The 144,179-nt window shown below is 42.5% G+C and overlaps 6 protein-coding genes across 7 annotated transcripts in view; 4 read left to right on the top strand and 2 right to left on the bottom strand.

Annotated features, from left to right (window-relative positions):
* The first annotated feature begins 3,996 nt into the window (after positions 1-3,996).
* LOC110509327 (synaptic vesicle glycoprotein 2C) lies at positions 3,997-67,370 on the top strand. Its single transcript, XM_036968060.2, has 13 exons — positions 3,997-4,197; positions 19,212-20,186; positions 39,244-39,424; positions 47,496-47,647; positions 56,122-56,255; positions 56,500-56,589; positions 57,657-57,767; positions 57,864-57,952; positions 58,955-59,119; positions 60,442-60,575; positions 63,114-63,317; positions 63,546-63,705; positions 63,817-67,370. Exons 2-13 carry the CDS (start codon positions 19,580-19,582, stop codon positions 63,998-64,000), a joined length of 2,211 nt encoding a protein of 736 aa, XP_036823955.1. The 5' UTR covers positions 3,997-4,197; positions 19,212-19,579; the 3' UTR covers positions 64,001-67,370.
* Positions 67,371-92,230: 24,860 nt separating this feature from the next.
* Positions 92,231-95,199, bottom strand: LOC110509678 (proteinase-activated receptor 3). Its single transcript, XM_021590701.3, has 2 exons — positions 94,820-95,199; positions 92,231-94,118 (listed from the first exon to the last, which is right to left on the bottom strand). The coding sequence occupies exons 1-2, from the start codon at positions 94,884-94,886 to the stop codon at positions 93,037-93,039; spliced, it is 1,149 nt and encodes a 382-aa protein (XP_021446376.3). The 5' UTR covers positions 94,887-95,199; the 3' UTR covers positions 92,231-93,036.
* A 22,098-nt stretch (positions 95,200-117,297) lies between these two features.
* On the top strand, positions 117,298-121,605 carry LOC110509677 (proteinase-activated receptor 1). The gene is made up of 3 exons (XM_021590700.3): positions 117,298-117,624; positions 118,358-119,251; positions 119,466-121,605. The coding sequence occupies exons 1-3, from the start codon at positions 117,534-117,536 to the stop codon at positions 119,861-119,863; spliced, it is 1,383 nt and encodes a 460-aa protein (XP_021446375.1). The 5' UTR covers positions 117,298-117,533; the 3' UTR covers positions 119,864-121,605.
* A 1,088-nt stretch (positions 121,606-122,693) lies between these two features.
* LOC110509675 (proteinase-activated receptor 2) lies at positions 122,694-127,334 on the top strand. 2 transcript variants are annotated; one of them, XM_021590698.3, is made up of 2 exons: positions 122,694-123,601; positions 125,651-127,334. In XM_021590698.3, the coding sequence occupies exons 1-2, from the start codon at positions 123,526-123,528 to the stop codon at positions 126,727-126,729; spliced, it is 1,155 nt and encodes a 384-aa protein (XP_021446373.2). In that variant the 5' UTR covers positions 122,694-123,525; the 3' UTR covers positions 126,730-127,334. The 2 variants fall into 2 exon arrangements, with proteins under 2 accessions (XP_021446373.2, XP_021446374.2); XM_021590699.3 differs by having other exon boundaries at positions 123,476-123,601; positions 125,656-127,334.
* A 1,908-nt stretch (positions 127,335-129,242) lies between these two features.
* Positions 129,243-132,366, top strand: f2rl1.2 (F2R like trypsin receptor 1, tandem duplicate 2). Its single transcript, XM_021590697.3, has 2 exons — positions 129,243-129,883; positions 130,362-132,366. Exons 1-2 carry the CDS (start codon positions 129,814-129,816, stop codon positions 131,450-131,452), a joined length of 1,161 nt encoding a protein of 386 aa, XP_021446372.3. The 5' UTR covers positions 129,243-129,813; the 3' UTR covers positions 131,453-132,366.
* An 11,336-nt stretch (positions 132,367-143,702) lies between these two features.
* LOC110509673 (cholesterol 25-hydroxylase-like protein 2) overlaps positions 143,703-144,179 on the bottom strand; it is a 2,377-nt gene continuing 1,900 nt past the window's right edge. Inside the window, exon 1 of the mRNA XM_021590696.3 lies at positions 143,703-144,179. This exon is cut by the window's right edge and continues 1,900 nt beyond it. The gene's annotated coding sequence lies outside the window, so the exon portion shown is untranslated.

The following is a 144,179-nucleotide window of genomic DNA, read 5'->3' on the forward strand; positions in this document are numbered from 1 at the left end:
CTTCAATCACACTAGACCTGAATCAAACGATAAAACCATCGGTCAAACGATTTAAGATTGATATTAAGACGTTTTTTTCAGTTTATTGAGTTTATTACTCAGTAGGTCAATGTAACATTATTGATCTGTCAGTTTCCCTAGCTAATTCCCTACTTTTCACACTAACCCAGTAATAAACCGCTCTAATGTTACAGGCTTCACTGTCATGGTGCACAGTATGGGTGATCAATATTTAGGCCTATTTCTAGGCAATGTAGTAAACTATAGCCTAATCATAGGCCTATTTAGGAAGTACATTTCATTGGAAAGATAACTGCCCCATGCTTCTCCAACCATGCATAGTCTGTATCCTACTCTATTTAATTGAGATCACGCGCAAACCCGATCTCGCAGGTATGGCTACTGAACTGGAAGCAGCAAGAATGATGACAGGGACACTATGTTTCGCATAGTCCTATAGGATATAGGTGACCTTTTAGGAGGACGATTTGAAGTCAGAGAGAAATAAATGGGTAATCATTACTTAATGAAAATGAAAAGGCTCAACGCTCGCTCACCATAGTAGCCTAACCTATGTACGCGTTGTGCCTTTTCGTTTTCAATTATTGCCTTTTTTGATTGCACTTCGACTCACGTTGGTTGACAACGCCCTTCCCTTCTTTCCATTATCAATGTTTATTTACAGGCACAGTAGTAAACTACAGTCTAATCATATTTAAGGTAATATATTCAACCTCTTGGTGATGTCATTCGGAAAACACAATGTCTGCTATGCGGATGACACACAGCTGTACATTTTGATGAACATTGGTGAAGCCCCAAAATTGACTACCCTGGAAGCCTATGTTTCAGACATAAGGAAGTGGATGGCGGCACAGATTTTGCTTTAAAACTTGAACAAAACAGAGATGCTAGTTCTAGGTCTCAAGAAACAAAAGAGATCTACTGTTGGATCTTTGTGATTTTTGTGAAGCCTGTGCTGGTTGAAAAAGTATTTTGATGTGGGGCGCTGTCCTCAGATAATCGCATGGTATGCTTTCACCGTAAAGCCTTTTTGAAATCTGATTAACAAGAAGTTAAGCTTTTAAATGATATAAGACACTTGTATGTTCATGAATGTTTAATATTACGATTTTGTAATTTGAATTTGGCGCCCTGCAATTTCACCGGATGTGATCCCGCTAGCGGAACACCTAGCCCAAAGAGGTATTTTAAGAATGTGAAATGTCAGAATAATAGTAGAGAGAATGATTTATTTCAGCTTTTATTTCTTTCATCACATTCCCAGTGGGTCAGAAGTTTACATACACTCAATTAGTATTTGGTAGCATTGACTTTAAATTGTTTAATTTGGGTCAAACGTTTCGGGTAGCCTTCCACAAGCTTCCCACAATAAGTTGGGTGAATTCTGGCCCATTCCTCCTGACAGAGCTGGTGTAACTGAGTCAGGTTTGTAGGCCTCCTTGCTCGCACACACTTTTTCAGTTCTGCCCCACAAATGTTCTCTATGATTGAGGTCAGGGCTTTGTGATGGCCACTCCAATACCATGATTTTGTTGTCCTTAAGCCATTTTGCCACAACTTTGGAAGTATGCTTGGAGTCATTGTCCATTTGGAAGACCCATTTGCGATCAAGCTTTAACTTCCTGACTGATGTCTTGAGATGTTGCTTCAATATATCCATATAATTGTTCTACTCATGATGCCATCTATTTTGTGAAGTGCACCAGTTCCTCCTGCAGCAATGCACCCCCACAACATGATGCTGCCACCCCCGTGCTTCACAGTTGGGATGGTGTTCTTCGGCTTGCAAACCTCCCACTTTTTCCTACAAACATAACGATGGTCATTATGACCAAACAGTTTTTCTATTTTTGTTTCGTCAGACCAGAGGACATTTCTCCAAAAAGTACAATCTTTGTCCCCAATGTGCAGTTGCAAACCGTAGTCTGGCTTTTTATTGGCGGTTTTGGAGCAGTGGCTTCTTCCTTGCTGAGTGGCCTTTCAGGTTATGCCGATATAGAACTTGTTTTACTGTGGATATAGATACTTTTGTACCTGTTTCCTACAGCATCTTCACAAGGTCCTTTGCTATTGTTCAGGGACTGATTTGCACTTTTCGCACCAAAGTACGTTAATCTCTAGGAGACAGAACGTGTATCCTTCCTGAGTGGTATGACGGCTTTCTGGAATTTTCCAAGCTTTTTAAAGGCACAGTCAACTTAGTGTATGTAAACTTCTGACCCACTGGAATTGTGATACAGTGAATTACAAGTTAAATAATCTGTCTGTAAACAATTGTTGGAAAAATTAATTGTGTCGTGCACAAAGTAGATGTCCTAACAGACTTGCCAAAACAATAGTTTGTTGACAAGAAATTTGTGGAGTGGTTGAAACACTTAGGTTGGAGTCATTAAACCTTGTTTATGTAAACTTCCGACTTCAACTGTATATCACTGGATTTTATTTATTACAAGATTAAGGTTATACTGGGCAACTTTCATAAGGTCTGGATGCCTTATATGGAATACAGTATGACAAAAAGGAGTCTGTATTAAAAACATGCCCACGTCAGGGGACATACCTATTTAGGCGATCCCTACCTGCTGGGCTGCTCATTCCTGGACCTGGAGGTCTGCTGTCCTGTCCTAACACACCCCAAACCAATAATGAATGTTTTGCTAAGATCCTAAAGCTGAGTGGTGTGTGTTGGGTTGGAGCGCTGCAGGGCCGTGGACCCCTAGAGACAGGGTGGGGCGACCCAGCTATATTGTGTGTAAGTAAAAATAGCTTTACATTACTATTAGTCCTATGAGATTAATTAGATGGAGGATTTGCTGTTTCTGTGTGTTAATGTATATTTGATGTGTATGTGTTTTATTTTGTTTTGTTGTTTTGTTTCCAAACCTTTCCCTTGGGAATATTTCTTTTTAATGCAGGCAGCTTGGGCTGGCTGGTCGGTCTGGCTGAAAATGTATATAGAGGATGTTTTAACAAAGACAATCAAAAGTCTTTGTATTTCTTTTTACGCTATTGTTTAAAGGTGCAACACCATATTTATTATTGAATGACCTTTGATCTCATTCAGTCTTATTAATCACTTAAACATATTTAATAATGATCTCTTACCTAGCTTGATGACTGTGGCTTATTTTGCCTACTTTTTGTTCTAAATAGAGACGGCATATTGGATTGTGTAAAAATGCAGGAAATTTGCTTAAAATGCCTCAAAATAATCATGGGGTTGGACCCCCAGAGCCCTCGCCAGGTTATGTCCCCCCACTACTAAAACAAAAGTGGCACCTCTGGCATAATAGAACTGAGCTGCAGGGGCCCTCTCTATCTTTCCCGCTGTACCTACTATATTAAGCAGGCAGCATCAGCTCAGTAGTGGCCAAACTTCTGGAGTGACTTCTCTCAGAATATATCTCTATCTTTATACATCATTCACATTACCATGTACGATGAATAAACGTCTTATAGACTCACTCGCAAGTTTTATTCATATTGATTCAGACTGTTTTCAGTCAACTTGAACACTTATACTAATTGTAAAACGAAATGCGTAACGAGTCTGATTTCCTATGCAGTTGTAATAAACATGATGTGTCTCTTGATCGTGAATATTCGCTGTTAGATGTTGTGGCCTATTCCTCTGCCTCAAAGTATTGCTTAATTATTGTAATGTCCTCTCAACGTAGCAGACAGTGTCCCATCCAACCCTCACCCCTCCACGCATCAGATACTGGACAGATTGTTCCATTATAGGGGATTGCCCACTACTATTATTGATTTCATTCACCCCATTCCATCGTAGGCTAGGATAATGGATATGAAATGAAAAATACAATACAAAGATATGTACACCTTTATAAATCCCGGAGTGTCTCTTGGGACTCAAAAATCAATCAACACAGACTACACCCCGAATGTGTAGTACTCGCTCTCTCTCTCTCTCTCTCTGTTTTTCTTTCCCTCTCGGCGTCTCTTCTCTTTATTGGAGTACTGCAGAGGCACCGCTGCATCGTGCATCGTGCAGGAGAGGGGAAGAAAAAAGACAAGAGAAATAGCACTCCTTGCGCGGTCACTAACTACCTCAGTTTCTGCGTCGCGAGGGAAAACAGGAAATATCCGCGGGAAAAGGCATACAGCTGGCTCCCTGCGCTGTTTTACCGAAATGTCCATTTTCTGTAGTCTGTGAGTATAGTTGTTTTCCTCTCTTTATACTTACATTTGACTTCAACTCTTTGATGCAAACCCTGTGTATTGCGAGTGGCCTATCCCAGTGATTCCTTTTTATTTTTTGCCAGGTTTACAGTTGGATAAATGTATATTTGAAATGTATATAAAACCGTAGTGGGTACTCTGCACTAGATTATCTCACCAATAGCTCGAAATAGGCTATTTATTGTCACGCGTGATAAGACATGAATGGAATAAGACGTTCGCATATTTTAGGAAAACTTTAAAAAGGTATGTCACGTTTCTAAACTTCAAACGGTGTAGTTTGCCATCCGCTGTCCTCGGTGTAATTCAGCAGCTGTCGCTGTTGGAGAGGGACACTTTGATCAACACGTCTCACTCACCCTGCTGAGATCACAACACCGTACATGAATTATCACACATTTAGCTGTATTCATGTAGGCTACTCTAGGCTACAATATGCTTAATTTATTTAAATAAAATTAATATTCTTGTGCTTTTTAAACTCTAACGGTTTTGCAGAAAGGTAATTGACTTATTAACGAATTCCCACTCTCTTTCATTCTAATAACAACATGTTGGACTGAAGGACTGATTTAAAAAACACAATACAAAGATATTTACACCTTTATAAGTCCCTGAGCGTCTCTTGGGACTCATCAATCAATCAACATACATTACAACGAATTTGTATTACTCTCCCTCTCGATCCCTCTCACTGCGCACAAACACACACACACGCGCGCACACGCACACACACACACATTATGCATAAAGAGAACAGATCCATCTACAGCAGAGCGAGCGAGAAATAGATAGAGTTTGATGCAGATAGTAGCCTAGATTCATAGACTAGGCGTAACATAGTAAATATAAATTAGTATGGTGTGTTATGTTTGGTATGGTTATATAAGACAAGGTTACTTGTTAAAGGAACATTTAAATGAATGGGTTGGGTGTATAGCGCAAACGTCCAGCAAACCAAGGGTTGAGCGTTCGAATCTCATCATGGACAACTTTAGCATTTTAGCTAATTTGCAACTACTCAATTTGTTAGCTAACCCTAACATTAACCTAACTCATAGCCTAGCTAACAATAGCCACCGAGCCACCTAGCTAACGTTAAACACACCAAATGCATAATATATCATACTGTACTTATTGCAAATTCGTAACATATTGTACTAATTGCAATTCATAACATATACAAAATACAGGAGCATGTGCCTTGGGTTAAGTGCCTTGCTCAAGGGCACATTGACCGTTTTTTCAACTAGGCTCAGAGACGCGAAAGCGCTTAAACCACAAAGCTACCTGCCACTGAGTCGTCTGGAGACAGGAGAGCAGTTAGAGGATAGAGGAGGATGGAGGTTTGATTCCCCTCCACAATGTCAGGACAAGCCCTAGAATCTCATTACAGAACGCGGCTTTCGTCAAAAGGCCGGCCGGTGATTGATGTCCTTCCTGGCCGGGTTTACTGTGACCAAGCAGCGCAGCCTCTCACGAGCCAATAGGACCGCGGTAGTAAAGGGGGAACCCGTGGTGCGTGAAACGACCAGCAGAGAGAGGGGGGTGGGTAGAACGAGAGCGAGAGAGAGAGAAAAGCAAGAGAGGAAGAGAGAAAGAAGGAGAGAAAGAACACTCGAGATAGTCTCTCTCGGCCCAGTACTACTATCTCTGCTTCCATTGTTAGTGCTGAACATATACAACATCCCGCGGTCTCTCTATGTACTGTAACATTGGCGATGAGTCCGTTTGATGGAGACCGACACTAAACAGTTGAAACAGTTAATTATGGGAGCTTGAGCGGGACTGAACGTGGGCGTATTGACATTTCCCTGGCTCAGCCATACATCGCGTGTGTGTCCCAAATGGCACCCTTTTCCCTATAGTGCGCTCCTTTTGACAATAATCCCCTATGGGCCTTGAGAATAGGGTGCCATTTGGGACAGAAGACTGGAGAACGTTATCTGGCTACCAGACAGATATCTACCTTAATTAACTCAATGTTGGCTGTAAATTGGAATAGAGGTATATATCAACGTTGGAATAGAGTGTATCAACTCATGAATAGATTGTTCCATTGATTATAGTAGTCACATTTAATGTAATTTGGTCTTTCTATAAACTAGGGTACCAGTGAAGAGTTACAATGCTGGACAACTTGTTACAGCGGAAGTCGTTCCTAATAATCTGTCACTTTGTTTAATGTCATTACATCAAGATATAAGGGGGAAACATAGCTATATTCCATACAATTCACGAGTTGATTTAAAACCTATGTCTAACCCTTTATCATGGCTGGTGTCTTGACGGATTTGTCGAAAATCGTGTGACATAAAACATGATTTTTCTGTCTTTGCATTTATGGCAGAATAAGATGTCGCTATATCATATATTAACTATTAATTAGTTAAACTATACATTGAATTTGAACCCTGTAAGAATACTGGATCTAGCTGTGGGACATCTCAGAAATGCAGTGTAACTATGTAACATTTCATGTTTTCATGGGCATACAAATCCAAAATAATAAATGCGATTGCAAAATCGAATGCTTCTAACCGAAAGAGTCATATTACCTTGATAATTCAAACCTAATTCGATACAGTCATTAACGTGGTTGATCAATAATTCTGTATAATACTTGTTGGATGCACACTTGGTGTTGAGCTGCAATTATACTGTGATCATTTCACACATCATCATCTGATCCAGTAAGGAACGTTCAAGCGAGGAACAGCTGCTGTGATAGCGCATGCAATGCTACGACAGCCCAAGTGCTGAAAAAAAGGTGTTCGCTAGGAATGTCCAGAATATTTTGGTGTCTCATTCGTTAAACAGGTGAAGTCAGTTGTGACTGGATTCACCGTTGGATCGAATATCCATAGTGAATTGATGGTCATCATCTCTTGTCTGCTGGATTTACAGCAAGGTCTCCTTAGATTTGACAGAGAAAGCATCAAGGTAATGAGTTCACGTTTTCATGTTTTTAGGCCTGGGATTGAACACGTGTGTACGATAGATTATTGCGTAACACCATTCCTATGAATTATTCCTGATATAATGACAACACATTACATAGCCTAGTGGGCTTCTTCACACTATGATCTGGTAATGAAATAACATGACGAATACATTTTGTTCTCCATGTTAGACCTGCAAATTTAAACAACACGGGGCTTGAAGTTGCCTACTTGAATTTGAATTTGGAGCTCCGAAATTCAAGTAGTAATAGGCCTACCTTGAAATTCAGATATTTCCTCAATTTGGTTCTTGAAAAGTCCTTCTAATTATTGTAGCCAATTTCTAAGTTCTCCTTCATTCTCTTCTTTTTTGATACGTTTTTGTGAGAGATGTGACCAGTTTCGGGTTGTTTCCCGCCGCTTCAATTGACGGGTGTTGTTGCGCTAATCTGTTGCGGTGAAACCACGTGCGCTTATTATGAGGATGACGATATCTATTGTTGGCTTCAACTTGGCTTCTCATAAAAATCTTCCCATTACAAAAGTAACCTGGTTTTTGGTCGTTTTCTCATTATAAAAACAGATGGCGAGATTAATGTTACCGCTATTCATGGTTTTATTATGTTTGCCTGTGTCGGCAACATAGTCTTCAGAAATCCGGCATCGAAGCGTTCATTCAATTAATTTAGTCAGGCAAGTACACATTATTCTCACATATTTTAGGTATATAATAATAATTATAAAATCAATGCATTGACAAGGCCTAAACAATGAATTGTTCTGAAAGTGTGTTAATTGCCTACTTATTTATTTATTTGTACACTTTTTGCATGTTTTTTGTTGGTGCGGGGGTGTTCTATATTAAGCCCTATATGTACATCTAAATTATGGCATTTTAGTCATTTAGCAGATGCTCTTATCTAGATCGTTTTACTGGAGTAATTAAGGTTAAGTGCCTTGCTCAAGGGCACATGGACATATATTTAACCTAGTCGAATTGGGGATTCAAACCAGCAACCTTTAGGTTACTGGCCCAATGCTCTTAGCCACCAGGCTAACTGCTCCACAATTGAATAACATTGAGGTATTTGAAAATACAATTAAGTGCTTGAGAATGTCCCTGAATGGCCTTGAATTTGACTTGCCAATGTCTGTATCAACCTTGCTTAAAGGATGTATTGTCCAAGGCCGATGTTGAAATTGGAGTTATGGGTCAGTTTGCATATATTCCTCTATTCCTGGAGCTGCATAAAAATATTTTTTTATTTTTGTTTCAAACCATTTAGAAATGTTGAGCCCAATGTCACACATTGGCCCCATTATTGATGGAAAGACCCAATTCCATTTGGATACTTATATGTTATGGTCTTTATGTCAGTATTGTTACTTACATTGAACGCAGACTGCGAGCCAGGCCTAATCGCCCAAACATCAGTGCCCGACCTCACTAATGCTCTTGTGGCTGAATGGAAGAAAGTCCCCGCAGTAATGTTCCAACATCTAGTGGAAAGCCTTCCCAGAAGAGTGGAGGCTGTTATATCAGCAAAGGGGGGGCCAACTCCATATTAATACCCATGATTTTGGAATGAGATGTCCAACGAGCAGGTGTCCATGTAGTGCTTGTGATAGTCATTGCTAAACAACACACACACAAACACACACACACACACACACACACACACACACACACACACACACACACACACACACACACACACACACACACACACACACACACACACACACACATGCACACACACACAGTCCTCAGTGCCTCTATGAAACCAGTTTGATCTCTTACAGCTGTTGTGCAGTCATCCCCAGCAGCCAGTCAACCCACACAGCCATCCATCACCATATTACTGCATGCAGCCAGGCAGCTTGGTGGGTGTGTGTGCGTGCCCACGTGTGTGTCCTGAGACTATGAGAGCTTTCGTGCAGTGTGTGTGTGTGACTCCATAAATACATAATTGAGTCCCAGTGTAATGAATGGTTGTTATACTGCCCTTTGTCTTTAGCAGTCAGTAACCAATCACCAAACAACGCTATGTGGAGTACAGTAGGGAGACACACGAAATGTCGCAATGTGACATCACTGAGACTGTGACATCATAGCCCCAAGAGAGACAGAGCAGTGAATTTACACATAACCTTTTCAGCCAGTACTTTTTCACCTCACCTCTGGACCAATCATAATATATATATATATATATATATATATATAGTTTTCTTGTTTTTTATTTATATTTTCCAATTGATGCAGGATGATTAAGAACAAGCCTGTACTGTAACCTTTGATGCCCCTGAGAGGTAGAGTTTTGGGGTTGGCTGGGATGAGATGATTAAAGGGGGAGTGAGAGCATGGGGAAACCACGTCTGATGCTACTGCAGTATCCTGCAGCTACCTAGACAAGAGGACGGGTGTCGTTCCTTCTTCAAACATCCTTATAAGGAAACATCGCCACCCTGCACACACACACACATTCACTCCCTGAGGAATACCTGGGTAGTGTTCAGAAAGCATGAAAAACAGGAGGAAACAGGGTTTTTTTTTTTACGGAAAATGTACTACATGTATCTAAACAGTTCTCTCCAATCAGAATACAGATTTTTCTTTTAAAAACGTTTTCTGTTTGCAACCCTGGTTGGATATGGAAAGCTGCATGTTAGTCATTGAGCAGACACTCTTATCCAGAGCGACTTAGAGGAGCAATTAGGTTTAAGTTTGTATTTTTATTTTATCCCACCATCTCCTACAGAATGGGAAAAATCTCCCCTGCTCTTTGATTCACAGTGTGTGTGCATGCGCGTGTGTCCGTGCGTACGTGTGTGCGTTCGTGCATGCACGTGTGTGTGTGATTAATGAAGGTGGCTGGGTGGCGTCAGCGGGCCATGACAGCCCCAGTAGGAGGAAATCATTTGTCCCCCTCAGCAGGCTCCTGATTCCAGCCAGCAGGAAATGTGCTGATTGCTTAAAACACATCTTGAGGCTGCGGCGGCTATATTAACCCCAATCACTGCACTAGGCATAGCAGCTACGCAGGGAGAGAGACGTGGAAAGGCATTTGACTCTGGTTTTGAAATTGGAAGGGTAAAGTGTGTGTGTGTGTGTGTGTGATTTTCTGTTCGCACCTGCGTCAGTGTGTGTTTATACTGATGTACCATATAAATCCATAGTGTGTTATCTGGGAAGCTCAAGGTGCATAGTGGTGATTTATAAATGTCAGCATTTAATGACCATTAGCATATTAACTGTATGTAGGAAGGAATGGATCCACCATCATACGTAATGAAATGTCAACAGACAGACATACAAGGCCTTTAAGTCCCAGATTGCCTGTATGAAGATGACTTTGAAGCGTTTTTACACTGTAGAGAGAGAGAGAGAGAGGGAGAGAGGGGGAGAGGGAGGGAGAGGGAGAGAAGGGGAGAGGGAGAAAGAAGGACAGTGTGGTAAAGTGAAGAGTCTTTCAATCAACCTTTGCTAAAACATTTCACAGGCATTCCTATTCCACAGTCTACATTCCACCCCTACCTTGGCTGCTTGGTTATCCCATCCTCACCGTTTTGTAAAAGGTGTGCCTAAATTAGTCAGGCAGAGTTAATCAGCTATTCCCTCATCCTTCCCCCCTGGGTGCAAAACCTCAGCCTCCAGTGTGATTTTGGTCTGTTGTCCTGGTCTGACCCCCACTGAGCCGTCAGACACTGTGTTAGGAAAGCAGGAGTACTGTCATGGATTTTAGGGAACTTGTCTAACATCCCAAATGATACACTGTTCCCTATATAGTGCAGTACTTTTCACCAGGGGCCATGTAGAGAATAGGGAGCTATTTAGGACGCGGCCTCCGAGACGGCTCTCTCCTCTCTAGATGGGCTAGATGAACAGGAAGTAAAGATATCTTTGTGTTTGCTGTCTTGGTGGTACATTATTGCTGTATGTTTATGGTTTGTTGCATTGTGGTTGAGATATTGTACTTTTTTTATTGGACTGGGTTGATTGGTGCAGTGAAGTAGAAAGATACACCACATGACGTGGTTGTGTGAACACACGTCACATACTATACACATACAGTACACATGCTGCATGGGCACACACATGCGCACGCACGCACGCACGCACGCACACGCACACACACACACACACACACACAAGACTACCTTCTACACTACACACACAGACATCTTCACACGAACACACACATAGACATCTTCACACGAACACACACACACACACACACACCAAATCCACCAGCAAAGACAAAGTTAGTCAGAACAACGCTGCTTTCCACTCCATTTGACTGCTGCAATGCAGCAAAATCTCCAGGGCTGGTTGAGGTTGGTCTAAAACCCAGCTTCAATGCTCCTGGTAGCATGACAGATGCATCCTCATGTCTTATCTCAGCCCTAGGACAAGAGGTTAGCACAAACACCATACATCATCCTGTCATGTGCCTATACAGGGGCCTCAACCCACACTCACCCCTCTCTACATATGAAGGCTACTACGCTCCACTCTAGACTTCTTCTGTATACGCACAGTATACATGTACAGTGCATTCGGAAAGTATTCAAACCCCTTCGCTTTTTTTAAAACATTTTGTTACGTTACAGCCTCATTATAAAATTGCTCAAATCTTTTTTTTCCCGTCATCAATTTACATACAATACCCCATAATGACAAAGCAAAAACAGTTTTTTAGAACATTTGCAAATGTATTAAAAACAAAAAACAGAAAGATCATATTTACATAAGTATTCAGACCCTTTACTCAGTACTTTGTTGAGGCACCTTTTGGCAGCGATTACAGCCTTGAGTCTTCTTGGGTATGATGCTACAAGCTTGGCACACCTGTATTTAGGGAGTTTCTCCCATTCTTCTCTACAGATCCTCTCATGCTCTGTCAGGTTGGATGGGGAGTGTCACAGCACAGCTTTTTTCAGGTGTCTCCAGAGATGTTCGGTCGGGGTTCAAGTTCGGGCTCTGGCTGGGCCACTCCAGGACATTCAGAGACTTGTCCCGAAGCCACTCCTGCATTGTCTTGGCTGTGTGCTCAGTATCAACTTCCAACCCAACTTTGCTATTAAGTTACATTTTTCATGTTGACTTTGTTGTACAGAAAGTTCATACTATTATCACATATTTGACCCAGCACCTCTTTTCAATCTTATATAGCAACATTAGAAATAGTGTGTTTTACATTGGATAAAAGTACAGACTCACAGCTACAACATTGTATATCATAGACTGCAGTTGAGGAACAATGGGGAAGTAATTATGCTTTGAAAGTGAATAAACTTGTAACCCCACTTGTCTTGAATGTTTTGGTACACCCTGCTTGAGAGCTCTTCTTTGTCTATTCCCACTCAGCATTGTTCACACCCTCTTATCGCCTTAATCCCACCCATCTCTTCAAGGATTCACATGCGAGGCCATGTGCTAAACAGGGCGAGTAAGGCAGTGTAGTAAACAAGCAACGATTTCAAGACTAAACGTGGTGAAAATAGTAGCCTACAATAAAGAAAAACCCAAGGTAAAAAAAATATATTTATCTTGTCCTTGGCCTACATCGTAATCTAGGTCATGTTGTTCTTCACATTACCTTCTCTGGTGAACACACACTATATCAAATGAAATTCAAGTTTGTTTGTCACATGCACAGGATACAGCAGGTGTAAAGAGTACAGTGAAACGGTTACTTGCATATTTCCATAGTAACAATATCAAAAATAGAAAATAAAAAAAATACTATAACAAAAAGTGTCAATGCCAGTAGAGAAAGAACTAAATAATATACAGTATGTAGAAGAACAATATCAATAACGATATCAGTTATACTGGTGATAGATGAGGTAGTTACAGTACATCAGTTCACCTCCCAAGTTTAGATAATAAACAAATAACCTCATACAACGCAATGAAAATTATATTCACCTGAAGTGCTGGTACTGCTGTGTTAGCGGCCTGAAGTACGGAGTCAGGTATTGTTGCCAGCCATAGCTTTCCACCAGCACCGTACCATCCTCCAGTCCAACCAGCTGTGGGATGTTGACTTCACCACACCAGAAATCTCAGACAAAGTGTTCACTCTGGTGTTTTCCGAAGCGGTGCTTGATGAGGCCGAAGCACCAGTCGGGTGCAAACTTGTTGTGGCCTGTGATCAGGAAGTGAAGGTCCAGACTGTGATGGAGCTTGTGCACGGTCCGCCAGGCACAACACCAGAGTAAAAACTTGTTCTTGTTAAAAAGTATATGGGACCTGGCTGCAAAAAAATAAAGAAAGTAAAACAATAGGGTCAGAAGGATTGTGCACCTGCAAACAACAACAAAATAACATTAGAGAAATGAAAATTCATTGTCACATCCCTGTCGGCCTGTCGTTACACAGTTCAGTGAAAGACGCATGCCTGCTTCCCTTGACTTTAACAGCATTTTGTTACGTTACAACCTTATTCTAAAATGATGAAATAAATAAAAAATCTCAGCAATCTACACAAAATATCCGATAATGACAAAGCGCAAAATGTTTTGGGGATTTTTTTGCAATTTATAAAAATAAAAAAAAAACAGAAATACCTTATTTACATAAGTATTCAGACCCTTTGCTATAAGACTCAAAATTGAGCTCAGGTGCATCCTGTTTCTATTGATCAAGATGTTTCTACAACTTGATTGGAGTCCGCCTGTGGTAAATTAAATTGATTGAACATTATTTGGAAAGGCACAGACCTGTCTATATAAGGTCCCACAGTTGACAGTGGATGTCAGAGCAAAAACCAACCCATGAGGTTGAAGGAGTTGTCCGTAAAGCACTGAGACAAGATTCTGTCTAGGCACAGATCTGGGGAATGGTACCAAAACATTTCTGCAGCATTGAAGGTCCCCAAGAACACCGTGGCCTTCATTATTCTTAAATGGAAGAAGTTTGGAACCACCAAGACTCTTCATAGAGCTGGCCACCCGGCCAAACTGAGCAATCGGAGGAGAAGGGCCTTGGTCAGAGAGTTGACCAAGAACACAATGGTTACTGTGATAGAGCTCGAGAATTCCTCTGGGAAGAACCTTCCAGAAGAACAACCATCTCTGCAGCACTCCACCAATCAGGCCTTTATGGTAGAGTGGCCAGACGGAAGCCACTCCTCAGTAAACGGCACATGACAGCACGCTTGGAGTTTGCCAAAAGGCACCCAAAGACTCTAAAACCATAATAAACAGGATTCTCTGTTCTGATGAAACCAAGATTGAACTCTTTGGCCTGAATGACAGCATCATGCTGTTGGAATGTTTTTCAGTGGCAGGGACTGGGAGAGTAGTCAGGATTAAAGGAAATATGAATGGAGCAAAGTACATAGAGTTCCTTGATGAAAACCTGCTCCAGAGCGCTCAGGACCTCAGACTGGCGCAAAGGTTCACCTTCCAACAGGACAATGACGCTAAGCACACAGCCAAGACAACGCAGGAGTGGCTTCGGGACAAGTCTCTGAATGTCCTTTTGTGGCCCAGCCAGAGGTAAAATAAAAAAGAACAAATAAAATAAAGAGCCCGGACTTGAACCTTGATCAAACATCTCTGGAGAGACCTGAAAATAGCTGTGCAGCGACGCTCCCCATCCAACCTGACAGAGCTTGAGAGGATCTGCAGAGAAGAATGGGAGAAACTCCCCAAATAACAGTGTGCCGAGCTTGTGGCATCATACCCAAGAAGACTCAAGGCTATAATTGATGCCAAAGGTACTTCATCAAAGTACTGAGTAAAGGGTCTGAATACTTATTTAAATATGATATTTCCGTTTTTTTTAAATACATTTCCAAAAAATTATAAAAACCTGTTTTTACTTTGTCATTATGAGGTATTGTGTGTAGATTTACGAGGGTAAAAAATGATTTAATACATTTTAGAGTAACGCCGTAACATGACAAAATGTGGAAAAAGTCAAGGGGTCTGAATACTTCCCAAAAGCATTGTATATATAGTACCCGTCAAAATTTGACACCTACTCATTCAAGGGTTTTTCTTTATTTGTACTATTTTCTACATTTTTAGAATAATAGTGAAGACATCAAAACTATGAAATAACACATATGGAATCAGGTAGTAACCGTAAAAGTGTTAAACAAAGCTAAATATATTTTATATTTGAGATTCTTTAAAGTAGCCACACTTTGCCTTGATGACAGCTTTGCACACTCTTGGCATTCTCTCAACCAGCTTCACCTGGAATGCTTTTCCAACAGTCTTGAAGGAGTTCCCACATATGCTGAGCACTTGTTGGCTGCTTTTCCGTCCTTCTGCGATCTAACTCATCCCATACCAGCATGCTGTGGTAGCCATGCTGGTTAAATGTGCATTGAATTCTAAATAAATCACTGACAGTGTCACCCTCACACCATCATACATCCTCCTCCATGCTTCACGGTGGGAACCACACATACAGAGATCATCCATTCACCTACTCTGCGTCTCACAAAGATATGGCGGTTGGAACCAAAAATCAAAAATTTGGACTCATCAGAACAAAGGACAGATTTTCACCAGTCTAATGTCCATTGCTCTTGTTTATTGGCCCAAGCAAGCCTCTTCGTCTTATTGGTGTCCTTTAGTAGTGGTTTCTTTGAACAGTTGATGTTGAGATGTGTCTGTTACTTGAACTCTGTGAAGCATTTATTTGGGCTGCAATTTATGAGGCTGGTAAGTCTTATCCTCTGCAGCAGAGGTAAAACTCTCAATCTTCCTTTCCTGTGGCGGTTCTCATGAAAGCCAGTTTCATCATAGCGCTTGATGGTTTTTTGCGACTGCACTTGAAGAATCTTTCAAAGTTCTTCAATTTTTCCGCATTAACTGACCTTCATGTCTTAAAGTTATGATGGACTGTCATTTCTCTTTGCTTATTTGAGCTGTTCTTGCCATAATATGGACTTGATTAGGCTATAACTAGCAACGCAACCCTTGCCCGTACATATGGATGAATGCTTCTCCCTCTCTGTCATGGATGCCATGATTGCCCTTATTTGGAAGATGTAATCCGGAGACAGGTGTTTTATACAACAGCCTTCTACGTTCTCTTTTCGACTCCCTCTGCATTTGCAATCAAACGCTGTTTCCACTGGGCATTCCACTGATTTCGAAACATGGTCAACTTCTTCTGTGACAACAGCACTGTTGTTTGCCATGTCTTCCTCATCACTGTCATTAGAAGACTCTACAATGTTTTTGCCTAAATCAGGAATTTCCTCATCGTCTGATTCATTTTCAGTCAGATAGAATAAGCATGGCCCGATCGTCCTCCAGAAAGTAGTTCATCACAACTTTTCCCCACTGATCTTTGTCAATAGGGCCTGCTACATTCAGGGCAGCAATGTTGTTGAGAGCATTAGAAACACTTTTTAAGTTCTCCATGATATCTTTCAAAAAAGCTGCAGTAGCAAGGATGACCTACACATACTGATCAGCTCACGTTATAGACAGAAGCATGCTACATGGCAGACCAATCTGAACTCATCTCTCGGCATGTCCAGCCCATCCATTATCTCAGCCAATCATGGCTGGCGGGAAGGTTCCTGTCTTTATCCGTGGTGAAACCAACTAGGCTCGTAATTTCGTATTCGTATTTACAGATGGCATGCAAGTTTGTTATTAAGGCACATGAAAGTTCACATGTTCCAGAAAGCATTTCTGCCTAAAAACACATTTTGATTTAAAATGTTGTCCTGTGAAGTAGTGACGTGCGGCATACGCCTAGCTTCCTGAAACGGTTCACACATGACCATCCAGCACTTTTGGATATAAGATCGACTGTTACTAACCTCGATTTTGACTTAAAATCTGACTCCGCTATTCCCTTGTTCCCTTGTTCACACTGAACCACATTCCTTTGTTTCATGAAAATCGACTCACCTCCGTTTTATCGGAAAATGTATAGCCACCCAAGAATAAGATGGATGAGCTTCGTTCGAGAGTCTCCTATCAGAGAGACTTGAAAAGCTGCAACATTATATGCCTTGCAGAAACTCCATGCAGCGGCATGATCAACCAACAGTAGCCTCGGGCAAGTCCAAAGGGAGAGGGGTGTGCCTCTTCATAAACAACAACTGGTGCACTGTTTCCAGTGTGAAGGAAATCCCTAGCTTTTTCTCACCTGATAAAGAATAAGCTGCAGACCTTTTTATCTACCAAAAGAGTTCTCATCTGTAATTATCACAGCTGCCTAAATCTCTCCACAAGCCAACACCACTTTGGCAATCAACAAACTGTATGGGGCTATAAACAAATAAGAAACCGCAAACCCAGGGGCAGCATTTCTGGTGGACGGAGACTTTAACGCAGGCAGACTTAAAACCGGTCTACCTCACTTCTACCAACACGTCTCCTCCACCACTAGAGTTGCTAAAACTCTAGACCATTGTTTATTCTACACACAGAAACGCATACAGAACTAGGGATGTTAACAGTTAACCGTTAATCCATTAGCCGACAAAAAATACATTTGACCGGTCATGCTTATCGGTCTATAGGTTAATTTGCATAATTTTGAGGAATTCAATTGGCACGTGTATTATTCCATTAGTCGTCATGTATCTTATCACACGCACACAGCGTATGGAGCCTAGTTTGAGTAGCAGAATGGCCTATCACCTGTCAGACAGCACGAGAGCAGCTCCTCAAAAAGCTGGTGCTGGAGTGAAACATGCTTTTATAAGCCCAGTCATTGCGCAACCAATAATTCTAAATGCAATTGCGTGTTAATTGTTTTGATGGCCACGATTCATGTGTTAAAACTGTTTTGATAGTCTCGGTTAAAAATAGCTACCATTTTATTTCTCAATCTCAACTTGCAACTAAAGCACATCTCCCATTCGCCATTCAAGTCATAGGTTGCTTTCAATGGTAGCCATGATATCAATGCGTTACCCACCACTATACAATGTGGTTTTGAGGGATTAAAATGGCCCGAAAGTTGCTAAAGATGTCAGCCACCCAAGCCATAGACTGTTCACTCTTCTACACGGTACCGGAACATCGGTTCTCAGACTAACATGCTCCGAGACAGCTATAAGACTGCTAAATAGCCACAACACTGCTATACAGTTAATTAAATGGTTCATTAAGACTGCATTAACCCTATCTTGCATTTACCCTATGCACACTCATAAGACTATTATACACACTATATACACAGTCACTCACACACATTACACTGACACACTTACAAAAAAAAACACACACATACACAATCACACACCCACACTTTAACACTCATCATATGCTGCTGCTACTCTGTTCTTTATTTTACTCTTATTATTATCCATCCTGATGCCTAGTCACTTTACCCTGCCTTCATGTACATATCTACCTCAAACACGTTGTACAGCATCTCTGCACATTGATCTGGTTCTGGTACTCCCTTTATGTAGCTTTATTCTTGTGCATTTTATTCCTCCTGTGTTACTATTTTCCTTTTTGTGTTATTTTTTAAAAACTCTGCATCCTTGGGAAGGGCTCCAAAACCAGCATTTCACAGAAAAGTCTACACCCGTTGTATTCGGCGCATGTGACATATAAAATGTGATTACATCTTTGATTTAATGGTGAAGCAGGATGTGACACACATGCTCAGACAGAATACACAAACGCTAGACCAGTCTAGAGACGGAACACAGAAACTAGATGGAATGTACCGTATTGGACTAGATGGATCAGACCTAACCGGAACTCGTAGACCCCCAAACAGATCACATGGGTGTCTCAGACCCATTCCAGTCAGAGAGTGTATGGAATGGTTCCATTTTTATTTAGCCCCTTCTCTCTGTCCCTTGTTTCCGCCTTTTACGTTCGTTTCCTGCCATTGGCGTCACAGACAGATCCCCTGATAATGTTGAGGGAGAGTTATAGCTAGTACACTAAAGTCCTCAAGGCTTCCTCACTAAATCTACAGGCACAAACAGTCCACTCTGCAGAGAACCTGACTTTAGAGACTGACACTGAGATGGGACATTAAATCTGAAAACTGCTGGACCAGAAATTAAACAAATGTATCTCTCTCCACAGAAAGATGAGCTGTGAAAGACAGCGTGGATGGTGATCTCTCCTACTGGAACTCAGCTGTCTTCACCTCTCAACCGTGTGCCTGCTCCCATCCCACTGCCATAGAGATCTGCTCTCCCTCACACCACTAGCCAACGCTAGTATCATTTGAACCATCTCCCAACTTACTGTGATTTGCTGCAGCTGAGTTGCCCTGTTGTAACAGAAGAAAGTAAGAAAGTAAGCTAACGTAAGTTACTTTCTAATTTTCTCTCACACTTAGGTCAGCTTTTTTGGCAGTTCTTTTTGCCAGTGAACATTGGTTCCCAACTGACCTAGCTGGTTCGCTAAAGGGCAAATAAAGACAGGAAGATAGAATCAGAGTCAGCAAGATGGACGAGTCGTACAAAAACAGGACGTCACTGGTGAAGGGCGCCAAGGACATCGCCAAGGAGGCCAAACGCCATGCCGCTAAGAAGGTCAGCAAGGTCGTCAACCGCGCCGCGGACGAGTACTCCTCCCAACGCAACTACAGCCAGTTCCAGAACGAGGACGACGATGATGATGACGGACGCTACGCCTACACGCAGCCCGACGGCAACGACGGTCTTACCGCCAAAGACGAAGACGAGGAAGACTATGCCAGTGACGCCACGGAGGGTCACGATGATGAAGATGAGATCTATGAGGGGGAGTATCAGGGGGTGCCTGCTGACGGGAAGCCTAGAGACGGGCATGATTCTCTGGGTCAACTTGTCTCAGACAGTATGAGGGACCGTAAGGACCTGGAGCAAGAGAGGCAGGCGGACGAGGAGGAGCTGGCCCAGCAGTATGAGCTGATCATGCAGGAGTGTGGCCACGGCAGGTTTCAGTGGCAGCTGTTCTTCGTGCTGGGCATGGCGCTGATGTCTGATGGAGTGGAAGTGTTCGTGGTGGGGTTCGTCCTGCCCAGCGCCGAGCTGGACATGTGTGTTCCCAACTCTGGAGCAGGGTGGCTAGGTAAGGTGTGTGTGTGTGTGTGTGTGTGTGTGTGTGTGTGTGTGTGTGTGTGTGTGTGTGTGTGTGTGTGTGTGTGTGTGTGTGTGTTGATAGAAACTAGTGATTGGGGGAAATAACGATACAGTTATAAATTGGGAAATTATTTTTGATGATATATTGTATTGTGTCATTTTGACAATAGAGCAACATTATTTTTGCGCTAGTTGGCTGTACCTGTACCAAAACTCCAGAATTGTCCTTTGATAGCATGTTCTCCATGTTCTTTTTCAAAAGGGAGCTAATTTGATTTCAGCACTTTTATTTCCATGACTGATCAAAACTTGTTTTCTCATGGCTCTCTCTTCTCCCTCTGCAGCAGACATACAGTGCATTCAGAATGTTTTCAGACACCTTGACTTTTTCTACATTTTGTTACACTACAACCTTATTCCAAAAAGGATTACCCATAATGACAAAGCAAAAACAAGCTTGGCACACCTGTATTTGGGGAGTTTCTCCCATTCTTCTCTGCAGAGCGTTGCTGCACAGCTATTTTCAGGTCTCTCTAGAGATGTTCGATCAGGTTCGATCAAGTCCGGGCTCTGTCTGGGCCACTCAAGGACATTCAGAGGCTTGTCCCAAGACATCTTCTGTGCTGTTTTGGCTGTGCTGTTAGGGTCGTTGTCCTGTTGGAAGGTGAACCATTGTCCCAGTCTGAGGTCCTGAGCGCTCTGGAGCAGGTTTTCATCAAGGATCTCTATCCTTTGCTCTGTTAATCTTTCCCTCGATCCTGACTAGTCTCCCAGTCCCTGCCACTGAAAAACATCCCCTCAGCATGTTGTTGCCACCACCACGCTTCACCGTAGGGATGGTGCCAGGTTTCTTCCAGATGTGACACTTGGCATTCAGGCCAAAGAGTTCAATCTTGGTTTCATCAGACCAGAGAATCTTGTTTCTCATGGTCTGAGAGGTTTTTAAGTGCCTTTTGGCAAACTCCAAGCTGGCTATCATGTGCCTTTCACTGAGGAGTGTCTTCCATCTGGCCACTCTACCATAAAGGCCTGATTGGTGGAGTGCTCCAGAGATGGATGTCCTTCTGGAAGGTTATCCCATCTCCACAGAGGAACTCTGGAGCTCTGTCAGAGTGACCATTGGGTTCTTGGTCACCTCCCTGATCAAGGCCATTGTCCCCCGATTGCTTAGTTTGGCCGGGCGGCCAGCTCTAGGAAGAGTCTTGGTGGTTCCAAACTTCTTCCATTTAAGAATGATGGAGTCCACTGTGTTCTTGGGGACCTCCAGATCTGTGCCTCGACTCAATCCTGTCTCGGAGCTCTACGGACAATTCCTTCGACCTCATGGCTTGGTTTTTCCTCTGACACCTTATATAGACAGTTATGTGCCTTTCCAAATCATGTCCAATCAATAGTATTTGCCATAGGTGGACTCCAAACAAGTTGTAGAAACATCTCAAGGATGATCAATGGGAACAGGATGCCCCTGAGCTTAATTTCGTGTTTCGTAGCAAAGGGTCTGAATAAGGTATTTCTGTTTTTTAAGTTGAAAAAAATCTGAAAACCTGTTTTCGCTTTGTCATTATGGCGTATTGTGTGTAGATTTATGATTTAAAAAATGTATTTGATACATTTTAGAATAAGGCTGTAACATAACAAAACGTGGAAAAAGTCAAGGGGTCTGAATACTTTCCAAAGGCACTGTGTGGTGAGCAATATGTTTGGAATATCGAATCACAATTCAATCACAGTATCGAATAAAAATACATATAGAATCGTGATAATCGTGAGAATCGCAATACATATCGTATTGGCCTAAGTATCGTGATAATATCATATCGTGAGGTACCTGGCAATTCCCAGCCCTAGTAGAAACAGGGGCAGTGAGGACATTGGATGCCATTTACAACTGTATTCTCATTGCGTTCGAGCATGTTGAGTTGTCATGCCACCTACGGAACGCCGTTTTGGTCTTTGCGTGTCAAATGACTGTAGTCTCTACTGGTCATTGTTTTCAGGCTGGATCTATTGGTGCTAGTTAGGTACCAAGCTAAAGCTAGCTACCCAAGAAGTTGCGGTGGAACAAATAATGCCATCGCGGTATTGAAAACACATTGTTCGTTGCCAGTGTGTGCTTGTTTGCAGACTTTTTTGTACAGCTTTGACAGTGCTACTGATAGTGTTGGCGCTTGGCTTGCACGTGCAAATTCATCACACACAACATTCTAATAGAATTGTGTTATTTGACGTGTCACATTAAAAGCTTATATAACACTTCAAATAGTGTTATTGTATCTTGTTGGACACGTAAAGACCAAAACGGTGTTCCACACCCACCAGCTATTTGTATACCTGAGTAGGAGGTGTTTTCTTTCCTTCCGCACTAGGGAGCAGTGAGTATGTTGTTCGTGTCTACAGAACTATGAATTCCAAGGCCACATAAAATCCAGCCGCAGTTTTTATTTATTTATTTATTTTATTTTATTTTACCTTTATTTAACCAGGCAAGTCAGTTAAGAACAAATTCTTATTTTCAATAACGGCCTGGGAACAGTGGGTTAACTGCCTGTTCACATGTCACCATCCTCATCATCCTATCTGAGGTAACGGTGACTCACACTAACGAAACAGAGAAACCACCCACACCAATTCATCACCAAGTCACTTCAACGAGGATAATTGTGTAATATTTGTTTGAAATTCAGGGGGCAGGTGCTCAAAATGAGAAAAATAAAACTTTTGTAGTGAACATTTTTCTTCTTTTTTGGAGCCCTATTTATTTCTGCAGCAACACACTCACTCACCCAACCTGACAGAGATTGAGAGGATCTGCAGAGAAGAATGGGCGAAACTCTCCTAATACAGGTGTGCCAAGGTGTGTCAAAACATATAATAATAATAATAAATAAAAAATAACACAATAAAATAGCAATAATGAGGCTATATACAGTGGGGAGAACAAGTATTTGATACACTGACGATTTTGCAGGTTTTCCTACTTACAAAGCATGTAGAGGTCTGTCATTTTTTATCATAGGTACACTTCAACTGTGAGAGACAGAATCTAAAACAAAAATCCAGAAAATCACATTGTATGATTTTTAAGTAATTAATTAGCATTTTATTGCAGATGTGAGTGCTACGAGGCCTTTTCTTGGGCACAAGGACTATGGTGTCTGCTTGAAACATGTAGGTATTACAGACTCGGTCAGGGAGAGGTTGAAAATATCAGTGAAGACACTTGCAGGTTGGTCCGTGCATGCTCTGAGTACACCTCCTGGTAATCCGTCTGGCCCCACGGCCTTGTGAATGCTGACTTGTTTAAAGGTCTTGCTGACATTGGCTACGTAGAGCCTGATCACACAGTCTTCCGGAACAGCTGGTGCTCTCATGCTTGCTTCAGTGTTGCTTGCCTCGAAGCAAGCATAAAAGGCATTTAGCCCGTCTGGTAGGCTCGCGTCACTGGGCAGCTCGCGGCTGAGTTTCCCTTTGTAGTACCTAATAGTTTGCAAGCCCTGCCACATCTGCCGAGCGTCAGAGCCGATGTAGTAGGAATCAATCCTAGTCCTGTATTGACGCTTTGCCTGTTTGATGGTTCGTCTGAGGGCATAGCGGGATTTCTTATAAGCATCCGGATTAGTGTCCCACTCCTTGAAAGTGGCATCTTAGGCTTTAGCTCAGTGCGGATGTTGCCTGTATTCCATGGCTTCTGGTTGGGATATGTATGTACGGTCACTGTGGGGACAACGTCATTGATGCACTTATTGATGAAGCCGATGACTGAGGTGGTATACTCCTCCATGCCATTGGATGACTCCCGGAACATATTCCAGTCTGTGCTAGCAAAACAGTCCTGGAGCATAGCATCCGCGGCATCTGACCACTTCCGTATTGAGCGAGTCATAGCTACGTCCTGCTTTAGATTTTTGCTTGAAAGTAGGAATCAGGATAGAATTATGGTCAGATTTGCCAAATGGAGAGTGAGGAAGAGCTTTGTACGCATCTCTGTGTGTGGAGTAAAAGTAGTCTAGGTTTTTTTCCCTCTGATTGCACATGTGAAATGCTGGTAAAAATGAGGTAAAACTGATTTAAGTTTGCCTGCATTATGGTCCCTGGCCACTAGGAGCACCGCTTCTGGATGTGCATTTCATTTTTAGCTTATGGCCTTACACAGCTCGTTGAGTGCGGTCTTAGTGCCAGCGTCGGTTTGTGGTGGTGAATAGACGGCTACAAGAAACATAGATGAAAACGCTCCTGGTTGATAGTGTGGTCAACAGCTTATCATAAGGTACTACATAAGGTACCTCAGGCAAGCAATACATCAAGACTACCTTAATATTAGACATCATGCACCATCTGTTATTGACAAATAGACACACACTCCCACCTCTTGTCTTACCGGACGTAGCTGTTCTGTCCTGCCGATGCACGGAAAACCCAGCCAACTGTTTGTTATCCATGTCGTCGTTCAGCCACGAGACTGTGAAACATCAAATATTACAGTTTTTAATGTCCCGTTGGTAGGATAGTCTCGAATGGAGCTCATCCAGTTTATTGTCCAGTGATTGCACGTTGACCAATAGAATGGGTGGTAGAGGCTTCTTACCCACTTGCCGACAAATTCTCACAAGGCACCCTGACCTGCGCCCCCTGTATTTCCTTATTTTCCTCAAGCAAAGGACGGAGAATTGGGCCTTGTCCGGGAGCAACATTATATCCTTCGTGTCAGACTCATTAAAGAAAAAATCTTTGTCCAGTTCCAGGTGAGTAATCGCTGTACTGATGTCCAGAAGCTCTTTTCGGGTCATAAGAGAAGGTAGCATCAATATTATGTACAAAATGAAAAACACACAAATTATGTACAAAATGAAAAACATACAAAATAGCACAGTTGGTTAAACAGCAGCCATCCACTCCGGCGACATTTTTCTGGACAATAATCCCGATGAGATAAATCAAGTTCTTGACCTCAGCTGAATCTGGGAATGAATGGTGTGGCTGTTGAACAAGTTGAGGAGACTAAATTACTTGGTGTTACCTTAGATTGCAAACTGTCATGGTCAAAATATATAGATTCAATGGTTGTAAAGATGGGGAGAGGTCTGTCTGTAATAAATAGATTTTGTGCTTTTTTGACACCACACACAAGTGCTGCAAAGAAAGCTGCAGCTGGCCCAGAGCAGAGCTGAACGTCTTGCTCCTCATTGTAATCGGAGGGCTAATATTAATACTGCGCTTGCCAGTCTCTCTTGACTAAGAGTTGAGGAAAGACTGACTGCGTCACTTCTTGTTTTTATAAGAAATATTAATGTGTTGGAAATTCCAAATGGTTTGCATCTTCAACTTACACACAGCTCTGACACACACGCTTACCCCACCAGACGTGCCACCAGAGGTCTTTTCACAGTCCCCAGGTCCAGAACAAATTCAAGGAAACGTACAGTACTATACAGAGCCATGAGTGCCTGGAACTCCCTTCCCTCTTTTATAGCGCATGTAAACAGCAAACCTGGTTCCAAAAACACCTCACGGTGCAACGCCTCTCCCCCATGTGACCTACTTGTTGTGTGTATGTACTGACATGTATGTGTAACTGATAGATGCACACACGCACACACACACACACACACACGCACACACACACACACACACACACACACACACACACACACACACACACACATACACACACACACACACACACACACACACACGCACACACACACTCACTCTACATGTTAATGTTTTTAAATGTATGTCAATGATAAAGTATTTTATCTGCCATTGGAGTTGGCCATGGATGTGTTACGCATTTTACGTTTGCAAGATAGCCTTAACTTTAGGCTATTTGCTTCATTACGGAAGTAATATTGAATTGTGTTTGGTTGACAACTCAACCAAATATCAACGTTTAAAGTAGATGAATCTACTGCATGGATAGTTCCATCTGAGCCACTGGCTTAATCCCATATTTTTGCTTGTATTTTTGGTTGAGTTGGAGACGTGAATCCAACATATCGTTTGTTAACATGTCGACAAGTTAATAGGCTATTTATTGTATTTCAAATGGGATATTGAAATGTGTTTGGTTGTCAAACCAACCAAATATCAACATTTGAAGGAGATGGATCTTCTGATTGGCTAGTTTATTTCCAGTTTGTCAACAAATTAATAATTGATAAGTTGGCTTCACGTCTCCATCTGAACCAAAAATCTAAGTTAAAGAAGAGGAGTAAATCAAATCAAACTTTAAATGAAGTTTGATTTGATTTAAAAATAAAGTTTGATTTGATTTAGTCGTAGGGCGGCAGGTAGCCTAGCGGTTAAGAGCGTTGGGCCAGTAACTGAAAGATTGCTGGTTCAAATCCTAGAGCCGACTAAATGAAATATCTGTCAATGTACCTTTGAGTAAGGCACTTAATCATAATTACTCCTGTAAGTTGCTCTGGATAAGAGTGTCTGCTAAATGTAGTCAGTCCTGTTCTTTAACTTAGATTTTGGATGGAGATGGGAATCCAACATAATAATGTTTAATTTGTAGACAAACTGGAATTAAAGTTAGACACTAAATATCATACAATTTTAAACCAAATAGACCTTGAAACCGATGGTCGGCCCGCTCATTAGGTAACACCGCCAACAACAACACATAAAACCTCACATAATTCTGCCCCAAAACAATGACAATTTCTCTCAACCAGTGGCATAAGGTCTTTTTACTTGAGCGTTGATGCTGTCCTGTGATAAGCAGTGCCCACTTTGTCATATCACAGATCTGGGGAAGGGTACCAAAAAAATGATCTAGCATTGAAGGTCCCCAGGAACAAAGTGGCCTCCATCATTCTTAAATGGAAGAAGTTTGGAACCACCAAGACTCTTCATAGAGCTGGCCGCCCAGCCAAACTGAGCAATCAGGGGAGAAGGGCCTTGGTCAGGGAGGTGACCAAGAACTTGATGGTCACTCTGACAGAGCTCTGGAGTTCCTCTGTGGAGATGGGAGAACCTTCCAGAAGTACAACCCTCTCTGTAGCACTCCACCAATCAGGCCTTTATGGTAGAGTGGCCAGAGAGCTCCCTGATGAAAACCTGCTCCAGAGCACTCAGCACACAGCCAAGACAACACAGGAGTGGCTTCCGGACTTGAACCCGATCGAACATCTCTGGAGAGACTTGAAAATAGCTGTGCAGAGACGCTCCCCATCTAACCTAACAGAGCTTGAGAGGATCTGCAGAGAAGAATGGGAGAACCTCTTCAAATACATGTGTGCCAAGCTTGTAGGGTCATACCCAAGAAGACTCGAGGCTGTAATCGCTGCCAAAGGTGCTTCAACAAAGTGGCTGAATATTTATGTAAATGTTATATTTCAGTTTCTAAACTTATTTTTGCTTTGTCCTAATGGGGTATTCTGTGTAGATTGATCTGGATTTTTTCCCCAAACCATTTTAGAATAAGGCTGTAACGTAACAAAATGTGGAAAAAGTCAAGGGGTCTGAATACTTTCTGAATGCACTGTAAATCATGTAGCAGATATAGGATATGGTAGAAAGAGAATGTGGCCTTTTCTGTAGCCTACAGGCTAGAGATAAAATGTTTGACAATGTAATGAGATGGACACATTTTACATCATGCAGGTTTCTCTGATCAAATAGCCTAACCTAAGACACGTTTTACATCAAATAGCTTAACCTAAATGACGCCCAATCAAAAAAAATGCGTTGTCATGATAACAAACAACATATCTTAAAAACAGGACAGGTCAAAGTAAAATGGACAATATGGAATGAACAATCACAACTGTTGTCCAGGAGTTTCACCCCTTGTCATGATCATTGGTTTCAAGTTTGTATCTGTACATTTTTGACAAGCTGATAATAGCGAAAAAGAAAATACTTTTGCATTTCCCGCATTGTAAACACTTTGTAAATAGGCTCACAATAACTCCTGATAAAGTTGGGTAGCTGCTATTCAGAGCTTCAATAGCCAAATTGATAAGTCAGGACTAACAAAGCATTTGCAACAGCCTGTTTTACAAATGGTGGGCCTACCACAATGATGGGTATTCATAAAATTCCATTGTGGGCCAACATGGTAGGCTACACCCCAGTAAGCAAGAGGCGACGTCTTTTGGACGTCTTTTTTTATAAACGGTAGGCTTACCACATACTGTAGATGGGCATTCATAACATTCAATTTCACCTCAGTTAGCATGGACTGACGCCAATGCCTTTTTAATGTTTATTTTTTGGTGCAGTTCGGACTGGCCTTGATTTCCACATCCATGGACACTGGTTTTTGGTCCGGTCCAGACCAAATCTGAAACAATCATAGTCTATTTTTGGTTCAGATTTTGTGCATTCTGGACAGCCTTGATTTGGCCCAAAAAACAAGTATTTTCAATTTCGATTCAGAAAAAAATAAGCGTGATTTCAACATCCGGAAAATACATCTTTTCAACGTCTGGAAAATTCATATTTTAATTTTTTTGTCCCGAACTGAAAATGAACCTGATTTCAACGTCCACAAAGTACGTATTTTCAACGTTCAGAAAATATGCCTTTTCACCTTTCATTCAGAACCTAAATTGAACCTAACTTCAACGTCTTTTCAGTCTTTTAGACGTCTTTCTTTCTTTCATCTTTCTTAATGGGACTATTCTAGTTTTGCAGGGGAGCAGTTTTTGGTCTCACCTAGAGCTGCAGAATGGCAAGGGCTGGCCCTGGGCCTATTTATTGTCTATTTTTTTCATGAATCATGGGTTGAATTGAGACAATAGCTGTTGATGACTTTGCAAATGCTACATGGTCTTAAATAGCATCATTGATGATATATGAGTGATCAAATATGGTCACAGCTAATTTGCTCTGTTAAACCTACCTCTTGGAATGACTTTCATAGCAACAGTAAGTATATTTAGTGGAGTTCTCTCAACATTTACTCTCATGATTGCACATTGCCAGAGACAAGTATCATAGCTAAGCATCATAGCTAAGCTAAACATTGCTCTATATAGATCAATTTAGCGGTGAAGAGCTGGTGATACTTTAAAGGTACAATATGTTGGATAAAATATGTTAAAATGTGGTTACCATGATGACGTAATCCTGTGGGTGAAATTCCACTCTCAAAACAGCAGTTGATCATTTTTTTCAAATCCAAGGTATTTTCCACTTAGATTTCACATCACAATACATTGACAAAAATGCAAGCAGTTTGTGCTGAGATACAGAGGAACTGGTGTGTGTGTGTAGAGGCCTTGTGGCCCTGAAATGGCCCTCTGGTACAGTGTTGGTCTTATAGCCCAGCCTCATCATGGCTCTATATGAAGGTCATCCACACTGTTAGTGGAGAAGGGCTCCTAATTGACTGTCTGGTTAAGGAGAGAGAGAGAGAGAGAGAGAGAGAGAGAGAGCGAGAGAGAGAGAGAGAGAGAGAGAGAGATGGGGGTCGGAAGAGAGAGAGAGAGAAGTCAGAGAGGGAGACAGTCAGAGAGAGAGAAAGAGAGAGACGGAGAGAGTGAGAGCGAGGGAAGACAGGATTAAAATGATAAAAAAGAGTCACACAGACATTCGACCAGGCCCAGCCCAGGCCAGTGGTCTCACTCCAAGGGTTGTTTTATTTTACTAAGCGTTTGCTCTCTGGCATTTCCAATTCAGACAAGTGTTATAGTTCTGCAATGGCTGGTCAGAGACAAAGAGAGGCATGATTGACTTCAACAAGAAAACATTTCAGCTTTTCTTTTCCCTGCTTTCCTTCATTGTCTCCATCCATTCCCACCCCTCTCTCTTTGTGCTACCTCCCACCCTTCATCCCTTTTATCTCTTCCTCTTCCTCATTTTATCCCACGTCCTCTTCATTACATCCCCCTCTCTCGCCCTCCCTCTCTGTGTCTCTCACTGCTATTAGGTGATTGTGAGGGTGAGATATTACTGTGAGGTAGTATAATCTCTATGGTATTGTGCTTCTCTCTGCAGTTTAGCCGTGCTTAGCTGGCTCAGTTAAACCCGCTTGACTGAGGAAGAACAGGGAGGAGGAGGAGGAGGAGGAGGGGGAGGAGAGAGCAGGAGACTAAGATTGAGCCTGCCTCCCTACGAAACATTCTGAGACACTTCAAATCTCTCCTCCTCTCCTCCTGTCTTCACTCCTCCTCTCCCTCCAACTATCTTCTCTGTGTTCTGTTGAAGGTTTGACTCAGGGTCAGTGGATAGACACAGCAGGGGTCGGCAGAGCATGATTGGAGATTTGTGTGTCTGTGTGTGCGTGTGTCTGCGTGCCCGTGCCTGTGTGTTAATCAACACAACGAGGTGATAAATTGGCTGAACTGGAGCCATGAGGTCAACTAATTAAAGCATACAGGGATAAAGCACCAACGCTGTGCGTGTGTCTGTGTGTGTTGTCTGTGTGTCTGTGTGTGTGTGTGTGTGTGTGTGTGTGTGTGTGTGTGTGTGTGTGTGTGTGTGTGTGTGTGTGTGTGTGTGTGTGTGTGTGTGTGTGTGTGTGTATGTGTGTGTGTGAAATGGATGGGTTAAGCTGAAAATACTGACAGACACAAACCAGCTCACAGTCTGATGTCAAGTGTTCTGTCCACCCTGGCCTGCCCCCTCCTGTCAGTAGACGAGTGAAGACTGGGGGCTGCAGGCAGGCAGGAGGCAGGATGCTAATACAAGTGTCTGCCTCAACATGATAATGGACTGCTTTGTTTCCTGACAGGACTCCTGTCTCTTTCTCTCTGTGTGTGTGTGTGTGTGTGTGTGTGTGTGTGTGTGTGTGTGTGTGTGTGTGTGTGTGTGTGTGTGTGTGTGTGTGTGAGTGAGTGTAATACTGGCATTTTCTCAAATGAATCAGAATCAAAAGTCACTGAACCAAAATATTAATGCAACATGTAAAGTGTTGGTCCCATGTTTCATGAGCTGAACTAAAAGATCCAAGAAATTTTCCATACGCACAGAAAGCTTTTTTGTGCACAAATTTGTTTACATCCCTGTCAGTGAGCATTTCTCCTTTGCCAAGATAATCCATCCACCTGACAGGCATATCAAGAAGCTGATTATACAGCATAATCATTACACAGGTGCACCTTGTGCTGGGGACAATAAAAGGCCACTCCAAAATGTGCAGTTTTGTCACACAATACAATGCCACAGATGGATCCAGTTTTGTGGGAGAGTGCAATTGGCAATTTGACTGCAGGAATGTCCACCAGAGCTGTTGCCAGAAAATTTTATGTAAGTGTTCACGCCTTAAGTCGTTTTAGAGAATTTGGCAGTACGTCCAACCGGCCGCACAACCGCAGACCACTTGTAACCACGCCAGCCCAGGACCGCCACATCTGGCTTCTTCACCTGCGGGATCATCTGAGACCAGCCAACCGGACAGCTGATGAAACTGTGGGTTTGCACAACCGAAGAACAAACAAACTGTTGCACAAACAAACTGTCAGAAACCGTCTCAGGGATGTTCATCTGCTCGGCTTCCTCACCAGGGTCTTGAGCTGACTGCAGTTTGGTGTGGTAACCAACTTCAGTGGGCAAATGCTCATCTTCGGTGGCCACTTGCACACTGGAGAAGTGTGCTCTTCACGGATTAATCCCAGTTTCAGCTGTACTGGGCAGATGGCAGACAGTGTGTATGGTGTCGTGTGGGGGCGAGCAGTTTGCTGATGTCAACGCTGTGAACAGAGTGCCCCATGGTGGCGGTGGAGTTATGGTATTGGCAGGCATAATCTTCGGACAACAAACATAATATAATCTTATCAATGGCAATTTGAATGCACAGAGATCCTGATTCTGAGGCCCATTGTCGTGTCATTCATCTACCGCCATCACCTCATGTTTCAGCATGATAATGCATGGCCACATGCCACAAGGATCTATACACAATTCCTGGAAGCTGAAAATGTCCCAGTTCTTCCATGGCCTGCATACTCACCAGACATGTCACCCATTAAGCATGATTGGGATGTTCTGGATCGACGTGTACGACAGCGTGTTCCAGTTCCCACCAATATCCAGAAACTTCGCACAGCCATTGAAGAGGAGTGGGACAACATTCCACAAGCCACAGTCAATAGCCTGATCAACGCTATGTCGCGCTGCATGAGGCAAATGGTGGTCACACCAGATACTGACTGGTTTTCTGATCCACGTCACTACCTTTTTTAAGCTATCTCTGACCAACAGATGCATTTCTGTATTCCCAGTCATGTGAAATCCATAGATTAGGGCCTAATTTATTTATTTAAATTGACTGATTTCCTTATGTGAACTATAACACTATATTTTTGTTCGGTGTCATTTAGAACAGTTGTAAGATGATATAACTGTTTTCCTTCTCTACACCATTCTAATATTCCATGTAGTAGATGCTCTCAGACAGACCTGTCAATCAAACGTCAACCTCCGGGGATTCCCTGAATCTTGGGGGAATCCCTAAAGATACCCCCGGAATGTACCCAATGTTCCAGTTCCGGAATTACTCAGCTGTTTCTCTCTGTTGTCGCCCCTTCTCTCCTCTTCTCCTCTCCTCCTCTCCTCCTCTTCTTTTATCCTCTCCTCCGTGCTGAGAGTGTAGTGGCAGAGGAGCGTAGCGTGGACGGGGAATTATGCTTACACATAAGAGCTAATTACCATAGAGACAAACCCACCGCGCCGCTCCCCGCTTGACGCTTACTGCTCCCGTCTCGTCTGGCGGAGATAACAGCAGCAGCAGCAGCTAAAGTTGAGTTAGTGAAGTATTCCCTCTGGGTTGGAGGCAGAGCTGCACACTGTGCCGTACCGTTGGAGAGGAGAGAAAAGATAAGAGAGTCTGCAGAAAATATCTCTCTAAAGTCTATGATTAGTTTCTAATTCAGTTGGACTAAATGCAGCTTTATTTGATGAATGCTTACTACGCAGTCATTTGTAATGGAAGTCAACTCTGAAACGGTGTTTGTGTGTCTGTGTATGAATCACATCGTTTGGATGTGAGGGTTTTTGATTGGATTAGGATCCCTTTTAGTCCTCGTTTGGACTGATCTTCCAGGAGTCTTTAAACACTAAAATACAGTTTATTATGCGATCACATTTTCACATATAACACACTGTTACAAACAGACATAATACGCTGACATATTGACCAGATAAACACTCTAACAATCTGAAAAGATAGGTTGATTCCTTCATCTACCGTAGTCCTGCACAACCTTCCAATGTATTACATTTAAATGGTTTCAAAGTATTATTTGAATTTACATATTGAAAGGTTTCTGGTTTGCTCAGATAAATTATTCAATTTCTTTATTAGTCTGAATCGAAATGTTATTTTGCCTATTTGTCTTTTCCGTCTGGATAACACAGATGGTGAACAGTCTATTCGTAGTATCGACTTAATGACTGTCTCTTACCAACTGAATACTGTTGTGAATGGAGTTTGGCCGTTTTAAATGGTGTATATTATGAAATAAAATAAGCATGTTTTCTTCTTCAATCATCTTGTCGATTAATGACCACCCCTAGAGCATTGTGCATGACTACAACAGAAGACCCACATCTCCACCTTCAAAACAATCCTTGCTGCTTTGTTCTGCACTATCTGCATCCTCCTAATTTAACTTGCTGATGCATTTTCCCAGAACACAGAACAATAGTTCACCTGACTCCCAATGAATGCTTTGAGACGACCACGATAAGCAGCTGTCTAGCTGCACTCCTAGTTGTCTGGCTTCTGCCACTTCCTCAGGTTGTACTTCCTCCCCCATGCTTAATTGTATCCCATGCTGTGTTGGCCTTTTTCTGGTGGAACAGGCCAACATAACCTTGGTTTTCATGGGGTTCAGAACACGTTTGTTCCCCTGCAAACCCGCTCCCTGATATTTCCCAGCTCTACTTGTAGAGCTTGCTGTACCTGTTGTACCGATTGTATTGCTGTATGAATTGCAGTATCATCTGCAAATATAGTAGCTTGAGCTTCAAGGTCGTTGGTGTACTAAGTAAAGAAGTGGCCCAAGGCAGCTCCCCTGCAGTATGTCAGTTAGATATGACTGTATCCAATTCAATGCTGCCTCCTTAAAACCATAATGCATTCATTTTGTCAAAATGATTTCATGATCCACTAAATCAAATGCTGCACTGAAATCTAAAAATAGTACACCCACAAACCTGCCATTATCCATAGTATTGAGCCACTGGTCGGTCATGTCAACCAATGCAGTGGTAGTGGAATGGTTTGTGCGATAAGCATGCTGAGATCAGATCATTTTTCTCCATGACCTCCTATATTTGTCTCCTCACAATACCCTCCGATATCTTACTGAGTGAAGGGAGTAGACTGATTGGTCGACTATGGGCAGGAGTAATGGATTCTTTGCTGTCCTTCAGGATTGGACACAGTTTAGCATGCTTCCATACATTTGGAAATGTCCCCTTTTCCAGTGACCAACTAAATATGTATTTCAGTGGAGCTGCAATCTGGGAGCAGCACAGCGATGTAAAACATTATCCATAAGATCATAATCTGTGGATTTACCATCAGGTAATGACTTCAATAGGTTTAACACCACCTCTACTGACAGCATTTGTAGACTAAAAGGGCCGTTTTTTTGTGCTCATAATATGATCATCAATCCATTGGGCAATAGCTTGTTTGGAGGAATGGGTGTTTACATTATCGCTCAGTAAATACATTTTCTTTGTCAAAAAATCTTGTTCTGCCGTCAACCTCCACACTAGATGGACATGATGAAATAGATGTACCAAGTAAGCCCTTCACTGTATTCTATACCTTTTTTTGAATAATTTTTACAACAATAAAAGCATTTTTGTTCAAAAAATATGTCTTATGATTTCATTTAACTACATAATTGCGTAGTGTTCTATAATTCTGTTAATCAATTTCTAGTTTAAATTTGGCTGCTAAGACAATTTTCCATATTTCTTTGAGAAGATGCCTCACCCAGTGGATCATCAATCCATGGAGATGGGCGAGCCCCAACTGTACTCTTTCTGGCATTATGGTCCATTACCTCAGTGAGCAAATCAATAAAACATCCTGTAGCGTGATTTAAATCATCCTCTAGATAAATCAGCTCCCAGGGTACAGCAGCCAAATCATTTAGAAATAGCTCATGATTAAATGTCTTAACATTTCTCTTGACCACAAACCTTGGGGGTGTCTTTGCAACCTTGGTGTTCATGGTTATGGTCACAATATTATGGTCTGTCCAGCCCACTGGCATTGATCTGGCTTTTAAGCATTAAGCAAAGGTATATTACAGAAGATAAGATCCATGCACGTGTCCGAACTGTGACTTAGTTGATGATCTAGTAGTATCATTAACCTGTTGTTTCAAACCACAACTCCCGGCACATCTCATCAATTTAGTTCTATTTGAATTACTATGATCCTTCCAATTTATATTAAAATCATCCAAGATAAATACATCTATGTTACTATCTGTGGCCCGGTCAAACCCAGTGCATAAGTCATCCAGATAGGACACCTTAGAGCTAGGAGGTCTATACACACATCCTACCAATATGGGTGCCTCTATTTGACATACATTAAGGTCACCCCTCCTCTTAAAAGGTATATGATTCTGAATCTACAGAGCTACACCCCCACCATTCCTATTCCTGTCCTGATATAGTTGGATTAGAATGAGTCCCAATACAGTTGCCCGTTGATGTAAAGTTTATCCATCACCAAGGAGACTCGTTGGTTCAGGCAACGCTTTTCTTTCATGATGGGATTACGTTTTTTTCCCCTCCTTTTCATTGATCTCCGTGGGGGGGGGAGGGGTCATTCATTCCAAAATGTTTCTTGAGTTCTCTGCGTCTGCTCTTCGCCATTTCCTTTTTGCTTAAAATGTTCAAAACAGTTTGCCTTACCCATTCTATGGAGAAAGTGACATTACACACAACGTCAGTGGGCAGTTTCAGTTGAGTTGACCTCGGGTCTCGGACTGTGTCCTCACAGCTTCTGCCGTTGTCGTTCTCTGGTATCCCTGAAAAGATTAGATTGTCCCACATTGATCGACACTGTACATCAAGCAAGGTTTCGTTAAGTTGTTTGTTCTCCCTTTGCACCACCTCCACCTTGCCATGAAGAGTCTACAGTACCTTTCAGCGCATTGTTCTCTTTCCTTAGATCATCAATCTGGCGTTGGCTGAATTCTCGACTGGCACATAATGCATTGATGTCCTCTCGTAGTATATCCAATATATCAAGTTTGGCAAGCCTTTCATTGATGGATTTCAGCAAGTCAACATCCATATCTGTAAACCTCTCTCCACCCTCCTGATTTGCTGTCGTTAGACTCTAGTTCCGATTCTTCTCAGATATTTTTGATTGGACAAAACTGTTAAGAAAGCAAAGCAACTCTGGATCATTCATGCTGTTGGGTGGAGATATATACTGTACATGTGTGGGGGGTAAGGGGTAAAGACTGAGATGTCACTGTGGGAAAGTTTCAAATGACAACCTATTTTGTCCCAGGAATAAGGAATATAGGGTATAATTTGGGATGCAGTCTGAGGTTCTACTACACCCTGACCCCTGGTTGAACCCTATAGGAAATCACCTCTTCTGGAAAAGGTTGTTTACTATACTCTCTCCAATTCACTTTTCCCTCCTCCTCACCCCAACCTCCCCCTCCCCACCCCTTTATGACGGATACCAGCCCAGCTGTGGGGAGTCATAAAGTAAATGAGGTGTTGTTAGCCGATACCATGGACTGTGTCTCGGCATTGCTCCCGAGTGGCACAGCGGTCTAAAGCACTGCATCTCAGTGCGAGAGGTGTCAATACAGACTGGTTCGATTCCAGGCTGTATCACAACCGACCGTACGGTTGGGAGTCCCATACGGCGGCGCACAATTGGCCCAGCGTTGTCCGGGTTAAGGTTTGGCTGAGGTAGGCCATCTTTGTAAATAAGAATTTGTTCTTAACTGACTTGCCTAGTTAAATAAAAAAAAACAGAGAGGGGCTCTGGGCTTCCCGGCAGCGATGAGGCACAGCATCTGTGAACGATCGCCTCTCCCCATAAACACAGATTATAATTTTTATTAGCATATCTAGACTCTGGCTGAGTGAAGTGGATTATTTACTGCCCCCCACCCACCTCCATTTCCCAGTGTCCACTGGGAATGGAAGAGAGATCACACTTACTTCCTGTGGAAAAACAACCTTATCTGATAGTTTATAGGTCAGTCAACGCTCGCTTATCAAATGCTGTGGTCAGAACATAGTACCGTTGAAATTCAGTTAGTGTTGAGGCTTCCATAGTGATGTTCAGTTAGTGTTGAGGCTTCCATAGTGAAGTTCAGTTATTGTTGAGTCTTCCATAGTGAGGTTCAGTTAGTGAGGTTTAGTTAGTGTTGAGGCTTCCATAGTGAGGTTCAGTTAGTGTTGAGGCTTCCATAGTGAGGTTCAGTTAGTGTTGAGGCTTCCATAGTGAAGTTCAGTTATTGTTGAGGCTTCCATAGTGAGGTTCAGTTAGTGTTGAGGCTTCCATAGTGAGGTTCAGTTATTGTTGAGGCTCCATAGTGAGGTTCAGTTAGTGTTGAGGCTTCCATAGTGAGGTTCAGTTAGTGTTGAGGCTTCCATAGTGAGGTTCAGTTAGTGTTGAGCCTTCCATAGTGAGGTTCAGTTAGTGTTGAGGCTTCCATAGTGAGGTTCAGTTAGTGTTGAGGCTTCCATAGTGAAATTCAGTTATTGTTGAGTCTTCCATAGTGAGGTTCAGTTAGTGAGGTTTAGTTAGTGTTGAGGCTTCCATAGTGAGGTTCAGTTAGTGTTGAGGCTTCCATAGTGAGGTTCAGTTAGTGTTGAGGCTTCCATAGTGAAGTTCAGTTATTGTTGAGGCTTCCATAGTGAGGTTCAGTTAGTGTTGAGGCTTCCATAGTGAGGTTCAGTTATTGTTGAGGCTCCATAGTGAGGTTCAGTTAGTGTTGAGGCTTCCATAGTGAGGTTCAGTTAGTGTTGAGGCTTCCATAGTGAGGTTCAGTTAGTGTTGAGGCTTCCATAGTGAAGTTCAGTTATTGTTGAGTCTTCCATAGTGAGGTTCAGTTAGTGAGGTTTAGTTAGTGTTGAGGCTTCCATAGTGAGGTTCAGTTAGTGTTGAGGCTTCCATAGTGAGGTTCAGTTAGTGTTGAGGCTTCCATAGTGAAGTTCAGTTATTGTTGAGGCTTCCATAGTGAGGTTCAGTTAGTGTTGAGGCTTCCATAGTGAGGTTCAGTTATTGTTGAGGCTCCATAGTGAGGTTCAGTTAGTGTTGAGGCTTCCATAGTGAGGTTCAGTTAGTGTTGAGGCTTCCATAGTGAGGTTCAGTTAGTGTTGAGCCTTCCATAGTGAGGTTCAGTTAGTGTTGAGGCTTCCATAGTGAGGTTCAGTTAGTGTTGAGGCTTCCATAGTGAGGTTCAGTTAGTGTTGAGGCTTCCATAGTGAGGTTCAGTTAGTGTTGAGGCTTCCATAGTGAAGTTCAGTTAGTGTTGAGGCTTCCATAGTGAGTTTCAGTTAGTGTTGAGGCTTCCATAGTGAGGTTCAGTTAGTGTTGAGGCTTCCATAGTGAGGTTCAGTTAGTGTTGATGCTTCCATAGTGAGGTTCAGTTAGTGTTGTAGCTTCATGGCTGCCTCTGTGTTCTTTATTAAGTTTGTCTGTCTGCAGGTCCCCAGGCAAATCAGATCGATTGGATCTCTGTGACCCCTCAGTGGTTTATCAATGACTGGGAAATGACAAGCCTGGTTAAATCACATCACTCTTTCTGCTCTGGACTCTACTAATACAGTCAGACATGCAGCGATACTGATACAGTTGCTGTGTGTGAGACACACCGGCTTCTCTGTGTGTGACTGTGTGTGTGTCCTCCCTAGTCAGCAGTTTGCCTGAAAAGCCATTTTGGTCCAGATGGTTCAGATCATTTTCAAGTGCTGCAAATCTAGAAGTGTCAAGTAAAAAGTTAACACTAAATATTTTTTATTTATTTTATTCTCTCTCCTTTTATCCAACCTAATTCTCTTCCCTCTCTTCCTGCCACCCACTCCCTCCCCCTCTTCTCTCTCCCGCTGTCTTTTTCTTTCCATCTCCCTCCTCTCTGCAGGCAGCATAGTGTACCTGGGGATGATGATGGGGGCATTCTTCTGGGGGGGTCTGTCGGACAAGGTGGGCCGTAAACAGTGTCTGCTTATCGCTATGTCGGTCAACGGCTTCTTCTCCTTCCTCTCCTCCTTCGTCCAGGGGTACGGCATGTTTCTCTTCTGCCGCATGCTCTCCGGCTTCGGGTGAGTGTTGTCTGATTTGTTCTGTTCTATTATATTCTATTATATTCTACTATTCTAAAATACTCTACTCTTCTCTACTGTACTCTACTCTGTTGTGTTCTTTTCTATTCCATTCTACTATACTATAATATACACTGTTCTATTCTATTCTACTCTATTACAGTCCTTTATAATGTGGCGTCCCACTGTCTTGAAAAACAGTTCATTTCCCTTCGCTCTTCCCGAACACCATTAAGTTCTACTAAATTGTTCTTGAATACTCTCCATCACCAATAGTCTTCCATGATGACATTGTGTTCTACTTGGTTGAGAGTCTCTCTATCTCTAAATCTCTATATATCTCTATATCTCTCTCTAAATCTCTATATATCTCTATATCTCTCTCTAAATCTCTATATATCTCTATATCTCTCTCTAAATCTCTATATATCTCTATATCTCTCTCTAGCTCTCTAAATCTATATATATCTCCATATCTCTCTCTAAATCTCTATATCTCTATATATCTCTATATCTCTCTCTAAATCTCTATATCTCTATATATTGCTATATTTATCTCTATATCTCTATCTCTCTCTACAGTATATCTCTCTATATCTCTCTCTATATATCTCTATATATTGCTATATCACTCTACAGTATATCTCTCCATATCCCTATCTCTCTCTATATCTCTCTAAATCTCTCTATTTCTCTATATCTCGATATCTCTCTCTATCTCCCTGTATCTCTATATATCTCTATACAGATCTCTCTCTATCTCTTTATCTCTCTATATATCTATATCGCTCTATATCTCCCTATGTCTCTCTATAGCACCCCATGTCTCTCTATATCTCTCTATAGCTCTATATCTCTCTCTAGCTCTCTAAATCTCTATCTCTCTGTATATTTATCTAATCTCCATCTCTCTCTATGTCTCTCTATATCTGTCTATATCTCTCTATCTTTCTGTAACTCTATGTCTTTATATCTCTCTATATATCAATATCTCTATAAATCTCTCTAAATCTCTCTAAATCTATCTATCTATCTATCTATCTATCTATCTATCTATCTATCTATCTATCTATCTATCTATCTATCTATCTATCTATCTATCTATCTATCTATCTATCGCTCTTTATCTCTCTGTCTCTCTATATCTCTATATATCGCTCTATATGTCTGTATCTCTATATCTCTCTCTATCTATCTCTCTATCTCGCTCTATCTATATATCTCTCTAAATCTCTATATCTCTCTATATCTCTCTAAATCTCTATATCTCTCTATATCTCTCTAAATATCTATATCTCTCTATATCTCTCTAAATCTCTATATCTCTCTCTCTGTTTCTCCCTCCCTTTCTCCCTGCCTCTACACTCATAGAAAAAAAGGTGATATCTAATACCTGAAAGGGTTCTTTGGCATTCCCCACAGGAGAACCCTTTTTGGTTCCAAGTAGAACTATTTTGAGGTCCATGTAGAACCCTTTCCATAGAGGTTTCTAACTGGAACATGTTACCAAAAAGGGTTATACCTGGAACCAAAAACAATTCCCCTATGGGGACAGCCGCAGAACCCTTTTGTAATCCTTTTCTCTAAGGGTGTAGTCCTCCAAAGTCAGAGAACAGGACAGGAGGTTATTCTAACTGTCTGGCATCAGCCCATCCCCTGAGTGAGAGACAGAGAGAAACACAAATGTTAACTAAACATTCACAGCAGACTAAATGTCCTTACGTTTCTGTTTTATGACTGATTAAAAGTTGGTTCATAGGTCACAAGTTTTTTTTTGTCCTCAGTAAATAAAAATAAAAAACATTGCTAAGATGTATTGGTCAAAACTGAAGTCACATTGTCAAAACTCTTCACACAGTCAGCGAAACAAAAGTGTATGTGGACCAAAATTCTACAAAAACCACATTCTCCAAAATCCATGAACTCTGTTCTCATTCATACTTCACCACCTGCAAAACTATATGTTTGCAGCACATGTTTTCAAATGCTAACACACTGTTTCCAAAACTGTTAAAAACACATTCAAAACAGAATGATGGGAAATGTCGTGCATTTCTGCAGTAACTAGATTGAAACATATAGAACATCTCAGCAGAATATTGAATCATTCCGAACACAGCTGATTTAATCTGAAAGCCGACCCATGTGTCCTGTTTTTAGTCTCGTTACCAAACAGACAAAAGAGGACGGCTTCGGAATGATTTAGCTTGGAAACATGGATCAAGGAAGACAGGTTTGTGGGAAAAGAAGAGTGGTAGGGAGAGGGAGACAGCGTGGAGGACAAAGGAGAGGAAGACCAAGAGCGGTGGTCACTGGTGAGATAAGGGCCACAATTATTGACCATGTTGTAAACCATGGTCTCTCTTTGAGAGAGGCCGGTTTAAGGGTGCAACCAAATCTGCAGCATTCAACAGTTGCATCAATAGTACGAATTTTCTGGCAAAACAACAGGTGAGATGAGCATCCTTCAATGATAATTGAACTACATATTACAGTACAATACAGTATGTTCACATTTTTACATGTACTGACATTTTTAAATATATTGATTTGTTTAGTCTTTTTCAGTAGGATCCAAAGGTTGCCTCCCACAGGAGGGAGAGGCAGAATATTATCAGAAGTGCAGGAAATTGCCATTGTTGACATGGTAAATGGCAACAATAAATTAAAACTGTGGGAAATTCGGGACAGAGTGCTGGCAGGCAGACAATATCACTGTTGGGAATGTGAATACGGTCAGCACAACGACAATTTCGAGAGTCCTAGAGAAACATACAATAAGGAGGAAGCAGTTGTACTCTGCACCCTTTGAGAGAAACAGTGAACATGTGAAAGAACTCTGGTATCAATATGTCCAGGTAAGATGTCTGTTCAATAACCAAACAGGGCACATACCCAGCTATGCATAATGTAAAGTACTGTAAATCTGTGTATTTACTGTATTTTAGAGAGTAATGGAGATGACAGTATGTGCAGTTTGCCTGGCTTTCATCTTTGTGGATGAAGCTGGATTCAACCTGGCAAAAACACGCCGCAGGGTAAGAAATGTGACTGGACAGAGAGCAACCGTGGATGTCCCAGGCCAGAGAGGTGCTAACATCACCATGTGTGCAGCACTGTCCAATGATCATTTGCTGTTACACAAACCACTCATTGGCCCCTACAATTCAGAGAGGCTCATTTATTTTCTGGATGACCTGCATAATTGGCTTGTGCCAGCGGAGGAGAGAGGGGCAAGAAACTATCCCCCACAACGAAGGTAGGGGAATGTGGCATTCCACCACTCTGCTGCAGTCAGACTGATTTGCTGCACATCCCAGGACGTCAGTACTATTCCTGCCTCCACACTCCCCCCTCTCTAAACCCCATAGAGGAGTTTTTCTCTGCGTGGAGGTGGAAGGTTTATGACCACCATCCACATGACCAGATGTCCTCACTGGACTTGAATAAATACTGATTTATGTGAAAATCATTCAAACTTCAAAGATAAGTGTTTTTTAGGTCAGTGTGTTGCATGCTTTCTGAGTGAGAATGGTTGTCAGTGTTATGGTTGAACAAGCTTATTTTGAGACTTGTATGAAGTGTTTTGGTGGTTTGAGTGAGTTTTGGAGGTGAGATTAGTTGTTTGGCCACGACGCATGTTGGTAATGCAGACTGAAGAGTTTAGAAAAAATGGCTTCAGTATTGACCGGTGCTTGTTAGCGATTGAAAAAACTGTAAACAAGAAAATGGAGACATTGATACAAAGTACAGACTTTTGCAAAATGGAAAGAAAGTCTGCAAAAATATGAATAACCAGATATATAGAGACTTTGACAGAATATATGCCCTTTGCTCTTGGCTAATACACTCTCTGCACGATTAGCTGGTGATTGTTGCACATGATTATTCATAGCCTGTCCTGGCTCTCCGGTGGGTTTACATTGAAAGTAACTGTAATTGAATCCGAGACAGCACTGTTTCAACCTCAGGGGATTCATAAATCATAGGACTGTTTCTAAAGCAGGTTTTCACTTGGACAGAGAAACACAATAGATTTACACTCAGCTGTGTGTGTGTGTGAGTGCATGTGTGTGTGTAAGCCTGTGTGGGTTGTGTGCACGTGTGTGTTCGTGCGTGTGTATCATAGACTTCACCTTACTGCAGCTCCACTCTACCAGACCTACTTATCGTCAACATGTTCTGATTCAATACCTGTCTTTTATTTCCATGTTGATTTAAAGACTCTTCTCATCTCTTAAATAGCCACCAGCTGGTGGTTTCCACTACTTGTCAGAGGAATGGTATCTACTACCATTTGCCTAGAATTGCTACACATACAGGTAGCTTATACTCACTTCCACTCTATTCTCAATAAGACAGAGAAGAAAGTAACTGTCACGATCGTCGAAATGATTGGACCAAAGCGCAGCGTGCGTAGAGTTCCACATATTTTTTATTAAACAAAACTCGCCAAACAAAACTAGTACAACCGAAACGTGCCGCTACTGGTGTGCACACAGGCAACCAACTGTAGACAAGATCCCACAAAACACAATGGGGAAAATGGCTACCTAAATATGATCCAACAATCAGAGACAACGATAAACAGCTGTCTCTGATTGGGAACCATGCCAGGCCAACATAAATCATTAATCACCCAGATGACCCACCCTAGTCACTAACCAACAGAGAATAAACAGCTCTCAGGGCGCGACAGTAACTTTCAGGTTCACAAGACAAGTCTCCATTTGTTCCCTTCCCGAACAAACCCATCAGTAGAGACCCTAACAACAAAAGCAGCAGAAATAGACAGATAAACAGTGGTGGAAAAAGTACCCAATGATACTTCAGGAAAAATCGATATATACCTTACAATAGAAAAGGACTCACGTAAAAGTGAGTCACCAAGTAAAATACGACTTGAGTAAAGGTATTTGGTTTTAAATATACTTAAGTATCAAAAGTAAATTTAATTTTGTCGTGGTAATTATTTTAATGAAAGGAGAGACTTTTAGAATTCTTCAAAACAATTATTTAATTACTGCAGTAATGGAGCTCGTCAACGACCCACCCGTAGGTGATTCGTGGAGAGCCCAACCACCAGGACTAAGCCACAGCATTTTATAACAAAGTCCTGGATGTTCGTGACAAACAACTGAGGTGTGGAATGGGTCAAAAGGTTAGCATTTCTATGAAAGAAATGAGTAATTCACAGTAGACAGTATCTGCTGTGAAGACTGTTCTAAATGTAAGGAAACCAGGATTTGGCCCCCCAAAATGAGGTTCCTCTCAACCCGAGCCATCTCTCCCTGGTACCTTCCATTATACAAACACCAATTCAACATGCTTCAAGAGGGCCACCATTGGCCCTGTTCCCAAGAAAGCTAAGGTAACTGACCTAAATGACTATCGCCCCGTAGCACTCAATTCCGTCATCATGAAGTGCTTTGAGAGACTAGTCAAGGACCATATCACCTCCACCCTACCTGACACCCTAGACCCACTCCAATTTGCTTACCGCCCCAATAGGTCCACAGACGACGCAATCTCAATCACACTGCACACTGCCCTAAACCATCTGGACAAGAGGAATACCTAGGTAAGAATGCTGTTAATCGACTACAGCACAGCATTTAACAACATAGTACCCTCCAAACTCGTCATTAAGCTCGAGACCCTGGGTCTCAACCCCGCAACTGGTCCCTGGACTTCCTGACGGGCCGTCCCCAGGTGGTGAGGGTAGGAAACAACATCTCCACCCTGCTGATCCTCAACACTGGGGCCCCACAAGGGTGCGTTCTCAGCCCTCTCCTGTACTCCCTGTTCACACATGACTGTGTGGCCATGCATGCCTCCAACTCAATCATCAAGTTTGCAGACGACACTACAGTGGTAGGCTTGATTACCAACAACGACGAGACGGCCTACAGAGAGGAGGTTAGGGCCCTTGCAGTGTGGTGTCAGGAAAATAACCTCACACTCAATGTCAACAAAACAAAGGAGATTATTGTGGACTTCAGGAAACAGCAGAGGGAGCAGCCCCCTATCTACAATGACGGGACAGTAGTGGAGAAGGTGTAAAGTTTTAAGTTCCTCGGCGTACACATCAAGGACCAACTGAAATGGTCCACCCACACAGACAGCGTGATGAAGAAGGGGCAGCACCGCCTCTTCAACCTCAGGAGACTGAAGAAATTCAGCTTGTCACCAAAAACACTCACAAACTTTTACAGATGCACAATCGAGAGCATCCTGTCGGGCTGTATCACCACCTGGTGCGGCAACTGCTCCGCCCACAACTGTAAGGCCAACCAGAGGATAGTGAGGTCCGCACAACGCATCACCGGGGGCAAACTACCTGCCCTCCAGGACACCTACACCACCTGATGTCACAGGAAGGCCAAAAAGATCATCAAGGACAACAACCACCCGAGCCACTGCCTGTTCACCCCGCTATCATCCAGAAGGCGAGGTCAGTACAGGTGCATCGAAGCTGGGACCGAGAGACTGAAAAACACCTTCTATCTCAAGGCCATTAGACTGTTAAACAGCCATCACTAACATTGAGTGGCGGCTGCCAACACACTGACTCAATCTCTAGCCACTTTAATAATTACAAATGGGATGTAATACATGTATCACTAGCCACTTTAAACAATGCCACTTTATATAATGTTTACATACCCTACATTACTCATCTCATATGTATATACTGTACTCTATACCATCTACTGCATCTTGCCTATGCCGTTCGGCCATCGCTCATCCATATATTGTTATGTACATATTCATTCCATTACACTTGTGTGTAAGAGGTAGTTGTTCTGAAATTGTTAGATGACTTGTTAGATATTACTCCTTGGTCGGAATTAGAAGTGCAAGCATTTTGCTACACTCGCATTGACATCTGCTAACCATGTGTATGTGACCAATACAATTTTATTTTATTTGATTTGAATTGCATGCTAAGTCAGACTGGAGTCATCTTCCTCACATTATTTGAATGTGGCTCCTTAGGTTTATCACCTAAGGCATCATAAATCAGTTGCCAGAGTTAAATCTCAGAAGCTCCTCTCAGTTCACACAGATGCAATAGAGTTCTAAGAACCCCATTCTGTTGCATAAAACAACCATTCGACGCAATAACAGCATTATAACATAATCTTGTAATTTCACCACCACAATATACTTAAGTATCAAATGTCAAAGTAAAAGTATAAATCATTTAAAATGTATTATATTAAGCAAACCAGACTCTACTATTTTGTTTATTTTATTTTTGATACACTCCGACACTCAGACATCATTTACAAACAAAGCATGTGTTTAGTGAGTCCTCCAGATCAGAGGCAGTAGGGATGACCAGGGATGTTCTAGTGATAAATGTGGGAATTAGGCAATTGTCCTGTCCTGCTCAGCATTAATCATTTGGGTATCAGGGAAAATGTATGGAGTAAAATTGACATTATTTTCTTTAGGAATGTAGTGAAGTAAAAGTCAAAGTTGTTAAAAATATGAATAGTAAAGTAAATTACAGATACCCCAAAAATGACTTAAGTAGTACTTTACAGTAGTTTTACCTAAGTACTTTACACCTCTGCGGATAAATAGTCATCTAGTTTGATGTCTGTCGTACTGTGTTGCCAATGGGACCAGATGAAAGGCTGTGTGGCTGCTAACTGCTGGTTCCTCTGATGGCCTATTGATTTTGTCATCCACCAGATCTCGCTCTCTCTCTCTCTTGCTTGCTCGCACTCGTCTGTCTGTCTGTCTGTCTGTCTGTCTGTCAGTCTGTCTGTCTGTCTGTCTGTCTGTCTGTCTGTCTGTCTGTCTGTCTGTCTATTGCTCTCTCTCTATTGCTCTCTCTAACTCTTTATTTCTCTTGTTCTGTCTTTCTGTTTCTCTCTCCAGGCTCAGTCCCATTGCGTTAGATGAGAGTAGCCATGTTTCCCGAACTGCTCACACAAACACACATACAACACCAATGACCGGACAAAAAGGACAAAAGGGGCACTCCAAAAATGGACCCTATGTTTTGCGGTTAATTTGTCCATATAGTGCTGACTATATTTCCCATATCCCCGTGCAGGATTGGTGGGGCTGTGCCCATCGTGTTCCCCTACTTTGCTGAGTTCCTGGCAAGGGAGAAGAGAGGAGAGCACCTGAGCTGGCTCTGCATGTTCTGGATGATAGGAGGGATCTACGCCTCGGCCATGGCTTGGCTCATCATACCACACTACGGTGAGTGACTGACAGCCCTGTCCTCCTATCAGGTACAGGATTATCTGAGTGACTCACTTAGTTCTCCAATAATAACCGTTCTACGACAAGTTACATTTGTCACGTGATTGACATTAGCAACTTAGGCCTGAACGGGCTTCAACCCGTATCCTAGAATGGACAAGTATATTTAACAGCAACCAAAGCGAGAGAAGAGGGAAGAAAGAGAGAACGAGAGGGGATTAGAGAAAGAAAGGACAGAATAGAGGAGAGAGGGCCAACAGTTAGAAAAGAGAAGGAGAGACGGAGAGGAATGAAAAGAGGAAAAGGAAGGAAAGAAAAAGCAAGAGAGAAGGAGAAGTGGATAAGTGAAGATGATTTATGTGGGCGGTGTCAGGGATATTTAAAGGGTGAAGGAAAAACTGAGCGAGGGAGGGAGGGACAGAGGGTGATCGATAAAGAAAAGCAGAGTGGGAGAGACAGGGGGAGAGAGAGAGAGTAGGGACGAGGGAGAACGTGAACAGGAAAAAGAAAGACTGATGAATTGAGAGAAAGGGAGAGCAAATGAAGGATAGAGACGAAGGAGGGGGGGGGGGTGATTGAAGAGGTGTGGGGAATGCATGGTGGTGTATGCAATGTAGTGTGGGTGTAGGCAGGTGTAGAATTATCAGTGAAGTCATTGATTTACTATAAAAGACTGTTGAGTGCAGAAGATAAAAAAGCACTCGACATAAAACACACAACATGTTTTCACACACACACACGCACCACACACCGTTAACACCTTTGTCTCTCTGTGTGAAGCAGCTGTGTGTGTGTGTGTGTGTGTGTGTGTGTGTGTGTGTGTGTGTGTGTGTGTGTGTGTGTGTGTGTGTGTGTGTGTGTGTGTGTGTGTGTGTGTGTGTGTGTGTGTGTGTGTGTGTGTGTGTGTGTGTGTGTGTGTGTGTGTGTGTGAAGCAGCCGTGTGTGTGTGTCATAGGTTCTGCCGCAGTGGACTCTTCATTGACTGCTGCTGGCCAGAGGCTGCAGGACTCCTCTTCCTGGAAAACCTCAGTGTCTGTGTGTGTGTTTGCATTGTGTGTTTGCTGAATTAAGTTGAGGGGGGTGGCGTAACCTCACAGCCGTAATGTTTTGTATGTGAAGTGTGTCTGTGAGGAGCTGTGCATGTCTGTGGTTACTGTATACTGTACACTCAAATGGCAAATCTAATCAGGGTTTATTTGTCATGTACACAGATTAGCAGATGTTAAAGGAGTAGTTCACTATTTTACAACATGATGTTAGATGGTTCCTGACCCTGGAGGTAGTTTATGAGCAAGGAGAAACTGTAATCCATGGTTCACTTTTCTCTAAAGTGACGGTGGGCATGTTATCTTAAAAACATATATCATTTCCAAACCACCTGAAGTCAACTCCATATTTGGTTTGATGATACCTAAAGGTGATTTAGCCGTTTAAAAAAATATATATATATATTTTTACATGTACCCATCACTTCCATAGATTTTTAGCTAGCGGTGGCTAAAGTTAGCTGAAGTCTGTCATGGCTGTTGAAAGAAAAGCTGAAACTCCCCGCTCCCCAATATTAGAAACAGGTCAATTTAACTCTCCCAATAATATAATATGATGAGTTTGATTGGAAAAACATCCCCACTGTAAAGTGCCAGGCAGCTAATGGCTTTATGTGGCTTTGCACCACAGTGACTCAGTTTCTAATTTTATGAGGAGGCAGCCTGCCCAATGTATTGCTTTGGTCTGCAGTAACAGTTCAACAGCGTGCACTACTCTCTCTCTCTCTTTGTGGTGTTTGCTGAGGAGAGGTAGCACAGCTATATTCATGAGCGCTACAATGTATAAATGTTTTGAGAGTTTCAAACGAGTAAAAGTTCATGAACATTTCAGAAATTTATTCCTATGTTGTTGTTTAACTAGCAAACTACTGCTGATGAGATAAGATTGTGTAAAAAACGTTTTTATACCGAGTTACCCAATGCAAAGTTGGCTATTTTTGCTAGGCTAACATTAGCTAGCTAAGCTAGCTCCAAAGCACAGATAGAAGACTGAGCCAGATGTTTCACTTGATGTATAAATCTGAAGCATCTGGCCAGAATTTCCACTCATCACCAAATTTGGTGATGAGAGGAATCCCAGTGGCCAGCAGTGGGAGAAGGTGGAGCGAGATGGATTTTGCCCGACATTCTGCAAATTTTCTCATCTATGAAACATTTGATCTCAATACATCTCAATACATCTCAATACAAAAAAATGCAATTTTTTAGAAAGAGTGAAAGGGCGAATTGGTTTATTGCACGTATGTACATCACAGAGTAGGTGTTCCAAAGACAAAAAAACGTGATTACATGCTAGAAGATGGCAATATGATCTCGCTAGCTCGTGTTTGGCTCTGCCCACCTCTTTGCTTGTTCTGCCCACTGTGATTAATTTGCTCCCGTTGGAAATGACAGGCTGTGGTCTATCTTGGCTTGGTAATACAACATTTTTGACCAAAGCCAGCACAGTATCTGGAGCTTCCCCTTTGCCTTTTCAATTGCAGTTTCAGATAAGCAGCAGTAGATCATAGTTGATCATATGATTATGGCTGGGTTCAAAGTGAGTGAGAGAGATAGAGAGAGAGAGCACCGTCCATGTTGAAGCAGGGAGAAGATGAACAGGTTATCAAGTGAGAATTTTGAGTTATAAAGCCCTATCAGTTCAATTCCTCCTCTTTACTGACAGTACAGGGGGGTCAGGGACAGTTAGTAGAGGGAGATCCCTGCCCATGTTGAGGCACAGGGAGAGAAATAACAGGTCATCAGGTGAGAATTTGGAATTTTAGTTATAAGGCAGTCTGGTAAAGCATGTTGCACAGCAATTTAAGTTGCACACAGGATTGGAACTATCGGTTCAACTCCTCATCTTTGCTGACTCTAGCCCACGTGCCATACCAAATGTTGTTGCCTACATTCTGATTTCATTTGGTTTCATTTGATTGCCTTACGGAGGGAATAACTACACTGTTTGTATTCGGCCATGTTTCCATGTCTAACAGTGCAATACTAATACAAAAAATATACAGTACCAGTCAAAAGATTGGACACACCTACTCATTCAAGGGTTTTTCTTTTTTTGTACTATTTTCTACATTGTAGAATAATAGTGAAAACATCAAAACTATGGAAAAACACATATGGAATCATGTAGTAACCAAAAAAGTATTAAACAAGTCCAAATATATTTTTATATTTGAGATTCTTCAAAGTAGCCACAATTTTCCTGGATGACAGCTTTGCACACTCTTGGCATTCTCTCAATCAGTTTCATGGAATGCATTTCAATTAACAGGTGTGCCTTATTAAGAGTTAATTTGTGGAATTTCTTTCCTTCTTTAGCCGTTTGAGCCAATCAGTTGGGTTGTGACAAGGTAGGGGTGGAACACAGACAATAGCCCTATTTTGTAAAAGACTCCAGATTATGGAACAGAACAGCTCAAATAAGCAAAGAGAAATGACAGTCCATCATTACTTTAAGACATGAAGGTCAGTCAATCCGAAACAAGTGGGGTCGCAAAAACCATCAATCACTATGATGAAACTGGCTCTCATGAGGACCGCCACAGGAAAGGAAGACCCGGAGTAACCTGCAGAGGATAAGTTCATGAGAGACACATCTCAACATCAACTGTTCAGAGAACACTGCGTGAATCAGGACCCCATGGTCGAATTGCTTTAAAGAAACCACTACTAAAGGACACCAATAAGAAAAAGCTAATTGTTTGGGCCAAGAACCACGAGCAATGGACATTAGACCGATGAAAATCTGTCCTTTGGTCTGTTGGGTCCAAATTTGAGATTATTGGATCCAACCGCCGTGTCTTTGTGAGACGCAGAGTAGGTGAACGGATGATCACTGCATGTGTGGTTCCCACCGTGAAGCATGGAGGAGGAGGTGTGATGACGCTTTGCTGTTGATACACACTGTGATTTATTTAGAATTCAAGGCACACGTAACCAGAATGGCTACCACAGCATTCTGCAGCGATATGCCATCCTATCTGGTTTGCGCTTAGTGGGACTATTATTTGTTTTTCAACAGGACAATGACCCAACACACATCCAGGCTGTGTAAGGGCTATTTGACCAAGAATGAGAGTGATGCATCAGATGACCTGGTCTCCACAATCATCCGACCTCAACCCTATTGAGATGGTTTGGGATGAGTTGGACCACAGAGTGAAGGAAAAGCAGCCAACAATGCTCAGCATATGTGGGAACTCCTTCAAGACTGTTGGAAAAGCATTCCAGGTGAAGCTGGTTGAGAGAATGCCAAGAGAGTGCAAAACTGTCATCAAAGCAAATGGTGGCTATTTTGAAGAATCTAAAATCTAAAATCTATTTTGATTTGTTTAATACTTTTTTGGTTACTAAATGATTCCATGATTCAATGTTATTTCATAGTTTTGATCTCTTCACTATTATTTTACAACGTAGAAAATAGTAAAAATAAAGAAAAACCCGTGAATGAGTAAGTGTGTCTAAAATGTTGACTGATACTGTAGATATATTTATAATTACATATTCATAATAATAATAATAGAAGAAGAAGAGACAAGAAATGAAGACATATCAGAATGAGCAGAGTCTGGAACATAATTGCTGTACGTGGTGTGTACATACAGTATGGACAACATTAAAGCGAGTAATAAATAAGTAAAACATTTTTGAGATCAAATAAAATGTCAATAGGATAATGTGCATAAATGCTAATCTTATCTGTATCTAACTACTAGAAATGATTTGTGTCTACCCATGTGTTTGTGTCAACAGTAAGCGTGTCTGCGTGTGGGAGAGTTGCTGTATGCCTCTGTGTTTTTGTGTATCTGCATGGGTGTTTATGTCGTGACGCAATGTTCCCTCTAAACTGCCTGTGTGCGCTTGCGCGCAGCTCCCCTGGGACTGCTGTGCGGAATACATTTTCCCCATTAGTTAACACTATCAACTTTTCCCTTTACTGTGGGAATTGTGATCGAATCAATGCAATATTAGCCACTTTCAATGCAACATACCGAAACAAAACAAGCTATGCAAGAGATTTTGATGTAGGCAGAACACGTCAGAGTAGGACTATATTGCATTGACAGGCACGACTCAGGCCCTTACTCCTCACAGACCAGTGCGCCATAACCAATCAGAGCTGCAGTTGGCCTATATGCAAATAGACCATTGCCATAAAATGATCTGTGCCATTTACTTTGAACTGGACTGTGTTTACAGCATGAGCGGTTGTGAGTAGATGCGCTTGTTTTGAGATCAAAACGAGAGTCATATCCTTTGCTAGTTAGTGAGTTATTAGACCAGTTAAAGATCATTTGTAGTCAGCAATGGGGTAGTGATTGCTTCTTACAAGAGCACAATTTGTCTGCATTTCTAGACATGAAAAGATAGTCATGTAAAGAGCTTTTTTGTTTGTTTTAAAAGGCCAATGTTGTGTTTTGAGACAGGCTTGAAAAAGCTAAGTAGCCAGTAGGCAGAGGGTAGCATCATTTGCCTGATTCTCTGTTATAATGCTATGGGAATAATGATGCATTTTTTTGTTTTGTAAAGTTGTTTCTTGCGTCAAACAACACAATAACATTTCAGTCACCTCCTTGTCTGAAGGACAAGTGGAGAAACAAGGTTAATGTCAAGCCCTGCATGTTTTTTCAGAAGTCTCATGGAATGTAGACCTTCATTGAACACCACACATTGGCTGCTACTGTAGGCTGAATGATAGAACAACTATTTCCACGATAAAATGCATTTTCTCCATTGTTTTTGATGGTAGGCCACTCTGGTACAGGTCTACATCATGATCAAATAGCCACAGTAGCCTACCTGACCACTGTTAAAACTAACTGAAGGGCCTCCCAAGTGGCGCAGCAATCTAAGGCACTGCATCGCAGTGCTAGAGGCGTTTCTACAGACCTGGATTCGATCCCAGGCAGTGTCACAACCGGACGTGATCGGGAGTCCCATAGGCCGGAACACAATTGGCCCAGTGTCATCCGGGTTTTGGGAGGGTTTGGCCGGTCGTGCTTTACTTGGCTCATCGCGCTCTAGCGACTCCTTGTGGTGGGCGTCTGCAGGCTGACCTCGGTTGTCAGTTGAACAGTGTTTCTTCCGACACATTGGTGCAGCTGGCTTTCGGGTTAAGCGGACGGGTGTTAAGAAGCGCAGTTTGGCGGGTCATGTTTCGAAGGACATATGATCCGACCTTCACCTCCAGAGCCCGCCGGGGAGTTGCAGCGATGAGACAAGATCGAAATTGGGGAGAAAAAGGATGTAAAAAAATTACTACTACTAAAATAATAATAACTTAAAGCGGGTACAGCCACAGTGTTCACAGTAAGCGTGCGCTGGACGTTGCACAGAATTTTTACGACGTTCAAGTTTGCGCTCAGTAGACCTGAAATTTGCTCAGTGATTTAACATTAGTCGTGGGCAATGCGCTGAGACCAAGGATACTGCAGGTGTGTATGTGTGTGTGGTGTGACATTGCATTATTCTGCATAGCGTAGCTCAATAAATCGTGTTGTGTGTGTATGCTCGCGGATGCTTGTACGCGTGCATATGTGTGTGTGAGTCAGTCAGCCATACCCTCCAGTCCATTATAATTATCCTAATGAGATTTGTACTGGTAGAGTCTAAACACACATACACACAAACACACACACACACACACACACACACACACACACACACACACACACACACACACACACACACACACACACACACACACACACACACACACACACACACACACACACACACAACCCTCCAAAAGACATGATTTGGTTTACAATGCTGTTTGTGGATTTGGTTTACAATACTGTGATATCACCATAACTCCCCCTTACACATCTGGTATCTCCCTGACATAACCATAGAAATAGAATCCATGGATTGATTAACTTTTTTAATATAATACATTGATTATATTTTTTACGTATTCTATTCTATTATATGACAGCTCTGTGGCTTTCTCCCTCCACCCTAGGGGCAAGCCAGAATACCACCCATACACTGACTGTAAAATCACCAACTGTCTGCTTGCTGTGTGTCTTTATTTACATTCTGTTCAGGGGTTGCTGAAGATATACTTTATGTACTGTCGGCCTACATTCCTTCCTATAAGTAAGAGAATAATAGATACAGAGAAGAAAAGACAGAGACAGAGAGAGAGAGAGAGAGAGAGAGAGAGAGAGAGAGAGAGAGAGCGAGAGAGAGAGAGAGAGAGAGAGAGAAGGTAGTGTGTGCAGTGGTTGCTAACTGAGGCTGTTACCTGAGTCCTTGCTTAGCTGTCCTCAGAGAGCTGTGTCAATTAGTCTCACTGAATGCCTCCAATAAGAATTGAACCCAACGCTTTGTCTTTCTCTCTCCTTCTCTCCCTCTCTTTCTCTCTCCTTCTCTCCCTCTCTCTCTCTCCTTCTCTCCCTCTCTTTCTCTCTCCTTCTCTCCCTCTCTCTCTCTCCTTCTCTCCCTCTCTCTCTCTCTCCTTCTCTCCCTCTCTCTCTCTCCTTCTCTCCCTCTCTCTCTCTCTCCTTCTCTCCCTCTCTCCTTCTCTCCCTCTCTTTCTCTCTCCTTCTCTCCCTCTCTTTCTCTCTCCTTCTCTCCCTCTCTCTCTCTCTCCTTCTCTCCCTCTCTCTCCTTCTCTCCCTCTCTCTCCTTCTCTCCCTCTCTTTCTCTCCCGTTCTCTTCACCATATGGTGTTCTTCAGCCTCCAGTTATTCTCATTACCATCAACATGCTGCATCTCATGTGGAAAATAGAAGTGTGTGTTTCCTCATAAGAGACAATAATGAAACAGGTTGATGATTCAAGGGTGCTTGGAGACACTAGATTTTCAGACCTTCATCCAAGGGTGCTTGGAGGCACAAGATTTTCAGACCTTCATCCAAGGGTGCTTGGAGGCATTAGATTTTCAGACCTTCATCCAAGGGTGCTTGGAGGCATTAGATTTTCAGACCTTCATCCAAGGGTGCTTGGTGGCATTAGATTTTCAGACCTTCATCCGAGGGTGCTTGGAGGCACAAGATTTTCAGACCGTCATCCGAGGGTGCTTGGAGGCACAAGATTTTCAGACCTTCATCCAAGGGTGCTTGGAGGCATTAGATTTTCAGACCTTCATCCAAGGGTGCTTGGAGGCATTAGATTTTCAGACCTTCATCCGAGGGTGCTTGGAGGCACAAGATTTTCAGACCTTCATCCAAGGGTGCTTGGAGGCATTCGATTTTCAGACCTTCATCCAAGGGTGCTTGGAGACACTAGATTTTCAGACCTTCATCCAAGGGTGCTTGGAGGCACTAGATTTTCAGACCTTCATCCGAGGGTGCTTGGAGGCACAAGATTTTCAGACCTTCATACTTTTTACAAAAATACATCATACTAGGCATATAATTTGTATTTCTGTGCTAATTTTGCTTGTATCTGATTGGTGGTTTCTGTTTGTGTGTGCAGGTTGGAGTTTCAGTATGGGCTCGGCTTACCAGTTCCACAGTTGGAGAGTGTTTGTGGTGGTGTGTGCTCTGCCCTGTGTGTGTGCTGTCGTAGCACTCACCTTCATACCTGAGAGCCCACGATTTTTCCTAGAGGTAAGGAGTGTGTGTGTGTGTGTGTCTGTGTGTGTGTGTGTCTGTGTGTGTGTGTCTGTGTGTGTGTGTGTGTGTGTGTGTGTGTGTGTGTGTCTGTGTGTGTGTGTGTGTGTGTGTGTGTGTCTGTGTGTGTGTGTGTGTGTGTGTGTGTGTGTGTGTGTGTGTGTGTGTGTGTGTGTGTGTGTGTGTGTGTGCGTGTGCGTGTGCATGTGTGCGTGTGCGTAACCCTCCTCTCTGTGTATAGATGGGTAAACATGACGAGGCCTGGATGGTGCTGAAACAGATCCACGACACCAACATGAGGGCCCGCGGAGAACCAGAGAAAGTCTTTACTGTGAGTATACAGTACCTCTCTCTCTCTTGCTTGCTCGCACTCTTCTGTCTGTCTGTCTGTCTGTCTGTCTGTCTGTCTGTCTGTCTGTCTGTCTGTCTGTCTCTCTGTCTGTCTGTCTGTCTGTCTGTCTGTCTGTCTGTCTGTCTGTCTGTCTGTCTGTCTGTCTCTCTCTCTCTCTCTCACTCTCTCACTCTCTGTCTCTCTCTCAATTCAAGGGGCTTTATTGGCATGGAAAACATATGTTTACATTGGCAAAGCAAGTGAAGTAGATAATAAACAAAAATGAAATAAACAATAAAAATGTATTGTAAACATTTCACTCACAGAAGTTCCAAAAGACTAAAGACATTTCAAATGTCATATTATGTCTATATACAGTGTTGTAAAGAGGTGCAAATAGTTAAAGTACAAAAGGGAAAATAAATAAACATAAATATGGGTTGTATTTACAATGGTGTTTGTTCTTCACTGGATGCCCTTTTCTTGTGGCAACAGGTCACATATTGCTACTGTGATGTCACACTGTGGAATTTCACCCAGTAGATGTGGGAGTTTATCAAAATTGGTTTTGTTTTCAAATTCTTTGTGGATCTGTGTAATCTGAGGGAAATATGTGTCTCTAATATGGTTATACATTTGGCAGGAGGTTAGGAAGTGCAGCTCAGTTTCCACCTCAGTTTGTGGGCAGTGTGCACATAGCCTGTCTTCTCTTGAAAGCCAGGTCTGCCTACGGCGGCATTTCTCAATAGCAAGGCTATGCTCACTGAGTCTGTACACAGTCAAAGCCTTCCTTAAGTTTGGGTCAGTCACAGTGGTCACGCATTCTGCCACTGTGTACTCTCTGTTTAGGGCCAAATATTCTAGTTTGCTCTGTTTTTTTGTTAATTCTTTCCAATGTGTCAAGTAATTATCTCTTTGTTTTCTCATGATTTGGTTGGGTCTAATTGTGTTATCTATCTATCTATCTATCTATCTATCTATCTATCTATCTATCTATCTATCTATCTATCTATCTATCTATCTATCTATCTACACATTGACTGTCCCTGACTACCCCTGTACTGTAGGTGAACAGGATAAAGCTTCCTAAGCATCTGGATGAGTTGGTGGAGATGCAGTCAGACTCAGCCAACCCTGTGGCCAAAGTCCTCTTCAGGATCAGGACCGAACTCAGAGGGGTAGGAGTCCGATTCCCAGATGATATGAAAGCATCATGATGAACGAATTGATCTCCCTCTCCCTATTTCCATCTCTCTCTCATTTACTCTGTTTAGATCTGGTTAACGTTCATGAAATGTTTCAACTACCCGGTCAGAGACAACACCATCAAACTGGCCATCGTGTGGTTCACATTGTCTTTTGGGTAAGATTGTCCTCTGTTCATTAGATGAAGGTGTGGAAGTGTTGCTCTTCTCTCAGCAGTACTTATCCCAGCTATCAGTCTGCTCCAGCTGAGTCTGTGTGTTCACAATGAAGTGTCTGACTCTAAGGTCTAGCCGGTGTCTCGCTGATATCCCTGTGATAAATGCTAACACGCTAACAGGGAAAGGTGATCGCCCATCTATACTGAACAAAAATATAAATGCAACATGCAAGCAATTTCCAAGATTTTACTGAGTTACAGTTCATAGAAGTAAAGCAGTCAATTTAAATAAACGTATTAGGCCCTAATCTATGGATTTCACATGACTGGGCAGGGGCACAGCCATGGGTGGGTCTGGGAGGGCATAGGCCCACCCACTGGGGAGCCAGGCCCAGCCAATCGGAATTAGTTTTTTCCTCAGCACCTCCCCCCTCCTCAGACAATCCCGCAAGTGAAGAAGCCAGATGTGGTCCTGGGCTGGCGTGGTTACACGTTGGAAGCCGGTTGGATAAACTGCCAAATTCTCTAAAACAGCTCTGTTGGACATTCCTGCAGCCAGCATGCCAATTGCACGCTCCCTCAAAACTTGAGACATCTGTGGCATCTGTGTTGTGGGACAGAACTGCACATTTTAGAGGGGCCTTTTATTGTCCCCAGCACAAGGTGCCCCTGTGTAATGATCATGCTGCTTAATCAGCTTCTTGATATGCCACAACTGTCAGGTGGATGGATTATCTTGGCAAAGGAGAAATGCTCACTAACTGGGATGTAAACTAATTTGTGCACAAATTTAGACAGAAATAAGCTTTTTGTGCATATGGAAAATGTCTGGGATCTTTTATTCCAGCTCATGAAACATGCGACCAACACTTTACATGTTGCATTTATATTTTCGTTCAATATAGCTAAAGGAACCACTTAGCATCAATAATACATTGCACTACTTTTCAAATGAACAACGTTGAAACAAAACAAGTTACGATGATGTAATTTCCTGTGCAGGTACTACGGCCTATCAGTGTGGTTCCCTGATGTCATCCATCACCTTCAGTCTGATGAGTACGCCTCCAGAGTGCAGACTCACAACAACGAACGTATAGAAGACTTCACCTTTAACTTCACCCTGGAGAACCAGATACACACCAACGGAGTGTTCGTCAACGACAGGTACTGTGTCAGCACGCACACACACACACACACACACACACACACACACACACACACACACACACACACACACACACACATCAACGGAGTCTTCATCAATGCCAGGCATTGTAACCAACAGACTCTCTTAAAGGGACTGTCTCTAATGTGTTCAACAGGCTCTCTCAGAACCCCCAGTTTCTCCAATGATAATATATTTAAAGTAGCCTATCTCATTCCATGTCTGCAGTGTGATCCGTCATCCCCGTAAGCAACACACCGTTCCTTTATCTACACCGCCTCCAGGAAATTACTAAAAACATCATCTCTCTCCCTCGCCTCCTCCCAACCATTCCTTCTCTGTCTCTCTCTTTCTCCCTCCCTTTCTCTTTCTCTCCCTCTCACTCCCTCTTCTCCTCTCACTCCTTCTTTGCCTTTCTCCCTCCCTCTCTCTCTCTCTCTCTCTCTCTCTCTCTCTCTCTCTCTCTCTCTCTCTCTCTCTCTCTCTCTCTCTCTCTCTCTCTCTCTCTCTCTCTCTCTCTCTCTCTCTCTCTCTCTCTCTCTCTCTCTCTCTCTCTCTCTCTCTCTCTCCCTCTCTCTCTCTCTCTCTCTCTCTATGGCAAGGTTATCATTGCCTCTTTCAGAGGCCAGAGGAGACACCTCAATGTATATTTGTATTATGCTTCTCCTCTGTATCTTATCTTGGAACACAACATGACACAACACACATATATTAGATTAGATGAGAGGCAGTATCGTAATACAGTAGCTGTGGGGGTGGATAAGAGACAGGCATGCTGGGATATATCCGACACACAATATCACAGGACCGTGTTGACGTACTACACTGCTTACATTAGAAACCATGGTTACCTCAGAACGGAAAAACAATCGATTAGAGCTGTAATACGTGAGAGATTAACTTTGTTCATCTCAACACCGCGCGAGTGTGTGTTTGTGTGTGTGCACTTTTTTTTGTGCATCAACAATACTGGCCAGTGGACCTGTCTCTGTTTTGTAAAGTCTTAAATCAGTCCAGTCCAGCCCAGTCCAGTTCAACACGTCTCCTTATCTCGCGGATAGAAAGGGCTGAGTCAGCGTATAGGCCAGGCTTGGCTCCTAGTTAGTGGTCTCACACCGCTGGCTGCTGGAGAGGATATCATAAATCGTTTATTTGCCTGATTACAATCTCAGCTCCTCAGCTTTGTGTGTGTAGACCATAAATAAGTGTTGAAGGTGTAATGTTGTTTTTTTTCTGCATTCTTCTTTTTTCTTCTTGTTTTTCTTCTTTTCTTCTCCTCTCCTCCTCTCCTTCTGTCCTAATCTCATATCCGGCTCGCTAGGTTCATCAGCATGAAGTTGAAGTCCGTCACCTTCATAGACTCCACGTTTCAGAACTGTTACTTTGATGATGTGTCAACAGTAGGCTCATTATTCAAGAACTGCAGCTTCGTAGAAGCCTTCTTTTATAACACAGGTGAGTCGACACACACACTTGGTTATTTACTTGAAATGTAACTCACGTCTCTTCCTCACAGCTACCATGTTATAGATGAGGTGTCCCCCTGCCTGCTTCTCATGAAACCCTATTTTGCTTCGGACATAACTCTCTTCCTCTCCTCTCTCTATATTTCTCTCCTCTCTCTCTCTACCCCGTATCTATATTCTTTCTCTCTCTCTCTCTACCCCGTATCTCTATTCTTTCTCTCTCTCTCTCTACCCCGTATCTCTATTCTTTCTCTCTCTCTCTCTACCCCGTATCTCTATTCTTTCTCTCTCTCTACCCCTTATCTCTATTCTTTCTTTCTCTCTCTCTCTCTCTACCCCGTATCTCTATTCTTTCTCTCTCTCTACCCCTTATCTCTATTCTTTCTTTCTCTCTCTCTCTCTCTCTACCCCTTATCTCTATTCTTTCTTTCTCTCCTCTCTCTCTCTACCCCGTATCTATATTCTTTCTCTCTCTCTCTCTACCCCGTATCTCTATTCTTTCTCTCTCTCTCTCTACCCCGTATCTCTATTCTTTCTCTCTCTCTACCCCGTATCTCTATTCTTTCTTTCTCTCTCTCTCTCTCTACCTCGTATCTCGATTATTTCTTTCTCTCTCTCTACCCCGTATCTCTATTCTTTCTCTCTCTCTCTCTCTCTCTCTCTCTCTCTCTCTACCCCGTATCTCTATTCTTTCTCTCTCTCTCTCTCTCTCTCTCTCTACCCCTTATCTCTATTCTTTCTTTCTCTCTCTCTCTCTCTCTCTCTCTACCCCGTATCTCGATTATTTCTTTCTCTCTCTCTACCCCGTATCTCTATTCTCTCTCTCTCTCTCTCTCTCTCTCTCTCTCTCTCTCTCTCTCTCTCTCTCTCTCAGACACCTCTTTCTCTGTATTGTGCCAGAGGCAGGTTGTAGAGGAGAGTGAAGAGTGGGTTCAGGCAGTTATAGCTTTTCCTTTGAATTTCCCCTGCTGAGATTGCCTCTTTGCTTCCTGTTCATTGTGCTTGACAAAGAAAGCGAGCCGTGTCCACCAGCTACAATGGCATTGCAATGATCGTTACACACACATGGGCTCCTGTGGCATTAAGTTCAATCCCATTTGATAGACAGAGGGTCACCAAATGAAACATTCTGCTTTAAAGTTCTTGGTTCACGCTGTCTTATAATACTGTTTATGACATACACTACCAGTCAAACATTTGGACACATCTACTCATTCAAGGTTTTTTCTTTATTTGTACTATTTTCTACATTGTAGAATAATAGTGAAGACATCAACACTATGAAATTACACATATGGAATCATGTAGTAACCAAAAAAAGAGTTCAACAAATCAAAATATATTTTATATTTGAGATTCTTCAAAGTAGCCACGCTTTGCCTTGATGACAGCTTTGCACGCTCTTGGCATTCTCTCAACCACAGCTTCACCTGTTATTCCATAGTTTTGATGTATTCACTATTATTCTACAGAGTAGAAAATTTTAAAAAATAAAGAAAAACCCTTGAATGAGTAGGTGTGTCCAAACTTCTGACTGGTACTGTATGTCATATCATCGTTATGACTGTTGCGTAGCTCTTATGAAGTAAGGTTCAGTTAGAGTGCAATTTAATTATAAGAGAACCTGACTAATGGTTGAACCAGACGACACCTCCAGGACACCAAGTGTTTCTGAGGGAGTAGTGAATTTGGGGGACTGTAAACAATCACGGTGCAGTTCAGCTGACACCGGTTTAGAAACGGTTCCCCCTCAGCCTTTAGGAAACAGCTGAACATGAAAACAATTTGGGCGTGTCAGCTTGGTGCAAAAGCCACATGGGAAATGTAGTCTTACTGCCTCTAGCAGTGACACTCCTCCTGGGAGCAGAGACCAAAGAGAGAGGAATGGGGGAGGGAGGGTGTGGAAATGGAAGGAGAGGGGAGAGAGGTCTCTTTTATGTGTATTAATAGTTTTTTTCGATCCGAGGGGAGTTACATAGTTATCCCTAAAAGACCTGGGATGTTTTTGCTGATGAACCATGTTTTTTACCCCCCTCCCACCCCCTGTTCACCGTTCCCTTCATCCCTTCATCAAGAGAAGTTATTGAGGCAAAGAGGCAGGGTGATACCATTTGTGAATGATAAGGGGCAAACACAAGTTAATAAAAGAGTTATAGGCCGGCCTACTGACGTTCCTTATGAAAAGGGGATACCTAGTCAGTTGTACAACTGGATGCATTCAACTGAAATGTGTCTTCCGCATTTGACTCAACCCGTTTGAATCAGTGAGGTGCGGGGGGGCTGCCTTAATCAACATCCACAGCATCCAGGGGCAGAACTTCAGACTTTTACCTTGTCAGCTCGGGGATTCGATCCAGCAACCATTCAGTTACTGGCCCAACGCTCCTACCAGCCAGGCTACCTGCCGCGGGTTCAACCACAACGGGTTCAACCACAGCAACAAAATCCACCTGCCAGACAAAAAGCACAGAAAGGAGACAAATTAGTACTCTTCATTCTCTGTTCGTCTCCATGTCTTTCTCTCCAGATATTGACGATTCTAAGCTGGTTGGGTCGAGGGTAATCAACAGTTCATTTCATCACAACAAAACGGGCTGTCAGATGACTTTCGACGACGACTACAGCGCCTACTGGGTCTACTTTGTCAACTTCCTGGGGACCCTCGCCGTGTTGCCCGGCAACATAGTCTCCGCCCTTCTCATGGACAAGATAGGGCGCCTGAGCATGCTGGGTAGGACTGTTTCAATTGTACACGTTTTTTGAAATTCTACTTCATACAGAGTATGTCTTTGGAATTCAGACAGAGTTTTTATTGCATGACTACCCCACTGGAGTTTGACATTGCTGTGAAATGAAGAAAAACAATCATCACCAAAAAGAGTATGTATTTGTAATGCGTTATCAAATGACATCTCATGTTTTTGTGATCTTGTGTGTAATAGCATGTTTTGTCCTTCAGGGGGCTCCATGGTGCTGTCAGGCATCAGTTGTTTCTTCCTGTGGTTTGGTACCAGTGAGTCTATGATGATCTTCATGCTGTGTCTCTATAACGGCCTCAGTATATCAGCCTGGAACTCCCTGGATGTAGTCACTGCTGAGCTTTACCCTACAGACAGGAGGTGGATAGAACACACACACACACACACACACAAACACACACACACACACACACACACACACACAACCACACACACACACGTACCCTGACTCTCTCCTCCTCTCCTCTCCAGGGGTACAGGCTTCGGCTTCTGCAATGCCATGTGTAAGCTGGCAGCGGTGATGGGGAACCTGATCTTCGGCTCTCTGGTTGGCATCACTAAGGCCATCCCCATCCTGCTGGCATCGACTGTACTGGTGGGAGGAGGACTGGTGGGGCTACGGCTGCCTGACACACGCGGCAATGTCCTGATGTAGAAATACACTACCCAGCAGCCTTCACTCATGTGCCGGTTAGGCTTTTGTTGAACACGCTGTCATAAGGACTACATATCTGGGCTGGCATTCAAGTATGCTATCTGGCCAGCTTCATGCTTAGCCAATTAGCTAAGCTAAACAATAGTACACGCCGTAACAGTACAAAGTCGGTTGTCATAAGCTGACATGTTTTAAGACAGTGTTATGTAGGCCTTGTTACAGCATGTTCAAATAAGGAAATAGAGAAACACCAATGGTTGCCACACGGAACACACGTGTGTAAAAGGCTGCACCACCAATCACTCACAGACTGTACTCTGTCTTCAGTTCCGATTTGACTGTACAATATGGGCATTCATTTGTTTGCTTGTTTGTTTGTTAATTTGTCTCTCGATAATGTAATAATGTTATTTATTGTGCCGCTGCTGTGCTATCTTGTACTTCAAACCAAAATGCCAAGAAGTGCTGTACACTTCAGAGTGGGGCGTGATTTCTCCTTTCAAAATAGTCAGTTATTCGTGATGTTTGTTCAAGCCTTTTGCAACCCCAGCTCCAATTGCAAGAAAAACATGGCCATAGTAAAATAGAAATAGGAAGAAATAGCTTTTAGTGTCGTCAAAAGTTACAGCAAAATCAGCAGCTACATTTCTAAAGAAAACTGTGTGTGTGTGTGTGTGTGTGTGTGTGTGTGTGTGTGTGTGTGTGTGTGTGTGTGTGTGTGTGTGTGTGTGTGTGTGTGTTGTGGGACAGCTTAGGGTTTTGTTCTCTGTTGCTGTGGGTCTCTGTCAAAAGGAATTTATTCAGTAAGAAACCTCTGAGCTGCTAGCGATAGCTTCTTCTCCATTTCTTTGTATCTGTTTAACTCTTTCTTTATCTTTACCTCTCTCTCTCTCTCTCTTTCTCTCTCTCTCTCTCTCTCTCTCTCTCTCTCTCTCTCTCTCACTCTCTCTCTCTCTGTCTTTCCATTTATCTTTCTCGCATTGTCTCTCTCTCTCTCCTTACCTTGCTCTCTCTGTTTCTTTCTGTTGTGATTCTCTCTCCAACCCTCTATCCTTCTCTCTCTCTGCCATGCTGCCTGTCTCATATGGTAGCTTACCCTCTACAAAACTCGATGGCCTTTCTCAAATGTCGTGCCTCGTTCCCTCCAACCTTTCTCTCTTATGAAACTCGCTCTAGTATGTAGTTCTTCTCTTTTTCGCTCTAATGTGTGTGTGTGTGTGTGTGTGTGTGTGTGTGTGTGTGTGTGTGTGTGTGTGTGTGTGTGTGTGTGTGTGTGTCTGCGGGTGTGTGTGATATATAGGCAATCACCTGTGAGCTAGCTTGTCAGTTTCACCATCTTGGTGTGTAACCTAATTTAAATCCATAAACAGAAAAGTAATATCTGCTTATGCGTGTTTAGGTTATTTGTTGCTGAGTTGATATAACATTAAACTAAAACTATGTGTTTAAGCAGAAAGCAGGTGGATTTTAACGGGATGATATATGAAAAAGCCATTGTAGCAGCCTGGTCTCATAGACTAGACCTAACATGGTAAATGTAAATCTGGGACACTCAAATTAGTATGATATGTTGATTTGATATGATATGTCACGTTTGGTAGGGTTACATAAGACCGATGGTTACTTACTTCTTAGGGCTGCAATCCCGTTAACGGGATCGATATGACAACAGCCGGTGAAAGTGCAGGGCGCCAAATTCAAAGCAACAGAAATCTCATAATTAAAATTCCATTTTATACCGTTTTAATTAAGTTAATCTTGTTGTTAATCCCACCACAGTGTCCGATTTCAAATAAGATTTACAGCGAAAGCACCACAAACGATTAGAAAATAAAGTAAACAGAAATCAGAATTCACATTATAAATATTCCCTTACCTTTGACGATCTTCATCAGAATGCACTCCCAGGAATCCTAGTTGCACAATAAATGCTTGATTTGTTCGATAATGTCCATTATTTATGTTCAAGGAGCTACTTTTGTTAGCGCGTTTAGTACGAAAATCCAAACGCTTGTGCAGGTCCATCCGAACGTTGGACGAAAACTTCAAAAAGTTATATTGCAGGTCGAAGAAACTTGTCAAACTAAGTATAGAATCAATCTCTAGGATGTTGTTATCATAAATCTTCAATAAAGTTCCAACCAGAGAATTCCTATGTCTGTAGAGAAGCCATGGAACGCAGGTCGCTATCATGTGAAATGCGCATGACCAGGACCTGGCTCTCTGCCAGACCACTGACTCAAAGAGCTCCCATCCACAACACAGTAGAACCCTCATTCAAGTTTCTAAAGACGTTTGACATCTAGTGGAAGCCCTAGGAAGTGCAACTTTATCCATACCCCACTGTGTATTCAATAGGGGCTGGGTTGAAAATCGGCCAACCTCAGATTTTCCTCTTCCTTGTTTGGATTTCTTCTCAGGTTTTTGCCTGCCATATGAGTTCTGTTGTACTCACAGACATCATTCAAACAGTTTTAGAAACTTCAGGGTGTTTTCTATCCAATACCAATAATACTATGCATATATTATATATACATATATTTCATCCAAGCTACTCAATACTGCCCCTGCAGCCATAATAAGTTTTAAGGCAAAAACTAAAGTAGGGTGGTTCATCGGGGTGGATGGGTTGGCATATAACACAAACGTCTAGAAACGCAAAGGTTGCGAGTTTGAATCTCATTACGGACAACTTTAGCTAATTAGCAACTTTTCAACTACAATTTTTTTGAGCTACTTTGCAATTCTTTTGCATGTTAGCTAACCCTTCCCCTAATCCTAACCTTAAGTCACGCCCTGTTTCTATTCTGTTCTGTTCTGTTTCACCTGTCCTTGTGCTTGTCTCCACACCCTTCCAGGTGTCGCCAATCTTCCCTATTATCCCCTGTGTTTTTATACCTGTGTTCTCTGTCTGATTGTTACCAGTTCGTCTTGTTCGTTCAAGTATACCAGCGGTTTTTCCTGTCAGCTCCTATCGTTTCCCAGCCTCTCGTTGCTAAAATCAAATCAAATCACATGTTATTGGTCACATACACATGGTTAGCAGATGGTAATGCGAGTGTAGCGAAATGCTTGAGCTTCTAGTTCCGTCCAGTCAGTAATATCTAATAACGACCATGCTAGTCCTCCCGGTTTTGACCATTGCCTGTCCTGACCCTGTACCCACCGTCCTGACCTCTCTGCCTGACCCTGAGCCTGTCTGCCGTCCTGTACCTTTGCTCCACCTCTGGATTACTGAACCCTGCCTGTCCCTGACCCTGAGTCCGCCTGCCGTCCTGTACCTTTGCCTTACCCTGGATTTTCGACCCCTGCCTATCTTGACCTGTCTTGCCTGCCCAGTTACTACAATAAACAGTGTTACTTCGACAGTCTGCATCTGGGTCTTACCTTGATTCCTGATATCTTAACCCTTTAACCTAACCCCTAAACTTAACCCTAACACCCAACCCTAACTCCTAGCCTAGCTAATGTTAGCCAGCTAGCTACAGTGCCTTGCGAAAGTATTCGGCCCCCTTGAACTTTGCAACCTTTTGCCACATTTCAGGCTTCAAACATAAAGATATAAAACTGTATTTTTTTGTGAAGAATCAACAACAAGTGGGACACAATCATGAAGTGGAACGACATTTATTGGATATTTCAAACTTTTTTAACAAATCAAAAACTGAAAAATTGGGCGTGCAAAATTATTCAGCCCCTTTACTTTCAGTGCAGCAAACTCTCTCCAGAAGTTCAGTGAGGATCTCTGAATGATCCAATGTTGACCTAAATGACTAATGATGATAAATACAATCCACCTGTGTGTAATCAAGTCTCCGTATAAATGCACCTGCACTGTGATAGTCTCAGAGGTCCGTTAAAAGCGCAGAGAGCATCATGAAGAACAAGGAACACACCAGGCAGGTCCGAGATACTGTTGTGAAGAAGTTTAAAGCCGGATTTGGATACAAAAAGATTTCCCAAGCTTTAAACATCCCAAGGAGCACTGTGCAAGCGATAATATTGAAATGGAAGGAGTATCAGACCACTGCAAATCTACCAAGACCTGGCCGTCCCTCTAAACTTTCAGCTCATACAAGGAGAAGACTGATCAGAGATGCAGCCAAGAGGCCCATGATCACTCTGGATGAACTGCAGAGATCTACAGCTGAGGTGGGAGACTGTCCATAGGACAACAATCAGTCGTATATTGCACAAATCTGGCCTTTATGGAAGAGTGGCAAGAAGAAAGCCATTTCTTAAAGATATCCATAAAAAGTGTTGTTTAAAGTTTGCCACAAGCCACCTGGGAGACACACCAAACATGTGGAAGAAGGTGCTTTGGTCAGATGAAACCAAAATTGAACTTTTTGGCAACAATGCAAAACATTATGTTTGGCGTAAAAGCAACACAGCTGAACACACCATCCCCACTGTCAAACATGGTGGTGGCAGCATCATGGTTTGGGCCTGCTTTTCTTCAGCAGGGACAGGGAAGATGGTTAAAATTGATGGGAAGATGGATGGAGCCAAATACAGGACCATTCTGGAAGAAAACCTGATGGAGTGTGCAAAAGACCTGAGACTGGGACGGAGATTTGTCTTCCAACAAGACAATGATCCAAAACATAAAGCAAAATCTACAATGGAATGGCTCAAAAATAAACATATCCAGGTGTTAGAATGGCCAAGTCAAAGTCCAGACCTGAATCCAATCGAGAATCTGTGGAAAGAACTGAAAACTGCTGTTCACAAATGCTCTCCATCCAACCTCACTGAGCTTGAGCTGTTTTGCAAGGAGGAATGGGAAAAAATGTCAGTCTCTCGATGTGCAAAACTGATAGAGACATACCCCAAGCGACTTACAGCTGTAATTGCAGCAAAAGGTGGCGCTACAAAGTATTAACTTAAGGGGGCTGAATAATTTTGCACGCCCAATTTTTCAGTTTTTGATTTGTTAAAAAAGTTTGAAATATCCAATAAATGTCGTTCCACTTCATGATTGTGTCCCACTTGTTGTTGATTCTTCACAAAAAAATACAGTTTTATATCTTTATGTTTGAAGCCTGAAATGTGGCAAAAGGTCGCAAAGTTCAAGGGGGCCGAATACTTTCGCAAGGCACTGTATAATTTGTAACATATCATATGAAATGGGTGATGGTCATCCACAAATGAATACATACCATAGGAAACGTAACATAGTGTTTTCAGATTTACGTACAGAATAATACAAAATGCTCTGAGACCAGGTTGATTGTAAACGTAGCCTGAGTTTAATCAAAGGTACATATTGCTGCTACCCTCAGTGCTATGGGTCGGACGTGAACACAAGATAGGTGATAAGATACGTTCTTTAGTCAGCCTAGGTGCCATAGTTTTACTATGTTACAAAATATTGATTCTGTAAGGATAGAATCCGAACTAGAGAAGCGTCAATGAAGGATTCCGGCTTGTCATGTTAAAGGGATATTTCACCCATTTTACTTGTTTACATGGATTACTTTCTAGGTATCCATACAATTATCTAAATGTATAGTTTGTGGGGGAACTGCAGGAGTATATTGGCAGTGTTGCAGTGCATGCTTTTGCTTTTGACCAGGAATGGATAGTGTAGATGTACAATATGTGTGTGCATGTGTGTGTGTATGATATCGGGTGTGTGTGTGTGTGTTTATTATAAGTTTTTAGTTTTCCAACCATGGGTTGGGGTCGATATTGATGAGTTGATTTAACTCACTGCAATGTCTGATTGGTTTGTTAATGAGTTTCTATGTCTGTCAGCTCATCCAACGGCATAATTTGCAGCCATCTATCCCTCCTCACATCATTCTGTGTGAAACAAACTCTAAGGCCTAGATCTAAGGCCTAGATTCAATCAGATCAAATGTTAACTGGAGACAGCAGACACCAGCATAGTGGATGTTTTGGCAGCATCAAAACATCCACTGCTGTTTTGCGATCAGAGTTGGAAGTTCCAAACGAGAAAGTATAGGCTATACAGAAATAATTATGCTCAGAATGAAAAATCATTAATTCAAATGAGGATTTCTGTCAGCCTAATTGATGGGTAGATTACATCTAAAATTCCTGTGTTCCAATTTCTAAACAAGGCTGCATAGCATTTATGTTAATGCGACTCCTTGCAGCCAATGGCAATGTCCATTTTAGGTATAATGCCAGGAGCCGCTTGTGGATTTGACAGCTCTAACGCAGTTCCACCTCCGCCAAAACAACCGCTACGCGGATCTGATTGAATAGAGCCCTAAAACTACACCTCTGTTAAAATAGGAAACTTTGCATGTGTGCTACAAAAATATTTCTGTTGCTGTGCTGTTTTTGTGTCTCTGCTTACAGGGATGTAGTGGTAAAAAATATATAAAGGTGGCTATGCGTTGAATGCCGGCCGAGATGACAGGCGTAGAGGATCGAGTAACGTAAGCACCAATGCTAACCATGCTAATTGGTGTAATAGCCAGGTGTGCTAACAACATAATAAACACCATTTTTTTAAACGTTTGTTTCCGCTCCACTACATCCCTGCTGCTGTTCTTCTGTGGAGGAGCTGCTATGTTAATCTGGGTCAAAAGTGAATGTATCATTCTGGTGAGGTCCTTGTTGTCAGGTTGTTCTGTGGGCAGGTGTCCGTCCCTTCTTCTGAGTTGACTTCTGGGTAGTTGTGACGGGCATGCCAGTGGTGAGAGGACTGTACTATACATAGCTACAGACATGCTATAGACCAGGACTATTCAACTCCAGGCCCTCCAGGTCCCTCCACAGTACTGCTAGGTTTCTCTTCTCACCCAGTCTAGACCCTGAAAGAACAAGAACGTATTTGATCGGCCAGAGAATCCATTGACCAAGTCTGAATCAGTCCCTGATCAGAGGAGGGAGGGATGAAAACCAGCAGTGCTGAAGTTACTAGTCCTTTAGGCCCAGGTTGGAATAGCCCTGCTATAGACAATACGTAGATAGAGGTGTGTGTTAAACCATTTACTAAATACCTGTCCTTGATGTAGTTTATCTTGATGAGGAAACGTTAACATGTGCCATGTCTAAAGTCTAAAGAGGTTTAGGTTAAACTGGGATCTACATGTATTCAATAAAGGCTTACATTATCTAACAACCATGGTACTTGTATTACAGATTTTTTTTTACATCGGTGTCATTTGTCAAGATGGACAGAGGGTGGAGCTGTCCATTCGGTGTGTGTGTGTGTATGTGTGTTACAACTGTTTTGGCTTAGAGTTACAGGGCTAATGTGCTCTTCTGTTGCGCAGGGGGCCCAGTTTGACCATAACTGAGTGCTGCTGAGTATCTCACAGTTGTACATAAGCTTCAATAACAACATAAACGGGTTGTTCATCATCAGTAGGTAAGCGATCTCCAATAACACCCTTCATGGTATCTACAGGCTACTGTGTGTGTGTGTGTGTGTGTGGGGGGGGGGGGGGGGGGGGGGGCGGGGGGGGGGGTCCTTTGTCCCGGATCCTTTGAGAACCCTGTTACTACTACTAATATTGCTAAGTAGTATTACTAATACTTGACTTACAGAGTGAGGGGGTGGGGGGGGGGGGGGGGGGGGGAGTACCTGAGAAGAGAATTACCTGAGAAGAGAAGTACCTAAGTAAAGGTGAAAGGTATGATGAAACCAAGATTGAACTCTTTGGCCTGAACGGAGGAAACCTGGCACCATCCCTACGGCGATGCATGGTGGTGGCACCATAATGCAGTGGGGATGTTTTTCAGCGTCAGAGACTGGGAGACTAGTCAAGATTGAGGGAAAGAGCAAATTACAGAGAGATCATTGATGAAAACCTGCTCCAGAGTGCTCAGGACCTCAGACTGGGGCAAAGGGTCACCTTCCAACATGAAAATGATCATAAGCACACAGCCAAGACAACGCAGGACTGGCTTTGGGTAAAGTCTCTGAATGTCCTAGAGTGGCCCAGCCAGAGCCCGGACTTGAACCCAATCGAAAATCTCTGGAGAGACCTGAAAATAGCTGTGCAGAGACACTCCCTATCCAACCTGACCGAGCTTGAGAGGATCTGCAGAGAAGAATAGGAGAAACTTCACAAATACAGGTGTGCCAAGCTTGTAGCATCATACCCAAGAAGACTTGAGGCTGCAATCGCTTCCAAAGATGCTTCAACAAAGTACTGAGTAAAAGGTCTGAGTACTTATGTTGATGTGATATTTCCTTTTTATATTTTTAATGCATTTGCAAACATTTCTAAAAACCTGCTTAGTCATTTTGGGATATTGTGTGTAGATTAAAAATGAGGGGGAAAAACAACTGAATCTATTTTAGAATGAGGCTGTAACGTAACGTGGAAAAAGTGAAAGGGTATGAAAACGTTCTGAATGCATTGTATGTCTGTACATACTCATGTACAGTAGGTGTTTCATGAATAGAGGGTCATTGTGGACTTAAATAAACCATTTATCATCTGAAGTGGAGGATGTGAAGACCATAAGAGGAGATCAGTGTATTTCACTTTCTAATCCAGACAACAGGGAGGACTGCAAAAATAATCTTGTTTGTGTCGTCTGTATGTCACGTTCTGACCTTAGTTCTTTTGTTATGTCTTTGTTTTAGTATGGTCAGGGCGTGAGTTGGGTGGGTTGTCTATGTTCCTTTTTCTATGTGGTGTTTTTGTGTTTGGCCTGGTATGGTTCTCAATCAGAGGCAGGTGTTGTTAGTTGTCTCTGATTGAGAATCATACCATCAACACGTACCAAGCTGCACATTGGTCCTCCGATCCTTCCTACTACTCCTCCTCAGAAGAGGAAGAAGAAAACCGTTACACTGTATTTGAGAGAAAAAGAATGAGAGCACTCTTGTTTGAAAACAATGAGTGGAGAAAGAGGAATAGATGTTTGTGTGCGTGCCTGACAGAGAGACAATCTGATGAATAGTTGTTGGAATGATGCAAACATAAGTTTTATTGCAGGGAAGATAGCATAGCTCGGGAGACATAGAACCACTAATAGTAAGTCACTATGATATAATTAAGCAATAAGGACCGAAGGGGTGTGGTATATGGCCCTCTCCCACATGGACAAAATGAATACCTAAGAGAGAATGCTGTTCATTGACTACAGCTCAGCGTTTAACAACATTGTGCCCACAAAGCTTCCAAGCTAAGCCCCCTGGGACTAAACACCTCCCTCTGCAACTGGCTCCTGGACTTCCTGACACTCTGCCACTAGGTTGTAGGGTTAGGCAACAACACATCTGCCACGCTGATCTTCAACAAGGGGGCCCCTCAGGGGTGTGTGCTTAGACTCTTCCTGTACTCTCTGTTCACCCATGACTGTCCAAGCACGTCTCCAACCCCGTCGTTAAGTTTGCTGACGACACAACGGTGGTAGGCCTGATCACTGGCAATGATGAGACAGCCTATAGGGAGGAGGTCAGAGACCTGGCAGTGTGGTGGACAACAACGTCTTCCTCAACGTGAGCAAGACAAAGGAGATGATCGTGGACTACAGGAAAAGGAGTGATGAACATGCCCCCATTCACATCGGCAAGGCTGTAGTGGAGCGGGTTGAGAATTTCAAGTTCCTTGTTGTCCACATCACCAACAAACTGTCATGGTCCTAACAAACCAAGAAAGTTGTGTAGATGGCACAGCAACACTTATTCCCCCTCAGGAGACTGAAAAGATTTGGCTAGATCCTCTAGATCCTAGATCCTCAAAAAGTTCTACAGCTGCACCATTGAGAGCATCCTGACCGGTTGCATCACCACCTGGTATGGCAACTGCTTGCCATCCGACCGTAAAGCGCTACAGAGGGTAGAGCTTACGGCCCAGTACATCTCCGGGGCCAAGCTTCCTGTCATCCAGGACCTATATACTAGGTGGTGTCAGAGGAAGGCCCAAAAAATTGTCAGAGACTCCAGTCACCCAAGTCATAGATTGTTCTCTCTGCTACCACACGGCAAGCGGTACCAGAGCGCCAAGTCTAGGACCAAAAGGCTCCTTAACCTCTAGCGTCGAGCAATCCCGTATCCGGGAGCGTAATCATAGCCTCAAGCTCATTACCATAACGCAACGTTTCCTATTCATGAAAATCGCAAATGAAATGAAATAAATATATTGAAACACAAGCTTAGCCTTTTGTTAACAACACTGTCATCTCAGATTTTCAAAATATGCTTTAACCAAAGCTACACAAGCATTTATGTAAGAGTATTGATAGCCTAGCATAGCATTAAGCCTAGCATTCAGCAGGCAACATTTTCATAAAAACAAGAAAAGCATTCAAATAAAATAATTTACCTTTGTAAATTGTTGTTTTCAATGACGAGACTCTCAGTTAGATAGCAAATGTTCATTTTTTCCCAAAATATTATTTGTGTAAAAGCTCTGTTTTGTTCATCACGTTTGGCTAAGAAAAAAAAAACGAAAATGCAGTCACTTACAACGCCAAATATCGACAGAAACATGGCAAACGTTGTTTAGAATCAATCCTCAAGGTGTTTTTCACAATTCTATTCGATGAAAAATCATTCCTGGCAGTCGGTTTCGCAATCAATAATTGCGACGGAGGACACCAAGCGACCACCTGGTAAATGTAGTCTCTTATGGTCAATCTTCCAATGATATGCCTACAAATACGTCACAATGCTGCAGACACCTTGGGGAAAACGTGGAAAAGGTAAGCTGACTCCTAGCTCCTCCACAGCCATATAAGGAGTCATTGCCATGAGGCGGTTTCAAAAAATGCGGCACTTCCTGATTGTATTTTTATCAGTTTTTTTTCTGTAATATCAGTTCTGTGGCACTCACAGACAATATCTTTGCAGTTTTGGAAACGTCAGAGTGTTTTCTTTCCAAAGCTGTCAATTATATGCATAGTCGAGCATCTTTTCATGACAAAATATCTTGTTTAAAACGGGAACGTTTTTCATCCAAAAATTAAAAGAGCGCCCCCTATATCGAATAAGAAGTTAACAGCTTCTACCCCCAAGCCATAAGACTACTGAACATTTAATCAAATGGCCACCCGGACTATTTGAATTGACCCCCCCCCCCCCCTCGACATGTACGAATTACCCTCCCGACATGTACGAATTACCTCGACAAACTTGTACCACCGCACGACTCGGTACCCCCATTAGGTGTTCCTAATGTTTTGTACAGTCCACTTAGATATGGTAAGTTTCATGTTTAATTGGCTAGCTTGCTAGCTAACGTTAGCTACTTCCAGACAGAAATGAGAGAACACCTCACTCTGACCATTTTTTGGACTTCAGGAAACAGCAGAAGGAGCACCCCCCTATCCACATCGAAGGGACAGTAGTGGAGAAGGTGTAAAGTTTTAAGTTCCTCGGCGTACACATCAGGGACAAACTGAAAAGGCCAACCCACCAAGACAGCGTGGCGAAGAAGGCACAACAGCTCCTCTTCAACCTCAGGAGGCTGAAGAAAATTGGCTTGCCACCAAAAACACTCACAAACTTTTACAGATGCACAATCGAGAGCATCCTGTCTGTATCACCGACTAGTACGGCAACTGCTCCGCCCACAACCATAAGGCTCTCCAGAGGGTAGTGAGGTCTGAACAACGCATCACCGGGGGCAAACTACCTGCCCTCCAGGACACCTACACCACCCGATGTCACAGGAAGGCCAGAAAGATCATCAAGGACAACAACCACCCAAGCCACTGCTTGTTCACCCCGCTATCATCCAGAAGGCGAGGTCAGTACAGTACAAAGCTGGGACCGAGAGACTGAAAAACAGCTTCTATCTCAAGGCCATCAGACTGTTAAACAGCCATCACTAACATTGAGTGGCGGCTGCCAACATACTGACTCAAATATCTAGCCAATTTAACAATTAAAAATTGGATGTAACAAATGTATAACTAGTCACTTTAAACAATGCCGCTTTATATGTTTACATACCCTACATTACTCATCTCATATGTATACTGTACTCTATATCATCTACTGCATCTTGCCTATGTACACATTCTTATTCATTCCTTTACACTTGTGGGTATAAGGTAGCTGTTGTGAAATTGTTAGATTACTTGTTAGATATTACTGCACGGTTGGAACTAGAAGCACAAGCATTTCACTACACTCGCATTAACATCTGCTAACCATGTGTATGTGACCAATAAAATGTACTTTGATTTTATTTTATTTACTTGTCGTAGCAGAGTTATTTACACAGAGCGTTCTTGATTAACTATTACTATTTTGCCTACATTTATTAACCCGTTGCACTTTCGTAAATTCCGCAGTTGTTCAGCACTCTGGCACACTCAGATGAGTGCTCTGAAATTGGAGAAGATAGCTGGAGTAAATCTGCGAATGCAAGAGATGCTAACTGTATAACAGTCGTTCAAGTTCTTACTCGCTAACCAAATTACACCTGCATCTCTAGCTGTTTTTAGTCACCAAAGAACAATATGAGGGGATAAAGTCAGTCGCTCATCCACCCTTCCAATGGCATGACATGACATCCTCCTAGCAGCTAGCTATCTAGCTAACGTTAGGATCCGTGTTTTTAGCTTGGTACATAAATAGATACAATAGCCTATTACCCACGTTATGACTGACTTGTGATGATTGCCTTTGCTAGTTTGATTGAAATGACATTCCCAGCCTTAGTTACGTTCGTCCGTTTTTGTCCCAAATATTTAGTAATTAAAACTGAAACAGTGCAGCAAACAATCATTCCAGCTGTGATTTACAACCTGATAGTAATATTTTTGGACTAGCAAGAAATTTATTGGTGAATTATATGAATCATGCATTGAACTGCAGGCATATATTCTGCCAAAATGCCTTAGTGTGCCTTGGGGTGGCAGGTAGCCTAGCAGTTTGAGCTTTGGGCCAGTAACCAGAAGGTTGCTAGATCAAATCCCTGAGCTGACAATATAAAAATATGTTGTTCTGCCCACTGTTCCTAGTCCGTCATTGTAAAAAATAAATTGTTCTTAACTGACTTGCCTAATTAAATAAAAAATATAAGTGTACATCATGGAAAGTTGATTCAAATAGAACCTATTTGTCACGATTCTTCAAAGTCGAACCCAGAAGCAGACCAGGACAAGGAGAGTAGGAAAAAAGGTGAGTATTTATTTACAAGTGAATGGGTAGATATATCCAGGTGGTGTAGCGGGTAGCGATGATGAGTTGATGGGAGTAAATAGGTGGATCCAATGGGGAAGCGGAATCTTCTGACGACCAGGCGGGAATGGGGTAAATGATCCGGGTGAGTAACTGAAGACAGAACAAACAGAGGTAAGTTCAAGGCAAGCAATACGTAACAAACAACAAAACAACTTCTATCCAACTTGAGGCTGATACTCTGGCACAACATACTGTTCATGGCTAACGATCCGGCAGGGAATGGATGTCAGGTCCGGGCTTATGAAGAGGAGAGATGATGATCAGGACCAGGTGTGCAGATAGCTGATGGGATACAGGTGCGGGTAATCAGAAACCCCAACTGGCTACATTGCCCGGCAACCAGACAGGGTGCGTTCCAGGACGCCGGAAAAACTCTCCAGGACAGAACATAGGCAAAAAACAGACTCAGGAAACGGGATTCGTGACACTATTTTTAAAACCACTTATGAAGTTTGCTTTGTTGCATTAACCAGTTGCATCTCTAGGGGCGCTATTTAATTTTTGGATAAAAAACGTTCCCGTTTTAAGCGCGATATTTTGTCACGAAAAGATGCTTGACTATGCATATTCTTGACAGTTTTGGAAAGAAAACACTCTGAAGTTTCAGAATCTGCAAAGATTTTGTCTGTAAGTGCCCCAGAACTCATTCTACAGGCGAAACCAAGATGATACATCAAACAGGAAATGAGCAGAATTTCTGAAGCTCTGTTTTCTAATGTCTCCTTATATGGCTGTGAATGCGACAGGAATAAGCTTAGACCTTCTGCCGTTTCCCCAAGATTTCGGCAGCATTGTGACGTATTTGTAGGCATATCATTGGAAGATTGGCCATAAGAGACTACATTTTCCAGGGGTCCGCCCGGTGTCCTTTGTCTAAATTTGTGCGTAATCTTCAGGTGCGTGCATTTTCTCCTGGGATTCAGGAGAGAAAGCACACTTCCACGAACGATATATCATCGAAGAGATATGTGAAAAACACCTTGAAGATTGATTCTAAACAACGTTTGCCATGTTTTCAGTCGATATTATGGAGTTAATTTGGAAAAAAGTTCGCGTTTTGAGGACTGAATTTTCGGGTTTTTTTGGTAGCCAAATGTGATGTACAAAACGGAGCTATTTCTAATACACAAAGAATCTTTTTGGAAAAACTGAGCATCTGCTATCTAACTGAGAGTCTCCTCATTAAAAACATCTGAAGTTCTTCAAAGGTAAATGATTTTATTTGAAGGCTTTTATGTTTTTGTTGAAATGTTGCGTGCTGGATGCTAACGCTAATGCTAACGCTAAATGCTAACGCTAAATGCTAACGCTAGCTAGCTACTTTTACACAAATGATTGTTTTCCTATGGTTGAGAAGCATATTTTGAAAATCTGAGATGACAGTGTTGTTTACAAAAGGCTAAGCTTGAGAGATGGCATATTTATTTCATTTCATTTGCGATTTTCATGAATAGTTAACGTTGTGTTATGCTAATGAGCTTGCTGATAGATTTACACAATCCTGGATACAGGGGTTTTTTCATAGCTAAACGTGACGCAGAAAACGGAGCGATTTGTCCTAAACAAATAATCTTTCAGGAAAAACTGAACATTTGCTATCTGAGAGTCTCCTCATTGAAAACATCTGAAGTTCTTCAAAGGTAAATGATTTTATTTGAATGCTTTTCTGTTTTTTTGTGTAAATGTTGCCAGCTGAATGCTAATGCTAAATGCTACGCTAAATGCTACGTTAGCCATCAATACTGTTACACAAATGCTTGTTTTGCAATGGTTGAGAAGCATATTTTGAAAATCTGAGATGACAGTGTTGTTAACAAAAGGCTAAGCTTGAGAGCTAGCATATTTATTTCATTTCATTTGCGATTTTCATGAATAGTTAACGTTGCGTTATGGTAATGAGCTTGAGTCTGTATTCACGATCCCGGATCCGGGATGGGGAGATCAGAAAGGTTAACTGGGAATTAGTTTTTTAATTCGTTTTCATATAGATTTGTCTGATTTTCACTCTCAATCTCCCTTTTTTTATAGACCATATTTTGTTTTAATTTGTCTAAGTCCACAACAATGCTTAAACCACATCAATCTGAGTGGGTGGGCCTGTTGGGGCCTGTCTCCCCAGTGAGTAAGCCTCTGTCCCTCTACGCCCCTGATGCAAACAGGCATGATGACAATTGCGCATCACAAATAGCCTACTAACCAACACTTTGCACTAAACATTTTCAATGCATGGTTTGCATACCCATTGCTGCCTTAGTTAGCATTTTCTGGTAGATCTCATAAGTTGAAACATCTTTCCTAACCTACCGGCTACAGATGCCATTCTTTTGTGAGCTGCTCCATGCCAAAACCAGCTGAGCGCTGCACACTTGCAGCCTGCAGGTGATATTCCGCTGAAACTAGGTTATTTTGTGGATCACATGTAAAAATATATATATTTTTTTCATTGGCTTTGCGATTGTGCAGGCTACTTTGTGCAGGGTTTCTCCATTGCACTACATAATTGACAAGTCGTATACCTCCACTACACTACTTTTGCGTCAATAGCGATTAAGAAGTCAGTATAAGCAATGCCCACTGAAAAATAACTGGGTTTACGGCTTATACCTGCATATACCCTCCACAACTCCACTGGCCCTTTGTGTTTTACTAAAAGTGTCGTCCGCTACATGAGTGGGCTGGTATTACAGATGCTGTCCCTTCAGAATCACCAACCTGTCACACACTGAAGGCCAAAAGGGTTGCCACTGTGCAAACATGTCTATAATCAGGGGTGCAAATTTCACTGGGAAAATTGCATTTTTGCCCCCCGCCCAGAGTTTTATCATAGGAATGTGATACAAAACGAGGCAACGGTGTGCTTTAGGACCATGCAACGGTGTGCTTTAGGACCATGCAACGGTGTGCTTTAGGACCATGTGGGAAGCCTGTTTGGAGAGTTTATCCGTCTGGATATATATACAGTTGAAGTCGGAAGTTTACATACACTTCGGTTGGAGTCATTAAAACTCATTTTTCAACAACTCCACAAGTTTCGCTTATAATTCACTGTGTCACAATTCCAGTTGGTCAGAGGTTTACATACACTAAGTTGACTGTGCCTTTAACCTGATGACGTGTTAGGGTTCCCTTTTGGGAACGACCCCTCCCACGTTCAGCTGGAACGTGGCGCATGGAACGCAAAAATATTCATAGAAATATTTAACCTCCACACATTAACAAGTCCAATACCTCAAATGAAAGATAAACACATTGTTCATCTACCCAGCATGTCAGATTTTTTAAATGTTTTACGGCGAAAACACACCACATATTTATATTAGACCACCACCGAAACGAAGAAAAGAGGCAGCCGTTTTGTCCCAGAAAATATAAAATTATAAAAGCAGGATTAAAAAATAAATCATTCACTAACCTTTTGAAAATCTTCATCAGATGACAGTAATAGGACATGTTACACAGTACATTTTTTTTTTCAATAATATGCCATTTATATCCATAAATGTCCATTTACATTGAATTCATGTTCAGAAAATACTGAAAAATGTCCGCAGAAAATATAGGTAGCGCGGCAAGATAACGTAAATAGACATCATAAACTTTGACTAAATATACATGTTCTACATATAGTTAGAAAGATACACTGCTTCTTAATGCAATTGCTTTGTTACATTTCTTTTTAACGTTACAGAAATCGCTCACTATTCAATATTCTGAGACGGCGCTCAGATATAAGCAATATTTCTCCGCTATGTTGGAGTCAACAGAAACACACAATTTCAGCATAAATATTCCCTTACCTTTGATGGTCTTCGTTCAGAATGTACTGGAAGGGTTCATACTTACCCAAAACATCGTTTGGTTTCAAGTCTTGTGTCTTTGTATTAGCATCTGCTAACAAATGAGCTGAAATGCACCCAAAATGTCCTCTGGTCCGGAAAAGTTGCGCATCAAAACTTCAAAATTACACATTATATGTCGACTAAACAGGTCAAACTAAGTGCAGAATCAAGCTTTAGGATGTTCTAAACGTACAAAACAATTTTCAATTCAACCGGTCATTGTTAGTTCTCCTCCGGAGTGCTGGAACAAAGGAATGGATGGGACCAATTCGCGCCCTAACGCACAGGTATTTTCTCGCGGCACTCACTCAATTCACTCCCATAAAGCCAAAACTCGCGGGATTTGAACGATTAAACGCTCTACTGAATGACATCTAGTGGAAGACATAGAAAGTGTCCCCAGATCCATAGCTGGTTGGGAAGGGTGGGGGCGATCACGTCAAAGTTGCCCCAACTTTCATGATCACAAAACTAGTTTGGAAGAATGCCTGCCCTGTGAGTTCTGCTATACTTACAGACATAATTCCAACGGTTTTAGAAGCTTTAGAGTGTTTTCTATCCAATAATAATTATTATATGCATATATTAGCAATTTTGGACAGAGTTTTTTTCAGTTTACTATGGGCACGCAATTCCTCCAAAGGGGGCAGTATTCTGCCTAGCCTTAATTAAACAGCTTGGAAAATTCCAGAAATGCATGTCATGGCTTTAGAAGCTTCTGATAGGCTAATTGACATCATTTGAGTTAATTGGAGGTGTACCTGTGGATGTATTTCAAAGCCTATCTTCAAACTCAGTGCCTCTTTGCTTGACATCATGGGGAAATCAAAAGAAATCAGCCAAGACATCAGAAAAAAATAGGAGACCTCCACAAGTCTGGTTCATCCATGGGAGCAATTTCCAAACACATGAATCTACCACGTTCATCTGTACAAACAATAATACGCAAGTATAAACACCATGGGACCACGCAGCAGTCAAACCACTCAGGAAGGAGACGCGTTCTGTCCCTAGAGATTAATGTACATTGGTGAGAAAAGTGCAAATCAATCCCAGAACAACAGCAAATGACCTTGTGAAGATGCTGGCGGAAACAGGTACAAAAGTATCTATATCCACAGTAAAACGCCTCCTATATCGACATAACCTGAAAGGCCGCTCAGCAAGGAAGAAGCCACTGCTCCAAAACCGCCAATAACAAGCCAGACTACGGTTTGCAACTGCACATTGGGGACAAAGATCATACTTTTTGGAGAAATGTCCTCTGGTCTGATGAAACAAAAATAGAACTGTTTGGCCATGATGACCATCGTTGGAGGAAAAAGGGGGAGGCTTGCAAGCCGAAGAACACCATCCCAACCGTGAAGCATGCGGGTGGCAGCATCATGTTGTGGGGGTGCTTTGCTGCAGGAGGGACTGGTGCACTTCACAAAATAGATGGCATCATGAGGCTGGAAAATTATGTGGATATATTGAAGCAACATCTCAAGACACTCAAGACATTCCAGTCAGGAAGTTAAAGGTTTGTCGCAAATGGGTCTTCCAAATGGACCATGACCCCAAGCATACTTCCAAAGTTGTGGCAAAATTGTTTAAGGACAACAAAGTCAAGGTATTGGAGTGGCCATCACAAAGCCCTGACCTCAATCATATAGAAAATCTGTGGGCAGATCTGAAAAAGCATGTACGAGCAAGGAGGCCTACAAACCTGACTCAGTTACACCAGCTCTGTCAGGAGGAATGGGCCAAAATTCACCCAACTTATTGTGGGAAGCTTGTGGAAGGCTACCCAAAACGCTTGACGCAAGTTAAACAATTTAAAGGCAATGCTACCAGATACTAATTGAGTGTATGTAAACTTCTGACCAACTGGGAATGTGATGAAAGAAATAAAAGCTGAAATAAATCCTTCTCTCTACTCTTATTCTGACATTTCACATTCTTAAACCTAACTGACCTAAGACAGGGACCTTTTTACTAGGATTAAATGTCAGGAATTGTGAAAAACTGAGTTGAAATGTATTTGGCTAAAGTGTATGTAAACTTCCGATTTACATATATATATATATATTTACTCCACTAACAAAATTAGTGGTAAAAAAAAAACAATCTCGAGGACAAAGACAGACAAGTAGAGGAGTTGAGGAAGACATTGAGGGAATTTGAAGAGAACCTAAAAGAAAAGGACACTGAAGGAGAGGAATAATATACTGAAGGACACAGAGCGCAGACTGCAGAAAACCACACAGTAACTGAATGAGAACATCAAGCAAATTCAGGCACACAACTGGATGATACAGTAGAGAGAAATAGAGAGTCCTGGAGAACACTATCAAATCATATCAAATGTCATTGGTCGCGTACCCGTGTTTAGCCGATGTTATTGGTCGCGTACACGTGTTTAGCAGATGTTATTGGTCGCGTACACGTGTTTAGCAGATGTTATTGGTTGCGTACACGTGTTTAGCCGTCCATCTGTCTGCCCTGGGACCCCACGACCTCCTCTTGGTCATACTAGTGGAGCCTTCCAGGGGGGGGGGGGGGGGGGGGGCACTGGAGAGAATAGAGGAGATGTTTGGGGGGGGGGGGGGGGGATTCTATTCACCCATACGTACAGCTTGAGAGAGCTGAGTGGGGAGTCAGGACATCCTGATTGTACAGAAGTGTGGGAGCAGGTATCATGTCCTCAACATTAAGGACAGGGCCCTTGGCACTCAGGTCCCAGAGCTGCTGAAGCAGGTATCATGTCCTCAACATTAAGGACAGGGCCCTTGGCATTCAGGTCCCAGAGCTGCTGAAGCAGGTATCATGTCCTCAACATTAAGGACAGGGCCCTTGGTACTCAGGTCCCAGAGCTGCTGGAGCAGGTAGAGGAGACAGTGGCAGGAAACAGAGAGAGCTTCTACAGCAGTCAGACCTACCAGGAGGCAGAGGCCCAGGTAGGAGAGATGGAGGGAAAGATCCAGAGAGAAAGAGAGGAAAGGAAACAGAGGGAGGAGAGATATATGAGAGAGAGGTTTAAGAAGGAGTTGCAAGACTCTGAAGAAGATAGAGGGACAGATCCAGGAGCACGAGGGAGATATTATCTGAACTCTCAGTGAAAAAACTACTGAACTGGAGAGAAAGGTTAAAGTAGAGAGGAGCGAGGACAAGAAGAGAGAGCTGGAGATGGAGTCTTATAAGAGGAAGGAGATGGAGATGAAGCTGGAGACATCTAAAGAGAGGAGAGATAATGAGGGAGGAGAGACACAAACATGAGACTGAGGAGATGAGGAAGCACTGTGAAGGAGAGGCCAGAGTTGAAGCAGAGAGAAACCTGATGAAGATAGTTCTACCTGACTTATAGAAGAACATCATGATCATAAAGACAAAGACACAGAGGGAGTTCAGCAGATTGATGGAGGAGAAGGATAGACAGGTGAAGGAGAAGAATATGCAGATGGCGGAAATGAGAGATGTAGAGGGACTGATAGAAAGAATATGATACAAAACACAGGTAAAAAAAAAAAAAGATGTCTAGGTGGCCAGAAGATGGCAGTGTTAAACCCTTTGAAGAGATTGTCATTTCTGTCTCGACCTGTGTAACGTTAGCTAACGCTTTATCCATACAAGACATAACCAGAAAGACAGCAGCTGTAAGAGTATAGATGAAGAACATTCCACACAGATTCTATCAGCCCACTGACCTGATTAGAGAGACCTACCCCCTTTAATTTACACACTTGACGGAATATAGCAACACAGTGAGAGAGAGAGATGTCGATACGTTTGCATCTTTGCTCAATTTTTGAATAAAGTCCTGAAATGGTGTCGATATATTTACAACGTTTCGTTGCACATGAGGAAAAACAGGAAAAGAGCTGTCAGACTTTATGGCACTACTCAATGACCCAAATCTCAAATTCACTATTGAATGTGACACTAAACGTGTTCATTACCTCGATATGTGGATTGAGAAATCAAATGGAACCCTGTTTACAACTCTGTATAGAAAAGAAACGGACAGAAATACTCTTATTACAGGGGGACAGCTTCCACCCTGAGCCATTAAAAAGAGGACTTCCTAGAAGCCAGTTTTTCAGACTGCGCTGTTGTTGTGCCGAAAAGCTCCCCCCTGCCAGAATCCCCCCCCCCCTTATCCATTGCTGCGACTTACTTGAATGCGCACACAGTCAATTCTTCACTGCTGAAACTTGCTTGCTAGTTGAGATTTCTGATCACGTTAGGCTGCGTTTCCTTTTATTTTTTATGTCTGTTTGATCTGGGGGAGGCACTAATAATGTTTCAGGTGTATTCGTCTATAAATAAATCTCTTTGCCAAAATTCGTCATAGTCTTATTCGACTAGTATTTTTGAAAGTGGAAGGATAATAATTCAGCCACAGTTGTTCTAAAGTGTTTATTGCTTTCCAACATTTTACCCCCTTCTCTATGTTTAATATAACACACATACAGTTGAAGTCAGAAGTTTACATTCACCTTCACATTTCAACTCAGTTCTTCACAATTCCTGACATTTAATCCTAGTAAAAATGCACTGTTTTAGGTCAGTTAGGTTCACCACTTTATTTTAAGAATGGGAAATGTCAGAATAATAGTAGAGAGAAGGATTTATTTCAGCTTTTATTTCTTTCATCACATTCCCAGTGGGTCAGAAGTTTACACTCAATTAGTATTTGCTAGCCTTACCTTAAATTGTTCAACTTGGGTCAAACGGCTAGCCTTCCACAAGCTTCCCACAATAAGTTGAGTGAATTTTGGCCCATTCCTCCTGACAGAGCTGGTGTGACTGAGTCAGGTTTGTAGGCCTCCTTGCTCGCACATGCTTTTTCAGTTCTGCCCACACATTTTCTATAGGATTGAGGTCAGGGCTTTGTGATGGCCACTCCAATACCTTGACTTTGTTGTCCTTAAGCAATTTTGCCACAACTTTGGAAGTATGCTTGGGGTCATTGTCCATTTGGAAGACCCATTTGCGACCAAGCTTTAACTTTCTGACTGAGGTCTTGAGATGTTGCTTCAATATATCCACATAATCCTACCTCATGATGCCATCTATTTTGTGAAGTGCACCAGTCCCTCTTGCAGCAAAGCACCCCCAGAACATGATGCTGCCACCCTGTGCTTCAAGATTGGGATGATGTTCTTTGGCTTGCAAGCATCCCTCTTTTTCCTCCAAACATAACGATAGTTGTTATGACCATCATCATATGACCATTTCATCAGACCAGAGGAAATTTCTCCAAAAAGTACGATCTTTGTCCCCATGTGCAATTACAAACCGAAGTCTGGCTTTTTTATGGCGGTTTTGGAGCAGTGGCTTCTTCCTTGCTGAGGGGCCTTTCAGGTTATGTCGATATCAGACTTGTTTTACTGTGGATATAGATACTTTTGTACCGGTTTCCTCCAGCATCTTCACAAGGTCCTTTGCTCTGGGATTGATTGCACTTTCCGCACCAAAGTACGTTCATCTCTAGGAGACAGAACGCGTCTCCTTCCTGAGCGGTATAATGGCTGCGTGGTCCCATGGTGTTTATACTTGCGTACTATTGTTTGTACAGATGAACGTGGTACCTTCAGGCATTTGGAAATTGCTCCCAAGGATGAACCAGACTTGTGGAGGGATACAAAGAAAATTCTGGGGTCTTGGCTAATTTCTTTTGATTTTCCCATGATGTCAAGCAAAGAGGCACTGAGTTTGAAGGTAGGCCTTGAAATACATCCACAGGTACACCTCCAATTGACTCAAATGATGTCAATTAGCATATCAGAAGCCATCATTTTCTAGAATTTTCCAAGCTGTTTAAAGGCAGGGCTATTTTCTTGCCTGCTGAAATTCTGTTATCTTCTGTTATCTTGTGTTCTGTGTTTACAGGTTAAGTTTGTACGCTGCCAGTTCTGCAATTGTAATGAGACTGATTTAAGTGCATGTGATTTTAAAGAGGCTAGGGTTTCCACCACTTCTGAATTCGCCAGACGAAGTTCCACCCCCATTTATTTTCCACAGGAGAATGCGGAGCAATGCGCAGGGGATTGTAGGAAGGTGAGCGGCGCGACAGATACGTACAGAGACAAAAATCATAAGGTCAATGGCATGGAGGAGGATTTCAGAGATTGTTGGTGTTGATGTTGGGTGAAGAGAGATTTGCAAAACAATGTCTGCTTGTGCTGCTAGCTAGCTATGAACATCAAGCAACCTCAACCCCCAAACCTAGCTAGCTAGCTAACATGCATCTCATTAGCTTACACACAGTGGCCTGTTGTAGCAAGCCAGCTAGCTAATAGTACAATACTCTTCCTAGAGTTGGCTGCCTGGCCAAACTGAGTAATCGGGGGAGAAGGGCCTTGGTCAGGGAGGTGAGCAAGAACCCGATGGTCACTCTATAGAGCTCCAGAGTTCCTCTGTGGAGATGGGAGAACCTTCCAGGAGGACAATCATCTCTACAGCACTCCACCAATCAGAAGGAAGACAGAAGCCAATCCTCAGTAAAAGGCACATGATAGCCTGCTTGGAGTTTGCCAAAAGACACCTAAAGACTCTCAGACCATGAGAAACAAGATTCTCTGGTATGATGAAAACAAAATTGAAATCTTTGGCCTGAATGCCAAGCGTCACGTCTGGAGGAAACCTGGCACCATCCCTACAGTGAAACATGGTGGTGGCAGCTTCATGCTATGGGGATGTTTATAAGCGTCAGGGACAGGGAGACTAGTCAGGATTGAGGCAAAGATGAACGGAACAAAGTACAGAGAGGTCCTTGATGTAAACCTGCTCCAGAGCGCTCAGTACCTCAGACTGGAGCAAAGGTTCACCTTCCAACAGGACAACGACTCTAAGCACACAACCAAGACAACGGAGGAGTGGCTTCGGAACAAGTCTCTGAATATCCTTTAGTGGCCCAGTCAGAGCCCGGACTTGAACCCGTTCGAACATCTCTGGAGAGACCTGAAAATAGCTGTGCAGCAACGCTCCCCATTCAATCTGACAGAGCTTGAGAGGATCTGCAGAGAAGAATTGGAGAATCTCCCAAGAAGACTCAAGGCTGTAAGTGCTGCCAAAGGTACTTCAACACAGTACTGAGTAAAAGGTCTGAAAACTTATGTAAATGTAATATTTCAGTTTTTATTTTATTTTTTACATTTGCAAACATTTCTAAAAACCTGTTTTTGCTTTGTCATTTTGGGGTATTGTGCGTAGATTAATGAGGAACAAAAACTATTTTATCCAAGCCTCACCAGCTTCTCCTTTACCCAAATCCAGATAGCAGATGTTCTGAAAGAGCTGCAAAACCTGGACCCGTACAAATAAGCTGGGCTTGACAATCTGGACCCTCTATTTCTGAAACTATCCGCCGCCATTGTCACAACCCCTATTACCAGCCTGTTCAACCTCTCTTTCATATCATCTGAGATCCCCAAGGATTGGAAAGCTGCCGCAGTCATCCCCCTCTTCAAAGGGGGAGACACCCTGGACCCAAACTGTTACAGACCTATATCCATCCTGCCCTTTCTATCTAAGGTCTTCGAAAGCCAAGTCAACAAACAGGCCACTGACCATCTCGAATCCCACCGTACCTTCTCCGCTGTGCAATCTGGTTTCCGAGCCGGTCACGGGTGCACCTCAGCCACGCTCAAGGTACTGAACGATATCATAACCGCCATCGATAAAAGACAGTACTGTGCAGTCGTCTTCATCGACCTGGCCAAGGCTTTCGACTCTGTCAATCACCACATTCTTATCGGCAGACTCAGTAGCCTCGGTTTTTCTAATGACTGCCTTGCCTGGTTCACCAACTACTTTGCAGACAGAGTTCAGTGTGTCAAATCGGAGGGCATGTGGTCCGGTCCTCTGGCAGTCTCTATGGGGGTGCCACAGGGTTCAATTCTCGGACCAACTCTTTTCTCTGTATATATCAATGATGTTGCTCTTGCTGCGGGCGATTCCCTGATCCACCTCTACGCAGATGACACCATTCTGTATACTTCTGGCCCTTCCTTGGACACTGTGCTATCTAACCTCCAAACGAGCTTCAATGCCATACAACACTCCTTCCGTGGCCACCAACTGCTCTTAAACACTAGTAAAACCAAATGCATGCTTTTCAACCGTTCGTTGCCTGCACCCGCACGCCCGACTAGCATCACCACCCTGGATGGTTCCGACCTAGAATATGTGGACATCTATAAGTACCTAGGTGTCTGGCTAGACTGTAAACTCTCCTTCCAGACTCATATCAAACATCTCTAATCTAAAATCAAATCTAGAGTCGGCTTTCTATTCCGCAACAAAGCCCCCACTCACGCCGCCAAACTTACCCTAGTAAAACTGACTATCCTACCGATCCTCGACTTCGGCGATGTCATCTACAAAATAGCTTCCAATACTCTACTCAGCAAACTGGATGCAGTTTATCACAGTGCCATCTGTTTTGTTTCTAAAGCACCTTATACCACCCACCACTGCGACCTGTATGCACCTAGTCGTCTGGCCCTCGCTACATATTCGTCGCCAGACCCACTGGCTCCAGGTCATCTACAAGTCCATGCTAGGTACAGCTCCGCCTTATCTCAGTTCACTGGTCATGATGGCAACACCCACCCGTAGCATGCACTCCAGCAGGTGTATCTCACTGATCATCCCTAAAGCCAACACCTCATTTGGCCGCCTTTCCTTCCAGTTCTCTGCTGCCTGTGACTGGAACGAATTGCAAAAATTGCTGAAGTTGGAGAGTTTTATCTCCCTCACCAACTTTAAACATCTGCTATCTGAGCAGCTAACCGATCGCTGCAGCTGTACATAGTCCATCGGTAAATAGCCCACCCAATTTACCTACCTCATCCCCATACTGTTTTTATTTATTTACTTTTCTGCTCTTCTGCAGACCAGTACCTCTACCTGTACATGACCATCTGATCATTTATCACTCCAGTGTTAATCTGCAAAATTGTAATTATTCGCCTACCTCCTCATGCCTTTTGCATACAATGTATAGACTCTTTTTTTTCTACTGTGTTATTGACTTGTTTATTGTTTACTCCATGTGTAACTCTGTGTTGTTGTCTGTTCACACTGCTATGCTTTATCTTGGCCAGGTCGCAGTTGTAAATGAGAACTTGTTCTCAACAGGCCTACCTGGTTAAATAAAGGTGAAATAAAATCAAATAAAACATTTAGAATAAGGCTGTAACCTGAATACTTTCCGAATGCACTGTAAAGGGTTATGTTTGGGGCAAATCCAATACAACCCATTGCCGAGTAGCACACTCTATATTTTCAAGCATAGTGGTGGCTGCATCATGTTATGGGTATACTTGTAATCGTTAAGGACCGGGGAGTTATCAGGACAAAAAAATCTATGGAATGGAGCTAAGCACAAGCAAAATCCTAGAGGAATATCTGGTTCAGTCTTCTTTCCGCCAGACACCTTTCAGCAGGACAAAAACCTAGGCCAAATCTACACTGGAGTTGTTTACTAAGAAGACAGTGAATGTCCCTGAGTGGCCAAGTTACAGTTTTGACTTAACTCTTTTGGGATAGGGGGCAGCATTTTCACTTTTGAATGGATAGCGTACCCAGAGTGAACTGCCTCCTACTCTGTCCCAGATGCTAATTTATGCATATTATTATTAGTATTTTATAGAAAACACTCTGAAGTTTCTAAAACTGTTTGAATGATGTCTGTGATTATAACAGAACTCATATGACAGACGAAAACCTGAGAAAAATCCAACCAGGAAGTGGTAAATCTGAGGTTTGTAGTTTTTCAAAGCTTGGCCTACCGAATACACAGTGTCTATGGAGTCAAGTTGCACTTCCTACGGCTTCCACTAGATGTCAACCGTCTTTAGAAACTGGTTTGAGGATTCTACTATAAAGGGGGAGCTTATGAGACCTATTTGAGTCAGTGGTCTGGCAGAGTGTCTCGGGCTCGTGACGCGCGTTCCCGACAGAGTTAGCTCTCGTTCCATGGCTTTTCTTCAGACATAGGAATTCTCCGGTTGGAACATTGTTGATGTTTTATGTTAAAAACATCCTAAAGATTGATTCCATACATCGTTTGACTTGTTTCTACGACCTGTAATGGAACTTTTCGAGTTTTTGTCTGGACGAAGTGCTCGCGCCTCATGAAGATGGATTAGTGGGCTGAACACGCTAACAACAAGTGGCTATTTGGACATAAATGATGGACTTTATGGAATTGTATTGAACAAATCAGTCATTTACTGTCGAACTGGGATTCCTGGGAGTGCATTCTGATGAAGATCTGATGAATATTTATAGTGTTATTTCTAACTTCTGTTGACTCCAAAATGGCAGATATTTCTCTGGCTGGATTGGGCTCTGAGCGCCGTTCTCAGATTATGCTTTCTCCGTAAAGTTTTTAAAAAATCTGACACAGTGGTTGCATTAAGGAGAAGTCTATCTTTAATTCTGTGATTAACAATTGTATCTTCTATCAATGTTTATTATGAGTATTTCTGCAAAATCACTGGATGTTTTGGAATCAAAACATTACTGCACGTAACGCACCAATGTTAACTGAGATTTTTGGATGTAAATATGCACATTATCGAACAAAACATTTGTGTATTGTGTTACATGATGTCCTATGAGTGTCATCTGATGAAGATCATCAAAGGTTAGTGATTCATTTTATCTATATTTCTGCTTTTTGTGACTCCTATCTTTGGCTGGAAAAATGGCTGTGTGTTTTTTTGACTTGGCGGTGATCTAACATAATCATGTGTTGTGCTTTCGCTGTAAAGCCTTTTTGAAATCGGACACGATGGGTTGATTAACAAGAAGTGTATCGTTCATTTGCTGTATTGGACTTGTTAATGTGTGAAAGTTACATATTTCGGAAAAATATTTTTGAATTTCGCGCGCTGCCTTTTCAGCGGAATGTTAGCGGAACGCCTGCCCTAGAAAGGTTAAATCTCATTGAAAATCTATGGCAAGACCTGAAAATGGTTGTCTAGCAATGATCAACAACCAATTTGACAGATCTTGAAGAATTATGAAAAGGATAATGGAAATGTTGCACAATCCAGGTGTGGAATGCTCTGAGAGACTTACCCAGAAAGACTCACAGCTATAATCGTGGCCAAGGTGAATCTAACACATATTGACCTAGCGGGTTGAATACTTATCTAATCAAGATATACTAGTGTATTATTTTTCATGAATGTTTTACACATTTTAGAATTGTTCTTCCATATTGACAGAGTATTTTGTGTCGATCTTTGACAAAAAAAATCACAATTAAATACATTTTAATCCCACTTTGTAACACAACAAAATGTGGAAAAAGTAAAGAGGTGTGAATACTTTCTGAAGCCACTGTGTTTACATTTGAAGTACATCTGTAATATATGTTGGAATGTATACATTATTTGGCCAAATGTTAATATTTCACATGTATCCTTAAAAACATTTTTAATTTTTAAGGTTTTGTAAGTAGACAACACATACAATAGGCATATATAGGCCCACACACACACACACACACACACACACACACACACACACACACACACAGAATTCCAGTCCGGTCTACTCAGAGTCCCAACATTGATACAGTAGTTGACGTTCCTCTCTCTCTCCCTTCCAACCGAAGGGTCCCGTTTATGACTTGCCAACAACAAATTGCCAATTGACTCATTCATCCCCTCTCCTCTCCCCTGTAACTACTCCCCATGTCTTTGCTGTAAATGAGAATGTGTTCTCAGTCAATTTACCTGGTAAAATAAGGGTTAAAAAAAGAAAAAAAAGTCACACACAGATCTAAACCGATTTCACATATGAAACTGGATCTGAGATGAGAAACCTCACTGAGATCCATAACTGTCTCAAACTGTGATCCAGTTTCTGGCCTTATCTTCCGATAGTCAGTCACATAGTTGAGATCTAGATTGAAGTGGCTGATCCAAATTTAGGCCTGATGTTGCGGTCCAAATTCTAATCCAGGTTACGTCAAATTCAGGTGGGGATGCTCATGGTCTTCCCCTTGAAGACCATGGAATAAATGTGGATTATTTTGTACTTTTGTTCCGGATTAAGATTCAGGTGGAGATGCTCAGAGTCATGAAGTGGAGTTTGGATCCGGTTGATTTGGACATAAGGAGGAAGAGGAATGGGTCCAGGCAGGCATGCAGACAGCACAGACACACTGCCACATTGAAGTAGCCGTAGAAGCTGTCCTCTTCACCCGCCAACAGACGCACATAATGCAGGAAGTGGAGGGTCCCGGCGGGGCCGAAACATGCCACAAAAATCACAAACACCAGCGAGCTAGCCTTGACATACAGCGCCCAGTCGTGGTGTGAGTGGTTGAGTTCTCGGACTATCCGTGCATAACACACAGCTGTGACCAACAGCGGGACTAGTAGACCCAGAAAGGTCAGGCCCAGTTTGTAGTAGAGCAGAGGAGCATGGGAGCTGTAGTCCAGTGGAAGAACATCATGGCAAGTGGTGAGGCCTAGCTGAGGGAGGTGGTAGCTCTGCCGGACCAGGAGCTCGGGTATGACAGCAGCCCCAAACACCCCCCAAACAACCACACTGGCCCAGGCGGTATAGGCCCTCTTGGGGAGGCTCTTGTAGAGAAACGGGCGCACCACGGCCAGGTAGCGTTTGACGCTAATACAGGCTAGCGTGTGTGCCGAGCAGTACAGGTTGCCGTAGAAACAGGCTGTGACGATGCGGCAGGCAATCTCGCCGAACACCCAGTGGTTGCCGTGGAGATGGTAGTGGGCCTTGAAGACGAGGGAGAGGAGGAGGAAGAGGTCGGAGACGGCCAGGCTGCAGTAGAGGATGGCCGACGACACCCGCCTGACTTCGGTGGCCACGGCGGACAAGATGGCGATGTTGGCCGGGATCCCCACGACAATGGCCAGCATGTAAAAACTGGGGATGACCCACCTGCTCAGGGGGCCGGCGAGGTACGCCGCTGTGTCGTTGCTTAGCAACCACAGCGCCGGAGGGGTAGGAGCAGAGGCAGTGGGGGGGCCAGAATAATGGGGTGCTTGTTGTGTCTGTGTCTGTTGGCAGGCATTAGGGAGAGAGACAGACTTTAACTGTATGATTTTTCCTTTAAATGTTCTGGGATTTACAGTGATGTTCCACTTGGATTTCTTGGCCCTTTTCCCTGGGGAAGTACATGAAGGGGGGGAGACATTAGGATTTGGTACCATAACAACACACTGAAACTACAGGCTATTCAAAACAGCGTTTGTTGTTTGTTTTTCACGTCCGTATTCATTTATTTGGTTAACGGCGTTCATTTCCATAGGGATACATAACATGTGACGGTAAATAATTGAAAGAGAGAAATATGCAGGAAACAAAACACTGCGCATTTGTTTTTCTAATATCCTAAAGCATACAGTCAATTTAGTAAAGTTAAGGTATTTTGACATGTAATGACTTAGTTGAATAACTATGGAAATGAGAAGAGCTGCTAACATGGAATGGCCTCCGCTGTAAGTCAAAGGTGTGGTATTCAAAGTAACATGCGGGAACACATGACAAGCGTGTGAGTCAGGAGAGATAAAGAAACCTCTATCTGTACAAGGTAGATTCATCAAATCTTACACAATGCTTTAGTGATTCACATAACTACTGTGTAAAGATGTGCAAGTTACTGCAACAACAAAAAATAAGGATTTCATAGTGCTAAACATGCATTCAATTCTGCTAAAAAAACTTGATAAATCCCACAGTTGGAAACAAAAAAGGGAACAAGCATCTGTACTAAACATTTCCTAAATTATTAGATTAGCATTTTAGTTTCGACGTCTTTCAAGAATTATTACTTTTTGATCAAATGTTGTCAATGGTTGTCTTTACCTTTGGATTGAAATGTCACATCCAGCAAAAGAAAAGAAACCAATGAAAATAGCAAAAGTTTCCCCATTGCCAGAGTTTGTCCGGATAGATAGTCCTTTGAAATAATCAACTTTAGGTATCGACAATATGGGCAGATCGTTCCTGATGTCCGGGCAGGTCACATCTCTGTCAAGAAGTCTCTCTGTACTTCCATCAAGATTTTCTCAGTGAGTTAAACCAGAGAGAGGAAGGCGGAGCAATGGGCTGTAGAAAAGTATTTGGCTGAGCTATGTCATCCTGGCAGCACACAAAAAACCTGCCACAACCTGTTTGAGCCTAAAGAGCTCTTTTGAAGACGTTGCATTTCTAAAATACAGTACCAGTCAAAAGTTTGGATACGCCTACTCCTTATATCATTTTTATTTATTGTTATTGTAGAATAATAGTGAAATAATAGTGAAGAAATCATAACTAGGAAATAACACATATGGAATAATGTAGTAACTGAAAAAAGTGTTAAACAAGTCCAAATATAATGTATTTTTAGATTCTTCAAAGTAGCCACCCTTTGCCTTGATGACAGCTTTGCACACGCTTGACATTCTCTCAACCAGCTTCACCTGGAATTATTTTCCAACAGTCTTAAAGGAATTTCTACATATACTGAGAACTTGTTCGCTGCTTTTCCTTCACCCTGCGGTCCAACTCATCCCAAACCATCTCAATTGGGTTGAGGTTGGATGATTGTGGAGGCCAGGTCATCTGATGCAGCACTCCATCACTCTCCTTCTTGGTCAAATAGCCCTTACCCAGCCTGGAGGTGTGTTGGGCCATTGTCCTGTTGAAAAACAAAAGATAGTCTTAATAAGCGCAAACCAGATGGGATGGCGTATCGCTGCAGAATGATGTGGTAGCCATGCTGGTTAAGTGTGCCTTGAATTCTAAATAAATCACAGACAGTGTCACCAGCAAAGCACTCCCACACATCACACCTCCTCCTCCATGCTTCACAGTGTGAACCACACATGCGGAAATCATTCGTTCACCTACTCTGCGTCTCACAAAGACACAGCGATTGGAAGCAGAAATGTCAAATTTGTACTCATCACACCAAAGTACAGATTTCCACCGGTCTAATGTCCATTGCTCTTGTTTCTTGGCACAAGCAAGTCTCTTCTTCTTATTGGTGTCCTTTAGTAGTGGTTTCTTTGCAGCAATTTGACAATGAATGCCCGATTCAGTCTCCTCTGAACAGTTGATGTTGAGATCTGTCTTTTACTTGAACTCTGTGAAGCGTTTATTTGGGCTGCAATTTCTGAGGCTGGTAACTCTAATGAACAAGGCAAATGGTGGCGACGTTGAAGAATCTCAAATATAAAATAGATTTTGATCTGTTTGACACTTTTTTGGTTACTTCATGATTCCATATGTGTTATTTCATAGATTTGATGTCTTCACTATTATTCTACAATGTAGAAAATTGTAAAAAAATTAAGATAAACCCTTGAATGAGTAGGTGTGTCCAAACTTTTGACTGGCACTGTACTTTCGTTGCAGTAGAGTACTTCAAATATCTTTGGGCTATCAAGTTCATGCTACTGCTGCCAGCCTAATTTTCGGCTGCTGAATAACTGGTCTCGCAACGTCCACTATAAGCAAACACCACCCTTTAGTGGTAACCAGTCAATCCCTGTCATGTGTCCTTTAGAAAACATTATTTTGCCTGGAGTTGTGCCAACCCCTCAGTGAAGCTTTATTGATGGGAATGGCGTTTACACCTGCTAAAGGAGCAGAACTATGACACTTTTTTTTAATAGATCAGATAATAAAAAATAAAAAAAGGTCATTAAGAGAACTACTCTATTGGCGTACTGATCAAGTCACTTGAGCTATTTAGTCAAACAGGGGGTAACACTCTAGTAAACTTCCGTTTGATGTATGGTCTTACCTTAGTAACACTACTCCTAATACTGAATCATATACAGTGAAATATATGACGAGGTAAAATGACACACATTTCTGTCCATGTTTCCTGTGTGTCAGTGAGGCCCTTCAGTGACTTTTTCAGCCAGCACATGTGACTGCAGAGCGAGGAAGGAAATGCCTGTCTGAAGCTGATAAGCCAGTCTGAACAAGAGCTGTTCTGCTCATATTTTTACATATCTTTACACGTCATCTTCACATATCTTCTGAGGGAACTGTTGCGTTTAGCCAACAAAAAGCCCCCTGCTCTAACTATAGGAGGCAATTAGACAAAAACAATCATGTTTTTACAGATCACCAAAATAGAAGTCTAGAATAAGCCCGCTGATCTAGAATGTTGTATTTATTATTTTCTTTTGCATTTTTGTTATTTCTCTGTGAGTTTCCATCAGGCCCCAGCAGCTCGCAGGTGTGACCTTGTGGCACGTCTTGTTGTTCCTGTGCCTCTGACCCGCAGGATGCTAGCTGACAGGAAAGAGATGAGTCTATTCTAGTCATGTCTGAATGACCCTACCAGAGAGACCCAAACACCACTGTCCTGTAGACATTTCTGAGACAAATGATTCTCACATGTTTACAGACAGTGAATAAATACAGTATTTTGGGTGAATACTGTAGGACATGGTGGTGTAATTGATATATGACTGGATTGGGTGAATACTGTAGGACATGGTGGTGTAATTGATATATGACTGGATTGGGTGAATACTGTAGGACATGGTGGTGTAATTGATATATGACTGGATTGGGTGAATACTGTAGGACATGGTGGTGTAATTGATATATGACTGGATTGGGTGAATACTGTAGGACATGGTGGTGTAATTGATATATGACTGGATTGGGTGAATACTGTAGGACATGGTGGTGTAATTGATATATGACTGGATTGGGTGAATACTGTAGGACATGGTGGTGTAATTGATATATGACTGGATTGGGTGAATACTGTAGGACATGGTGGTGTAATTGATATATGACTGGATTGGGTGAATACTGTAGGACATGGTGGTGTAATTGATATATGACTGGATTGGGTGAATACTGTACAACATGGTGGTGTAATTGATATATGACTGGATTGGGTGAATACTGTAGGACATGGTGTAATTGATATATGACTGGATTGGATGAATACTGTAGGACATGGTGGTGTAATTGATATATGACTGGATTGGGTGAATACTGTACAACATGGTGGTGTAATTGATATATGACTGGATTGGGTGAATACTGTACACATGGTGGTGTAATTGATATATGACTGGATTGGGTGAATACTGTACACATGGTGGTGTAATTGATATATGACTGGATTGGGTGAATACTGTACAACATGGTGGTGTAATTGATATATGACTGGATTGGGTGAATACTGTACACATGGTGGTGTAATTGATATATGACTGGATTGGGTGAATACTGTACACATGGTGGTGTAATTGATATATGACTGGATTGGGTGAATACTGTAGGACATGGTGGTGTAATTGATATATGACTGGATTGGGTGAATACTGTAGGACATGGTGGTGTAATTGATATATGACTGGATTGGGTGAATACTGTAGGACATGGTGGTGTAATTGATATATGACTGGATTGGGTGAATACTGTAGGACATGGTGGTGTAATTGATATATGACTGGATTGGGTGAATACTGTAGGACATGGTGGTGTAATTGATATATGACTGGATTGGGTGAATACTGTAGGACATGGTGGTGTAATTGATATATGACTGGATTGGGTGAATACTGTAGGACATGGTGGTGTAATTGATATATGACTGGATTGGGTGAATACTGTACACATGGTGGTGTAATTGATATATGACTGGATTGGGTGAATACTGTAGGACATGGTGGTGTAATTGATATATGACTGGATTGGGTGAATACTGTAGGACATGGTGGTGTAATTGATATATGACTGGATTGGGTGAATACTGTAGGACATGGTGGTGTAATTGATATATGACTGGATTGGGTGAATACTGTAGGACATGGTGTAATTGATATATGACTGGATTGGGTGAATACTGTAGGACATGGTGTAATTGATATATGACTGGATTGGGTGAATACTGTAGGACATGGTGGTGTAATTGATATATGACTGGATTGGGTGAATACTGTAGGACATGGTGTAATTGATATATGACTGGATTGGGTGAATACTGTAGGACATGGTGGTGTAATTGATATATGACTGGATTGGGTGAATACTGTATAACATGGTGGTGTAATTGATATATGACTGGATTGGGTGAATACTGTAGGACATGGTGGAGTAATTGATATATGACTGGATTGGGTGAATACTGTAGGACATGGTGGTGTAATTGATATATGACTGGATTGGGTGAATACTGTAGGACATGGTGGTGTAATTGATATATGACTGGATTGGGTGAATACTGTAGGACATGGTGGTGTAATTGATATATGACTGGATTGGGTGAATACTGTAGGACATGGTGGTGTAATTGATATATGACTGGATTGGGTGAATACTGTAGGACATGGTGGTGTAATTGATATATGACTGGATTGGGTGAATACTGTAGGACATGGTGGTGTAATTGATATATGACTGGATTGGGTGAATACTGTAGGACATGGTGGTGTAATTGATATATGACTGGATTGGGTGAATACTGTAGGACATGGTGGAGTAATTGATATATGACTGGATTGGGTGAATACTGTAGGACATGGTGGTGTAATTGATATATGACTGGATTGGGTGAATACTGTAGGACATGGTGGTGTAATTGATATATGACTGGATTGGGTGAATACTGTAGGACATGGTGGTGTAATTGATATATGACTGGATTGGGTGAATACTGTAGGACATGGTGGTGTAATTGATATATGACTGGATTGGGTGAATACTGTAGGACATGGTGGTGTAATTGATATATGACTGGATTGGGTGAATACTGTAGGACATGGTGGAGTAATTGATATATGACTGGATTGGGTGAATACTGTAGGACAAGGTGGTGTAATTGATATATGACTGGATTTGGTGAATACTGTAGGACATGGTGGTGTAATTGATATATGACTGGATTGGGTGAATACTGTAGGACATGGTGGTGTAATTGATATATGACTGGATTGGGTGAATACTGTAGGACATGGTGGTGTAATTGATATATGACTGGATTGGGTGAATACTGTAGGACATGGTGGTGTAATTGATATATGACTGGATTGGGTGAATACTGTAGGACATGGTGGTGTAATTGATATATGACTGGATTGGGTGAATACTGTACAACATGGTGGTGTAATTGATATATGACTGGATTGGGTGAATACTGTAGGACATGGTGTAATTGATATATGACTGGATTGGGTGAATACTGTAGGACATGGTGGTGTAATTGATATATGACTGGATTGGGTGAATACTGTAGGACATGGTGGTGTAATTGATATATGACTGGATTGGGTGAATACTGTAGGACATGGTGGTGTAATTGATATATGACTGGATTGGGTGAATACTGTAGGACATGGTGGTGTAATTGATATATGACTGGATTGGGTGAATACTGTAGGACATGGTGGTGTAATTGATATATGACTGGATTGGGTGAATACTGTAGGACATGGTGGTGTAATTGATATATGACTGGATTGGGTGAATACTGTAGGACATGGTGGTGTAATTGATATATGACTGGATTTGGTGAATACTGTAGGACATGGTGGTGTAATTGATATATGACTGGATTGGGTGAATACTGTACAACATGGTGGTGTAATTGATATATGACTGGATTGGGTGAATACTGTACAACATGGTGGCGTAATTGATATATGACTGGATTGGGTGAATACTGTAGGACATGGTGGTGTAATTGATATATGACTGGATTGGGTGAATACTGTAGGACATGGTGGTGTAATTGATATATGACTGGATTGGGTGAATACTGTAGGACAAGGTGGTGTAATTGATATATGACTGGATTGGGTGAATACTGTACACATGGTGGTGTAATTGATATATGACTGGATTGGGTGAATACTGTCGGACATGGTGGTGTAATTGATATATGACTGGATTGGGTGAATACTGTAGGACATGGTGGTGTAATTGATATATGACTGGATTGGGTGAATACTGTAGGACATGGTGGTGTAATTGATATATGACTGGATTGGGTGAATACTGTAGGACAAGGTGGTGTAATTGATATATGACTGGATTGGGTGAATACTGTCGGACATGGTGGTGTAATTGATATATGACTGGATTGGGTGAATACTGTAGGACATGGTGGTGTAATTGATATATGACTGGATTGGGTGAATACTGTAGGACATGGTGGTGTAATTGATATATGACTGGATTGGGTGAATACTGTAGGACATGGTGGTGTAATTGATATATGACTGGATTGGGTGAATACTGTAGGACAAGGTGGTGTAATTGATATATGACTGGATTGGGTGAATACTGTAGGACATGGTGGTGTAATTGATATATGACTGGATTGGGTGAATACTGTAGGACATGGTGGTGTAATTGATATATGACTGGATTGGGTGAATACTGTAGGACATGGTGGTGTAATTGATATATGACTGGATTGGGTGAATACTGTAGGACATGGTGGTGTAATTGATATATGACTGGATTGGGTGAATACTGTAGGACATGGTGGTGTAATTGATATATGACTGGATTGGGTGAATACTGTAGGACATGGTGGTGTAATTGATATATGACTGGATTGGGTGAATACTGTAGGACATGGTGGTGTAATTGATATATGACTGGATTGGGTGAATACTGTAGGACATGGTGTAATTGATATATGACTGGATTGGGTGAATACTGTAGGACATGGTGGTGTAATTGATATATGACTGGATTGGGTGAATACTGTAGGACATGGTGGTGTAATTGATATATGACTGGATTGGGTGAATACTGTAGGACATGGTGGTGTAATTGATATATGACTGGATTGGGTGAATACTGTAGGACATGGTGGTGTAATTGATATATGACTGGATTGGGTGAATACTGTAGGACATGGTGGTGTAATTGATATATGACTGGATTGGGTGAATACTGTAGGACATGGTGGTGTAATTGATATATGACTGGATTGGGTGAATACTGTAGGACATGGTGTAATTGATATATGACTGGATTGGGTGAATACTGTAGGACATGGTGGTGTAATTGATATATGACTGGATTGGGTGAATACTGTAGGACATGGTGGTGTAATTGATATATGACTGGATTGGGTGAATACTGTAGGACATGGTGGTGTAATTGATATATGACTGGATTGGGTGAATACTGTATAACATGGTGGTGTAATTGATATATGACTGGATTGGGTGAATACTGTAGGACATGGTGGTGTAATTGATATATGACTGGATTGGGTGAATACTGTAGGACATGGTGGTGTAATTGATATATGACTGGATTGGGTGAATACTGTATAACATGGTGGTGTAATTGATATATGACTGGATTGGGTGAATACTGTACAACATGGTGGTGTAATTGATATACTGTCTAATTAGAGGACTACAGCGACACTTGGCGTTTCCCTGACAATAGAGGGTGTAGGTAGTGAGTCTCAAAGACCCTCCCCGTTATTGATTAAGGTTCATATGTTCTGCTGCAGATATTGTCTGATTGCTGATATCACCAATAAGCCAAGGATTGACAAGGAACAAGGAACCTACCCCGACAAGGGCTAGTCATTAAAACGCACATGTTTGTAACACCCATGATATTACTATTGACCGGGGAGTTTCGCTATTTACCACTTCGTCAGTTATCTGATGTTGATTTTGGTTTTATTATATTATTACACAACATGGCATGGATTATGTAGATCTTGATTATGTAAATCTTTATATTAATTGGACTGCGTTTCCGTAGAGATATGACTGGGTTTGGCCTGGCTTGATTTTAAGGACACAGCTAAGTATCTCCAACAGAGGGCAGTGTTGCCCAATTGGCTTTTTATTAAGGCTGGCTACAAACTGATAGCTGTTTCAATGATGCGCCATCCATGTTGGTCACCACTGTGTCTCTTTCAGTGGCAGACATAATTGGTCAATTTGGATGTTTTCCCAGTGCTACCCAATTCCTGGTAGTCTAGCTGGTCATTATGTGCCTGTTATATAAACGTATTTAGATCTGGGCTGCGTCTCAAGACAGGAGAGTTATCCCCCAACTAAAGTATGCCAGGGAGCTAAGCCCTCTGGCATACGTGACAGCGTTAGTGCAGGAACAGGTTCTATCACAGCTGTCCAAGTGTCTGAGCTCTGTAGAGGGCAGTGAACAAGGACAGAACCCGAGGGAACTATCTATAGGGAACAGCTTTCTGGAATGGAACGCAACACTGGCCTCGTGCCATAGAGTTAACCCCTGTGCTCTGTGTTGTCGTGGTCAGTTTCCTGCCTTCTCCCTTAGCAAGAATGAGCTGGTGTTAGTGTGGAATCCGTTAGTGGCCTTCTGAGCAATGTGACCCAAACACAGGGTACTGTTTTAAAGTTCTATCTGCACCTTCAGTAGAAAGAACAGAATATGACGTAACACACACATGCAAGCGCCACACACAAACTAAAAACCCATGAACTGAATACATAACATTACTGTGATAAATGCAACACATTTTGGGGACAGTTCCACCTCAATGAAAACCCTAAAGTTTCCCTAATAAGTAAAGCATGAGGCGGTCGAAAGTGAGAGAGTGTGCATTGCTACTGTAGTGTTAATGTGAGTGAGTGTGTGTATGTGTGTGTTCTTGTTTGAACCCGGGGTGTGTGGTTCTGTGTTTTCACTGCCTTCTCACTGTCCCAGGGTAAATGATCCATGCTTTCCCTCTCCCTCCCACACACACTCCTATTCCATCACCCCACACACACACACACACACACACACACACACACACACACACACACACACACATAACCTTTCCCTCAGCCCTCACACAGCACCCCTGAATAGTCCCCCATACAGCCAGGCCTAGCTCAACATGATCTGATAGATGAGGATTACAGGTGCAGGAAACTGCTTCAGCATGTCTCTGTTATTTCAGTTTTTTTAGGAGTTTGTAAAGTGTTAATATTTCAATAATTTCACTGTAAATTGTACAAGGGTTTCTTGAACATACGTCTTTCGAAGAGGGCACAAGGCGAGACCCAGATGCAGACACAGGAGGCAGATGGTTGGAGTCTTAGATGTTTATTCATCCAAAAAGGGGTAGGCAGGAGAATGGTTGTGTACAGGCAAAAAGTCCAAACCAGTTTTGAGTCCAGTAAGTACCGAAGGGCAGGCAGGCAGAAAAGTCAGGCAGGCGGGAATGGAGTCCAGAAAACAGGCAAGGGTCAAAACCTGGGTGGACTGGCAAAAGAGAATAGAAAAAGGAGTACAGGAATAACAAAAAACACGCTGGTTGACTTGATAAACATACAAGACGAACTGCCACAGAGAGACAGGAAACACAGGGATTCATTTCACGGGGGAAAATAAGCGACACCTGGAGGGGGTGGAGACAATAACAAGGACAGGTGAGAGAGATCAGGTTGTGACATTTTCTCTCTCTCTAATTCTGGATAGCCATCTTTGTGAACATCTGCCTTCCTCTATCATTAGAGGAGTGTTCAGGTCAGATTGCTGTAAACCACTCAGGCCCGATGTGGCCCAGGCCCAGTGCAGACAGTAGCTGTTCAGTACTGTAACTTCAGCAAAATGTTAGGATTGGTTGAACTGGCCTTTACACCTAATGTCCTGTCTCTAGCTGAAAAATGTCATGTGATCTCCGGGAAATAGAGGAAACCCAAACCCATGAAACAAAGACACCACCCTAAACGCACGCACGCACGCACGCACGCACGCACGCACACACGCACACACGCACACACACACACACACACACACACACACACACACACACACACACAGAGAGAAGACAGGCTGTCTGTGCAGAAAGCTCTGTCTGGCCACAATAGCATCATAGTTAATCTGCCTCTCTAGACAGGAAGGACATTAACAGATAACACCAGATGGACCCGGGTGCTGCTGTAGGTCAAAGTTTGACTATCCAGCCTCTTCCGTCAAGAACCATGTTTTTCTTACATGTTTACTTTGTAACTGTCTGTCGCCTAGTAACTTTTCCCAGCAGTAGTGGCAGTTATCATGAAAATGTCCGATCTGAGAATCCTTAACCAAACTGGAAGGCAGAACCCACCTACTGTTACTCAACTATAAGCCATCCCTATGAGTTAATTGCGAACCAGATTCCCGGTAGTGTGTCTAGGGTCACAGTTACATTCTGGTACAGTGACTTTATTGCAAATACTGATAAATAAAATTAAAATAGGACAACTATTTTGTGTATGCCACAGATAATGACTATAAGAAGTCAAATATTTCAACATTGTTGTGCATTTCTGGCCAGTTGCCCTCCTACGGCATTTTTGTCATTTCCTTACTACGCTGAGAAATAATCATTTGCTTACATTCTGTTCAATCCGTCAGACTGAAGTTGAGACTTTCAGTAACTCCACAGCGAAAATAAGATTAGCACGACTTTGTCACACTGAGACAACATGAGACATTCTTATCCAGAGTGCGCACACTGTTATACTGGTCCCCCATGGAAATACGAACCCACAACTCTGGAGTTGCTAGCGCCCTGCTCTACCAACTAAGCCACACGGGAGCCATATGAGACATCTTTGTATATTACGTACAGAAAGGCCAAGGTTAAGGCTTAGCCTTACACAGCTACTTCAGTAGTGGACTCAATCCTTCACGGTCAGACTGTTACGGCAACTTTCCAAATAAAGAAATTAGAAGGAAGGCGAAAGAGAGAGTTGTGGTACTTTGTAATCAAAGGCTTCGTTCCAATGTACTGTACTAGCATACCACTTTAAGGCACCCCCAGTACATCGCTCCATTTTAAGAGCCAGTAGGTCTACTATGGATATTGGAAAATAGCCTTGCCACGCCTCCAAAGCCAAATAGACTTCTGCAAACAACAACAGGGTAACCACTAACCAGTGTCTAAGTAAAAGTCACACAAGCGACTTAGTCACTTATTAACTTTGATGTAATCAATGAAGTCATCTGTGGATGTGGATTAGATGGACTGGATGGAGGGTGGACTCTGACCTGTGGATAGAGCGGAGGCTTATGTTACCCTACAAGGAGAATTTAGTCATATCCAGTGCAGGCTGTGCTGCAGTGCAGTCAGATACAGCATCTCACATAAAAATGTATTCGTCACATACACAGTTTACAGCAGCAGGTAGGCGAGGAAATGCTCTAGCTCCCTCAACAACGCAGTAACAATAATAACCATAACATTGATAAAAAGAGCAAAACATAGCGAGTAATAAGAGCGGTAGTATGCATAATAATGGACTGTATTAGGCAACACTGTATTTACAATATGAAGTGAGAAGTGACCTTGGTCACGCAGTTGAATAAATGGTATATCATAGAACAGCAGCATTCACTGTCTGTGTGTATGTTGTGAAGAATCAACAACAAGTGGGACACAATCATGAAGTGGAACGACATTTATTGGATATTTCAAACTTTTTTAACAAATCAAAAACTGAAAAATTGGGCGTGCAAAATTATTCAGCCCCTTTACTTTCAGTGCAGCAAACTCTCTCCAGAAATTCAGTGAGGATCTCTGAATGATCCAATGTTGACCTAAATGACTAATGATGATAAATACAATCCACCTGTGTGTAATCAAGTCTCCGTATAAATGCACCTGCACTGTGATAGTCTCAGAGGTCCGCTAAAAGCGCAGAGAGCATCATGAAGAACAAGGAACACACCAGGCAGGTCCGAGATACTGTTGTGAAGAAGTTTAAAGCCGGATTTGGATACAAAAAGATTTCCCAAGCTTTAAACATCCCAAGGAGCACTGTGCAAGCGATAATATTGAAATGGAAGGAGTATCAGACCACTGAAAATCTACCAAGACCTGGCCGTCCCTCTAAACTTTCAGCTCATACAAGGAGAAGACTGATCAGAGATGCAGCCAAGAGGCCCATGATCACTCTGGATGAACTGCAGAGATCTACAGCTGAGGTGGGAGACTCTGTCCATAGGACAACAATCAGTCGTATATTGCACAAATCTGGCCTTTATGGAAGAGTGGCAAGAAGAAAGCCATTTCTTAAAGATATCCATAAAAAGTGTTGTTTAAAGTTTGCCGCAAGCCACCTGGGAGACACACCAAACATGTGGAAGAAGGTGCTCTGGTCAGATGAAACCAAAATTGAACTTTTTGGCAACAATGCAAAACGTTATGTTTGGCGTAAAAGCAACACAGCTCATCACCCTGAACACACCATCCCCACTGTCAAACATGGTGGTGGCAGCATCATGGTTTGGGCCTGCTTTTCTTCAGCAGGGACAGGGAAGATGGTTAAAATTGTTGGGAAGATGGATGGAGCCAAATACAGGACCATTCTGGAAGAAAACCTGATGGAGTGTGCAAAAGACCTGAGACTGGGACGGAGATTTGTCTTCCAACAAGACAATGATCCAAAACATAAAGCAAAATCTACAATGGAATGGTTCAAAAATAAACATATCCAGGTGTTAGAATGGCCAAGTCAAAGTCCAGACCTGAATCCAATCGAGAATCTGTGGAAAGAACTGAAAACTGCTGTTCACAAATGCTCTCCATCCAACCTCACTGAGCTTGAGCTGTTTTGCAAGGAGGAATGGGATAAAATTTCAGTCTCTCGATGTGCAAAACTGATAGAGACATACCCCAAGCGATTTACAGCTATAATTGCAGTAAAAGGTGGTGCTACAAAGTATTAACTTAAGGGGGCTGAATAATCTTGCACGGCCAATTTTTCAGTTTTTGATTTGTTAAAAAAGTTTGAAATATCCAATAAATGTCGTTCCACTTCATGATTGTGTCCCACTTGTTGTTGATTCTTCACAAAAAAATACAGTTTTATATCTTTATGTTTGAAGCCTGAAATGTGGCAAAAGGTCGCAAAGTTCAATGGGGCCGAATACTTTCGCAAGGCACTGTAGGTAGAGTTAAAGTGACAATGCATAGATAATAAACAGAGTAGCAGCAGCGTAAAAGAGGGGTCTGGGTAGCCCTTTGATTAGATGTTCAGGAGTCTTACGGCTTGGGGGTAGAATCTGTTAAGAAGCCTTTTGGACCTAGACTTGGTGCTCCAGTACCGCTTGTCGTGCAGTAGCAGAGAGAACAGTCTATGACTAGGTCTTTGAAAATGTTTAGGGCCTTCCTCTGACACCGCCTGGTATACAGGTCCTGGATGGCATGAAGCTTGGCCCCAGTGATGTACTGGGCCGTACGCACTACCCTCTGTAGTGCCTTGTGGTCGGACACCGAGCAGTTTCCATACCAGGCATTGATGCAACCAGTCAGGATGCTCTCGATGGTGCGGCTGTATAACCTTTTGAGGATCTGAGGACCCATGCCAAATATTTTCAGTCTCCTGAGGGGGAATAGGCTTTGTCCTGCCCTCTTCATGACTGTCTTAGGGTGTTTGGACCATGATAGTTTGTTGGTGATGTGGACACCAAGGAACTTGAAGCTCTCCACCTGCTCCACTGCAGCCCCATCGATGAGAATGGGGGCATGCTCGGTTCTCTTTTTCCTGTAGTCCACAATCATCTCCATTGTCTCGATCACCGCTGTTGGTGATGAGACCTACCACTGTTGTGTCATCAGCAAACTTGATGATGGTGTTGTAGTCATGCCTGGCCATGCAGTCATGAGTGAACAAGGAGTACAGGAGGGGACTGAGCACGCACCACTGAGGGGCCCCCTTGTTGAGGTTCAGTGTGGCGGATGTGCTGTTACCTACAGTACTCTTACCACCTGGGGGCGGCCAGTCAGGAAGTCCAGGATCCAGTTGCAGAGGGAGATGTTTAGTCCCAGGGTCCTTAGCTTAGTGATGAGCTTTGAGGGCACTATGGTGTTGAACGCTGAGCTGTAGTCAATGAATAACATTCTCACATAGGCGGTATTGAAATTGGAGTGGGTCTAGGGTTTCTAGGATAATGGTATTGATGTGAGCCATGACCAGCCTTTCAAAGCATTTCATGGCTACATGAAACGTGAGTACGTGAGTGCTACCGGTCAGGAGTCATTTAAGCAGGTTACCTTCTTAGGCACACTATGGTGGTCTGCTTGAAACATGTTGGTATTACAGACTATTACAGACTCAGTCAGGGACAGGTTGAACATGTCAGTGAAGACATTTGCCAGTTGGTCAGCGCATGCTCGGAATACACGCCCCGGTAATCCGTCTGGCACTGCGGCCTTGTGAATGTTGACCTGTTTAAAGGTCTTACTCACATCGGCTATGGAGAGCATGATCACACAGTCTTCCGGAACAGCTGATGCTCTCATGCATGCTTCAATGTTACTTGCCTTCAATGTTACTTGCCTCGTAGTGAGTATAGATGTATAGATGTAATTTAGCTCATCTGGTAGGCTCATGTCACTGGGCAGCTCGTGGCTGTGCTCCCCATTGTAGTCTGTAAAAGTTTGCAAGCCCTGCCACATCTGATGAGCGTCGGAGCCGGTGTAGTACGATTCAATCTTAGTCCTGTATTGATGCTTTTCCTGTTTGATGGTTCGTCGGAGGTCATAGCGGGATTTCTTATTTATTTCTTTCTCTGCTCCTTGAAAGCGGCAGCTCTACCCTTTAGCTCAGTGCAGATGTTACCTGTAATCCATGGCTTCTGGTTGGGGTATGTATGTACGGTCACTGTGGGGACGATGTCATCGATGCACTTACTGATGAAGCCAGTGACTGGTGTGGTGTACTCCTCAATGCTTTCGGAAGAATTCCGGAACATATTCCGATCTGTGCTAGCAAAACAGTCCTGTAGCTTAGTATGTGCTTCATCTGACCACTTTGTTATTGACTGAGTCACTGGTGCTTCCTGCTTAAGTTTTTGCTTGTAAGCAGGAATCAGGAGGATAGAATTATGATCAGATTTGCCAAATGGGAGGCGAGGGAGAGATTTGTACGCATTTCTGTGTGGAGTAAAGTTGGTCTAGAGTTTTTCCCCCTCTTTGTTGCATATTTAACATGTTGGTAGAAATGAGGTAAAAAGGATTTGAGTTTCCCTGCATTAAAGTCCCCGGTCACTAGGAGCGCCGCCTCTGGATGAGCGTTTTCCTGTTTGCTTATGGCCATATACAGCTCATTGAATGCGGTCTTAGTGCCAGCATCGATTTGTGGTGGTAAATAGACAATTACGAAAAATACAGATGAAAACTTTCTAAGTAAATAGTTTTATCTACAGTGAGATACTCTACTTCAGGCGAGCAAAACCTTGAGACTTCCTTAGATTTCATGCACCAGCTGTTGTTTACAAATATACATAGACCATCACCCCTTGTCTTGCCAGAGGCCGCTGTTCTATCCTGCCGAAAAGCTTAAAACCTGCCAGCTGTATGTTATTCATGTCGTCGTTCAGCCACGACTCAGTGAAACATAAGATATTCCCGGTTTTAATGTCCCGTTGGTAGGATATAGGTGATCGTAGTTCGTCTATTTTATTATCGATTGTTTGTACATTGGCTAATAGGACCGATGGTAAAGGTAGATTACCCTCTCTGCGACAGATCCTTACAAGGCACCCGGACCGTCGTCCACGATACCTCCGTCTCTTTCTCCTGTGAATGACGGGGATGAGGGCCTTGTCGGGTGTCTGAAGTAAATCCTTCCCGTCCGTCTCGTTGAAGAAAAAGTATTCCTCCAGGTGAGTAATCACTGTCCTGATATTTAGAAGCTCTTTTTGGTCATAAGACACGGTGCCAGAAACATTATGTACAAAATAAGTTACAAATAAAGCGAGAAAACATACACAATAGCACAATTGGTTACAGGATCGTGAAACGGCAGCCATTTCCTTCTTTATACAGTGAGTATACGAAACATTAAGACCACCTTCTCTATGATATAGACTGACCAGGCGAATCCATGTGAAAGATATGATCCCTTATTGATGCCACTTGTTATATCCACTTCAATCAGTGTAGATGGAGGGGAGGAGACAGGTTAAACAAGGACTTTTAAGCCTTGAGACAGTTGAGACATGGATTGTGTATGTGTGCCATTCAGAGGGTGAATGGGCAAAACAAAATATTCAATTGCCTTTGAACAGGGTACAGTAGTAGGTGCCAGGTGCCACGCTGCTGGGTTTTTCACACTCAACAGTTTCACGTGTGTATCAAGAATGGTACACCACCCAAAGGACAACATGGGCCAACATCCCTGTGGAAAGCTTTCGACGCCTTGTAAAGTCTATGACCCGAAAAAATTGAGGCTGTTCTAAGGGCAAAAGCGGGGAGGGTAAAAGGGGTAAAAGGGGAGTGGGGGAGAAACTAAATATTAAGAGAGTGTTCCTAATGTTTGGTATACTCAGTGTATATCAACTGAAAACTCAATTTCCCCATTTATTTACGAATATCCTATAGCTTTTTGTTGCCTGTTGACTGTCACACCTGTATGGAATTTATCAGCTAACAAACAAGCAACCAACAGGTGTTGCCCCTACCCTGGGGATCCACTCAACCTACTTCCAGTCAAGTCAATGACAACGCAGACATTGGAAAACTAGATTTTAGGAAGTGTAAATGGTATTCATCAAGCTAGCCCACTAGTAAATCATACAAAAAGCAATGTAAAATGATAAACGAAATGTAGCCTCTTTGTCCCATTGACGTAACATGCATGGGTTGCGGTTAGCATGCTAATCGATAAGAATATGCACCACAGTGGATATTTTTGGCAGCTTAACGTGACAAACTGAACACAGTATGTATGTATTAACATATCATTATATAATATAGTAGTGGAGAAACATATGAGACAGGAATGGCCAACATTTCACTCCAACATGGGAGTTGATTTTCTCTTGCTTCAGGTTGCCATGTTTTTCCAAATATGTTGGAACTGCAGCCTGTTCACATGACCAATATCTGTGCTCTGATTGGAGGATTCCTACAAATTTCCCACTAGGTGAAGCTGCCGATCAATATTCCCCAGATAATAAAAAGTTGCTCATTTTGAATAAACGCAACATGTAGTGCTGAATTAAAAGATCCCAGAATTGTTCCATACACACAAAATGCTTATTTCTCTCAAAATGTGTGCACAAATTTGTTTACATCCCTGTTAGTGAAAATTTTTCATTTGCCAAAATAATCCATCCACCTGACAGGAGTGGCATATCAAGAAGCTGATTAAACAGCATTATCATTACACAGGTGCACCTTGTGCTGGGGTCAATAAAAGGTCACTCTAAAATGTGCAGTTTTGTACACTGTAATAAAGCCTTTTTCTAGGGAAAAACTCATTCTGATTGACTGGGCCTAACTCCCCAGTGGGTGGGCCTATGCCCTCCCAGACCCACTCATGGCTGCGCTTCTGCCCAGTCATGTGATATGAATAGATTCTGGCCTAATGAATTTATATCAATTGATGGATTTCTTTATATGAACTGTAACTCAATAAATTATTGAAATTGTTGCATGTTGCGTTAATATTTTTGTTCAGTATAGTAGATAGTCTCTGAGGCCCTATTCCCACTACGAGAGATGAAGGAGAGTCTGAGGAGCGGAGTGCCGAAAGAGATTTCTACTTTTCAATTCACATTAAATCCTTAACTTTTGTTATGGCTGGCAAAGCAACATTCTTGGTCTGCAGCTCAAATTGATGATAACTTTTACAGTAGACCCTACTAGCCAGTAAGCACAAACTATTTAACGATCCAATAAACTTTTATTCTAAAACATATTACAATAATGCAACTTTTTTCTCATCAATTTACATTCAATTAGCTGACAATACACAGCTCCTTAGCTAGCTAGCTAGCTAACAGACAACATGCATCATGATCAAGTGATGTTAGCATATCAATAATTACATTGACCCCTCCCATTCGAATATAAAAGTACAATAATGTTATCATACATTTCCATTCATATTATAATATAGCTAGGCTACACAGCTAACATGATTGGATTTTTCAGTATTAACCCTTCTCTTTTCAACACAAACTGAAGAGAGGAATTCAGAAAATTATTGTAAAGATGAAATAGAAATTCAATTGGACTTCAATTAAAAATATACATGTTCTTAAATCCTTAGGCCTTCTCTGAAGTGTAGTAAGTGTGAAGACTCTAAGGTGCAGGTCTGTGCAGGGAGACAGCTAGGGTTAGCTGTTCAGCAGTCTGATCACATGGGCGGTATTAGCTGTCTCGGATCCTTTTGGAGGAAGCAGAGCATGCAACCCTGGGTGGCCACTGTGTTGAGGATCAGGATGGCAGAGGTGTTTCTGCTTACTGTAAGCTGAGGAGGAGTTTTACACATTAATCACAGATCAAAAGTGCAGAAAATTCCAATCTTGCTTTGTCGTTCAATTTTACACCATGTTTTTCACTAGTTCAATCATCTAGAAACAGTGTTAATCACGAGTGATTGAATCTGAACACGTCCTGAAGCTGGACGGGTAGACAGAACATTCAGGGGACTGTTTCTAAACAGCAAGGTCAGTTTACTTTCCCAGGGAAAAGCAGCCTCTGGGAATAGACAGGAAAACCGAGAGGTTTTTAAATGCTTGAGCGAGGTCAACATCAGTACAAATGCATTCCTCTTACAGGATTCACACCAAGCCGATATCAGACCTCTGGATAAGACCCAGATGCAGACAGTTCAAAGTAACAAAAGTGTATTACAAAAACAGGTGGCAGGCAAATGACAGGTCAAGGACAGGCAGAGGTCAGTATTGAGAGCAGAGTCCGAAAGGTACAGAACGCCAGGCAGAACAGTCAAAACCAGGAAGACTAGCGTAAAAAACAGGAGTACGGTGAAAACTGCTCTGGTAGGCTTGACAAGACAAACAGAAAACACTGGCATAAATGCACAGGGGATAATGGGGAAAACGGGCAACACCTGGAGGGGGGTGGAGAGAAGCACAAGACAGGTGAAACATCAGGGTGTGACAGCCGAGACATTTTGATTGGTAAAAAGTATAGCCGATTATAAATTCCATTATGCAGTACATTATATAATAATGTGTTGTCACACAGTGATTTATTCAGTGTTATACAACGGGTGGGTGAATGCTGATTGGTTAAGACTGCATTCCAGTCCGGGTTTATTCCACAAGTTAACACTGGCTAAATCTTTGACGTTAAAATGCCTATTTACTCTGTTCCATTTGACTGCGCAATCCACTGTCTCATCAGCCCAGCCAGGCAATTTATAAACTTGATATCCACTATAAAAAGCATCTAGACATTATCTCACATTTCTTTTAGACTTACATGTTGTTTTCAACAGTTGAGATTTGTCTAAACCTTGCTCTCTGTATCTCTTACATTTGCAACATTGTTCCGATTTTCAAATTCAATCTCCAGCTGTCCCATCGTAATGAAGATGTCGGGATGAGACAGACAGGCAGTCAACTTTTCTCAGCCAGTCGAAATCATGAGTCAGCATAATGTTTGGGATATATACAAAGAACTATCAATAGAAATAAGGTCAAACGAAACAAGTGCAGCTAGTTTGCTGTCTTTCTAGCTTCAGTTGGAAGTGATTGTGTTAGTTGTGTTGTTGGCTAGCTCCTCTGAATAACAGTGTCCTGACGAGAGAGTTGTTACACTCTCAAACACATAGATCCCCTGAACGCAGCTCACTCTCCAGATCCTAATCATCTGAATTCTCATCACCTGTTCACACACATGTAAGTCATTATCACACCCTATTTAGTTCAGTTCTTTGCACTACCATCACTGTGAGATATTGTTTGTTTTGTGACACACTTATATTCGGAGTGCTGGGTTTCCTGGAATTTGCCCATGGAGCCAGTTACCGATGTGGTCCTTTACAATAAACACCTGATGTGCCCTGAGTTTCAAACCAGCTCTCTGTCTCCCTCTAAGAATAAATTAATCAAAATAATGTTTTTAATTAAAATGTCAATCATTATTTGAGTGTGTTGGTAACCCATTGTATAAAAGTGATCACCACTTTTGATTACCACGGTCCCTCGAAGCCGGTGTTTGGGGCCTAACAACACCCATGCCAATATATCCTCCAAACACCGGCTTCTCTGGCGTTATCACTTAATTATAAATGTGCTCTGTTGTACCACAGAGACTCAGCTGCAACTGTTGTATCTGCTCTTACAGAAAGAGATTCCTTGCCATTCTTACACATCCTCTCTTGCTCACTCTCCCTCTTGACAAATTGGGCAATTCCTGGAAATTCTGATGCCGACCATTATCAAAATCAGATCTGCACAATATAGAGGAAATGCATCTTACAGGGGCACAACTTTCACTGGGGGAAATTGCATTTTTGTCCCCCCCCCAGTTTTATCATTGGAATGTGATACAAACAAGGAAACGGTGTGCTTTAAGACCATGCGGATGCCTCCAAGCAGTCAGGTAGACTGTTTGGAGTGTTTATCTGACATAAATAAATAAATAAATAAACATATATATATATATATATATATAGAAAATAGTAAAATAAAGATAAACCATTGAATGAGTAGGTGAGTCCAAAAATTTGACTGGTACTGTATATATATACTGTATATTACTGTATATTACACATATATATATATATATATATATATATATATATATATACAGTACCAGTCAAAATTTTGGACTCACCTACTCATTCAAGGGTTTATCTTTATTTTACTAATTTCTGCATTGTAGAATAATAGTGAAGACATCAACAATATTAAATAACACATATGGAATCATGTAACCAAAAAAGTGTTAAACAGATCAAAATATACTTTATATTTGAGATTCTTCAAAGTATCAACCATTTGCCTTGACAGCTTTGCACACTCTTGGCATTCTCTCAACCAGCTTCATGAAGTAGTCACCTGGAATGCATTTCAATTCACAGGTGTGCCTTGTTAAAAGTTAATTTGTTGAATGTCTTTCCTTAATGCATTTGAGCCAATAATTTGTGTTGTGACAAGGTATACAGAAGATAGGAACTTGGTATTCTACCAAATAGGGCTATTATGGCAAGAACATCTCAAATAAGCAAAGAGAAACAACAGTCCATCATTACTTTAAGACATGAAGGTCAGTCAATCCGGAAAATTTTAAGAACTTTTCAAGTTTCTTTAAGTGGAGTCGAAAAAAACATCAAGTGCTATAATGAAACTGGCTCTCATGAGGACTACCACAGGAAAGGAAGACGCAGAGTTACCTCTGCTGCAGAGGATAAGTGCATTAGAGATACCAGCCTCAGAAATGAACTGCACCTCAGATTGTGCTTCGCAGAGTTCAAGTAACAGACACATCTCAACATCAACTGTTCAGAGGAGACTGCGTGAATCAGGCCTTCGTGGTTAAATCGCTGTAAAGAAACCACTACTAAAGGATACCAATAATAAGAAGAGACTTGCTTGGGCCAGGAAACAAGAGCAATGGACAGTAGAACGGTGGAAATCTGTCCTTTGATGAGTCCAAATTTTAGATTTTTGGTTCCAACCAGCATGTCTTTGTGAGATGCAGAGTAGGTGAATAGATGGCTACCACAGCATTCTGCAGAAATACGCCATCAAATCTGGTTTGCGCTTAGTGGGACTATCATTTGTTTTTCAAAACACACCTCCAGGCTGTGTAAGGGCTATTTGACCAAGAAGAAGAGTGATGGGGTGCTGCATCAGATGACCTGGCCTCTACAATCACCCGACCTCAACCCAATAGAGATGGTTTGGGATGAGTTGGACCGCAGAGTGAAGGAAAAGCAGCCAACAAGTGCTCCGCATATGTGGGAAATCATTCAAGACTGTTGGAAAAGCATTCCAGGTGACTGACTACCTCATGAAGCTGGTTGAGAGAATGCAAAGCTGTCATCAAGGCAAAGGGTGGCTACTTTTAAGAATATAAAATATATTTTGATTTGTTTAACACTTTTTCGGTTACTAGATGATTCCACATGTGTTATTTCATAGTTTTGATGTCTTCATTATTATTCTACAATGTAGAAAATAGTCAAAATAAAAAATACCCCACAGTAGGTGTGTCCAAACTTTTGACTGGTACTGTATGTCCCTCGACTTCTAAATCCAAAGTTCAGCCCCTGCAGCTTTATATTATCAAAAACAAGCACATACATACTGAACTAAAACACATCAAACTGACAAAATAGCCATCTTCACATATGACCTCAGTGTTTGAAATTAATTAAGTTGTTGAAAAATGTTCTTGTCTGCTCTCGTCAAACTTTATGTTGTGGGTCTAGGAAGAAATAACTGGGACTATCAGTGTCAAAAAAGTAACTTTTGTTTTCCAAAAATCCATAGGCTAGGTCTATTTAATAACAATTATCATAACAAGAAAACAGCATCGATCTCCATTCAGTCAAAAATGTCATTTAACATTAAATATCGACCAACGTGAAATGTTTGACATGCAGCTGCATTATTCTTCCGTTCCGATCATTGATCCCAACTGATGACATCAGAAGAAATGAACGCGCGTCCTGCTGAAAAAAAAAGCTATAATATGCGTCATGGTGGGACAGGCGACTATGAACTATCTGAAAGCGACAGTTTAGTACAGTTTTGTACAGCAACAGTGAGGAGACAGACGAAACATATAGATTAAAAAACGTTTCCAGATCTAGCAGAAGCGCTGTAGGCTTTATTAGTAAACCTGTTCATCTTTATGGGACTTAATTGCAGTTCTGGGAGGATGTTGTATAAAACTGTTCTTATCCTGGCAGCCGTGCATGCGGCTTCGTCCGCGGTTTATAACGGTGAGTAGAATTCCCCTTATGTGTGATGAAATGTTTGTTTCCTCATAAAGTGTGTCACTTTTACTTAAAAGTATTTCATACAAACAACGTGTAGGCGACACTTTGTAGACCCTCTTGATACTGTATATAGCCACACATATTATTTTCCAAATGTTCACTCATTCTTCTAGGCTATAACAGGTCGGTGTGGAAGGTGACTTCATTTTTATGCACTGAATTATCACAACATAGGCTTAGATGTAGCCAACAAATTCATGCACGTTTTTTGTTGTTGTAAATCGTCTCCAAACATTTATAGACAGTCAGACATACATATTCCTAAATATAAATGACCAAGTCATGGTATATTTTGAATAGGCCTATAGACTATTGTAACCAAAAAAAAGAAAGGATTATATTCATTCTCTCACACATTGTGTACTTTACTGATATACTTTTCATTCATAGGCTGTGATGGATCAAAACAGCTTGAAATGAATTGCCATGGTCAGGACCCCAAAAGTGTTATTTTTGAACACATTTAAGTAGTTGGCCATTTTATTAACATTGTATCCCCTCATATCAAGACATGCCTCATCCCATTTCAAGGAGATCCTATAAAGAAATCCAAACAGTCTGTTTGAGGCTCTCCACGCCACTGAGTTCTATGACTGTATTACAATGTAGAGTGCAGTGCTCCACACCTATCCTCATGTGTGGCTGACTCACGTCTCTATGTTGTTTTTCTGCTCAGGCAGCGCCATCGTTAGGACCTTTGCCAGGCGATTAGTCACGGAATGGCCCCTGGTCACAGACGAGCCTATAGATCTGGACCTGCTGGACTACTACCCAAACGAAGACAGAAATGGGCCCGGAGGCAGACTCAACCATGGATCCGCACCGGGACAGAGAGTTGGGTTTATTAACGGGTCCAGACTGGGACAGGTGGAACTGGGCTCGGTCAGGAATGTTACAGGAGTCTGGTCTTACGCTATCTCTGTTACGGCCAACGACTTCCTGACAGGCCGTCTGTCCACCATCTTCATCCCGACGCTTTACACCGTCGTCTTCCTCATCAGCGTGCCCCTCAACACTGTCGCCATGGTGACCTTTGCCCGACAGATCCGTCCCATGAAGCCGGCGGTGATCTACATGCTGAACCTGGCGGCCGCTGACCTCCTGTTCGCCCTATTGCTGCCCTTCAAGATCGCCTACCACTACAGTGGCAACGACTGGGGCTTCGGCGAGGGGATGTGCCGCCTGGTCACCGCCGCCTTCTACTGCAACATGTACTCCTCCGTCCTCCTTATGACCTGTATCAGCGTGGACCGCCTGCTGGCCGTGGCCTACCCCATCAACTCCCTGGCCTGGAGGAGTCCACGTAACGCAGCCCTGGCCTGCAGCTCCATGTGGGTCCTGGCTGTGGGCGGCTCGCTGCCCCTGGTCCTCTCACAGCAGACGGTCTACTACGACCCACTGGGCATAACCACCTGCCATGACATCCAGGACCTGAAGCTGTTAGAGGGGCGCTACCTCTTCTTCTTCCCCATTCTTTCCTGCACCCTCTACTTCCTGCCGCTGTTCATCACGGTGACCTGCTACACCCGGGTGGTGCAGGTGCTCAACAGGGCTCCACACGGCGTCATAGGTAAATAGAAACCAGACTTATGCACTTCACAAATTATATGCAGCACAGTGACCACACACTGTCATCATGCAGTTTTACTAATAGGAGCGGTTTCACAGACCAAGTTTTTGGTCTAAAAAGTTGGCTATTTGTATTGATTCTCTTTTCCATGTCTTCTGCACAACAACCTTCCCCATAAGAGGATAACAACATTTTCTATTGGAATTTGATCTAGGTCGTTCAAGGCAGAAGGCACGGGCAGTGGTGATGGTGGTCATCGTGCTGGTGGTGTTTGTGATCTGTTTCACGCCCACCAACGCCATCCTTCTGGCTCACTACCTCCAGATTGGTGGGCGGGTGACGGGGGAGCCGGACGCCACTCACGTGGCCTACCTGGTGTCTCTGTGTGTGGGGAGCATAAGCTGCTGCCTGGACCCCCTGGTCTACTACTTTGGCTCGTCCCGGTGCCAGAGGCAGCTTGCGGCGGCTCTGGGGTGCCGGGCGGCCACAGAGGGAGGAAAGAATCTGGCCTCATCCTCTGGTTCTTCCAGCACCAGCACCAGCACCAGGATAAGTAAGGTGGATGCCTTCCAGGCCAGCCTCAGCAGCCAGTACAAGAAACTCCTGGTCTGATGGATGGAGACACAGAGAGCTGTTTCTGATTAATTTACTAAAGTGAAGAATATATATTTAATTGACTGAAGTGAAGATTATATATTTAGTATGTACACTGAGTATACCAAACATTCGGGAACACCTTCCTAATATTGAGTTGCAATCCCACCCTCTTGCATTTAGAACAGCCTTAATTCATAGGTTGTCGACTCCAATGCTTCCCACAGTTGTGTCAAGTTGGCTGGATGTCCTTTGGGTGGCGGACCATTCTTGATACACACAGGAAACGGTTGAGCATGAACAAATATAGCAGCATTGCAGTTGCTAACACAAACCGGTGCGCCTGGCACCTACTACCATACCCTGTTCAAAGGCACTTCAATCGTTTGTCTTGCCCATTCCTCTGAAAGGCACACATACACCATCCATCTTTTAATTGTCTCAAGGCTTTGCCTGTCTCCTCCCCTTCAACTACACTGATCAGTCAATGTCATGGAAAGAGCAGGGGTTCTTAATGTTTTGTACACTCAGTGTATTTCCCCTTTTTCAGACAGTGTATATATGGTCTTAAAGATAGCCATGGAGCAAGCTAGGTTTTTTTCTGAGGAGATGGAATGGATTTGGGTTCGTACGTTGAATTCAGTCAGACGTTCATCTGTAGCCTGTGACTCCTGGGCCTGGTTTAGCTATGCCCAACTATATGAAGAAGATACATTTTTTTAACCGTTTATTTAACTAGGCAAGTCAGTTGAGAACAAATTCTTATTTACAAGGATGGTCTACACTGGCCCAACCAGTGCAAGAAGCTGCTGGTCTGATTGATATGGATCAAAGCTGTTTCTGACCTGAACCCAACCACCAAGAAGGTACATTAGGGTGAGAGAAAAATGAACATTTCCATGTATAAAAATGTAATGCATGATAATGTATACCATCTTTAAATTTGTATCTTAAATATATTTCCCGTTGAAGTTGCTATTCTTGAAGTAGGTTTATGGTCCCCAAAGCAGTGTCTACGAAGTTTGATTGTTTGTGATAACGGAATTACAAAGGGGTCTTTGTTCAATCGTGTATTGTACCATTTCTTAAAAGAACACTGTGGACAATACAAGGAAATGCTTTTATACGCAGGTTTAGTGAGCTCACGTCCATGCCTGTAGTGTAGGATCTGTTTCTGTTAACATTTACCATTTTTTCTATGTACAAATATTTACTCGGCAATGTGAAATGTATAGCCTATTGTCAGTGTTGCATAGAAATACCATTGCACTATATATTATATCGCTACAATAACTTTAGCTTAGACTCATTATTGCAGTAAATTTCTAATTGTGTGAATATTTAGTGTGTTTGCAGAAATGGGAAAGCTTTGAGGCAACTCCAATACACAGCCTAGGAGGTTGTGCTGTGAGGCCCCCTATTGGTCTAAATCATACTTACGTCAAGTCAATTTTATTTCACATTACATCCAGCGGGTGGTGCTTCGTAGCTACTTATACTGCACAAAAATCTAAACGTAACATGTAGTTTTGGTCCCAAGTTTCATGAGCTGAAATAAGATCCCAGAAATGTTCCATACGCACAAAAAGCTTATTTCCTTAGAATGTTGTGCACAAATCCCTGTTAGTGAGCATTTCTCCTTTGCCAAGATAATCCATCCATTTGCCAGGTGTGGCATATCAAGAAGCTGATTAAACAGCATGATCATTAAACAGGTGCACCTTGTGCTGGGGACAATAAAAGGCCACTCTAAAAATGTGCCATTTTGTCACAGATGTCAGATGTTTTGAGGGAGCATGCAATTGGCGTGCTGACTGCAGGAATGTCCACCAGAGCTATTGCCAGATAATTGAATGTTAATTTCTATACCATATGCCGCCTCCAACGTCATCTCACAACCACAGACCACGTGTAATCACACCAGCCCAGGATCTCCACATCCGGCTTCTTCACCTGAGGGATTGTCTGAGACCAGCCACCCGGACAACTGATGAAACTGAGGAGTATTTCTGTCTGTAATAAAGCCCTTTTTGGGGGGAAAAACTCATTCTGATTGGCTGGGCCTGGCTCCCCAGTGGGTGGGCCTATGCCCGTTCATGTGAAATCCATAGATTAGGACCTAATTTATTTATTTCAATTGACTGATTTCCTTATAAGAACCTTAACTCAGTAACATTTTTGAAATTGTTGCATGATGCATATTTTTGTTCAGTATATAGTTCAAACAAGTACTCGGCTTGCTAATAGAACAAATTTGGTTTGAATAAATTAAACATTGCTGAATTTTAATGGTCTTAGGTGCCATAAAGACATTACAAAAAAGCAATGGTAAATATTTATAATAAAGCATCCTTTCAGTTTTAAAAAATGTTTATTAGGATGAAGGATTTCAAATAATGGACGCATTGTGATTTGCTGAAATATTGAGTAATACATTTTAACGCACACACACACACATATACACACACTCAAACATGTCGATAATTTCAGGTAGTTGACCAAATGAGTTCTACAATAAACAATACTTTTTTTTCTATTATGATCTTAAGACAAAAGGTCAGATAACATTGCTACTTCCCGTTCTCTTCTCTGTCCTCACATACCATCCCTCGTCACCACCAATCCTATCCATTCCATTCCTCCTTTCCACCTGAAGAAAGACAAACAGAGCAGGAGAAAAGCACCTGAGAGTCCTCAAGCAACTAGCCTTCTGCATTAAAGGACACATTTTATTGGCCAAACAGAGATGCTAGTGACTAAGTCAAACAAAAATACCAAACCTTTGGAACTTCCACTGCCCTGCCCTGAGGACACTGAACCTTATGCAACACACACCCCTCTCTCTCTCATTCACCTCATAAACCTTTGTTATGTGTTGCAACTGGGAACATAAAGAAGGAGAAGAAAATGGCAGAGGATAATCTATTTCTTATTATTTAACCTTGAGGAAATATTATTGATGCACTTTTCTTTTCCACTGGAAGGTTAACCCACTATTTACTAGCCTACCTACTAATCTACTGCCGTGCTGTGCTGAGATGTAATTTTCTTTAGGCCTATGCAGGTGGTATTGAAGTTGCCCCTTCGCACAGCTCTAGGATCAGTTTATGCCAAGGTTCCCCAGCTAGTGGCCAGCTGGACAAATTTGGCCCACAGGTGGTTTTATTTGGCCCCCATGTTTTCTGAGCAAAAAATAAAATATTAATTGGCGGACATATTTGTTTATACAAACACCAGAAAATCAGCTCTAAAGTTGTTTTAATTTGAGAATCTGTTACCAAGTATTTCCACGCACAATTGAGAGACGTGGTCTTATACAAACGTCAGCAAGGTTTGAAATTATGTTTTAGTCAAATCTGTTTGGGTTTGGTTAATTTGCAGTCTACAAATTAGTTGTAATTATTTTCCAGCCCCCGACCATCCGCTCAACTTGAAGCCTTTGTGTAAAAACACAAAACTGACCTTAGATCAGTGTCTGAGGGCGAGATCCTACCAGAGCCAGTCAGCCTGAGGAGACAGGTTTTTTTTCTTCCCACCTGTTATGTGATGTGGTACTTCCTCTTTAGTTCACTTTAACGTCGTGCGGACAGAAGGAATCCACAAACAAACGCGCCGTCGGCATTCAACACTCTTCAGACATCACAGATAGATTGCTGCTGGATCCTTTTGTGGAAGTTAACATGAGTTTTAAGCCACATTGTTTGAAACTGATATTTTTATTGGCCTGTGCCGAGCACTGTCTGTCTCAGGAAACTGGTAAGAGCCCTTTCCCCTCGTCTAGTTATTGGTGTGTGTTTTTGTTCGTTGTGATATTCTTTAATGTGTTTATGGTAAAAGTATTGAGTCGGATCCCCTCTCTGATTCCTAAATGAATACGTTTGTGAAATACTCCTTGTTTTAAGGTTTGTAAGAACAACGACATTGATTGCAGGTGATTGCATTCGTTTTGGAACCGGTGTTGTGCCGAAAACGTAATACTTCCAGATGAACTGTAATGTCAATACCATTCTAAAGCACAATTTCTCCCCTTTCCAACAGAATCAATTATATGACCTAAACGCTGCCCGTTTCTGCACGATTCAAGAAGGCAATGAGCCTCGTCGGGTCTTTTTAAAAATGGCGGGTGGGGAAGCGAAACTAATGCGTGATAGTGAGAAGGAGAGATGTCATGTGGGAAAACTGCTTTTTTTTCACTTGATCTGTCCAACTTATCACATTGCCTTAAATGTAAATAAAACACTATAAAGAGTTTATATAATGTGTCATTACATACCTATTTGAAGGTTTGTGTTGAATTTGAATCAGGTTTTTAGGGTGGTGCTAAAGTGATCTTAGAAGTAAACAGCGGCTTTGAGAATGATGTTCGCATGCAATAATGACGCAAAAAATGACTAGGTATCCCCCGTCACTGTCCATTTCTTGTTTTTAAAGGATGAGAGAAGTCCTACACCTGGTGGAGAGAGATTGTAAGACAGAAATAGTTGCTTTATGCGTGCTGTACGTTACGACATGACACGTCAAGATGTAACAGAGGGTCGGTTTTTTTCAACTTTTCTCCAATACTATAGAGCCATTACCATGTCGATCAACGCTTGAATAGAAACCTAGTTCACACCCCCGATTTTGACGTCAACACAGTCGCTACAGTCCCATTAGTTTTCTTTGTAGCCTCATTTGAATGTTGCGGTTGCGCGCATTTGTATGGAATGGGGTGAGTTTACTTTAAAATGTTGGAAAGCAATAAACATTTCAGAACAACTATGGCTGAATTATCCTTACCCTTTCAAAAATACTAGTCGAATAAGACATGCGAATAAGACACGCTCTGTCTAGCGGCGAAGTCGGCTCCAAACAAAAGTGACTTAGGGCCTAATTAAGGAAGGGCGTAGTAACCTAATTTGTAAGATTCTGTTTCCCTATGCAAAAGTGAACGCTTTCTCTGCCTTCCCAATGACAACTAATTAGAAAATTCTAACATTTTATTGAATGGTGAAGAGATGTTGTATCACAGAACAATGAGATATATTTCACTGGATGTAACTTTCACTGTGACTTCTGATTGGCGTTTCCACTCACTACCAAATATGGTGATGAACGGGGTAGCCAGTAGTGGGAGCAGATGGATTTTTTGCTCTGACAACTGCCTTGGAATCCTACTTTTTAAATTTGAGAAGGGCGCTCCTCCCTCCCTGCTTTCGCCCAATGACATGACTGTCCAGTGTAAAATAAGTCCCTCATCAATTAGTATGGTCACATGGTGCTTTCAAGACAACTGGGAACTTGGGGGGAAAAAACGTGGTCAAAGATGACGTCAGTGATCTTCAAGTCGGAGCTCTAGAAAGATGCCCAAATTTCCCAGTTTCCCAGTTATTTTGAGCGGGGCGGCATTCCCCTGCTCAGACGTTGCATGCGTCAAACAATGGTTGCGTGCCACGTCATCGACTGACATTATAGCCATCTGTATGTGGTTAGCTGATATGTAAAATACTTATCCAGGCGTTGTAAGATCTGGCAAGGGTGAGCAACACCTGGGCAGAGGAACGTGCCCAAAATGTCATCCCACATACTAATGACAGACTTTTGACAGTCAAGATTTAAGAGGAAATGACCACGTCTTATTAGTTGACTTCATATAATTTGTCTTTATGTTGGCTCTATATAATTTCAAGTAATAGTTGAAGCATGAACCTGACGGAGAATTAAATCACATGTCTATTGTATTCAAATGGCATACTTTTTAACCCCATTGTCAGAATTCCTTAATAGCCCTGTTCCTACTCGCCTTGTTCCTCTTCTCTTTCTCAGAGCAGATCGATGCTGATGTTATAAACCGAGGCTTCACGGGGACCGAGTCACCGGAAGGAGTGTGGGTCTCCCAGACGGCCCACATGGTCCTGGACAGTCGTCTGACCACGGTGTTCCTCCCCATCGTCTACATCGTGGTGTTTGCTGTGGGGCTCCCCACCAACGCCATGGCCATCTGGGTCTTCCTGTTCAGGACCAAGAAGAAGCACCCTGCCGCCATCTACATGGCCAACCTGGCTCTGTCCGACCTGCTCTTTGTCATCTGGACTCCCCTGAAGATCGCCTACCACCTCAACGGCAACGACTGGATCTATGGAGAGGGGTTGTGTAAAGTCCTGGTGGGCTTCTTCTACGGGAACATGTACTGCTCCATCCTCTTCATCACCTGTCTGAGTGTCCAGCGCTACTGGGCCATCGTCAAACCACTCTCCCAGAATAGGAGAAACAACGAGGTAGCCATCGGCGTCTCTGTCGCAGTCTGGGTGGGGGTCTGGCTGATGACCACCCCTCTCTACCTCTATAACCAGACGGTCATAGTGACCAACCTCAACATCATCACATGCCACGACGTCACCCGACCCAGCCAGAATAGCATGGCCGCAGGCTACTTCCTGACCATGGGAATCCTGGGATTTGTAGTTCCCACCGTGGTGTGCGTGGTGGCCTACATTCTGATGCTCAAGTCCCTGAGGAACTCCATGACAGATGCCAGCATCACTAAGAATCGGCGCAAGGCGGTGGTGCTAATCATCACGGTGTTGGTCATGTTCCTGGTCTGTTTCACCCCCAGTAACATCATGCTGCTGGTGCACTACTCCCTCCTGCTGGCCGGAGGCGTGAACAACGGCTACGGCTTCTACATCTCTACCCTGTGTCTGGCCGCCCTCAACAGCTGCGTGGATCCTTTCATTTACTACTTCATCTCAGAGGAGTTCAGGCAGCATGTGAAAAACACACTGAGATGCCGCAGTGAGAGGACGGTGGAGAGAATGAGGGTCTCGTTCAACGCTCTGAAGTACTCCAAAAAGAGTAGCACCTACACTTCAGACTCTGGGAAAACACAGAGCAGCTCCTGTTAAGGGGGGGGGGGGGGGTTGTCATGTGGAGAGGTTTCTTTCACCTGACATCTGTTATCATCAGTATCAATGGAGACGAAGCCATTTTAAATGGAGATGCAAACCTAGACTACTTCATATATTATGTTCTTATTACATTGCCTTCTCTCTCCTCATACATTTTTTTTGGTTTTGTGCAGATTTTGTTGGTTTTATGTAGAGGACAAAATTGCTAAGTGTGAAGTGGCATTGTTTTTATTCTGTGTTTCTGATCCATTCCCCACATTTAAATAGTCTGATGTCCATTAAGTTTGTTCCAGCACAGCAGCTCACTGAAACTGTAAACTTAGTTCTCAGTGCCCAATAGCACTGACCCTTCACTTCTGGTAATGTGCACTGTTCTTTATTAAATGAGCCATACTTGACCTAAATCATGAATCAATGATCTTTGTAGCACCTGTGCATCCTTGTAAATGCACATCTGATTGACTCAGGTGACATGTATAAATTGTTTTATTTATTGTTCTTTAAAAAAAAAATATATATATATAGTGTATACGTTTTCTTTTTCTGCATGTTGCGATGAAGTATGTCATGTCTTTATTTTTTTATTAAAAAATTAAATTCTATGGCCTTGGTTTTCAGTCAGCCGAGTGGCATTTAGCATTGGTTCCTTCTGTGGTGAGATTGCTTGCATGAACAGATAGAAAGGGGAAGTTCTGATCATTATCTTGAATGCACAGCATAGCTGCGAGAAGTGGGATGGGGGGGGGGGGGTGCTGCGATTTCAATTTTCTTGGAAGGGAGTAGTTTGGGGGTGGGAACTATGTTGCCTGCGTTGCAGACAGCTCTATTGGTCTGTTTAATAAAGGACTTAAAGGTCCAGTGCATTTTTTTTGTGTGATTTTTATTTTTTATTTTTATGATTTGCTGCAGAACCCTCATACCCCTACATCCTGCGGCTATGATGCACGGTATAGTTTTGTCAGTGACTTTAGCCTACACACTGAGATATGACTTTAGCCTACACACTGAGATATGACTTTAGCCTACACACTGAGATATGTTGCAGAAATGGCACTCTTCAACTTGGTTGACTCAAATCCCATTTAATCAGAATAAAGAAATGGTGGAAGGGGTTTACTTCAATGTGTAAAAATTACACATCTAAAAAGAATTGCCTCAAGTGACATAGTCCAGGCATACATGAAATGGTAAATACTTAGTTTATGCAGCAATGCCCAAGAGACCCAATACCAGATTAGCATAGTTCTGATTTATATAGAAATGGGTAAGGGAGACCAGGGATGGTTGTAACCCTTCCCTGTTTCTCAGCGATTGTTTATGGGAGTGTATTCAGAACTTGATACAAACAACCAACATCTGTCCTTTACAAATTGGTATGGTCATGTATGTAAATCAAACTGCCAATGCATGGTGTCTTAAATACAAGGAGTGAAATGTTACAACTAAACCAGACCATGGGGTGAATTGTAACAGAATTAAAAAGTGCATATCATGACATGCAACTAATTATTGAATGCTTTTGAGACCATGAGAGCAACGTTGCCAAGTTTACCTTTTGTTTGGCAGAAATAATATGTATTATTTCACTCTCCTAAATGGTTCTCAACCAAACAGCAAGACTAAATTAAACACCTGAACGTGTGTGTTTGCGTGCGTGGCTGTGTGTGACAATGTTGGACATGTTCACTTAATCAAGAGTCACAGTTGTGACAGTGGTATGTATGGCTGTCCCGGGGTACAGGCTTGGTGGGCCCATAATTTGATTTCCCAGCAACACCCAGACCTCCTTGGACTCGTGCACAAAATGCAGAAGTGTTCTTCATTGGAAGAATCTGAATTTTCTGGTTCAATCTGCTTTGTTTTGGCTTTTTTCTTAGGCAGGACAGTTTTTTAAATGTGTTTCAGTGTGGTTTGTCTTGGCTTGCTTCTTTCCAGCAGTTTTCCACCATCAAAAGTCACAGTTTTTCTCCTCTTCCTACCCCTTGTTGCAATTTTCTTGGGCCCTGCTTTTGAGAAGGGGTGTAGATCAACTGGGTTGAAATCAAAATAGTAATCTTTGCAGAATCTGTACAGTAACATATGCTCTACAATTTTGCAACTGACCTGAATGGCCTCCCCCCCCCCCCCACTCTGCTTTTGACGCTTTGTCCAAAGTGTGGAGAGGTCTGTCTTTCTTTTCCATTATCCAGGAATGCTGAAAGTAAAATAAAACATGTACCAAAAACATTCCGTTTTCTCACAAGTTGTTACAACTAACCCTGACCCTTGCAGCCATTAGATAGCTTCATTTTTTTAGCTAAATGTTAACTTTAGCATTGCTAATTTGAATCAAATATCTCTACACAGACTGGTTATAAACCTGATATAAGTTTGGTTAACAGAACTACAAAGCAGTTTATATGCCATCACGAAAACACATTTAGCTCGAAATCAGATTTCTGTCAATACAAACTGCAGTTTATCACAGAGACTTACTTTTTCACATGAGGCGTCAATACTAAACAGCATGTGAACAGTAGGATTCTACCTCGCTCCCGCTTGGAGTAATTGCAAGTGTTACAACCATCCCCGGTCTCCCCTATACATCCCTATTAGATTTACATTGAATAAACTGCGATTAGTCTGCGATCCTTAGATATGACCAAACAGGTAAGAGCCGTGTAAAGTATCGGTCTACTCAGCTACGTGATTACCTTCCCTGTTTAGACTCGAGATGTTGTAAACGCCAAAGGAAACTACTTGTATGCTTAGTGAAGGACTATAGATATGTAAGCAGTATACAAATATGGTGTTTCATACATTGTAATCTTTCCTATTGGTTTATTGATTCCTAATAAAAGCACTATGCTCGAGGCAGGTGGAAACTCACAGACACTCGAAACCATGTGACGTGCGTGCAGAGAGGGGGCGCACGGTGTTTGATTCCGTCAGTCTCTGGTGGTTATTAGGGTGTGTCCTGTTTAGGGCAGAGAGAGAGAGCGAAAGAAAGGTATATTGGACATCGGAGTGAAGTTAACAACCAGTTCGATCGCGGTAGGACTAGATACACAGACCATTCATTCTGTACAAAGTTCACGGAGAATGGCCTCCTCTCGAATACTTTCCTGCTTATTGTTGCTCGGTTGCGCGTGTGCAACAAATCCGTCTCAAGGTAAGATTTACCTTTTGTAAAGTATCTATCTCATGCCTTTTTCAGTAGACCTGTAAAGACCTTGTGTTGAGCTTAGCGTACTCGTCGGTTCCAACCTGTGGTTAACCTCCTTTTTCAGAGTATCATCAGTTCTTTATTCAAATGTTTTCTCGTGTGCCAGGAATCTGTATTGTTTGTTTTTACCCATTTAGTATGGTTCGCCTAGAGATGGAACGACCCTATATATTTGAGATCTTAAGAAGACTGCGAAAATCGACTTATTACCTTATCCTGTTTGACCTTTTTTAAGTATTTTTTTTGTTTGTTGACAATATAGAATCTCTGTCATTCAAATCATTGCGTAACTTAATGATTTGTGTATGTTGTTTAGCCATGTTGTTTTTTCTTACAGTAATGTATGGTATGTTGGGGCTCACCAAAACCGTTCAACATTATAGGTCTTTGTCAGTGATGTTTCTCTCCTGTGCTTCATCAAAAGGTAAAGGACGAGGGTTCATCGGGGTGGTTGACCCTCAGGATGCCGACCTTGTTACAGTGTCCAAGGCGACCGCAGACACGCTACGGAGCAGTCTGACCACGGTGTTTCTCCCCATCGTCTACATAGTGGTGTTTGCTGTGGGGCTCCCCACCAATGCCATGGCCATCTGGGTCTTCCTGTTCAGGACCAAGAAGAAGCACCCTTCCGCCATCTACATGGCCAACCTGGCTCTGTCCGACCTGCTCTTTGTCATCTGGACTCCCCTGAAGATCGCCTACCACCTCAACGGCAACGACTGGATCTATGGAGAGGGGTTGTGTAAAGTCCTGGTGGGCTTCTTCTACGGGAACATGTACTGCTCCATCCTCTTCATCACCTGTCTGAGTGTGCAACGCTACTGGGGTGTGGCCCATCCTCTATCTCAGCAGAGGAAGAACAACAAAGTGGCGGTCGCTGTCTCCGTCTCTATCTGGGCCTTCATCTGGCTCACCACCACCCCTCTGTACCTGTACAACCACACGGCCAAGCTCAAGGACCCGAACATCACCACCTGCCATGACGTCAACATCATCCATGATCTGGAGGACCCCTTCCCTGACGTAGCGCTCCCCTACTTCTACTTCGTCCTCATGGCCGGCATCGTGTTCCTGGTCCCCTCGCTGGTCATCATCCTGGCCTACATCCTCCTCCTGAGTGCTCTCGGGAACGCCATGAAGGACGGGAGCGCCGGGAAGAACCGCCGGAAAGCCGTGGTGCTGATCGTGACCGTGCTGGTCACCTTCCTGGTGTGTTTCATCCCCAGTAACATCATGCTGGTCGTCCACTACTCCCTCCTCAAAGACGGGGTGGTCAACAACGGCTACGGCTTCTACATCACCACTCTGTGTCTGGCCAGCCTCAACAGCTGTCTGGATCCCTTTATCTACTACTTTGTGTCGGAGGACTTCAGGGACCATGTGAAGAACACTCTGCTGTGTAGGAGCAGCAGGACGGTGGAGAGGATGAGGGTCTCCTTCAGCTCCATGAAGTACTCCAGGAAGAGCAAGGCCTACGTGTCTGAGTCTGGGAACACACAGAGCAGTACCTGCTAGTAATGGATGACTTGGGACAGACACTGGCAGAGGGTCGTTGAAAAGACGATTCCTCTCTTGTATGAATGTGGACTGTGATGCACTGGAACTGACTGTACGCGCCTTGTAAAAATGTAGAGACCTAAAAAGGGTCTCTCCTGTAACTGTTGTGAAATAGAGTAATTTACAAGAAAGGGATCATGATGGTGTGTTATTGTGTGGGACAGACGCACAACCTGACTTCTCACAGGACCAGGACATGGAGTCCAGAAGAGGAGAAAATGGGTCTCGTCACAGTAAGCGAACCACCGAAAAGAGGAACTATATTACTTATCCGTCTAACAGTGTGTCTGGAGGAGTTTTAGTAAGTTTTAAGTTAGGACTTTGGCCAACGCTGAGTCACCTTACAGACTACTAGTGAAAATGGCTGAATATATGCATATATAGCCTGGACTTGTTACTCCTTTTGTGATTTTCATATGAATGACGTTAGAGGGCAAATGTGAAATATGTAAATATCTAGTTAGATATTGTCTTAATGTGACGATCAAGAGGTCAAACAACGATGCATATCGGACATGTTATTGCCTAGCACATGGGGAAACAACATGTCTAATGAAATCCCCAGTTAGAGACTTTTACATTGTGCTAAAGTTAAATGTCAAATGTCATGCAGTTAGGTGTAAAGTATTGAGTACTATGGTGGTAAGGTACCCATATTTTAGAGGGGCAGTGGTGGGGCCAAACTGGCTTTAAGTCTATAATCTACATGTCTTCTGTGTTCTATGCCTTTTATACTGTGTATTTGCCTCAATGAGATCATATAGGCTGTAGGCCAGACATATTAACACGGTGCATTTTTACTTTTGTGCCATTGTTTTAAGCCATTCAAAGTTGTTTTAAGTTTCTTAAATAAACGTATGACCTACATTAAACTTATGGTGTTAGCTGGTTTCTATAGTTCTTGTTCTTTTAATGTGTAACTTTGCCTCTGTTGCGTAATCCTTACCACATTCCATTGCCCTGGTGCTCATGAAAGTAGGTAGACTGACTCACTCCTCTCACATGGTGGAAAATGACTTTACAACGAGTCATTGTCTGTGATTCTGGTCTTCTTCATTCACAGGTTGGAATTTGTGAAATGTGTCCTGGTGACTTTGTCTGACTATTTGAGGACAGATGTTTCTGCGGACCAGTTAACAGCCCCCCCCCCCTCCCCCCATGAAGGTCAATGTATCAGCACAACTGTGAAACTACAGGGATTTTTCAGGTTCTCATCTATTACAAAGACTTTCTGTCTCAGTCATTCAGAGGTTGTCTAGGCTGGGGAGGGTTTCAGAGCGAGATGGGACATGCTTCCATGGTGTCAGCGATTTTATTTATTTATTTTTTCCCACAGATAACTGGTCTCGAGGAGCCTCTTGAGAGCAGGCAGGAACAACCTCTGATTACTGGTTCCTCACTTCCCCTTAATAGGTAGATATATTTTCTGAGTGTTGGAGAGAGAGAGGAGCATTTTGATGGAGGATGTTTCAATATAGAGTAAGCTGTGCAACGTTGCGCTGTGGAAACCGGTCTTGCACTGTAGAGTTTGCATAAAACTAAATGTAGTTGACTGGAAAGTATAAGGAGCCAGGGAGATTACCATGTTCAGCCCACCCAGTTCACTCCCTAGCTCTGTGTTTATACAGACACCCTAATCTGTCCTGGTATAACTAGACACTACAATATACACTCTTCATAGCTTAAATTCTTTAGGGATCTGTGTGTCAGAATGCTGTGTGATATTGCGGACTACGAGGAGCAGAAGGTACAGAATTGGCACTTCCCCCACGAGCATGCTGGAAGGGTGAACACCAGCCCAGCCGTAATCCTAAAGGGCCGCTAGTGTGGCGATCAACCAACTCCCTCACATCTGACTCCAGTGACCAATCCGGAGCCGGAGCGTCTTGTCATGTCCACCCTCCCACCCTGCATCCCGAAGGAAATGCAGGAGAGGACTACGTAGGAAGACGGCAACACCCGAAGTCCCCGCAACATACGCGGAGCAAGAATCGGTAATTAACTTGTCCACTGCCACATGTGCATCTGCCCTAGGTAAGGGACTATCATTTGTCTGAACATCACAGGCCAATGACTTTGATACAGTTGTAGACGTTTAAAAGTTTTCCCACCGTTTTTGAGATTGACCTAGTTTTTTTGTAATGGGGTTTCTCCCTATGCACCTGCCAATGTTAATCCATTGCACTATAAAAGTAACCAGACAGGATATAGTGCTAATGTTTTTCCCATTGATAAGCTGAATGACAAAATGTGACTCTCGCCCTGAGGACATGGCAAGGGAAAAGACCCACCTTAAGAGGAAAAGCAGATTTTTACCAAAAAGAACAAGATATTCTACAATATGTCCAAAGCAGAGAATGAATCTCTTGTGGAACTCATAAATGACCAGTATCATTATCAAACCTGCCGACGAAGGAGGTGCGGTGGGGATACAAAATGCAGCAGACCATGAAAAGGTCATTCTGAGACAACTCAGTGATGATGAATTTGACTAAAGACTCTCTAAGGACCCTACGAATCAATTCAAGTCTCTGATCCATGGTCAATTGTCTGCATTTTTTGGGGAATGAAGTGGAAACGACAAAGACAGAATATGAAAGTTGACTGCCCAACCACACCTGTCATATACGCTCTCTCCAAAATTCACAACAGCATGACACCACCTATACCAGGCAGGCCCATTGTGAGTAGTAACGGATCTCTGACAGACAATATCTCTACCTTTTGTAGACCATCTTGTGAAACCCTGGGGCCATCTCCCTCCCCACGTATACTAGAGACTTGATTTGATTCATCTTTTGAAATCTGTGGACCGTATAGCTGAAAATTATATTCTGTGTACTTTTGATGTTACCGGTCTATATACTAACATCGCCCATCAGGGCGGCCTAGAGGCCCTCATGTTCTACCTCATTGAACGTCCCCTAATGCTCATCCCAGCACCAACTGTATTGTGGACTTGGGTGAACTGGTACTAACCTCCAACTAGTTTCTCTTCAGAGGAGACTTCTTCCTCCAGACGAAAGGGACAGCGATGGGGAGCACTATGGCTCCTAATTATGCTAACCTATATCTAGGAATTTTTGAAAAACAAGCCGTGCTGAATCTAGACCTTAACCCTTTTCTCTCCAATATTCTCCTAATTCTGAGATATTTGGATGCCATTTTCGTGTTCTATACAGGGACCCAGGGAGAACTTTTGGAATTCCATGCCTATCTAAACACTAGGAATGAACACCTTCGTTTCACCATTAACTATGACCTATCACAAAACAGTTGTCTTGATGTGATGGTTATGGAGGATAAAACCTCCCTCTCTTACAGATCTCTATCGGAAACCTACGGACAGGAATACCCTCCTTAGAGGTGACAGCTTTCATCCACGTCCACTTATTAAAAGTTTCTAAGTCAATTCAGTTGCATCAGAAGAATATGCAGCTCTGATGCTTCTTACCAAGTGCAACAGCTTCAACGTGTAAATCAGCTAGGAAGATGTCGGCATCGAGTAATTGTCTCTGGTCTCACAACTCAATCGCTGGTTGAAAACTGTTTTCTGCCCCTCCCAAAAGATAGAATTTGTAGATAATTGGCCCTCCTTCTGGGACTCACCCACAAACAGGACCAAGCCTGGTCTGCTGAGGAGTGACGGACTCCATCCTAGCTGGAGGGGTGCTCTCATCTTATCTACCAACATAGACAGGGCTCTAACTCCTCTAGCTCCACAATGAAATAGGGTGCAGGCCAGACAGCAGGCTGCCAGTTTAGTGGAGTCTGCCACTAGCACAGCCAGTGTAGTCAGCTCAGCTATCACCATTGGGACCGTGTCTGTGCCTCGACCTAGGTTGGGCAAAACTAAACATGGCGGTGTTCGCCTTAGCAATCTCACTAGGATAAAGACCTCCTCCGTTCCTGTCATTATTGAAAGAGATCGTGATACCTCACATCTCAAAATAGGGCTACTTAATGTTAGATCCCTTACTTCAAATGCAATTATAGTCAATGAACTAATCACTGATCATAATCTTGATGTGATTGGCCTGACTGAAACATGGCTTAAGCCTGATGAATTTACTGTGTTAAATGAGGCCTCACCTCCTGGTTACACTAGTGACCATATCCCCCATGCATCCCGCAAAGGCGGAGGTGCTGCTAACATTTACGATAGCATATTTCAATTTAAAATAAAAAAATAACGTTTTTGTCTTTTGAGCTTCTAGTCATGAAATCTATGCAGCCTACTCAATCACTTTTTAAAGCTACTGTTTACAGGCCTCCTGGGCCATATACAGTGTTCCTCATTGAGTTCCCTGAATTCCTATTGGACCTTGTAGTCATGGCAGATAATATTCAAATTTTTGGTGACTTTAATATTCACATGGAAAAGTCCACAGACCCACTCCAAAAGGCTTTCGGAGCCATCATCGACTCAGTGGGTTTTGTCCAACATGTCTCTGGACCTACTCACTGTCACAGTCATACTCTGGACCTAGTTTTGTCCCATGGAATAAATGTTGTGGATCTTAATGTTTTTCCTCATAATCCTGGACTATCGGACCACCATTTTATTACGTTTGCAATTGCAACAAATAATCTGCTCAGACCCCAACCAAGGAGCATCAAAAGTCGTGCTATAAATTCACAGACAACACAAAGATTCCTTGATGCCCTTCCAGACTCCCTCTGCCTACCCAAGGACGTCAGAGGACAAAAATCAGTTAACCACCTAACTGAGGAACTCAATTTAACCTTGCGCAATACCCTAGATGCAGTTGCACCCCTAAAAACAAAAAACATTTCTCATAAGAAACTAGCTCCCTGGTATACAGAAAATACCCGAGCTCTGAAAATTCCAGAAAATTGGAACGGAAATGGCGCCACACCAAACTGGAAGTCTTCCGACTAGCTTGGAAAGACAGTACTGTGCAGTACCGAAGAGCCCTTACTGCTGCTCGGTCATCCTATTTTTCCAACTTAATTGAGGAAAATAAGAACAATCCAACATTTATTTTTGATACTGTCGCAAAGCTAACTAAAAAGCAGTATTCCCCAAGTGAGGATGGCTTTCACTTCAGCAGTAATAAATTCATGATCTTCGTTGAGGAAAAGATCATGATTACAAGAAAGCAAATTACGGACTCCTCTTTAAATCTGCGTATTCCTTCAACGCTCAGTTGTCCTGAGTCTGCACAACTCTGCCAGGACCTAGGATCAAGAGAGACACAAGTGTTTTAGTACTATATCTCTTGACACAATGATGAAAATAATCACTGCCTCTCAACCTTCAAGCTGCATACTGGACCCTATTCCAACTAAACTACTGAAAGAGCTGCTTCCTGTGCTTGGCCCTCCTATGTTGAACATAATAAACGGTTCTCTATCCTCCGGATGTGTACCAAACTCACTAAAAATGGCAGTAATAAAGCCTCTCTTGAAAAAGCCAAACCTTGACCCAGAAAACATAAACTATCAGCCTATATCGAATCTTCCATATCTCTCAAAAATTTTAGATAAGGCTGTTGGGCAGCAACTCACTGCCTTCCTGAAGACAAACAATGTATACGAAATGCTTCAGTCTGGTTTTAGACCCCATCATAGCACTGAGACTGCACTTGTGAAGGTGGTAAATTACCTTTTAATGGCATCAGACCGAGGCTCTGCATCTGTTCTCGTGCTCCTAGACCTTAGTGCTGCTTTTGATACCATCGATCACCACATTCTTTTGGAGAGAAATTGGTCTACACGGACAAGTTCTGGCCTGGTTTAGATCTTATCTGTCGGAAAGATATCAGTTTGTCTCTGTGAATGGCTTGTCCTCTGACAAATCAACTGTAAATGTTGGTGGTTCCATTTTAGGACCACTATTGTTTTCACTATATATTTTACCACTTGGGGATGTCATTTGAAAATGTAATGTTCACTTTCACTGCTATGCGGTTGACACATTTACAGTACATAGAATTTCTAAGCAAACAGCTGGAGGCAGGGCTTTCTCCTATAGAGCTCCATTTTTATGGAATGGTCTGCCTACCCATGTGAGAGACGCAAACTCGGTCTCAACCTTTAAGTCTTTACTGAAGACTCATCTCTTCAGTGGGTCATATGATTGAGTGTAGTCTGGCCCAGGAGTGTGAAGGTGAACGGAAAGGCTCTGGAGCAACTAACCTCCCTTGCTGTCTCTGCCTGGCCGGTGGTTCCCCTCTTTCCACTGGGATTCTCTGCCTCTAACCCTATTACAGGGGCTGAGTCACTGGCTTACTGGTGCTCTTTCATGTCGTCCCTAGGAGGGGTGCGTCACTTGAGTGGGTTGAGTCACTGATGTGATCTTCCTGTCTGGGTTGACGCCCCCCCCCCCCCCCTTGGGTTGTGCCGTGGCGGAGATCTTTGTGGGCTATACTCAGCCTTGTCTCAGGATGGTAAGTTGATGGTTGAAGATATCCCTCTAGTGGTGTGGGGGCTGTGCGTTGGCAAAGTGGGTGGGGTTATATCCTTCCTGTTTGGCCCTGTCCGGGGGTATCATCGGATGGGGCCACAATGTCTCCTGACCCCTCCTGTCTCAGCCTCAAGTATTTATGCTGCAGTAGTTTGTGTCGGGGGGCTAGGATCAGTTTGCTAAATCTAGAGTACTTCTCCTGTCTTATCCGGTGTCCTGTGTGAATTTAAGTATGCTCTCTCTAATTCTCTCTTTCTCTCTTTCTTTCTCTCTCTCTCGGAGGACCTGAGCCCTAGGACCATGCCTCAGGACTACCTGGCATGATGACTCCTTGCTGTCCTGTTTGGGGTCTTAGGCTGAGTTTCTGTACAGCACTTTGAGATATCAGCTGATGTACGAAGGGCTAGAAAAGAAATATGATTTGATTTGATCTTACCAGAAACAGACCACAGACCTCACACAAAGGTTTAAGGAAAGGGGGTACAAAGACAATTGGGTAAAACATGCCAATCATCGTTTTGAAGGACTAACACAGTTGGAAGGCCTTCAACCAAAAGTTAAAGAAAAAGCAGAACATGTCCCCAGTTGGGGAAGGCATTTAAGGAAGCACTGGTACAATATTGATAATGACCTACAATTGAAACTCGTCTTTTTTTTTGTATTTTCACCCAACCAAACACAACCCAACCAAGCCGCACTGCTTCTTGACACAATGCCCATCCAACCCGGAAGCCACCTGCACCAATGTGTCGGAGGAAACTCCGTACATCTGGCGACCGTGTCAGCGTGCACTGCGCCCAGCACACCACAGGAGTCGCTAATGTGCGATGAGACAAGGATAACCCTGCCGGGCCAAACTCTCCCCTAACCTGGACGACACTGGGCCAATTGTGCGCAGCCTGTACTTGAACCCAGAATCTCTAGTGGCACAGCTAGAGATTGCTCCACTCGGGAGGCAATGAAACCCATCTTTAAATATCCCCCACGTATGGTCTTGAAAAGACCCCCAAACATGAGAGACGTTGTGGTTACATCTGATTATTCACTAGAGAAAAGGGAAATTTTCTTAGACAAAGTTAGGGAGGTTAATTACAAATGGGGCTCAATGCAGCTTCACATACAAATGTAACTAATTTACCGGATAAAGATTTAAGATCTGATTACCTGCATTTCCACCAATATTATTTACATGTTAATGTCCTTGTCTGTCTCACATAGGGAAAACCCGTAGAAGCCTTAAGACACGGATCAGTGAGCACCGCAGCAACATACGGACAGGTGAGTCAAAACCCTGTTGCTGTTCCATTTGTACAAGCTGGACATCCTATTAGCTCTCTGAGATACATTGGAATAGAAATGGTCAAGATGTCCCACAGGGGAGGGGACATTGAGAGGAAACTTCTTCAAATGGAATCTTTCTGGTTCCACAGGCTCAACACACTGTCTCCTCTTGGCCTTAATGAGGAGTTTGACTTGAAACCGTTTTTTATAGTTTAAAAATGTCAAAATAGTTTTGTTTTTTAAATACTCATTTGAATATTGTACGTGTGTATATGTTACTGTAAATATTGATCACATTCCTTGTGTATGATCATATATTTAGACACGTTGAATGTTAATATTGTGAACCTATGTTATACATTTTTTTACTTCCTGTTTCAGGAAGTGATGTCACCGAGTAATGCCTATGTATATTAGGACCTTCCACCCCCACCTGGGATATGGATGCCTGATGAAGACCTAAGGGTCGAAATGTTGTTATAAATAAATATCACCTGGGAGTATGAGCAGCATTTTCCTTCCTGTTTTTCTTAGAATGCTGCCCTCCCTTAACTATCCACTGTCTTGCATAATACTATTCTGCATCTTACATTTATGACCATATATGAAAAGTGCTATTTCCTGCTGATATTTCAATTATAAAGTTAAAATGTTACAATGGAGAGTGATAGAAGATAAGGAGGATTGTTTGGTGACAAGACTGGATCCTGTCTTTTATCTGTAGATAATGACTAGACAAGGTGAACCCATTCATGTCCTGTAGTCCAATACAATGACCTAAGTGTTACCATTGTGCTATAGAGCCCCACAGTGGAGGTGTCATAATACCCATAAAACCTAGCGGTCAAACAGGGAAGTGGTTCCAATTTTTTGTTTTACCCCATTAATTTTTTAGAACCACTTGAAATATGGGCTGTGTTTCCTGTAGGCTCAACCTGGCATGACGTTTTGATAACCATGGAGATATCTCTCTGACAAAGTGACTTTATATTTTTGTTCAGTGCATGTTCAATATACCAGGAACAGTGTTATTTGGGTTGTTAATCGGATTCGTTCCGCCATTTCTTGATTTTTTATTTTTTTTTAAGTATTTGTACGTTTTTTGGGGGTATTATTTGTGTGCTGTTTGACATTAAACTGCGTTGTTATGAGCTAGTGACATAAGCGTTTCGCTGCGCCAACCAATGAATACATCAGAAATGAAATCAATGTTAATATTGATTTCATTTCTGATGTATTCATTGTTTGGTTAAGAGAAAGGCTGTACACAGCAAGCTTTGGTGTAAGAGCAGAGCCTGAGCAGAGCATTGTGTTTTCAGGGAGGATAGATTACTCCAGGTTCTTTCAGAGATGATATATTGCTGTGGGGTGTCACCTTCCCCCAGCCTATTGCCACTATTCTCTGTAAGTAAAACATCTGCTTCACACAACTAGTCTACCACAGACAGGAGCACTTCCTGACTAAATTTCCTTCACACAAACAGGCAGGGCCCCTTTTAAAAAAGCCAGTCATTATATGCACATAGTATAGTCACAGAGGCCCCTACGAAACCTGATTGAAGAGAGTAGTGAGGGTGGCTAGTACAGAGGTAACATAGGAGTACGGTACACACGCGCGCTATTACTCTAAATGAGACCTCCTTTCCTTTGAAACACAAGGTGGCTTTTATGTAGATCTGTGTCTGCCGATGACTGATTAGCCCAGGTTGTCCATTGTAGAGCATGAATATGGCAGAAGACTAACTCGGGTAAAAGTCTCAGTGAGCCTTGCATGTACACAACTCTCTACAAAGGTAGCATGTCAATGAGACATGCTAGGTATGACAGGAATGGGAGAGGATGTAAGTACAGTGGAAGAAAAAACACCCAATTGTCCTACTTTAGTAAAAGGAAAGATTCCTTAATAGAAGAAAAGTCACACGGTGAAATACAGCTTGAGAAACAGTCGAGGTATTTGGTTTTAAATACACTTAAGTATCACAATTAAATGTAATTGCTAAAATATACTTAAGTATCAAAAGTAAGTGTAAGCCATTTCAAATTCCTTACGTTAAGCAACCCAGACAGCACATTTATGGCTAGCCAGGGGCAGACTCCAACAGCATTTGTGTTTAGTGAGGCAGATCAGAGGCAGTAGAGATGACCAGGGATGTTCTCTTGATAAGTGTGTGAATTGTACAATTTTGCTGTCCTGCTAAGCATTGAAAATGTAACAAGTACTTTTGGGTGTCAGAGAAAATGTATGGAGTAAAAAGTACTTTATTTTCTTTAGGAATGTAGTGAAGTAAAAGTAAAGTAAAGTACAGATACCCCCCCAAAAACGACTTATGTAGTACTTTAAAGTATTTTAACTTAAGTACTTTACACCACTAGGTTACATAGTTAGTACAACCAGCAGATTCTGAAGATCTGTAAAACACCATGAGAAAAGAGAGTAACCATACAGCCAGTTCTGTTTTAGCAGCATTTTGACCACTGTTGTGATATAATAACTCTAAGGATGTTGATTTGTTAAATCAGGTTTGTTATGGTAGGGCTGCAGGAAAATCCCGCCTCTTCAGTAGATCTCCAGGGAGACGGTTGGGTGTTATTCTGTGTATCAGTCAAATGATCAGTGTGCTGAAACCCTTTGTGTTTACATGTTAGACCACTGGATTTGCATCACCAGAGGGGGGGAGAGGGAGGATTGTTTTACAAGTCACACAGTATCCTCCCAATGATCATGAAATGATTCATTTCCATTTATTGGCAGGTTATGGAACAGTTTGGGACAAGAAGATAGGGATATTTTATGACAGGTGGTTTAACAGAGGGGAGGGGGAAGGTAGGGGACAAGAAAGAAAGAGCAGAAAAAAAGAGAGAGAGAGGGGGAGGGGGCAGGGCAGTAAAATGGTGACTGACAGGTTTTTGCGTCATCCAGATCACGCTGATATCATAAACTTTGTGGATGAGAGCAGGAAGGGGCCGTCCTGTCCTGAAGGTGACCAGGGGAGATACTACCACATAGTTCTATCAGTAACACTTATGACTCACCTATGTCGTTTCGCTTAACCCGATCGCACACTGAGTCTCTGTTTCAGCCAGTCCCTCAAGGGCCGCATTTCTAAAATAGGCACCTTGTGTTGCAACGCTTGAGTTCCGCTCCATGCCTCGACACACCAAACCTGTTTGCCAAGTACCGTCCCTCTATGAATAACAACATGGAAAGGCACGGTGTGTCGTGACATGTCGTGACATGTTTAAACCACAATTACTATTTGACCTCTCTGCCTACAACAACGGAGATCCTGTGGTAGCACCATAGGTTGATTCATAGTGATTGAATGTCATGTCCAGTGTGTGTGTTGAATTATTCAACCGTATCTATTACATTACATGACATAAATATTTGTTGACTATTGAACTTCATGACTGACACTCCAAAGGGCAGATGTTCCACTGAGGGGAAGTAACTGTGGTCTGCTTCAGGTTACAGGAATAAACTATACATGTTAGAAAATGCATTATTGTCTGACCATTTCCTTTTTATGGAAGTCCAGGTGTGTCTGTGTCTAATTCATGCTGTACTTCTCATTTCTTAACCAGGGTATGACGTCTCAAGTAGTACTTTATGCTTAGCGGGACCTCTGGTGGACTGTTTGTGAAACTGCATGCGGACACTTAGCCCAAGATGTACTGAAGGAGTGTAGGCTAGCTAGCCTACTCTTTTAGGGTCAATCAGCAGTTGCCACATCCATCTTGGGACTCATAAATGAATGATATGTACCCATTGATTCTTGAAGAATATAATGTATAAGTGCCTCATACCCCACCAGAACCTCAAATATAAGCTTGTTTGTAACCAATGTAAACATGGTTACAACTATAATTTCGATATCATGGATGGAAATGCAAAGATACACTTGGCCTACTGTACTCTGTTATTACCCCCCCCCCCCCCCCCCCACAGTCTGAAATATAATTTTTGTCCACCCCAGTTTTATCATTGGAATGTGATACCAAACGGGGCAACGGTGTGCTTTAGGACCATGCGGACGCCTCCGAGGGGTCGCCCCCCCCCCACTAAAACCAAAGTTGCGCCCCTGGTTTTTCCACAGTTGCAGCCAACAGTATTTTTCAGTCACAACACTTTACTGAAATTCTGTTTCTGTTACACACAGGTGTTCGACACGAGATTGCTAATTAAAACAGGTTGGCTTCTCTCTCTTCTGTAAACAAGCTGTAACATACGGCCTTGTTGGAATCGTGTTTTAAAAAGTTTATAGTAATTGTACCTTTTTTGTTTTTAGAAAATAATTTCTCGACGATATGAAAGTTAAGTTCAAAGGGTTTCAAAACTGTGACACAAGCGAGGATTAGTAACGTGTAGATAGAGCACACATCGGCTGTGCTCTATCTACACCCTTTCGGGTGAACGATGGTTAGAACAGAACGAATGATCATTGGAAACGTAGGCACATTTACAGCACTATAAGGATTCCATCTCACAGCGGATGATGACTTTTAAATGACAATCAACATTCATATTTCTTTAATATTTCCAAAATTGTAGACCCTTTCCCAACAATAGTTTGACAATCTGATTAAAACACGGCTGACATTTCACTCTGCTCTCTAACTCTTCACCGACCCTCTGCTCCAATCATCATCAACAGTACAAATATTCTGCAGTTTCCCATATTAATAATCTATTAGAACACAAGCACACTCTCTAGGAATACCAAGTATACTTGATGCTCGGCCAATGACATGCTTGAAAAGAGAAATAGTTGTGTTTGGTTTTTGTTTGTGTTTAGGCCCCAGGCTGAAGATCATGGATCACAATGAAGGTGTTTTGTCGTGGGAGGGTCAGTGTAGAGGTCTCTGCCAAAGAGATTATAGACAGTGTCTGAAAGAGAGGATGATAAATTAGTATTGGCCCCACGCATCGCTCTGGCGGCCCACTGGACACCGCTAAAAGACTGCCATTCAGCT

The sequence above is a fragment of the Oncorhynchus mykiss genome, chromosome 29, assembly GCF_057628025.1.
Source record: "Oncorhynchus mykiss isolate SJ-2025 chromosome 29, ASM5762802v1, whole genome shotgun sequence".
Taxonomy (NCBI): Eukaryota; Metazoa; Chordata; class Actinopteri; order Salmoniformes; family Salmonidae; genus Oncorhynchus; species Oncorhynchus mykiss.

Coding starts and splice junctions, on each gene's coding strand:
- LOC110509677 (XM_021590700.3), top strand. CDS start 117,534: ATGGGACTTAATTGCAGTTCTGGGAGGATGTTGTATAAAACTGTTCTT. Junction 117,625..118,357: donor TTCGTCCGCGGTTTATAACG/GTGAGTAGAATT, acceptor TTTTCTGCTCAG/GCAGCGCCATCGTTAGGACC. Junction 119,252..119,465: donor GGCTCCACACGGCGTCATAG/GTAAATAGAAAC, acceptor AATTTGATCTAG/GTCGTTCAAGGCAGAAGGCA.
- LOC110509327 (XM_036968060.2), top strand. CDS start 19,580: ATGGACGAGTCGTACAAAAACAGGACGTCACTGGTGAAGGGCGCCAAG. Junction 56,256..56,499: donor GCCCACGATTTTTCCTAGAG/GTAAGGAGTGTG, acceptor CTCTGTGTATAG/ATGGGTAAACATGACGAGGC. Junction 60,576..63,113: donor AGCCTTCTTTTATAACACAG/GTGAGTCGACAC, acceptor CTTTCTCTCCAG/ATATTGACGATTCTAAGCTG.
- LOC110509675 (XM_021590698.3), top strand. CDS start 123,526: ATGAGTTTTAAGCCACATTGTTTGAAACTGATATTTTTATTGGCCTGT. Junction 123,602..125,650: donor CTGTCTGTCTCAGGAAACTG/GTAAGAGCCCTT, acceptor TCTCTTTCTCAG/AGCAGATCGATGCTGATGTT.
- LOC110509678 (XM_021590701.3), bottom strand. CDS start 94,886: ATGGGGAAACTTTTGCTATTTTCATTGGTTTCTTTTCTTTTGCTGGAT. Junction 94,119..94,819: donor TGTGACATTTCAATCCAAAG/GTAAAGACAACC, acceptor GTACTTCCCCAG/GGAAAAGGGCCAAGAAATCC.
- f2rl1.2 (XM_021590697.3), top strand. CDS start 129,814: ATGGCCTCCTCTCGAATACTTTCCTGCTTATTGTTGCTCGGTTGCGCG. Junction 129,884..130,361: donor TGCAACAAATCCGTCTCAAG/GTAAGATTTACC, acceptor CTTCATCAAAAG/GTAAAGGACGAGGGTTCATC.